Here is a 141,516-nt window from a genome sequence, read left to right on the forward strand (position 1 = left end):
AAACAACATGGATACATATTTGTCAAAGTCACAACCCTAGTTAAATCTGACTGTATCCCCTGTGATTGCTCTTTAAATTCATGGCCATGAACCTCAGGCGGGCCTTTACATGGTAATCACACTATTTTCCCTAAGTCTACTCACTTGTTCACTATGACTATCTCACACTTCCTCTTTTAAACCTCTTCCCACAAAGTCACTCTCTACTCATAACCCTGATCTCTACTTCACTGAACAAACTGAACTAACAAGGGGAGCTTCCATACACTCCCACTGAGCCGGTGCACTCTGCTTTCCCTTTGGTTATAGTACCTTGTTTCTTCATACTCTGAACTCAGTAGCTAGAAATTCTACCCCGTGTCTCTCTACTAGAGACCCCAAAAAGAAGGAAGAGTGCAACTTTAGACTCTGGGATAGCTATCAGAGCAACTTGGCTCAGAATGCTCCCAGGCAGAACTTTCAGATAGGCGAGGAGCCTCTCTCCCACCCCTCACCCCTGGAACTGAACTGCTGTCTTCTGGAGCAGAAGGATGGACACAAAATGGGTGAGTGGACGCTACCAAGGTTTTGAGTGGCAGGGACAGGGCCCCTCTCAGCCCCATGGGGCTCAGTGGAAATGGTACTGGGCTGAACTGCTATTTGTCTCACATCACTGTCTCCTGTGACATTTTTATCTCATTGATCTTGGCTTGAATCTTTCCTCACTGGTTTCTACTTAATATTGATCATTGGAATGCTAAGGATAGGTAGGGGGTACCATGGAAAAAGCTGATGAGTTTAACAGAGTAAAAGAATCCAAGAATTTTTCCTTGTGAATAACGATCTCACACTTAGTTTTCCCCTCATTCCTCCAATGTCTGCTGTCTCACGTTCTTTCTTGACCGAGGACCCTCATTTCATGGGTAAATGGAATCCACTGTAAGAGGACTTCCACACCTTTCATTGTGCATCTACCTACCTGCCAGCTCCTGTGCCCCCGACACTCTGCCTCACCTGTGTTACCACAGACAACCTGCACACACTCCTAACTGAGGCTAGTTCCTCCACCCACTGTCCAGCTCCCAGCCTGTCTACTCACAGTTGAAACCCAAGAAGCCAGCCTTCAGTGCCTTAAAAATAACTCTGCTTAGAAAGAACCCTGAACTCAGTGCCTGCCTGTTCTCCACTCCCTTTACAATTGAGCATTGCAGGATGGACTCACTGTGTGCCTCCTACTCCAGCTGAGATATTTAAACGTTTCCTCAGACAAGGGCATTTCCAAGCCCCAAGGGCAAGCTGCATTTGGCCTGATAATGAGTGCTCGGAGCATTTTGCAGAACAAATAACATTCATAGATACAACTCCAGCTCCCAGGTACTCCAGCCAGAGAGTTTCCACCTCTCTCAGGAAAAGCTTTGTGCCTTGTGTTTGGTCCCTTTTTGATGAATGCCCCGATGAAGTGCAATAAAGTATATCAATTAAAAACTATTAGTAGATTTATATTTATCAGGGGGGCCTATTCAATCCCCCGAACAGGGAACTCCTCAATCCACTGAGCTACACCAGCCAGGGCAGCTTATTATAGTTTTTAATGCAACAGATTCCCCACACTTGATGCCAAGGGGGACTTTTTTTCACTCCCATAACCATCAAGTACTCTTGGAGTGATAGGTCCCTTTTGAAAAAAAAAAAGATAAAATTGACCTTCTGTTCAACCTAAGTCCCTCTGATAAGCCTATGAAATATGTGGTGCTGCCTATAACGAAAATGGGTTTCTAAAGCGTTTTATGTTCAATCTGAGAGCAGCGTTCAGAACCTATATGGAAAGAATGCCAGCGCCGCATTCCACCCCCTGGGGAGGAGGAGCTGTTAAGCCGGACTCTCCCCGTCTAGACTCGGAAAGTAAAGCGCTTTCTGGGGAATCAGGCCGACCCGACGCCTCGCAGAGACTTTTCCAGGTGCCCAGTCTCTGTCTTCGCTCTCTCTCTTTTCTCCCTTCTCGTTCAACCAAGAAAATTCCACATGCCGATTTTCATGCACTTATTCAGGGCGTGCTTTTTATGTACCCATAACCCAAGTGTTTCTCTATCATGAGGCCTGAAGTGTAGCATTAACAATTCATTCTCGGCCTCAAACAACCCTCCAGGCTAGGGGAAAAAAGTCCTGCTTGACAAGAGTGCAGACTCTGTGGAGGAAAAGAAAAAAGAATGCTAAGGAAAAGATACAGGAAAGAAATTAAGCTGCATATTAGTCTTTCAGTCTGGGGGAGGGTCCAGCCAGTGATGCCACCCTCTCGGCTGTCAAAGCTCCCTCTCCGGCCTCCCCCCTCCCCCAGCCCACTCTGCCACCAGGTCACAAACTTCACAAGGGACTTCTCCACGGCAGCCTCATCACTGCCGTCTCCAGGGCTGCTGTGTCCACACAAGTCGCTGAAGCTGCTTTGGCAGATGCCACATAAGAGCAAACAGGCTGCTGCTGATTCCTTGTACAAGCTGAGTGGATCGTATATTCTCTTTGCCCAAAAAGCAGCAGGTGTTTTCCTCCTGGAAGGGCATCATGACAAATATCAACCGGCATTTCCCTGCTCAAACCCTTCCCTGTGTCCATCTGGCTAGCAAGCCGCTGCTCCTGGGAAGAATCAGCAAGCACAGAGTGCACCAGGGGTGTTTTGCTGGCAATGCGATCTCTCAGGGAGCAGCTGTAGCCACTTCACTCCCCTTCATCTACTGGTCAGATCTTCCCAGAGTCCATTTGGCAGCTGATGTTGGAAAAATATTCCAAGTAAGCAGAAGTTTCTGGGAGCCGGTGGTGGATGTTGCAGTGTGGGCACAAAGGACCTGACATTTTGTTTACGAGGACTGTCGAAAGCTAGAGGAAGATTTGCAGAAGTCGGGTGGACAAAGCCCTGTTCCAGGCAAATGATCCAAACCTGTCGGTAGCTGGACGGAACCCTGTGCTTGTCCTGTGGAACGACGTCCTGAAGAAAGTCCTCCGGGTGCAGTCTAACTGGACAGGGGAGCCAAGGGTCATGTGGAACACTCGAGACTGCTTACCACAGGGGCCTCTGGCCTGTGAGAAATCTCTAGCATCTTTGAATCCACAGCAGGTCATATATCAGGGTGCTGGGGAAAGCTCTAGGAAAAGGAATCAACTGTGATCTCCTTCAATCCCTGGCCTTGTTGCCTTCACATATGGATTATCAGTGCAGTTTGGGCAGAGAAAGAGTGCCTGTTATTTGGGGTCCAGCGGTGAGGCAGCTGAGCCAATCAGACTTATAGACCATGCCGGTGAATTAAGGTTTCGGAAGACCCCAAATGAGGTGTAAGTATTTATTTTAACAAATTATGCTTTACTTTGTACTTAAGCCCTATGTAGCACTTTGCACGGATGAATATTTTTGTTTATGTTCTATGTTCCACATTCTATTGCAAAACCATAAATTCATAAAGCACCCTTTGGAAAAGGCCTGCTGAAAGGAAAAGTATGCATTGGGAAAGCAAAACTACCTTCCCTGCCATTTCAGTTATGGTCGGCCCTGGGTGGCAGAACTCTGTCTTCTCCTCTCTCTTGCCTCTTCCAAATGAGAAAATCAGTGTGAAGGTGCCCAGTTGTTGCCTGGAAATCGCCAGAAGTAAATGTCACTTTCCTTTTCCTGTCCATTCAGTGTCACCTTCAGCCCACCTACTATGCTATAGAACATATGAAACCCCTAAATAAGTTACAGCTACCGCCACCTATGGCACCTGAACCAGAAGTTGTGAGAGCAGCAAACCATACGCAGATGACTTCAGATCATTGGCGTAATCCCCTCTAATGCCTACTTAGTAACTGGAGCAGAGGCTGTTTTTGGCCCCTGTGTTCATTGTCCCATGTGCTGTCGTCATGGAGCCCTGATGTTGAACTACGCACATGACAATTTGTAATAAAGCCTACCTTTTCCAACTTCCCTCCCAGTCAGGTGAGCCCCCATTGCTACCTGCCCCTGAAGGGATATGGGCAAAAGTGATGTGTGCAACTGCCTGGCATTGACATCATCCCAGCCCTTCCCTGAGCTGCAATGCAACCCTATGCCAGCGCTCTCTCCCTGCTCTCTGGAACTGCGTTCGGACCAGCTGGGAAGCCAGCCCTAGAGGTGCTCTTGTCCAGAAAGTTTCACTATGCATTTTATAGCCGCTCCATATGTGTGTGACATCACCAGTCTTGACGTGCAAACCACATTCAGGGTGGGAGGCCGTGCAAGGGGGCGAGAAAATTCACAATACAGCTCCCTGGGGACTTACTGTTTGCTGGCAGCTACGTGTTTCACAAGACCCCAGGAGGTTTCATAGCCACTAAAGCTTGAGAAGCACCACCTCAAAGCATGCCAGTTATAGAGACCAGGAGGCCAAGAGAAGGTCAATGGTACCAATATCACAGTAAAAAAAAAAAAAAGGAACAAGAGAATCTTGCTTTCTCAATCAAGTTGCCAAATGTTTGCTGAGCACTTAACAGGAGCTCTCCTCTCGGCCTCAGGAATACGGTGTGTGCAGAACAGACACACCCATACCTCCATGGGGATTCTGCTGCAGGTCAGGGCCAGGGCAGGTCAGTGCCAGGGCAGGTCAGTGCCAGGGCAGGTCAGTGCCAGGGCACAGCGATGCAGCCAGGAAGTCTCCGTGGAAGCACTGGGCGGGAAGGAAGCTTGTCACTAGGAAAAAGACCCGCCCGCTTTCCACTCCGTGTGATAATAATAAGAATTACACTCACCATTTGTGAGTACTTACAATGCGCCAGGCCATGTGATTGGCACATCATGTATGTTACTGAACATTCCAGTGTCAGCATGTGCACCAATAATGTCCCCCCGCGGACTTATTTGGCTGTGATAGAAAGAGCGTTGCATATGGGTTTAGAGTGTTTGGACACAGTTGCCAATCTGACCCGTTTGCTGGCTGTGTCATCTCCAGCGCTCACTCAGCTTTCCTCGCTCTCAGTCTCAGTGAACAGGAACACTGTCTTCAAACAGAGGCAGGGAGAGGATCAGCTGACTTCTCACACGCTAAGCATGTCGGACAGCACTTAGCCACAGAAAGGGCTCCACCAATGTCAGACATGTCACTATGATACTTAGTATCTGCTTATTAAATAGCCAATGTCAGGAAGTGCCATTGCCCAGTAAATTTCACCTCACGATGGGGATTCCACAGAGCACTAAGTTTTTCTTGCTGTTAGTTTCAATGTTTCTGGAGTGGAAGCCACACAACACTGTTTACACTGAAATTATTTCATTTCATTTATTGTATCATAGGCTATGAAGCTAAAAGTAGACTTTCCTGCCTCGCGTGCCGTTAAAATCTGACTGTGTCACTCGACTGGTGGCAGAAACCCAAATGTAGTTTTTCCCACATACACATGTGCCAGTAAAAAAGCATCAGTTATTATCACCAGCATATTTAGAACTGCACTATTTTTCATCAACTTCAGAAAGTGCATAGGTATAACACCATCACTTCCTTACACATTCTGGGGGTTTCTAGTCCTTTACAAACAACGTACAAACGTTCATTTTTATGCATATACATCTTTGCATACATTAACAGGAATAGATGTGGAATGAATATATAAAGTAAATCCACTAGAGTAAAAGTCACAGGTATTTTATTTTACTTCTTACATATGCAGTCCAATTGCCTTCCCAAAGGACTGGACTAATTTATTCTCCCACCAGCAATGGGAAAGCTTTTTTACTCAACGTCCCTATTAGCATTAATCTCAGAAGCTTTCACAGGAAGAATTTGGCATAACTGCCAAATTCCTTATAAATTTTAACCATGTATGTTTGCCTCCATATTCTACAAACAACTGACCTCTGAATATATGTGATATGTGTTAAGTTGTTACAGAACTTTCCCAGCTAACTAAATAAATAATTTTAATCATACAAAGTTTATTTAATACGTCAGCCCCAGATTAGAAAGAGGTGAACAGACCTGGCAGAAGATGGCAGTATAGTGATGTTTCTTGTAAACTTTAGAGAAAAAAATTAAGTAGGAAAATCTGAAAATATACAGACTGTTCCTGTTTTTATTTTCTCTTCTTTTAAGGTCATCCGAGAATGGCGAGAGGCGAAGCAGTAAGAATGAGCAGAGGAGACCTCCCACTTGCAGGACGGAGAAGCCGGGACGAGGTGGGAGCGCAGCTGGCAGAGAATTCGGGGCCCACAGCTGCTGATTTCCTCCCGTGGGGCAAGTCACTCCTTGAAGGAGACTCTCTGGGTTGTAGGCAAACTCCCCGGATTCTGCTGTCACACAAAAGCGCTGGGTGGGGGGAGTCGCGTCGCTGTCAAGACTACGCAGACGTCGGTAAAAGAAACATTTTTCACAAAGAAGTTGTGCCAGCGCAGGTCCTCCAGGAAGCAGATGCTGAGATAGAGTTCAAGGGCAGGCAAGGTCTGTGAAGCCTAAAGGGAGGAGGGAGCTGGGATGGGTGGGGAGAGCTCACAGAGCCTCAAGTCTGACACCTGGGAAGGGAACGGAGACCGGACCAGGGCTGGGGATGAAGGGTCAGACCCACGAGGAGCCCCAGAGCGCAGACTGCCCGGTGGAGGCCCCTCCTGGGAAGGCCTGGCCCCGCTTCCGTGCCCCGCACGCTCAGGCACTGGCCGAGAGCAGCCCGCCCAGAGTGCGGTTTCTGGAACTCTGCACTGAATGGACCCCGGGACAGCCCGGCGGGGGGCGGGGGGCCGCCTGCATCTTCACAGCAGGATCTGGGGTGAAAGGAAGCCGCCAGAGGCCACGCCCACGCCTGCCCAAGACTGAAACTATCCGAGTCATATTTGGATAACTTTAAATACAATTTGGGCAGAGGACGGAGCGCACAGAATAATCCTTTGACAGATCTATCTAAGTTTCTGAAATTTCCATCTCACTTTTTATCATAAAAGCATCAAAAGTAGGTCTAGTCCACAAGTTAGGGAATTGGTTCCAGTTTGACCCAGTGCCTAGGACAGTCTGCTGTCCTCTGGGAACACACCAGCCCACCGCACCCCTCTCGGCCCTTCCTCCCCTCCCACCCTCTCTCCTTGCAATTCCTCCACCTGCCCCTTGCCGCAGCCCTTCCTCACGCTGCTCTGGCCCCTCTGTCCCCACACCTCAGCCCACTGGTGTGACGGGATGCTATCTGTAGTTTTAACCGATGTGCTTTGCAGGGGGGTATTACCTCCTCCCTTACGTTGTCCCTTCTCCCACCCACTATGGGAGGCGTAGCAGACTTTAAATATTGGAGGTGAGGGGTTTGTGGGGGGATAAGGGAGGGGCTAGTCTCTTGTTCTTCCAGGCAAGCGCCTCAGGGTTCCAGGATGTGAGCTGGGACTGTGGGTTAGGTAAAAGGAGGGCTGTTCCCAGGCGCGGGAGAGTCAGTCTGGCCCCCGGCCACCGTGGCTGGCGTCAGGTGTCTTGTGCAAGGTGGGAGTGAGTTCCAACGGAGCAGTCGGGACAACTGAGTGGTGGGCTGTCAGTCCATGGGGTGGAAATTGGCTTGACTGGGTCCTGAGCAGTGTGAGGGGTGGGGACCTGGCCTGACCCTTTCAGGGTGGAGGCTTGAGGACATACTCAAGCCTTAGCCGTGGAGCAAAGAAAAAGAAGCACATTATGAAAAATGAAAGGATGTCTTTTCAATGTTATCAGGTACAAAACTTGCAGACAAAATGAGAAGCATTAGTACAAAAATCTGTAGGCAGAACAGCCCTAATCTTAAGTGGATGAAAGTGTTTGCCACATTGTCACCTCACCACACCAGCCCTTTGTCCAGCAGGAGGTGATGAATGGGTTTAGTGAGAACGGTAATGCAGGGAACCCTTCGCAGCCTGGGTTTCTGGCTCAGAAGAAAAGTCTTTCTCGGAGCGGAGCGCTGGAAAACAGGTTTGCAGACCAGGCTGCACCTGAGTTTTTCAGAATGTGCCCCGGGATTTTCTATCTCGTGGGAGTTCCTGCTCAGAGGCTATTCCTCCGGTTTGCTTCTGAACTCCGCCCCCCCCTTCGGAGTGTCTATGGGGAATTCCAACAACACACAGCTTCACAACCACCTCAGGTGGGATTTGCGCACACACAAATTACAAAAACACACTGCATTAACATTTAAGAAGACTTGCCCAAAATGTGTAAAAAAAATGTCACCACCTCGAGTTAGGGAACGGTGCAGTTATGTTTCCATTACAGACTAACGGAAAACTTCAAGCCCTCCTGTGTAACTGAGGGGCGGGGGAAGGCGGTCCAGCAGCCCAGCAGCAACCGTGTTTCATTTAGAAGAGTACACACTCTAAAATCTTTCATCGCAATGTTGTTCAAAAGCCTCTCTTCCAGTCAGGCGACAATCACCCCACCTCGTCACTAAAATAGTTTGTATTCTATAATAAACGCAACATTATCAACAAATAAACGCAGTAGGGCTGAACATCTAAGGGTGCAATTTGGTGACTTTATCTTCCTCTTCCGGGCTTCTGAAGGTGTTGATAAGCTGTGACATTATGGCAAACTGCTGCCTGCCCCCTTCTCTCTGGATGTGTGACCACTCAGCTGGTGACTACATTTCCCAGACTGCTTTGTAACTGCACGTGGTGAAGTGACCACGTTTGAGCCAAGGGGATGTGAGCTCATATGATTTATTGTCAACAAAGAAGAAACTTTTTTGAACAATTAAAAAAAGTAATTTTTATTCACTTTCTTGTACAAACTATAAATTGGTTTAAGGTGTTTAAGAAAGAATTTTCAGGTGTTGAAAAGGTAAATCATCAGGCAGATTCTTCATTCTGTTGTTGCAAAAGAAGTCAAGTCCAAATGAAATGTTCTCAGTTTTGTAAATAACGAATATAAACAAGCAATTCTAAATTTTTGCACATTTGATTAAGCGGACCTGTGCACTATACAATGACATCCTTAAATTGTGTTCACGTCCTGACTTCAGATCTTCTGAAGACGTCTGGAAAACCAATCATTCATGCCATTCGTGCTGCCTGCCCCCAACACTGGGTTTGGCTTGGCCACGCCTGGCCCTGGCACAGACTTGAAAATGTGATTCAGTGCTGACTGTACATATACACACATTGGAAAAATACATAAAGGTATCGTTAGTGAGCTAGAGGACTACATCACTAGTGACTCTGAGTTATGAGATTACTGATTATTTTTATGTTCCTTTCTTCTTTGTGTAGGTCTGCATTTTCAAAACTACGTATAATGAGCTTATAGTTTTACGATAAAGAGGAAACAGTTTTAGGATTGCACAACTGGAGAAGGATGTCTCTTGCTTCCTTAGAAGACATGTCTTCTAAGATTCTAATCTAATGCCTTGCACATAATAGATGCTCAATAAATAAAGATGACTAAAGGAAGAAAGGAAGAAGAGAAATGGAAGAATGGAATAGAAACAGAGGAGTCTGCTGGGTGTCTTCTGTTTGCCTCTCACCCTCCAACCTGCTCTGAACCCTAAAAGGCTGCCCTGCGTCAGCTGCCCAGATGAGCTTCTTGTTCTCCGGTTTTGAGTTGAATTTCGCCAAAGGGACACACTGGCATTTCGGAGGTGAGGAGTGGATATTTACTCCCTGGGATGCCTCCCTGCAGGTCACTGCAACCTGCTGTATCCCTCAACCCGGCAGACCCCAGACCCTTTCCACGCAGCAGTTCTCATGGGAGAAAGCACCGCTCCCTCCTCGTCAGACCCTGGAGTGGTGATAAGCCTTCGCTTTTACTATATCCAGTGTATCATGGTCTCCTTTGTGCTGTTTTTACATCTTGCTCCGTGTTTTATAGATAGTCCCTTTATTAAACTCTTCTCAAATTGTCCAAATTCAATGCACCACATAGGTATTGTCAAGACCCAGTGAGATACCAAATCTGCCGGTGACAATAACTTGACAAGGTCTATCCTTCAGGAGCTATTCTTGAAGGATACAGAGGAAAACTTAGAAAAACGTCACACCAGCCCTGACTGTTGTGGCTCAGTTGGCCAGGCATCATCCCACAAAGCGAAGGGCCGCTGGTTCCATTCTCGGTCAGAGCACATGCCTGGGTTATGGGTTCGGTCCTGGCCATACAAGAGGCAACCAGCTGATGTTCCTCTCTCACATCCATGTTTCTCTCTCTCTCTTTCTCCCTCCCTTCCCCTCTCTCAAGAGGCAACCAGCTGATGTTCCTCTCTCACATCCATGTTTCTCTCTCTCTCTTTCTCCCTCCCTTCCCCTCTCTTTAAAAACTTTTTTAAAGTTAAAATTAAAATACATCATACTATTGATGTATTTTAAACAACAGAAGTATTACTTTCATTCAAGAGACACCACTTGTACACCAAAGATTTCATACTTAGGAAATAGTATGTTTTTTCTCCTGCCAAAGATCAAGATTCACATGTTTAGTCCTCTTTTTCTTTCTTTAACCTTTACTGTTACCTCCAGAGGGATGGAACACCCTCTGAATACTCAGTATTGATTGTTTAATATGCGCACAAACAAATGAAGGGTCCCTACTGTAGTGTCAGAATGTCCTCAGAGATTGATTACTCTTTTCCAAAGATCGTTTCTCATTGACTTGTCAATATAATTTTTTGTAAGTCCTTCAAGGCATTTTTTTTTACTCAGAAAGGACAACTTGGGGGTATTTTAGCACTTAAAATTACTATTACTTTTATAAAAGTTACAAATTCAAAAACTGAGACTCCTATAATCTTATTATTTTACTTTTATTTAATAAAATTTTTAACATTTACCTTTAAAGTGGTCTTTTATGAATATTTGGGATCATGCCCTGACCAGAGTGGCTCAGTTGGTTGAGTGTTGTCCTGCAAAGTGGAGGTCCCTGGTTCAATTCCTGGTCAGGGCACATGCCTGGGTTGTGGGCCAGGCCCCCAGTTGGGGGCGCCCGAGAGGCAACCAAGTGATGTTTCTTACATCAGTGTTTCTCTCCCTCTCTTTCTCATTCCCTCCCTCTCTAGAGATAGATAAATAAAATCTTTAAAAAATATTTGGCGTCATTTAAAACTTCACATAAATATTTTAAATTAATATAGTATAAAATTTTATTTAATGCTTCAAACTAGCAGAACTTAGCAGAATGTTTAGGACAAAAATAAATCTAATAAATTAAAGTGGTAAAATCTGTGAATCGTAAGTTCTTTTAAACATTTCAATGTTTTTCCCAGCTTTGTAAACAGATCTTAATTCTTTAGCTAAGAATGAGCTAAATTATCTTACTTACTATAATTATTTAAAATATGAATCACACACATAAAGTTGATAAAAATAATGAATTTTATTGGTTGATAGGTCATTATTTCCATATGTAAGGATCAAATGAGAGAGTTTTATTATCCAAGAAAATTGAGGCTGTAACTAGAGGCAAATTGAGTAACCCAGACAAACAGGGTTATCTGCTTAGCAGCCAATGTTAAAGGAGAAAGTTTGACTAGGACACCTCTAGAGCAGCCAACAATTAAGGCAATTGTATTGGCAACAGTGAGACAACCTGGGTCCTGGTGATCACTTTGCAGTTCGAGACCCCAACTCCATTTTTCCCCAAGTGGGGCTGCCTCACAGTCCCCACGCCCTGGATGCAGGGGATCTGTTACCCAGGACTCAAAGCTGGATTCAATTAATTTATTATTCACTGCTTGGTTCTAGTCCTTGTTCTTTTCGTAGTTTTCCCTCTTTGTCAGGGACACAGTTCTTACAGATAGTTTAGTGACGTCCAAGCAGGCTGCGCACGTCTGTTTTTCTGTGTCTCGCTAAGGACAGCAGTGTCTACAGTCAGTACCGCTCTTCCTCGGGTCGCTGCCGTGGGATTGGAATGGCCCGGGGAAAGGTAGTTTCACAGGTCTCTGGAGTGAGCACCTCAGTGCTTCCCGCCCCTCCGGGGCCCGGCTCTTGCGTAGGATGTCTTAGCCTGTGAGTGACTGGCTTGCGATGACCTGGGCTGAGTGGGTCTGGGCTGAGGCCTAGGCTGGGAGGACTGGGGCTGGCGTGGCTGGGACTGAGTGGGTCTGGATGGAGAGGATTTGGCTTGGGAGGGCTGGGGCTGGCGTGGCTGGGACTGAGCGGGTCTGGATGGAGAGGATTTGGCTTGGGAGGGCTGGGGCTGAGGGGGTTTTGTCTGAGTGGGTTTGGGTTGAGAGGATGTAGGTTGGGAAGGTTTGGGCTGGGGGTGCTTGTACTGGGATGGCTTGGGCTGACTGAATGGAGAACCAGGTAAAAATTTGTTGCTGGATGTGGGGTGGGATCCCATTTGGACGGCTGGATTTAAAGGTCCCCCTTGGGTCTTTGGCTTGAATCCTTGCTGAAAGGTGGGCCTTACGGGCCTTTGCATGACTCCTGCAGGTTGACAGACTTGAGAGTGAGGATCCACAGTATGAAATGGTGTTCTCATGAGTTTTCCAGTGGCCTCAGCTGGCTGTGCTGCCCGGAGGTGGGCTTGCTTGGGCTGTAGCTTCCCCAATGGTCCTTCTGGCCGTGAACCCAGGGGATGGGGGGGACGTATCTGAGAGGCCATTATTATGGCAGGCCTTTCGCAAGCTCCCGTGGCCTGTGGTCTTCGAGGCCGGGCCTGTACACACTGACTACCAGGTCTTAGTGGTCTCCCAAATAGTCCACGCATGGGATGTCCACGAGGAGGTCTCGAAAATTTTATAAGCCTTCCACCTGAACAAAATCTCAGGGGTTGGAAGTGCTGGACTCCAAAACTTCTGCCTTGACTGTGGACCCATGAATTCTGAAAGGTTGAAGGATAGAACCACCTGGACTTCTGCCTTGACCCAAAGCGGGAGCCCATAACCCAGGGGGCTCTCAAAGGAACATGGTTGAAGTGTCCCCCAATCATGATTGGGAAAAAGCAGGAGTTCTGCGGGTGAGGCCTGACTCCTGGGCTGAGGTGGCCACCCTGAGGAGCCGGGCTGACTTCCCCTCCAGCTCCGGGCTCTTTCACTGGCAGCTCGGCTGTGCTTTTGGATGAACTTTCTGGCTGCCTGTGTCTCTGTGGCCCCTCATCTTCAACGGTTCCAGCCCTGTCTTCACTAGGAGGAACTCGAGTTCCTTCAACGTTCTCAAGGTCCTGGTCGACCTGGATCCCCAGCTCCCTGGCCAGGGGGCCCATGTCCTCCACCGACAGGCGTCGGAGGGAGGAGGACGTCACCTCTCGGAGGGCAGCTTGGAGGCTCTCCATGTTCCCCTCTGTCTCCCCAGCTTCCTCCTCCTCCCAGAACAGTAGCTGTGATGGCCTCAAATTCAGAATCGTCTGGAACATCTGAGCCTCTTCACTTTCCCTGGCCTGGGAACTGAGGACAAAATAGCATCTCTCAATGGCAGCTTCTCCTAAAAACATGAGCAGGTCCCATTCCTTTTCACCTAGGCAGTCAGTGAAAAAAAACACAGCCGAGGAAACCTCCATCAAGAAGCCAAATTGCAACCAAAACCTTTCGATATCTCCACGAAGGTTGGTCACGGCAACGGGCTCTTGGAAAAGGTGCGCGTTCTCCATCAGACTGTCGCCATCGGGAAAACACCAGGCGATCTCCACCAGGCCCTCCGAGATCTGCCGGGGAGACCCTGGCAACGCCCCGTCTCGGTGGAGGAAGATTTTGCGTGATTTCTGGGGGTCAGGCCTGAGCAGCGCGTTGAGGATTCTGGACTTGGAGATGCTACAGTCTCCGAGACGCACAAAAGAGATGACGGGCATCTTCATGCGCATCAGAAACTTTTCCGTTTCCCCTGCAGGCCCTCCTAAAGCCCGTGCTGGCTGCTCCTTCACCACGTCCCTCATGGCTCCCAGCATTAAAATGCTTCTGTTGTTCTCCGCATCCGGCAGCAGCAGGGGAAGAGCGAACCGGCATCGGTACATGCTCGCCAGGACTTGGCGCTGCAAAGCGCTGTCCGAGCACAGCACGGAGGCGCAGAGCACGTCCAGGGGGTGGACGGCGCGGACGTCTCTGATTGCCGCCTTCTCCACGCCAGCCGGCCATTCCCCTCCGCTCTCCGCGTGCAGGGCGTCCTGTCTAAGGACGGAGTCTCGAGCCGTCACATCCAGGGCTTGAACTTTCATCAGGAAATTCCAGGCCAAGTCTCCCGGAGTCTCGGGGGTCCACTTACACCCTCGATCCAGGGAGAATTGTCTCACAACATCCGGCCACAGCTTTCTGCTCCTGTCCAAGTTCAAACACGACAGGACATCTTTAAACACCCTTCTTCTTTCTGTAGGAAAGAAGATAACTCCGTGAATGTCACTTTCAAATTCGAAGTCCTTCACTGACAGCTGTCACAGGGAATGAGGTGAAGGGATTAAGCAAAAAACAAAACCTAAACCTAACCTTACAGACAGACAACAGTGTGGTCATTGCCAGAAGGGAAGGGGAAGTGGGGGAGGGAGAAGAGGGTAAAAGGGGGATAAACGGTGATGGAGGGAAACTTTGACTTGGGGTGGTGAACACACAATACAATATACACATGATGTATTACAGAACTGTACCCCTGAAACCTATATAATTTTATTAACCAATGTCACTCCAATAAAATCACTAAAAATAAATAAATACATTTTTAAAAGGAAAAACTACTCTAATTGAAGAGCCTAATATAGTTTTCTTCATCGAGATGGCAATATACGGTAGATTGGATTGAGGCAAGGGAGAGTACTTGGGAATTTTCTTCACTCACCACAAACTCCTCTCCTGCTTTCATTTCAACAGGCCCGTGATCACCATATTCCCTTGGTTACAAAGGCACTCAAACGCCTAATGAAACTTAATTTAAGGACCGGAAGGTAATGCCCAAAATAAGTGGCTAGCAACTTCTTATACTCGTATTGGGGGTGACCGTGGCAACCATCTGCTGCCACCAATATTTACTTTTCCTTATCCTGTGCAGTGTCCTGGGTCTCCTCCCAGCAGCACCCCACCTCTGAGGACAGTCTACTTACAGGATACAGGGAACTTCTGAGACGCTGACATCTGGGGCCCTTCCTCCTCCCCCCTCCTAATGGTCCCCTAACATCCCCATACCTTCCATCCTCTCCTCCTTCTCCTCCTCCAACGACAGGCCCATTTCTGAACCCCCACCACTCTGTTCCTCGAGGGAGAACTCCGTGGTTTCTAAATACACAGGCTCCTGTTCGCCGGCATAGACCAGGTGCTCTGGGTCACTAGGGTCCTCTTTTTCCACAGCGCTGTCTGCATCTTCAGAGCACATAACTGATTCCAGATAGTCCTCCTCTCCTAAGTACAGAGAGTCATCGATCTCATCGTATCTCTGTCCATCCTGTAAGTGATAAACAGCTTCTGAAACTTCATAGTGGACCTCCTCTCCTGAGCGTGGCAGTGGGACTGCTGGGATGTGGCCGTCCTTGTCACCTGCCCTCCAGGGCCAAGCCGTTCCCCCATAACTGGTTTTCTTGTCCAGGAATGTCTCAGAGGTTTCCAAGTCCAGGTGTTCTTTATCTGTGCAGGGCACTGTGGGCTCAGAATTCTCAGGCTGTTTTTCTCCCCGGGAAAGGGGCTCTTCTGAACTCTTGCTCATACCCATAGATTCAAGAGGTTCTGTGTTCTCATGTTGTGAAAATTCTGAAAAAGAACAAGACAGTTTTAGGGTTTTTATTTTGTTTTTCAAATTAACAAAAAAAGAAATTTTATGTTTACTCGAGTTTCCGAGCATGATCTCTCTTCTTTAATTTGTTGGAAGGTAGAGATACCTACCACCTCCAACATAAGTGGTAGTGAGTCAACTGTCAGAACCTTCTTTTCCCACTGAGGGGAAAAAACAGACCACACTCCTGCCTTGCTCAAAATTCCAAGTCTTTCATAGCAAAGACAAGTGTCGAGTGAGTGAGAAAAAAAATTAAATCTTATGAACAGCATTTACTTGTGGATTTACCGTGACCCCAAACCAGCTCGGCATTCTTAGGAACATTGCTAATAAAGTCCGATCCTAATCATTTCTAATCAGCAAGCAACTCACTGTAATTTAAAATAGTAAATCCTAGAAATAATAAGATCCCTTTCTCCAAGCAGACAGGTCTTGTTCTACATTAGGGACCATTAACATTAACCTTTCCATCGGTCACTCTACCTTCTCCAACGTATTTTCTAGATTTCCACAGCAGAAGCTGCACTTGCCCCTGGTGGTAGTCTGCAGAACTGCTAAACAATCCATTCTGGAAGAACTGCTCCTTCCTTGGCCACTAATTATCTTTGACCATTGAAAAATTAGCATTAGAATTGCTTCAGAAAAACCAGGACTCTGCTGGCATTCTTATCACAGAAAAAAAATGAAGTGAGCAATCCACCCTGCATACGGATTGTTTTCCCTGCATTTCCCAAATGTCTGTTCTAAGGGAAAGCTGCAGCTTGAGGTTTGGGGACTGTGTATACTTGCGAATCTACCTACTTGATAAAGAAATCCCTGATGTGTCATCCTGCACAGCAGTCTCTGCCCAGCCGTGAGTATGTCGGGTATCTGTCCTAATAATGAGCAGTCTATACCAGCACTGAAACAACTGCAAATGTTGGTTGCAGTTTAAACAACAACAACAAAAAAATTCTCATTCCTGGAAGTAAGGTACATTGTTCCCTGCTTTTAAAATCCTCGTCCCTTCCCCTTTATCATATTTCAGTGAAAAATTATCTCTGGGAAAAAGAAGTGAAAATAAGAAGGGATCGTTTTTCTTTCTTTCTTTTTTTTTTTCAGGAAATGTGCCTCGTCCCTTCCACTCCTCAAAAAGTGTAGAGATTCAGCTTACCGTGCCTTAAGCCCCACGTTGTCGCCGACTCGGGGAAAGTACTAAATAAACATTTGAGAAAATGCTGGCAACTGACTTCTCCCTTTTTCTGTACCAAAATCAACAGCTTTCGACTTTTCTTCAGGGGGTCTGTCATGTCCTCCAGCGCCTCATACTCGTCCTCGGAAATCAGTCTCCGAGAGCTCAGCGAATCTAAGACAGAATCGAGATCTCGCTGGAGGATTTCCAGTAACTTTTTCCGTTCTCGCTCTATCATCTCCGAGGAAGCACTCCCGGCAGCCATGGTTGGCGTTTTCTGCAGCCCGGGAACTGGAATACAAAATTCTTCCCCTGGATAGAAGCAAGCGTAGGTGGAGCGGAGCAGCTGGTTGCTGCCCCTCTGCCCAAGAGGAAGGCCAGCTTCCCCTAAAGGGCGGCGGAGGAGGAGCCCGGGAGAAGGTGGGCGAGTGTGTCAGCTCCTGCAGAAGTGGAAACGGAGCCAAAAAAAAAAAAAAAAAAGAAGGTGGCAGGAAAGGGTAACCTGCAGGCAGGAAAGTGCAAACAAATAGGAAAGGAGAGCAAAGGGGAAACGGGAGGAAGTGGCTAACCGAGGCACTGAAGACCGGCCCGCAGAAAACAGAGAAGCTGAAACCGAGGACAGACCCGCTTTCGAGGAGGCAGGAGAGAAAGAAGCCAGATCTCATTAACATCATACACCTTGTCTTATCAGCGGTCCCCGCCTCCCGTTTTTTGCAATCCAAAGGAATATTTTTACCCAGTACTTTGTAAATGTAAGTTTTTTAGTAGTTCAAGGACAATTTTTTTAAATGTACTTTAAACTTCATTTTATTTTTTTATTTTTAAGATTTTATTTTTTATTTCTTTAGAGGGGAAGGGAAGGAGAGAGGGAGAGAAACATCAATGTTTGGTTGCCTTTTGTGTGTCCCCTGCTGGGAACTGGCCTGCAGGGGACTGGCCTGCAACCCTGACGGGGAATCGAACCGCGATCGTGTGGTTCGCAGGCCCGCACTCAATCCACTGAGCTATACTAGCCAGGGCTCAAGGACAATTTTTAAGGAGGGAACTCCACCTCATCCCATTTTGTGAAAGTGTCAGTGCTTTTTTTTTTAAAGTGGTGAAATCATTTGTTGGCTGTTTACTTTTTTGGTGCAAGTAGAAGATAGTGGGGTATTGAACACGGGAGGCTTTGGTCGTCCTGGGTGTCAGCTTCACATTCCACTGACGGGGATGGGGGTGGGGGGATGTCCCATAATACGAAGCACAGTAAGTGGCAATTTGGAGTCAGTCCTGCATGTAATATGTCTTGAACATTTTAAATGACTTCTACTCCCATGTTTTTGGTAGAATTGTTTCTTAAAGAAAACCCCTCCTTGATCTTGGTTCTCCCTGTCTGAATTTTGTGCACTCTGTAATGTCTTTGGTGTGGTAGTGCAATTTTCCTCATAAAGTTGTGCTGTGAAAGATTGAAAATTAGATTATGTTGTGTATATGATATTAAATAGTGAATTAGTGAGACTATGATGTAACAGTATCAACATTTGAAGATATTGGTACCTGATATTCTATTTTTTATCTTTATTTTTTAAGCTTTTATGTATTTACTTTTAGAGAGAGGAGAAGGAAAAGAGAGAGAGAGACATCAGTGTGTGACAGATACATGAACTGGTTGCCTCTCACACACCCCAACAGTGGTCTCGGCTCACAACCCAGGCTTGTGTTCTGACTGGGAATTGAACCAGCAAACTTTTGGTTTGCAGGCTGCCACTCAATCCATTGAGCTACACCAGCCAGGGCGAATGTTGGTAACTGATATTCTATTAAGGAAAATTTGCCTCCAAATTTTAAGTTGAAAAGTCACTGGAATAACTATTTAGAAAAAGAATCACAACTATATTTTAGGTTTGCAGTATGTAGGTTAAAAGTTGTGTAAAAAATGGAAATGTCTGCATCCTTATCCTCAGAACAAGCAATAAAGTCTCAAGAAAGACAAATGTTTAAAAAGGGAAAGGATAATTTTATTTGGCAAAGATTAAATATGTCCGTGCTGCCTAGTGTCGGAGACCTCGGATACAAACAAGCCAGGGCACTGTGACCACCCAGCCCCCAGCCTGCCACATCCTGGCTCCCTGCGGTTTATTCATCTGCTCTTTCTGCGACTAGATTCAGCCTCCATGACTGGGGAGTCTCTCTTGAACTTCAGATTGGACTAGGTGTTCCCTGCTCTAAGCTCTCTCTGTGATCTTAAAAATGTGAATTGAGTAACTCTTTATTTATTTATTTGTTATTTAAAAAATATTTTATTTATTTTTAGACAGGGAAAGGGAGGGAGTTAGAGAAACATCAATGTGTGGTTGCCTCCTACATGGCCCCCACTGGGGACCTGGCCTGCAACCCAGGCATGTACCCTGACTGGGAATCAAACTGGCGTCCCTTTTGTTCGCAGCCCACATTCAATCCACTGAGCTACACCAGCCGGGGCTGAGTAACTCTTTTTGGAGAGAAATCTGGCAATATGAAGCAATAAATACATGTTGATAGAAAAAAATATTCATACCCTTCCATTCCCCTTCAAATTACTCAGCAGTTCCCCTTGCGGGAAATTTTCTGAAGGAAATGGCCAGACAAAGGCCCCCAGATGTATACACAAGACTCTGTATTGCATGGTTGCGCACAGAGCTGCACACCGTAAATTTTATTATAAAAAATAAGGCGCAGCGTGGAAAGGGACAAAAACAGGCCCCCTAAAGAACGGATGAAAAAGTTGGGGGGGGGGCGGCCCGGGTGTTTTATTGTCAGTGCCGATCTATAGTAACAGAAAATTGATAGTAACAAAGTTCCATAAATTGGGGGTTTGTGGAATAAATGTTAACACATCAACAATAAAACACAAAAAGTGGTTAAAAAGATGAAATAAATCTTTGCATATTGACAAGTAGTGATACCCATGATGTATTGTTATAGAATACAGCCAAGTATAGATCCCATTTTTGTTTAAGAAAATATGTATATCGTGTACATGTATAACATGTGCACATAAATGTACATGATACTTAAAATAAGACATTTAAGAGATGCCCCGATTATGACACTGGTATCTCTGTGGATAGGTTGCAGAGGGAGTCAAACTTTCTACTTTAAACATTACCATTTAATATGTTACTTTTTTTGGCTTTTATTAGCAAACATTATTTTGTTTAAAAAGAAAACTATTTGGTCTTTATTCAGTGATGCAGTTCATAAGAACCTGAAAACAATCTGAAATAATGATCGACAGAAGTCTGGATGAATAATTTGGAGTATTTCACGTGTGGACTAAAAGGGGGGTGCCAGGGTCCAGCCTCAGCAGGTCTCAGGGTCCCCAAAGGATGGACGAAGCAGGCGATGGATGAAGTCAGATACCTGATTGGATGCTGGAGAACAGCCAGCCTCTGTGGGTCTGACTGAACTCGCAGGGTTTGATTTAAGCTTTATTTTTATAGAGATTGTTACATAACATTAAAGGAACAGGTGCATGGCATGATCAGTTAAGGAGAAAAAAATCAATACAGAGGTAACTAGGAAAAGTACAGGAAATTCCATAGATTCAGTTATGTTAAACAAAGGGTATTTTGACCAGGAGAGCCATTAATCAATTAGAAATAGCTGTATGTACAGTTTTAAATGTCTTATTGATGAATAGATGTTAAAGTTCTTAGAATTTGGTATGGGTCAAAAGGATACCCTAGACTGAACAGTAGTTATAGAAAATTTATTACAAGGCCTTTGTGATGTCTAACTTAGCTATCTTATCTTCTTGTCTAGAATCTTTCTGTACTTTGGACTCTAACTCCTTAGTAATTGTTCCTGTGTGCTTTGTTTTTAATAGTTAACTAGTTTCCCCCGCTTCTTTGCCTAATTCTATTAATTAATATTCTGTTCAAGGTAGAGGAGGGCTGTTACTGTATCAACTTTTAGACATTCAGGGGCTACTTCATTAGGGGGGACTTTGTTCTGTGGCCAAGAAATCATTTTGTACAACTTCCTTGGAATTCTGTGAATCATTGGACCTGAAATACAGGTGTCTAAAAATCCCACCACCTATTAATCGCAGACAAACATGCAAGGAGAGATAGACAGGAAATCCAGCCACAGTTGCCTCCGCTGTGCAGATGCATCTCATCTGTCCGGACTATGTCCAGACTGTGTCCAGGGACCGCTATTGGTCGGCTCCCAACAGGGGAGTTCTATCGAAAGTAACCCCACAGGGTCATCTGATCTTAAATTCTTAACTAGACAAGTCATGGTGGGTGGCCAAGCCCCAGGCATACAACTTTCAGTAAAGGTTTGTCTTTGTTTCTATTCGCAGCACCTGCTGTTCACCTGTCCAAATTAAACCTGATTCCTAGAGTTCACCTTGTTCTGCTAGCGCCTAGTCAATTACCTTTGCTGATATTTCACATTGACAGGTAGAGTTGTTGGTTTACTTTAGAAATCACATAACAGGGTTATTTGGGATCATTTTTTCCCCTACAATTTTTAAACGCTTGGATAGTTCATCGTTTTGCGGGGGGCTTTGATGGGGAAAGGGTTACAACTGGATTCACATTAATTGAGGTCTGGGAACCACCCATTTCGAAACTATTTGGAAAGCATTTCCTGAGTGCAAGCTCCCAGAGCCTACCCAAAGCTACCGAATCGGATTTCTTCACGCTGCGATGCAGGACACGATCCTCAAGACCCACGAGTGCAATCAAAACTCTACTTGTAAAATTACTACAGTTTTCTAATATTATTTGCATGATTTCAGATTCTGAGCCTCAGCACTCGCAGCGACCTCTCAGAGAAGGTCCTGGATCGAGGGACGAGGACCCCGAAGAACCCGGTTTCTCCGCATCGGGATCCCAGTCCCATCACACTGTGTCGGCGCGGGTACCCGCGAGAGGGACAGTTCACACTCCAGGTTCCCCATCAGCTCGGGAACGCAATCCGCGACGTGGTCTCAGCTCTGGCTGAAAACGCACGGCGGCCCGGGAGCGGCTCCGACAGCGTAAGATGCAGCAGCACAAAAGGGCCGAGTTTTGGCTCCGCCCGTCTGCAGCGAGCTGAAACCTCTACCGGTCCCTTCCGGATCGTAAGCACACCGCGGCGACGGACACTTGTGTACGTTGCACCGCGTCCCGCCGGAAGTACTCCCGGAGCGGAAGCTTCTCAGGGCGATTTAGCGGAAGTGCTTTCTTTTCCGGTCTCTTTGGTCTCCGCGGCAGAAGCGAGATGGTGAGTTGTTGCCGGGGCTGTTCGAATCGTTCTCCATCCTTGTCCCCAGCGCCGTGCTCCTCACCCTCCGTGGGGGTGCCGGCAAGGTTGCCGATAATGGGAGCGGGTGGGCAGGGAAGGGACATGTTCTGACCCTCACGAAGCCGAAGAATGGCTCTAACTGTACCTGGGATGCCGAGCCTGCAGTCGTGGAACGGGAGCCGCTTTAGACCCCCCTTGCTGCGGTCTGGGCTTTGGTGTCCGCACCGCCCTCGGAGGAGAATTAAGGGAAGAAGCTGGTTTCAGGGCGCTTCGCTCTGTAGAAAAGGAGTTTTGTTGGTCGGTGGTGCATGGCAGGCGCCCTTAGGTGTTAAAGGGTAGGTAGGAGAATCACATTTCGTCTTTCGCCTTTCTCCTCCTAAAATGTGGCCGGTTGCAAAACACGGTAACTTGCGGAAAGCTCTAGATAAATGTGAAATGCAGGTAGTGGTTTTTGAATGAACTGCTAAGAAAAGTTAACTGGGTTGGCCAAAAAGTTTGTTTTTTTCCCATCCTGGTGGCTCTAGTAGTGCTTAGTTTTCTTTAACTTTATTCGAAACAGTTTCGTTAGATTGTATTGTGTCAGGTGTCATTTCAGCGTGCATTTAAAAATGATGAAAATTACTGATTTTTGCACAGCTATTTTAATATTGAAGATGAAAGAAAATAACATTTTTGGCGTGTTGTGGTTTATTTCAAGCAAGGTAACAGCTGAAATGCAGAAAATTTGTGCAGTGTATGGAGAAGGTGCTGTGACTGATTAACTGTGTCAGCAGTGGTTTGTAAAGTTTCTTTGTGCTGTTGACAGTTTGGCCAAATAACTCTTTGCCGTGGGGCTGTTTTATGCATTGGAAGGTGTTGAGCAGCACCCCGGTCTCTGCCCAGTAGAAGCCAAGAGCGGGAGAGAGCCAACATATTCAAAATATCCAACTCAATAAAGTCATTGGTGAGAACGAAAAATGTCTTACTGTTTGGGGAGAAGCCCCACAAACTTTTTGGCCACCCGAAGAGTAACTTCAGCCCTTGTGACCGTCATAAATGGTACCTCTTTCACAGTTTCTGTACATGAAATGGATGTTCATTGCTATATTTCAGAATTGTTTGTCCCCTTAACTTTCAGACGAAAGGGACGTCGTCATTCGGCAAGCGCCGCAACAAGACGCACACGCTGTGCCGCCGCTGTGGCTCGAAGGCCTACCACCTGCAGAAGTCTACCTGTGGCAAGTGTGGCTACCCCGCCAAGCGGAAGAGAAAGTGTGAGTTCACCTCTTTCTGGGCAGACTAGGTGTTGGGATGCCTCTTGAGGTCAAGGATGGTATTGTTGGCATCCCTCCCGGGGGGCTGGTTTTGGATGTGATTTGGTGCCTCCCATGAAGGTGTGAGCCTGGATGCCCATCGAAAACCCAAGGGAGGCTCCTACCTGTATGGACCAATGATGCCTGCCAGGTGTCCTGGGAAAATCACTCACCTGAATTTTGTGTTTTAGATAACTGGAGTGCCAAGGCTAAACGACGAAACACCACCGGAACGGGTCGCATGAGGCACCTAAAAGTCGTGTACCGCAGATTCAGGTACAGCATCTGTGTTTTGGTTACTGTAGGTCCTACGAGCTTGGATAAGAAGCATCCTGTTCGTTTACTGGTGCTAAATAAGGGTACTGTCCTGATCAGTGAGGAAGGGGTGTACGAAGGTATTTTCTGCTACCGTAACCTTCAGATTCATTGAGTCTGGATTTTATTAAAGGACAGTATTGTGTGAGTGAGGTCTGGAGCCAGACCTTCAGTGTTGTGGCTTTGGGGACATCGGCTTTTACTTCTTTTGTTAGAAAAGCAGAGGGTTCAGGTGCAACCTAGACTCGAACTGCTTTTCAAGCATTAACCCATCTAAGGTCTCAACATAGGCAGTTCTTTGTTGTGAGCAGCTGTTTTGTGCAGTGCAGGGTATTAAGCAGAATCCCCTGGCTGCTCCCCACTCAGTTCCAGATCTTACAATTTTCAAAGATCAGGAGAAGGGCTTTGTGAACATAGAGGGTACCCTGAGATGTGCCTGTGTTGGTGTGCTGCAGCTTCAAACCATCATCTGGTGGCGTGGCTCCGTGACTGCTCTGCTAGTGCAGCGGAGAGGTTCAGAGCCTTTCTGGGCCTCAGTTCACGGGTCTTCCAAAGGGTTATGGCCCAGTACACTTGCCTTTGAATAGGCGTGACTGTTAAGTTAGACTGTAAAACATGTCAAGCAGTTTAGAAACTACCTGCCATTAAACACATGCATTTTCTTTCCCTGCTTAAAGGAAAGTAGTTAATACCTGCCTCATAGCCAAGGGTCCTGTTTTCACAAGAATCTTGGGACTCTTAACAGGTGGCAGGGAAATACTAGTCCAGTGATCAGTAAAACCAAATACATTGTTGAGTTTATTTTTCAAGTGCAGTTAACAGTATTCCTGAAGTAGATGCCTTGAAGCGGAAGGGCGTACATACACTATTGCAGCTTATCGATGATGTTGTAAAAATAAATGTCTGAACATATGAATTCATTATTGATTTCAGCATTTAACTGAGATAAGCTCATTACAAATCTGTTTTAGCAAACAATAAAAGGTCTCTGAGGTTGCTGAAGTAACAGTTCTTGTCTTTGATGTGGTGTAGGCATGGATTCCGTGAAGGAACAACGCCGAAACCCAAGAGGGCGGCTGTTGCGGCGTCCAGCTCAGCTTGAGGATTCACGGATTAGCCCACAATAAATGCTCTGGTGTCCAAAGTGTCTGGTGTGCTGAGGTGTCTTCAGTCGACTTGGAGCCTCAACGAACTAGAGGTTTGGGAACAGGATGACTTAATATCAGGTTCACTTGTCAAGCGATGATTTTGCAGCACTGACTTCTGCACTGGGTTGGGATACTGCTTAAGAGGGTGAGAAACAAGCAGAATTCGAGGATTCCTTCAAGCAAACAGCACTGTAGGTGACGTGAAGAATATAGTAAGAGGAAAAGTAGCACGGTGTGTGAGGCTCATATGGATATTTAATGTGTTAGAGTAAATGGAAGCATAGATCACTTCCTTTTAGTGACATTCCTCTGCTGTAGTGTGTGGCTTTGGGGAGTGGCTGTCAGTCCTGTGCAGAAGGGCTTGAGTGTCCATGAGAACATAAAGGGTAGGGGTCGAATGAATTCTGTCTGAACTTAACCCCAGCATCGCTTGGCATCTGGCATGCAGGCCGTGTGAGGTTTGGGAGGGAAGCCAGACCACCCTGCTGGGTGTGTAAGTCTGTAGGGACAAGTGCACACACCGTGGGTCGGGTCGGAAGTAAAGGAAAGCCCGGTATAAATTGCCCCCTGGTCGAGTATTTTTAGCCCTCCCCCGGGCGGTGGGGGTTTTCTGTGTTAAAGTGCTCTGGGACTTTGCCAGGCTTCCCCAGTCTTGGAGGCCTATTGCCAAAGAGTGTTTTGAAACGAGACGGGGCCGACTCTGTCCGACTGCCGAGGAATAGCGCAGAAGGCTAAAGGGCCCGAGTGTTCAAGCAGTCACCATAGAAGAGTAAAGTGGCCGGACTGCTCCTAGCTTCTCCTGGCCTTACAAGGGTTCTGGCCTTCACCGCCTCTCCAGTCTGGCCTACGCTGCACTTGGAATGCTTCCCCGAGGTTCGGGTTGATCTCGCCCTCGTCCAGCTTTTCCCTCAACTCCTGACTCATCCTCGGGTCTGGGGCATATTCACATGCACAGAAGCTCCCGCTCGTGTCTAAAACTACACTGGGCTCCCTAGCATTCGAAACGGTTTTGGCTTGATGGAGCTGAACTGTGACTTGCTCGTCAGATCTTTCTGAAACCCGAGTGGTGCTGATGGCAGAGTCCTGAATGGAGAGGGGACCGTTGAGATAGGTAGTACTCAGTGTGCACTTCGTGGTAGGCTTTGTGGCGAATGGGCACCGACCTGAAGACCTATGGACCTGCTGGCTTCCGGGTCAGGAACAGGAACTGGCACAGTAGGGTAAGGCGATGGGCAGCGGTGCAGTGAGGAGGGCCTGCAATGGGGTTAAGGTGAGTCACGTTCGCCAGTGCCTGTGGCCTGTGGCACAAGGTGGGTTTCAGCGGGACATTACTCTGGCACTGTGGTAACTGCCCCGTAAGTCAGGGCTGGCTCGCAGGCCTAGTGGCGAAGGTGCAGTGAGCACAGTCAAGTTGGTTTGAAGACCAGGGAGAAGCAGTGGGAAGGTGGTGGGGCTGGGTTAACACATTCAAAATGCAGTGCAGACGGGTGCATTTGGTTGCTCATTTAATGGTACTTTGCAGAAGTTCATGTGTTCTATGGGTCTGATGTCCTGAGGATCAGAGTTGAGCATTAAGCAGTGGATCCCTCATCTGACAACAGGTGCCTCGGACCCGCGCCACTCGAGTTCACTGAGACGGTGACCAGTGTGCCCAAGCCATGCCTGCAGCTCGGCTACCTTAGGGAATAGCCAAGGATGTTGTATTTCTCGGGCACTGAGGACCAGATGGGTGTCTCCAGAGGATAGCTGAAATGAGACCCAGGAACACTTGGGTGTGTTGTATTGGTGATGTGGCCTTTTCGTCACAGAAATTGGGGTTTGTCAGGTCAGGCAACGGGAGGGGTTGGCATGAGAAGAATCGAGTGGGGTAACAGTAACCAGGTCATGAAGCAATGGCCTCATTCAGGCTCCACGGTTACATGATTACCATTAGTAAGGATAACGTGGGGGGTGGTGTGGGTGTGATGGCTTGAAGCTGGAAGGCTAGGCCACAGATTCTTAAACATCCCGTGTGGAAACCGTGAGGACGTGGGCTGAGACGGGGCCAGTGGGGCTGCCAGTATCGGGAAGGTCCCTGCTGAGAACATCTGAGACCTGCATCAGGGAAGAGATTCCAAGCCCCACTTCCCTTCTGTGTCAAGCTGTGCTGAGGGCTCTGGGGTCACATACAAACGTTGCATTTTGTTTGTGCAACAGGCTTTAGATTGATCGTGAAGCTTGGGTGGCAGGTTTCTGATTAGGGCGAGGGGGGGTGGTTGGTGCACTCATGGAGGGAAGTTCCAGAAGCATTGAGTAAATGTGGCAGTTAAGTGGAGAGTGGGCTGGGCATCTGCTTTTGGCACAGATGAACACAGTTGCGAAAGGGAATTGACCTTGTGGGGTTAGAATGGTGAAGATAATGTAAAGGAGATGCGGTGATGGTGAGAGAAAAGGATTGTTAATCGGCTTCACTAACTGTCTCTGATTCAATAGTTGTTGAAACCATTTGAAAATACACAAACTCCAGAACGAAAACAATAGACTCAACAATTGAGGGAGCTGGCCATAAGCGAGACTGAGTGGTTCAATGTAATACATATGATGCACCTACTATGTGCCAGGCCAACAGAGAGACTGGAGGCAAAGACACATAGTTGCAGTTGACAGTCTACAGTCAACCTCGGGGGCTGCAGAAGGAGTGGTTGAGGGGCACTCAGTCCTGTGTGGCTGAGGCCAAGGAGAAAGGAGATTTTAAAGTTTAAAAATAAAAAATAAATGACTTAGGGATTTGGCAAAATTTAGATTAGTGTTCTTTCCATGCACCACATTTCAGTAGAGTGTGGAGGGAAAAGCCTGCTTGCTAGAGGGGCAGGGGATGGGACCACGAGGAATGGAGACGTTTTAATGAGGAAGTGAGCTTCGATGTGTCTATGTACACACAACACACCTGCACTGTATGTTATTGGTACAGCCCTGTTAAGAACACTGTAAAGATTTAAAGACTTAAGTTATTCCTGGAATTGTAATCTAGATGGGTTTAGGTAATAATTTAGGTCTTGACATACCTGTCTCATTTGTATAATAAAAGGCCAAAACTGACTTGTTAAATAGTAACCTAGTATAACACCATAGTAGCCAAACAGAAAACAAGATTGTCTTGTGTTAAGTCAGTAATGGGTATTCCAGAGAACAAACAAGTTGGAAAATAGAGACTTCAGAATCTGTTATTCCATGGTAAGAGCATAGTGGTTATGTGCGGTGGTTTGAAGGCATTTCTCTTCAAGGAGCTGCTCTGTGGAGAAGAGGTGAGGGACTCTCACTGTTCCTCTATGAGCTGATTCGAGCCTTTGTATCCTTGAAAGGGTTTCCCGAAGCTGGTACCCTGTCAGCAGGGGGTCAGCCTGGCATGTTCCTCCCAGTACGGCGTGAGGTCACTGCACCTTTGAAGCCTTTGTTCTTTCAGTGGAGGCTTCTGGTCGTAACTGCTGCACAGCCGACACCTCTCAGTCGTGCGTGCCTGTGCTTGTGCACAGGTGTGTGCTGGGTGTGACAGTGAACAAGTGAGAATCACGGTCACCGATAAGTGCTGTGAAGACGGAGACAATGAATGTGCTGGGGAGTGGAGACTCCCTCTTCAGAGAGTTGGGTGGGAAAGCTACAGGAGGGCCTGGCTGGGCGGCTCGGCTCCTCACAGCATCGACCTGACATGCCAAGGCTGCAGGTTCGATCCTAGCTGGGGCACATACACAGAGCAGCCAGGGAATGAATGCGTGTCTGAGATGAACAACATGTTTCTGTGTTTGCCTCCAGTCCTCTCAGATCAGTGAAGGGGCGGGAGGGAAGAGGGGAGCAAAACATAAGGAGCCACTCCTGTGAAAACAAGGACGGCCGTTCAGGAGACCCTGCACTCGGCCTTGGCTGAGTTCCGGGTTGGTTGCAGAAGTTAGTCTTGGCTGTAGTTAGCTGAAACTGTAGTATCGTATGTTAAAGAAAAGGAAAGTACTGCACTATGGAATTGTTTTTATTTAAGAACTGGCTTCAGAGAAGGCTTACACATTAGTACATAGGGATTATATTTAGTTTAGTTTTTTTTTATTATTTCTCAGAAGAAGAAAACGTAGTTTGAATCATAATCTAAAAGAAGCACAGGGCGGAGGCTATCAGTAACCTAAGGAGCCAAGAATGGAATCAAGCAAAAGCTTTCTGGTACTGGCTGGTGTGTGGCTCAGTGGATAGAGTCCAGCCTGTGAACGGAAAGGTCAGTGGTTCGATTCCCGGTCAGGGCACATGCCTGGGTTGCAGGCCAGGTCCCCATCAGGGGGCAAGGCAGCCAATGAATGGATTGATGTATCTCTCACACACTGATGTTTCTCTGTCTTTCTCCCTCCCTTTCACTCTCCAAAAGTAAATAAATAAAATCTTTAAAAAAAATTTTGATAAGCTTTCTGTATAGTAGGGTAGAGGGATAGTTTATTAAGGAAACCCAGTTCCTCACATACAGAAGTGGTTTATAGAACTGTGGATTGAGAGGAAAACCTGACTTGGTTCTTGTGCCCGCACCTTTATTCAGTGGGACTGACTAGGCTCCAGTGCCTGGCGGTGAGGACTTGGTCTCAGCCTCGTGGTTTTAGACCACTCACACATAGTAAGAAATATCCTCCTGTCACGATCAGTCGTGAAAGTTTTATTTTAATAAGAAAAAATGGTCCTATGTAATAGTCAGAACTCAAAGCAGACTTGCCCTGGTCTCTTACCTCCCAGTTTGGGACTTCTTTGGGCTGGAAGCTGCAGTGGAGAGGGCGGTGGCTCATCCCAGCTTCCTCACAGCTGCCCTGGGGCTGCTGAGCTGCAGGTTCACTTCTCAGGGGGGCTGACAGGTAGATGGGAGGAGGGACCAGGGCTGAGGGAGTGGGGGGTGCTTCCTCGGCTGGACCCTGCAGATGATTAACCTTATTTTTTTCTCTCAGGCCACTGCTGTGATGTTTTCAGAGGTTATTTCTCCTGTAGTTCATCTCAGTTTGAAAGAGTCTTACGGGATTCCTTCTTAGCCCTGGGAATCCGGCCTCTTCGGAGGTTTTCTCTGAGCATCATGTTGTGGGGTCCAAAACTATCCCACGCTGCCTCTCCGAGGGGCCCACGGGTGACTCTCCACCCCGGCCTGCACACATTCTCAAGTGCAAGCAGATCTCATGGCAGCGGCAGAAAACACATTTCAAAGATCCCTGAGGGGTTCCTTTGATGTTTCCCTGGCCAGGTTTAGTGCTATGAATGTATCAACCCTCCTTTCCAAGAAGGTTGGGTTGAATAAAACATTCTTCAACTTTACCCATCTCTCCCTTTTTGGACATCTGTGTCCTTGATTGGGCCGAGGATTGTAAAAGCTGTGACCAGTTTCTTGGATACATTTTGTGTGTATGTGTGGAAGCTGGTAGTTCCCGGGGGCAAGAAAAGCCATATTCTGATAGAATGTGACACTTAATATAGCTCTGCAAATATCTAGCAAGTGTAAAAACTATTAGCTTTGCTCTCCAAAATGTCTAAAATGATTTGAACTCCTGAGTGTTAATATGTGGAGAAAAATTAATGAATCCTTTAAAGGAAAGGTCTTTTCATTTTTTTAAATTTATAATTGATTTTAGAGAGTGGAAGGAGGGAGATGGAGAAAAAGAAAAGCACCCGTTTGTTGTTCCACTTATTTATGCACTCAGTGATTGATTTTTGTGCGTGCCCTGACTGGGGATGCAGCACACCTTGGCACATGACAGTGTCACCAACGGACCTACCAGGCCAGGGCAGGCCTTTTTCCTCTCCCTTTTTTTTACACTGATAAAACAGGGTGTTGGAGACTGGTCTAGCTTCCCCAAGGTGAAGGAGGAGGTCTCTCTGGTCTCAGTTTCCTCCACTATGAAATGAGACTTAAGCTCCCAGTTCTGACATTCTCCCATAATTCCCTGAGCCGCAGGCCCCTGTGGGAGGACAAGTCTCCATTTCCTAGGTTGACCCCTCCCAGTGACATTAATGTGTAAACAGTTCAAGTTTTCCCTTTGGGGAACAGAGCTGGTCAAGATGACTTTGCTAAGGGTAAAATGCCTTCACAGACAGTTCATGTTTTTCCTTACTGTTAATTATAGAAAAATATTCAGCCTCACCCCCAAAAAGCCATCCAAATAACTCAGACCCCTCTGTGCATTTCAAAGAAAGCTTTCAATATCTGCTTTCTAATTTCTTCCAAACAGTCCCTGCAGCTTGAGGGACTGGTTACAGGAGCTCGATAAAATCTGCTTTGGGGCTCCTGGGTAAGTGTGCTGCAGAGGCGCTGGGCTGGCCTCATCTGGGGGCCAGCCTCAGCCTTCTCTGCAGCGCTGTCACTAGCAGTTCACCTAACGGCTGCTCTGGGCTCAGGGCATGCAGTTACGTGACCCCAGAGTCTCATCTGCAGTTACCGTGAACTGGAAAAGCCCCATGACTGCTCCGTGCCCCCAGAGTAGGGTATCGACCTCTGCTTTGCTTCACAGAAACCACGGGGCTGGAAGAGGCTTGGGGGAAAGCCTTTGGAAGTGAGCTCTTAGAGTGAGCAGCTCTCTGGCTTCTCCCTCATCCTTTGGACCCTGGAAGGTGCTAATGAGCTTTCAAGAATGAGCTTTGGAGAGCCAGGTAAGAAGGCGGTATTACTTCCAGAGGACCTGGAATGGGACCTTGGAGGTGGCTGTGTCAGTAAGAGCTGAGTAACCTACACAGTTAAACAGTCTTGTTGGGGCCTTTAGCTGCTTTAACAGGTAATTTAGGACGAGCACTTCAAAGGCCATGTCTAACCCCACTCCTTCCTCTGATGATCCTCCTCCTCCATGCACCCCACCCTCCCCCGTGCCCACTTTGGTCACTCAACACACTTCACACAGGTTAGTCTTACAACGAAAGGCATGTGTAGGCTGCAAGTAATGGTACTAAAATGTCCTAATTTTAGATTTAGTCTCTGTTGGGCACTTAAAGCCATTATTGCCCCTCCCCCCTTGCAAACAACAACAACACTAACAACAATCCCAGCCCTGGCTGGTGTAGCTCAGTGGGTTGAGTGTGGGCCTGCGAACCCCATGATCACGGTTTGATTCCCATTCAGGGCACATGCCTGGGTTGCAAGCCAGTTCCCAGCAGGGGACTCATGAGAAGCAACCACACGTTGATATTTCTTTCTCTCTCCTTCCCTTCCCCTCGAAAGATAAATGAAAAAAAAAAAAACAAAAAAAACAAACCCAGCCAAACAAACACCCTCCCAAACAACATCAAAGTGAGCACAAAAAGCAGTCAACTTACTGTCCGCGCCTGGGTGGATTAAGCATTTGGGGATTATCCCCAATTGAGGCTCCTCAGCTACTTGGTGCAGATTCAGTTGAAAGGCAGAGAGCAGAGAAAGCATGTTCCTGGGATTCCTACCACACCACGGGAGCTCAAGTTCAGTGCAAAGGTCATACTTTCTCCACCAGTTCAACTTTACCACCACAGCATGCACTCTGCCTGCTCCCATAATTAATGTACTCCCAGATAATTAAGAATTGTTTGCAAAAAGGCTTGCCAATTGGTCAAAAATCTGTCAAACAGGCAGGATACTCCTGATGGCCTGCACAAACTTGTCTAACTCCGAAAGAGCGTTCTTATTTTTGTATCCTGGAGGAGGTGCCTTTCTGTGGCTCCAGAAAGGAAAGTGGAAGTATTCGCGGCTTTTTTAATTCGGGGGGAGCACTATCGCAGCCCCCCACTACCACAAACTATGCAGTTAAGTTTCCCACATTTGGGGAAATTGTAGGAGTCATCACACCCGGAGTGCAATGAATAAGCCTTGCCCTGGGAACACCACCTTCGAGATCATGGTATCTTCCCTGCGAGGGAAGTGTGGGAAGTACTTGCGTTAACACAGAACAGTACGCTGAAAGCACCCAGACCAGGGCCAGGTGCAGGACCTGAGACCACGGCTAAGTGCAGCTTGGTTAGTTACACTATAAGGCCGATCCAAGTGGGTCTGGATTTGAAACTTGACCCGGTTTTCAGACACTAGCAGGGTGTCTTATAATTCAACTCAATTCTTACGTTATCTACCTGGGGATCGAGTTAAAGCTAAAGGGTTAAGGATTCAGTCTACAATGTGGCCTCACCTCAACCCCTGTCACCACTGGCTCTTCTCTAGAGGGCCCCAGCCTTCTTCCCTCTGTGGTTCTGCACATGCTTGTCCCCTATGTGGGACGCCTCCCCCAAGTTCCCACATGCCCATGGCTGCCACCCTTTGCTTTGAGTACGAAGCACCATCTCTCAATGCTCCTCTAAATGAATAAGTGCAAGTCCTAAGGAAACTCCACAATTAGAGTTTATACACTCTCATAATCCTGTTAGGGCCATTTATGTGTATGTTTTTTGAGATTTTATGTATTTATTTTAGAGGGGGAGGGAGAGAGGAAGGGAAACAACAGTGTGTGGTTGCCTCTCACACGCCCCCTACTGGGGACCTGGCCCACAACCCAGGCATGAGTCCTGACTGGAAAACCAACCAGCAACCCTGTTTGTTTGCAGGCTGGTGCTCAATCCACTGAGCTACACCAGCCAGATGTGTTTTTATTGTAGCATCTATCACATTGCTATGACCATATTGCTATGACCTGTTGCAGGCAGATACTGTTCCTTTGTTTTCTGAGTCCTAGCAAACTGCCTAATATCTACCTAGTTTTTTGTTTAATACTGAATATTACAGTGTAACTACGACTAAGCTAAGGAATATTGGGCTGCATTAATAGCAGTGGAGTGCTCAGAATTTTTACCTCTGACGACCGTATTTAGAGGAAGACATTGAGGAAGCATAATGTCCACCTGACAGCGTCGGGTGTACTAACATAACACCATGATGTCTTTGAGAGGAAAAGGCCTCAGCTCCCTTAGAATTTCTGAAGGGCTACAGAGGAAGCAGCTGACAAGCACTGCTGAGTCTCCCCCAGTGCTGGGTCATCCTGGTATGTCTTCATCAGCTCTGAAATGTACAGTGACTTACTTGTACTAATAAAAGATGAAGTACTGAAGTCTGAAAACAAGTACTTTTCTCCCTTGCCTTGAACTACAGTGCTTTCAAGGCTACTTCTATAGTGCCACTCCAACCCACTGATATTCCAAGTTACTTTCTTTGATAGGGGCGGAGTTAGAACAGTGGGTCCAGAAACTGGGTGGGAGCCACAGTCTATCTTATCTTTGCATTTTTGCTGGAAGAGGTTGATCATGTGAATAGTATCTATTCTGGGAGGAGTGAGGAGGGAATTTAGAATCCTAGATTAGAAGCTCCTTCAGAGCAGGGAATGTGACTTGTCATTTTGTATCTGTCTTCAGTGTCTGGTAGTTATCAGAGCCTGGAAGTGAGGGTCTGGGGAATGGGTCAATGGGAAAATAAACGAAAGAGAGTGGAAGAAATGTGACACTTTGAAAGAGGAATGAAGGAAAGAGGAAAAGCATACAAATAAAACAAGGCTTATTACTTTTCTTACTTGCTTTCTTAGAAACATCCCTTTTTTAACAGGGTGAGAAAAAACAGCATTATAAGCTGCTTAGACTATGGGAGACTGGAAAAGATGATTTCTAAATTATGAGTCAGTTCTTTGACCTATGATTTTAGGTTTTATTTCTCTAGCAATACTTTTGAGTGAATTGTGGCATTTAATAAATACTTATTGAATAGAATTATAATGTAAAATAACCCCAAAGCAGAAAAGCAACCTGATATTTCTGCTATAGAAAAAAAGTTTATGTTACTTTCTGAGTCAGGTCTTCACAGTTGCAGGAAGAGATTGGCAGTGGATTTGCGAAATTCAGCTTCTGTTTGTTCCCCTGTAAGATGCTCTCTGGCTTTCCTGGAACTGTGCAGAGCTGAGGAACCCTGCAATTTTTTTTTTCTTTTAGGTTAAAAGAACAGATACATATTTAAAGTAATTTATTTATGTGGGTGGGAGGAAATTTAAGTTTTGTTTTACCCTTTAAGAGAATCCAGAGAGCTATTTCTGCTTGGTAGAGACCCCCAAAGTCTGAGGGGCAGGAACTCAGTGAAGGTGAAGAAACCAGAAAGCAAAAATAACACCAGTAACCGTTGCCCCGCCTACATATCTCAGTAACCAGAGTTCTTAACAGTTTGGCCCTTCAAAATGCAAGCAGTCCTTAATAAAGCAGGAGCCGATGTGCTCTCCAAGGACAGCTGTACCTTTGCTCTGCTTATTTTATGTAATTCTGAGCTCCAAGGCTTTTGCTTCCTCTGCAGAACCTGGCTTGGAACAAAGCGGTAATTAATGCACATTGATTTCATAAATAAAAACCCTGTACAAGTTACGACAGTTTGGTAACTTTCATTGGAAAAAATAACTTTTAGTCTTTTACTTTTTTATATTATTTTCATGAAGAGTCAAACTCTGCCCATTGACACTGGCCCAAATGCTATGACACTGCAAAATTAGGATCATATAAAGTTTTGGGGTTTTTTTGAGCACTAGATTCTGCCCACGTTGAGAAACAAACTCACTTAAAATTCCTTCTGTTTACAAAGAAAGTATATTAAAAATAAGTATACTCTGCTTCCCCTGTGACACAGCACGATGCCATTTGTATAGGTAGTAGCCCAGATCTTACTCTTCAAGCACAATAAATATTTGTCCTCTCCTCTTCTTTGGCTTCCTGTCGGCAGTCTCTGCGGAGGACAGTCATCACGTTGCAGCCTGGATTTTGGTTCGGTAGTCCAGAGGCCCCCCAGGCACATTACAGACTGTGGCAGAGTGTGTGGGGTCTCTTGTTTGTACACAACAGATTCGTTATAAATTTACCAAGAATTCAGATAAGCCTTCTGTTTCAGCCTTTACCTGTAGATCACCAGAAATACGGTGGGGATCTACGGTACCCTCATCAACTGCGTATTGTTACCAGAATAAAATATACCACAAGATGTCCGTATTGGGAAAAAGATGTAATAAAGATGCTTGGATTAGGAAAAGCACATTCTCAGGTTCACAGGAACACCCCTTCAGTGAATGCACAACCGAAAGTGGTCAAACACTTGATCCCAGCCCCGGAGCTGCCACAAGGAGGACCTGCCCACACGTGCCTCAGAGCCCGGGGGGTTCGTGGGGTGGCATCCGAGCCCCTGGACCAGGAAGCAAGTAAGCCTTAGTGCCAGGGCTGTTTCAGATCGGAAAGTGCAAGTCATTTTTATTTACAGATGGTGAGGAAGTGTTCTCATTAAAATATAGTTTAAATGCCGCTCCTTTTTACTGACATAAAAAAACCCAACTGTCGACTGATTTGGTGGGTGCAAGTGGAAGCGTTATTTTCAGTTCTCTGACAGTCTGCATGTTAACGGCCATCTGAAACACAGTTCCCATGCACCCAAATGTGCCGGTGACACCCCGTCCTTGAAACACACGTACACACACGCCCAACCTAGTCCTCCCCGCAGAGCCCGCTGGGGGAGGAGGCCCCACGACGCCGCCCGGCTGTCGCGGTGCCCAGGGGCAACTTACCGGCTCCAAGTAAAAAAATAAAAAAAATTAAAGAATTGGGAAAAAAAGAGCGGCCGGAGGGGGTGGGGGACTCGTCACTGAAGTAACTGACAACCGCCCGTGGCCGCGGGATCCCACCCGCGCAGGGAGCCGCAGAGGCCGGGCGGCGGCCGCACCACGTTTCGGTGCCGGCCGCTCTGGGAACCGGCCGCGGAGCGGCCCCGACTCCGCCGAGTCGGCGGGGGGACCCCGGCGGGCAGAGGGAAGGAGCCCGGTGGGGGCGGGACGGCCGCCCCGCGGGCAGGTGGGCGGGCGCCGCGCGCGGCGGCGGGGCGGGCGGGCGCGGGAGACGGTTCCCGCCCCGCCAGGGGGAGCGTCGGCGCGGCGGCGGCGGGGCCTCGGCGGGCTGCGCTGGGCGGCGGCCGCCCCTCCCGCGTCCCGCACCCCGCCCGCCCCGGCGCGGCCCTCCCGCCCCCTCCGCCCCCGCCGCCCCCGCCCGCGGCGCCATGCGCAGGCTCAGTTCCTGGAGGAAGATGGCGACGGCCGAGAAGCAGAAACACGACGGGCGGGGGAAGATCGGCCACTACATCCTGGGCGACACGCTGGGGGTCGGCACCTTCGGCAAAGTGAAGGGTGAGGACCCCGGGGCGAGGCCGGGCGGCGGCCCCGACGCGGCGACTTCCGCTCCGCGCGGCGCTCCGGCCCCCACGCCCCCCGCGTCCCGCGTCCCCGGGCTCGACAGCCCCGCCGCGGCGTCCGGCGGGCGCGGAGCCCGAGGCCGCGGCCGGCCGGGGCCTCAGGGGCCGGCGGGGGTGGGTGGGGGCCGGTCGCCATGGCGACGGCGCCGCGGCCGGGGGCTCGCCCGCGCGAGGGGCGGGGACGCGGCGGGGCGAACTTTCCCGGGTGCGGGCGGGGGCTCGCGGGCCGCTCCGGTTCGCCCCCGGTTCGTCCCCGGTTCGCCCCGGCGGTGCTCGCTCGCTCGGGGCCAGCCCACCGCTTCCCCGGCATTGTCCGTGTTTCCGTCCGGTTCGGGGGGCTGGCGGCGAACCTGCTCCGGCCGATTCTCCAGTGTGAACAGCGTTCCCCCGAAAGTCGGGTTGCTGTGGGGGTGGCTCACAGAACTGAAAAAAAAAAAAAATGGCCATCCCGTCGGAAAGGGTGACTAATTATTTTTCTGAGGACTCGATGCACAATAAACTGGTCCTGCGTTTGCGGTGCCGGGTTTCTGCTCTGAACGCAGACTCGCCTTCAGTGTTTCCGAGGGAACAGCGTGCAGTCCCTGCGCCGAGCCCGAGCCTGGCCTTAGTGCGGATGTTGCCTGCAGATGGTGCTGGCCGGATCTTTAGTGCAGGTCCTTCCATCTGTTTGCACAGGGCATGCATGTTTTAATACGCTGTTCAGTGCGCATCATTTGAACCTTTTTTTTTTTTAAAAGAAAAGTGTGTGCATTCTCCTACTGTTGTGTTTCAAACAGTATTCTGGAAATAACAAAGTTGTCCATCGGTCCACCAATTCAGGCTCAAGAAGTTTAGTTGAAAACTTCGTGGGGCATAGTTTTTGTCTTTAAAACATTTGACTTTGTTATCAGGGAGGCAGAGGGAAAAAAAGTATGAAACTGACAAGAATTCATGCATCGGCTTTCCTGTGACTTGCAGGTAATATTTGACTGGAAAGAAGGAAAAGTTTGCGAAAGTCTGTACAGTGAATTAATTAACTGAGCTTTGTTCTACTAGAGTTAAAGAAACACTTTCTGATTTTATCTGGGGATGGAAGAGGAGAACTCTTCCTTCTTTTGTCCTTTCTCAGTCACAGAACTGAAAAATTGCTGTATAGCCCCACAGGGAAGCAACTGTTGAAACTTTCTTATGAAAATGAGCAAGGCCAACGGTTTAAGAAAGCAAGAAGCAAATGGCAGAATAGGGTGATAGCATCCATTAGGGTGGGTCTGTATTAGGTCATGAGATGGTTGCGTTCCCGAGGTTATTTGTCTATTTTGGTGTGCTGTCTCTTTGCTTGTTAGCAATTGCAGATTGCTCTTAGTTTACAAGTACTGGTAAGAAAAGCTCATTTATCCCTCCCCCAGCCCCCCAGTAGTGGTGGCAGTGCTGACGCCTTCACCCCCTGCACAGCTCCGCTTGGGTCAGGGTGCACATTCTCCTAGTAGAGACCTGAGACCTGACCACAGTCAGATCTCTTTTTTTATTTTTATTTTTAATTTGCTAGGTGGCTTTTGGCACCGCAAAGGAAATGTTTTAGTTTCCCGGATTTGGTCCATAATGCAGTTGTGACGTGAGCACGGTGACTTGCTGTTCCTCGCCCTTCACTCCTCCACTTGGGCCTCACTGTCCAAGCTAATGTCTTCATCAAGTGTACGAGGGCCAGTCTTAGCCAGAGGATCCTAGGTTTCATAGGGACGGCTCAGCTTATTCATAAATACATTAGTAGGTGTTGCCCAAAATCCTTAACCAGTGCATTTTTAAGTTGTTAAACAGTTGGGGTGCTTTTTGCCCCAATAGAGAATTCAGCTCAACCTACCCAAGAATGTCTCTTTCTGTAATTCTTTCTGGAGAGAATGTTGGTGTTCCTCTCATGAATCTCATTGGCTCATCCAGTCCCTCTGGCCAGGGATGCCCTGTGCCAACTGGCTTAGGCTTTGGCTCCTAGCTAGGCACTAGCAAGGGAAGTGGAATTGCCCTTGGAGGGATATGGCCACTCTTGGATGTGTGTATGTGTGTATGTGTATGTGTATGTGTGTGGTGGGTGGGGGAGGGGAACCTTTTTCTGAAGTAATTGGATAATGAAGGGGGACAGGGTAGACACCTAGACAGAAATGGGTATTGGGAGAAAGAGGGAGATAGATGCTCAGTGAACAGGCAACAATAGCTCCCCTAGTGGTGATACCGGCAACGTACGCTAGCCTTAATTTGACAAGAATTCTTACATATAATATGCTTAGCCATATATTTCAATGGAGATAATTTGGAGTAGAAAGAGCTTTTAAAGTTAGTTAAACACACTGGTGAAATCAACATAGACAAGGAATCTATGAGGGAACTGTGAATTTATCATGATTATTTTGTTTCCTGTTACAGGCTAAAAAAATCCTTTGGTAACTTAATGGTAGCATTTTGAGGGGAAAGTTTAAACAGAAAATAGGGTTAATTTGGAATTGTGCTTGATTTGTGTTTTGTTACTCCAAGTGCCCCCACTCCTGTTACCAGAGTGTGACAGTATTTATTAAAATTAACCCAGTAATTCAACTTCTAGGAATTTATTCTATATATTCCTGTATGTGGAAATAAGGCGTTATTTTTCATTGCCATATTGTTTGTAAAAGACTGGAAGTAGCTTTCTAATAGGTTTATCATTACATTATGGTTTATTCATATAGTGATATGCCTTGCAAAAATGAAAAAAAAAGCAAGAAGCTATATAATTTAAGAAACAGCTTCCAAGCTATATGTTTTAAGAGGAAAACTAAGGGGGTAATAGAACAATATATATAGTGTATCTTCTGTTTATGGAAAAAAGAAGGGCAACTATGTATATAAGTATAAATACTTGCTCCTGTATAGAGTGTCTCTTTAAAGATACAAATGAAACTTAAATTAGTTGTTCAGGGGAGGGGAACTAGGTCACAGGGAGACATTTCACTGTGTATCCTTTTGTACTTTTGAAGTGTGTAATGAAAGAATATACAAAATTAAATTTGCAAGCTAAGCATGCGAAAACAATCATACTATATTGTTTGTAGATTCATACTTGTGGGAAAGGCAAACACCACATTCAGGAGAGCGGTTACCTCTGGGGAGAGGGAGACAGATCTGGGAGGGGCCGCACTGGGCCTCAGTTGTTCTGTTTTATGCTTGAGCCATTGGTGGGTGAGATGTGGATTTGTGGGGTGCCTTTTGGGGTGCCTGACATGTTTTCTTAAAAGGAAGCTTTCTCAGATTTCCACGTGTAGCTTTTAAAGCTTAACCCTCTCCAGGATTGTTTTCTTCGATAAGTTTTTTAGAAGTGAGATTTTTATCCTTTTGATTTTAGAGTGGGAATGAAATCGTTAGGTGATTAGAATAACCTCAGTAGATATTTCTGTCTTTGTGGGTGGTATCTCTTTCTTATTTAAAATCCTCTCTTTCAAAGTATGATATTGATTCAATTCAGGATTACATATCTGATTAGAAGAGTATTTGTTACAATATCCCACAGTTAGAGTTCCCTTTGGAGAGCAAGAGCGGGTTGTTGGCTAATATTTAGTTGACAATCCTGCTGTCCTGTGAGAGAGACGTGAATTCTGGTAACCTTTGCTGAGAGTTGTATGCAAATTTCCCACTTTGTCCAAAAGCAGCACCTCCACACTACTGTAAAGAGGTAGAAGTGTGAAAGGTAAAACTCTGAGCTTTGGAAAGGGGGGCATCTCAGCGGTGCAAATCCTGGCACAGTCCATTTGTGGCACTGACTCATTAGGGAAGAGCAATTAATTTGGCTTCAGTCTCACTTTGAGAAAGCTAGGATTATTGCAAGGCGTAACTGTGGTCATGTGTATTTCCTAAGCTGTAAGACACTACAGTTCGACAAGTGTTAATGCTTCTGAAATTCTAACATTGAAGTATTTTGGTAACTGAGTTCAAGGCAAATATTTTTGTTCCTATAAGTAACGAAAGCACAGATTATCGTATGATGGTGTTAAATTACCAAGATGTGCTGGGAAAAAAGAGGGAGGAAAAGAGTGGTTAGAGTGATTACTGCCCACTCTGGAAGAGTCATCAGTGTGGGAGCATTATTTTAAAACCTCAGAAGGAAAAACCTCTCCAGTTAAGACTGTGGAATACCAGGCTAAACAACTGAACAGGTTTCTTTACTACTGGGTGTTTTAGAGCCTTTACTGTGTTAATACACATAGTGAGCTTTTTTTTAAAGTATTTTTTATTGATTATGCTATTACAGTTTTTCTAATTTTCCCCCTTTATCCCCCCTCTACCCTACCCCAAACCCTCCAATATCCCCCTGCTTAGTTCATGTCCATGGGTCATACATATAAATTCTTTGAGTCCTCTGTTTCCTATACCATTTTTATCTTTCCTCATCTATTTTTTAATTTAATTATTGTTCAAATACAGTTTTCTGTCTTTTACTCCCATCCCAGCCCACCCCCCAGTGCTCCCTACCTCCTTCCCATTTCAATCCCCCTTACTTTTTGTCCATGTGTCCTTTATACTTACTTGTTCCTGTAAATCCTTTCCCTTTTCCCCTGAAATTCCCTCCCCTCTCCCCTCTGTCAGGCTGTTCTCTATTTAAGTGTCTTTGGTTATATTTTGCTTGCTTGTTTGTTTTCTTGTTTAGCTTCCTGTTAAAGGTGAGATCATACGGTATTTGTCTTTCAACACCTGGCTTATTTCACTCAGCATGTTTTCCAGTTCCATCCATTCTGTTGCAAAGGGTAGGAGCTCCTTCTTTCTTCTGTATAGAATTCCATTGTGTATATGTACCATAGTTTTTTGATCCATTCATTTACTGATGGGCACCTAGGTTGCTTCTAACTCTTGGCTACTGTAAATTGTGCTGCCATGAACATTGGTGTGCATAGGTTCTTTTGGATTGGTATCTTAGGATTCTTAGGATATAGTCCCAGCAATGGAATTGCCGGGTCATAAGGCAGGTCCATTTTAAGTTTTCTGAGAAAATTCCATACTGTTTTACATAATGGTTGTACCAGTCTGCAATCCCAGCAACAGTGGATTAGGGACTCCCTTTTTCCACAACCTCTCTAACACTTATTGTTTGTTGATTTGTTTATGATGGCCATTCTGACCAGTGTAAAGTGGTACCTCATTGTGGTTTTAATTTGCATCTCTCTGATAGCAGTATTGAGCATCTTTTCATGTGTCTCTGGATCCTCTGTTTGTCCTCCTTGGAAAAATGTCTGTTCAAGTCCTTAGCCCACTTTTTAATTGGGTTGCTTGTCTTCTTAGAGTGGAATCATGTAAGTTCTTTGTATATTTTGGAGATTAAACCCTTGTCTGAGGTATCATTAGCAAATATGTTTTCCCAAACAGTTGGTTCTCTTTTTATTTTAATACTGTTTTCTTTAGCCATGCAGAAGCTTTTTATTTTGATGAGATTCCATTTGTTTATTCTTTCCTTTATGTCCCTTGCTCTAGGGGACATATCAGTGTCATCTATTTTATGCCTACTAATTATGCTTCTTTTTCCTTGTACCCTTTCCTCCCTATTCCTTCCTTCCCCCTCCCCACTGAAGTCTTTCTGTGTGATGTCCATTTCTCTGATTCTTTTCCTGTTCTGGCTGTTGGCTTAGCTTTTGTTCTCATTGTTTTTCTTTTCTCTTAGGTTCATTTGTTGATAGTTATGAGTTTGTTGTCATTTTATTCTTCATATTTTTAATCTTTTTTCTTAGATAAGTCCCTTTAACTTTTTGTATAGTAAGGGCTTGGTGATAATGAACTCCTTTTACCTGACCTTATCTGGGAAGCACTTTATCTGCCTTTTTCATTCTAAATGAAAGTTTTGCTGGATAGAGTAATCTTGGATGTAGGTCCTTGCCTTTCATGACTTAAAATACTTCTTTCCAGCCCCTTCTTGCTTTAAAATTTCATTTGAGAAATCAGTTGATAGCCTTATGGGAACTCCTTTGTAAGTAACTGTCTTCTCTGGCTGCTCTTAGAATTTTCTCTTTGTCTTTAGTCTTGGCTAATGTAATGATGATGTGCCTTGGTGTGTTCCTCTTTGGGTCCACGTTCTTTGGGACTCTCTGGGCTTCCTGGACTTCCTGGAAGTCTATTTCCTTTGCCAGATTGGGGAAGTTCTCCTTCATTATTGGTTCAAGTAAGTTTTCAATTTCTTGCTGTTGCTCTTCTCCTTCTGGCACCCCTATAATTTGGATATTGGAACGTTTCAGGTTGTCCCAGAGAATCCTCAGCCTCTCTTCATTTTTTTGGATTCGTGTTTCTTTGTTCTGATCCGCTTGGACGTTTCTCTCTTCCTTTTGTTCCGAATAGTTGCTTCGAATCCTGGTTTCCTTCTTGTTAACTGTTGGTTCCCTGAACATTTTGCTGTATTTCATTTTGGATATCTTTCATTTGTTCTTTCATTTTTCGACCAAGCTCAATCAGTTCTGTGAGCATTTTGATCACTGGGGCTTTAAATTCTCCATCAGTTAGGTTGGCAGTGTCTTTGTCTCCTAGTTCTGAGGTTTTGCTGTGTTCTTTCATTTGGGCCCTATTTCTTTGTCTTGGTGCACCAGTCTGGTTGTTCTGGCTGGTTTTTTTTCTTTAATTCCTTCGTTGTTGGAGTTCCATGAAGTTTGATCTTCTAGTGCTTTTGGTTGTTTATTGATTTCAGATTGGCCGTTATCCTCCTTTTGGTTGTGAGAGGAAGCGAAGGGTTCCTACCTACGCCTCCATCTCTGCAGAAACTCTGGTCCGGATGAGTCTGTCTTCTTTAACTCCTCGGTTGTCAGATTTCCTTACAGATTTTCTGTCAGTTCTGGTGGTTTTTTGTTTTTAAATTGTCGTTGTTCTCCTTTTGGTTGTGCGAGGAGGCACAGTGTGTCTACCTACACCTCCATCTTGGCCGGAAGTCCATGAGCTTCTTTTTTTTTTTCTAAGATTTTACTTATTTGTTTTTAGAGACAGAGGAAGGGAGGGAGAGGGAGGGAGAAAGAGGGAGAGAGACATCGCTGTAAAAGACAAACACTGGTTGCCTCTCACACAACCCCACCTGGGGCCCTGGCCCACAACCCGGGCATGTCTCCTGACTGGGACTTGAACCAGCAACCTTTCGGTTTGTGGGGTGGTGCCCAGCCCACTGAGCCACACCAGTAATGGTGAGGTTTTGTTTTTGTTTTTAAATCAGATGCAAACATCTGATTAAAAATATTGTTTATTGATTTGAGAGAGAGAGAGAAAGAGAGCGAGGAAGGGAGAGAGAAACACCGATTTCTTGTCCCACTTGCCGATGCAGTCACTGGTGCTTCTTGTGTGGGCCCTGACCAGGGATGGAGCCCACAGCCTTGGTGTGGATTGCGCTCCGACAGATGGAGCCCCCGGCCAGGGCCCACAGTGATTTCGGAAAGGGAAAACAGACGTCCTTTCCCAGATTTTCTTGATTGTGAATTTTTTTCTGTGGAGAGTCTCCAGTCCTAGTGTTTCATAGAGCATACTCTGTAAAATCCATTACAGTAGTTTTAGTTTTATGGTTTTTCTAGCCCATGGAAAATCAGAATCCCCGAATTAGAGTGCTGGAGAGGGGGCTGTAAGCATTGGCTATTGATAGTCTGTGCAGGATGAGACGCAACTTCAGGAAGCAGAAAACCGCAGGAGCTGGAACATACAGCCCACGAGCAAGAAGTGCCAGGAGCCAGGGGGCCTGTCCAGCCCGGCGACTCCACAGCTGTCGCTGTGTGAGGGCGCAGGGGAGGGACTGGCGCTCATACCCCGAGCCTCTGCTCGGTCCCTGGCTCTGTACAGTGTGTTCATTTAAGAGTACTTGGGCATGTGGATAGCATGTGTTTTCCAAAGACAGCAATTCTGTTAACTGGTTAATGTTAATGGTGAATATCATTTCAGAGAACTCACAAACTGATAAACTTATTGTGTCAGCATCCTAGGGCTGTAGTAATAAAGAACCACAAACCGGTGGCTTAACACAGCAAACCGATTCTTTCACGGGTCGGGGCTGGCAGGGCCACCCAGCCCTTCTGAGAGCACCGGGGAGGGTCTGTTCCTTGCCTCCTGCGGCTGCTGCTGGCCGCTGGCCTTCCTCGGCTTGTAGCAGCAAAGCCTCAGTCTCTGCCTTGGTCTTCACGTGGCCACCTTCTGTCTGTGTATGTCTGTGGTGTCTCTTTGTGCGCTCTCTTCTCACGAGGACCCCAGGCATGACATACAAAGCTCACCCCAAATCTGGTGTGGTTTCATGTCGAGAGCCATAACTAATTATGTCTGTAAAGACTGTATTTCCAGATATTACTTTCTGAGGTCCCAGGTAGAGTTGAATTTGGGGAGGAGGGAGACTGTTCAACCCGCCACACTTGCTGTATTTTATATGCTTATAGTTTATGCCCTTCATTTCTCGTTTAATAACACCTTAGTTTTTTAGTAACTTTTAAATCGGTTTCATAAGTAGAACGGCTTCTTAGTATCTTGATTTAAAACGGAGTTGAGGACACTGGATTTGTTTTCTCAGTAGGAGAAAGGTCACAGCCGCAGTGCCGTCGTGGGCCGTCACTGCCTGCCGCTCAAGTGGACGGATGGATTTTTAGCCCACTGTTCTTTTCCACACTACCAGACTGTACATTAAGGATTTCTCTGACATGTTGACTTCTACTACTTGTGTGTGATTAAAGGGTATTTATATTTGTGCTATTATACTATGTAATGTCCTTTTGAGGATTATCTTTTTTAAAAAATGATCACATTTCACTTACCATTTGGAAAAAAGCACGGTATTTTCAGACGGCCCTGGGTTCGGCTCTTGGCTTTGCTGGCCGCTCGCTCCTGTGTAACCTGGGGCAGGTGAGTCCATCTCCCCGTGCTTCACCACCTGTGCCCTTCCAAGGCTGGTGAGACTTCCAGTCTGCATGTCTGGGTGCACAGTGGGGATGTTGTGAGTGTTAACTAGTAAACCGTATACCTAAATTATAATATATATTAACTAGATTTATATATATTTAAAAATAGTAATCATTTAAAAAAGTCTGATGTAAGTTCAAGTCAAGTGCACCTGTGTTTTGCATCCCTGTTCTTCTGCGACCCAACAAGTGTCCTCGCGGTTTCGTGGTACTGGTGACATCCCCGCCAAAGGCCTGGTGCCGTCTGAGTGGATGTCCAGCAGTGACCTGTTGAAAATTAACCACAGACAGGAAAAGGGTTGGACAGTGGAAGCCAGAAATCTCAGGATTGGCGTTGATGGGAAGGGGAGGGTTGGAGCAGGTCGGTGGGTTTGAAGCTCAGGGAGAGGAGCTAGATGTGTGGAAGTTACAACTGTTACTTATTTAACACTTAGGTGCCAGGATAAAGGCACGCTGATGCATCTGCGTGGATGAAAGCTGAGATGAAACTGGCTATCCCCGAACGATGAGGGCTGAGTAGGTAGGGGCGGGGGCAGGTCTGGGAGAAATGGAAATAAATAGCCCTGAGAAGGAATAGCTGTCATTTTTTTAATCAAGCACTTACTCCGTGTCAGGCACTATGGAAATGCACACTGCTCTGTGTGTTCCTTACAGTTCCCATGTGGATACGTGGCTTTCTCATTTTTATGGATGAGTGAGTAGAGGGGTGAAGTAATTTAATTCGCCCAAGTCACACGTGTAGCAGATGCCTCACACGGGAACGGAGCGCGGGTCTGCGTGACTGCAGAGTCAGCACCTCTCTGACTGCACGGTCGCCCTCTCGGGCGGCGGTGGTGTTGGGCGCTCAGTCCTGCTCCTGGAGAGGGTCAGTCTGCAGGGTCAGTCTGCTAACCCCTTCATTGTTTTGTTTTTTTTTAATTTTATTTATTTATTTATTTTCAGAAGGGAAGGGAAGGAGGGAGGAAGAGAAACATCAATGTATGGTTGCCTCTCATGTGTCCCCTGCTGGGAACTGGCCTGCAGGGAACTGGCTTGAAACCCAGGCATGTGCCCTGACTGGGAATTGAACCACGATCCTCTGGTTCACAGGCCTGTGCTCAATCCACTGGGCTACACCAGCCAGGGCTTCATTGTTTTGTTTTTAAATTCCTTTTGGATTTTTTTCAACCGGAAAGACTACAATATAGTAAGTACAATTTGAAAAAAATCACTGCAGAATAACTTTTCACATAATCATGTTCATGTAAACTTTGTCTGCATAGCTGGAAAATGTAGAGTGTGTGGATAAATTTTGTTTGCTCTTTTTACATTTATAAAAATGTTTTCTGTAGTCTTCCTGTGAGAGTTTATTATGTGGGAATAACAGTGTCTGAAACTGGTTTTTGCAATTGGTCATTTTAGTTATTTGCAGTCTTTGTTCTTGTGTAAGACACTGTAGTAAACACATTTATGCACATTTTTTCACCTACGTAATTCTAAGTTAAATTCTGAGGAGGGGAACTACAGATTTTTAGAAAATGAATGTCACCCTTAATACTGTTCTAGGACTTTGGTGACTCTTTTGTGCCCTTAAAATATTCTCTCAGCTTACCCAGCCATGAAGAAGGAATTAGTATATTAATTTTCCATTAAAAAACAAGGAACTAGTCACGCACCCTGTCTGTTTACTGCCCTCTTATCTCGCGTGTGCGCACATGTGCGTCCGAATGACTCTGCAATGGCTGGCTGGGCGCCGACCCCCCGGGCCACGGTCCCTATTTTTATGTGAATGTTTGCACAGTTGGACTTGGGTGCTTGTTTTCTAAAAAAGTGAAGAAGTTATGCCTTTATACTGCTGATTTCTAATCTGATGAGACATTCATGTATGAGGAAAAGAGTTTTGAGCTGTACCTCGATTTCATTCTGTTTATCCCTTGGGGGTTACTTTTATTATTTGTAGGTGGGATGATACTCTACTCTCTACTCATGAATTAAATTTTACTTGGTTCCGTATTCCCTTCCCTCTTACTCTTGCTAATTTCCTCCTTATTTTTTGGTATGTGTTCTATAAATTTTTGTCACATTTTTGCTACAACTTAACTGCTTTTGAAATTACTTTTGATGCAAAATTTGTCTTGCTCTGCTCTAATTTCATAACTTCTACATTCTGTTAACCATCACCCTGAAGTAGTTAGTAATTTTTCCTAAAACATTCACTTCTGGGTGAGTTTAATGTGTATTCTCTGCCCCCCTTTTCTTCTTTGGTACTATAATTTTTTCTAACCTTATAATTATTTTGGTCATCCTTGGAGGCCAGGAAGGTCGCAGGACCCAGGTTACTTTTGGTCAGTGCCGTTTTTCCTGGCGGCATGAACTGGCAGAGCGTAGGTGCTTAGCACAGGGCGCCAAGGGAGTGCACTTGAGAGAATGCTTTGGATCCCCTCCTGCAGTTCCCTGTTTAATGGTGCATGGTCTGGTTTGAATAGCTCCAGTTGTTTCTTAAAGCTACTTAGGGTTGAAATTAAATTGAGCAGGGTATGATGTGAGAGGAGACGGGTTGATTTATGATGGAGTTCAGGCCTAAATGGATTCTGCTTTAATATTTCCAAGTCTCAGTTGGCCAGCATTACCAATAGTGTGCGAATTTCCCAGTGTTTCATCTTTGCAGGTAATGGGCAAAGGTTCCTAGTAAGTAAGACAGGGCTTGGAGGTTTTGGGGGTTGCAAGACAGATGAGATTACTACTTCTTTAGATATCAATAAACTAGATCTCAGAAAGAAAATACTTCTTGAATTGTATTTTCACAGTCAAGTTGATTGCTCTTAATCACGTCTGTTTGGTATTGGAAAATGAAGAAAGCCTTATCAGGAATAAGAATGTGCTTGATTTCCACAGTTCATTTTCACTGTGGCTGTAGGGTTTTCTTCCTCACTAATTTCACATATATTTTAATAAGGTTTTGATAGAAGCACAAGGCCTGTCCAGAAGGTATCCAGTCATATAATATGAAATATAGAAACATTTATTGAAGAAGATACAAGATATAAGAAACATTGCACACAGGACAACGGTGCCTCCATCCCCTTCAAAGCAGGCACCTGGGGACCTCACACAGTTCTCCCCATCGCCATCAGCTGCCCTGTTGTATTTTTCTAAATTTGATTGATGGTCTGAAATCTCTTCCCTTTCAAAGGTGATGTTAGTTTTGGGAAAAGCCAGAAGTCACAGGGCACCAATTCTGGGCTGTGGGGTGACTGAGTCACCTGGATGATTTGATGTTTCACAAAAACACCCTGCATGAGATGTGATGCATGAGAATGTGCATTGTCGTGGTGAAGCTGCCAGTCACCAGTTTCCCATGGCTGTGGCCTCTGAATCATCTCAGTAGTCTCCGCAGAGGGATGTTCAAGCTTAATGCAAAATTTGATGCAGATTCTTTGTTTTACTCAGTTCTTTTGAATGGATGGCCACACAGTGCACGTGCTCACTCAACAGTGTCTACCGCCCCCCACTGGCTACTGCATTGAAGTCCTCATTGTTCACACATGCGCAGTCCAGTCCACACTCCTTGGCTGCCAGGTTACAGCAGTGTTGTACAAACCATTCTTGTTATGTTAACAATGGCTGGACTTTTTCCAGACAGACCTTGTCGTATATACGGTGCATTCCGTTACTCTGCCATCTTTCAGGAAGCTGCTATAATTTCTTAGCCATGGATGGTTTTGAGATTAGTTGAATTATATAAAGGGTATTTAAATTTAGAGTTTCCTTTTATATTATAGTAGCTTAAAAATGGCACTTTACTCTTTGATTCTGAGATAATCCTTTTGGTTACAGCAGGCTGGGCTGCAGTTGGACATTTGCTTATTAGCTTGTGAGATTTGCTTTTCAGAGGCACCATGAAGGTTAATTAAAGGGTCTGGTCAAAATGAAAGCTGAACTGGCACAGTGGGTTGAGTGCTGGCCTGCGAATGAAAGGGTCATCGGTTTGATTCCCAGTCAGGACACAGGCCTGGGTTGTGGGCCAGGTCCCCAGTAAGGGGCACACGAGAGGCAACCAAACAATGTTGTCTCTCTTTCTCTCATCCCTTCTCTCTGGAAATAAATAAATAAAATCTTTTTTAAAAAAAGGAAGAAAAGGATTGAGAATTAGGACTATGATTAAACACTTTGAGTCTTACTTAACAAAGACTTTTTTCTCCCGTTGTGAAATATCTGTGTAATTTGGCTTTGGGTTTAACATTATTAATTAAAATATTTAAGCAGAGTAGCGAATGCTTAAAAAATTCAAAATAACGAGGAGCAGCCCCCTCCCTGGCTCTGGCCCAATCACTCATTGTCTTGGTGGGGTGGTGGGGAGAAATGGGAGCAGAAGCCTCTGAACCTGATCTGCAGGGCTCTCCTTGTTGGGGGTTTGCAGGGATGGGGAGGTTCGGCTCCATCCCGAGTTCCAGATGAAGCTGGAAAGCCAAGTAAGATTGGCCTGAGAAAAATTCTTTGTTTAAGATAATGTTTTTTTAAAAAAAAGATTTTATTTATTTTTGGAGAGAAGGCAAGGGAGGGAGAAACAGGGAGAGTGAAAGAGGGGGATGTGTGGTTGCCTCTCACGCGCCCCCTACTGGGGACCTGGCCCACCACCCCGGCATGTGCCCTGACTGGGAATCGAACAGGAGATGCTTTGGTTCGCAGGCCCGTGCTCAATCCACTGCGCCACACCAGCCAGGCTAGATAACGTTTTAAACACAAGAAGTTCAAAGTATCAATATAGAGTTTTGAACTTAGAAATAGTAAAAAATATTGTAATAATCTGCTAGGGCTGCCAAAACAATGTGCTGCTGACTGAATAGCGTTAACAACAGAAATTTACTTTCTTACCGTCTGCAGTCGAAAGCCTGAGATCCAGGTGGCAGCAGGTTTGGTTCCTTCTGAGGCCTCGCAGCTCGACTCCAGGTGGCCCGCCTTCCCCTCCGGGCTCACAGTGTCCCTTGTGTGCCCCTGGGGTCTCTCTGTGTGTCCAGATTTCCTCTTACGGGGACACCGCGAGGAGGGGTTCGGGCCTGCCTGAATTGTCTCATTTTAACCTAGTCACCTCTCTGCAGGCCTCGTCTCCAAATACTGTCACATTCTGAGGTACGAGGGGTCAGGGTTTCAGTATATAAAGTTTGGGAGAGACATGCGTCAGCCCACAACAAATACAAATGCCGAAGGAGGGATTGCTTCTATCATTACCATAATTTCAGCTGGTAATGATCCAGATTGCCAGGGAGAGCTCTCTGATAATGTCTTACACACTGAGTTCTAATTTCAAAGAGACCATTTTCTTCCTGTAAAGCTAAAACCCTGAATCACATACTTAAAAATTAAATTTTTTGTAAAGTAATACATGTATGTTTTAAAAGGTCAAATAGTGCTAAGAGGTTCTGTCCCCATTTTTAGCTCTCAGCTGCTGCTTCTTGGCCGGGTCCCCAGTGGGGGGGCACATGAGAGGCAACCACACACTGATGTTTCTCTTCCTCTCCCCCCCCCTTCCCCTTTCTAAAAACAAATAAATAAAATCTTAAAAAACCTCCACATTTCTAATTGACATATTTATGTATACAAGCTGTCTCTTAATTCTTAGTGACAGGCTTTTTTTGTTGACTTCCTGTTACAGTAGATGGAGATATTCTCTTATACCTCTCCTCTACCCCTTCGTTCTCCTAATAACCTTATGTCATTCTTTGAAAAATCCACATTCTGTGCTTCCACAATTGTGACTGTATCAGAACTGTTTGGTAAGCCAATGTCATGACTATATTTTCTATAGAACTTTTAATTTCCCTGGAGTTCTTACCTCATGTTTTCATGTTTAGTTTTCTTTGAACCTACATTGAAATTCCCCACATCTTCAAATGTCTCTGTAAATTCTGTCAGTACAGTATTCCCCACTTCCACACCTGGAAGACTCCCCCCCATGGAAGTAACCACGTTGGCTTCCCTGTCACATTTCTGTGTGGATTGGTTGCCTTCCGGGCCTGCTGCGTATCTGTTCACCTAGGACTTCACTCCATTACCATATTGGGGGTCCTGTTCGTTTTTCTCCTGTAGTGGGTACCCTCGTCTTGGTTCTGGAGAAAGGGTGAGATTTTTGGAGACTTTGCCTCTGTAGAAATGTCCGAATTCTGTCACCCTTGAATATCAGGGCATTGCATTCAAAATTAAAAGATAATCACTTAATTTTTTTTTCTTACATTAAAAAATGGAAACTACATGCCCACGAACCACGTTTTCAGAGGGTCCCAGGGTCACGGGCAGGGAGGTTTGTGGGGTGACGGAGCTCGTCTGTGTCTGCTGGTGATGGTGGTGACGCCAGTACCCACGCGTGTTAAAATCTGTAGAACTGCACACCAAAAGAAAAAATGCGTGTGTGATTCAATTTGTATGTGTGATGTTATAGTTTTATGAATGAAAAATAAATGAAGAGAATTTAAAAGTGCAAACAGAAGGCTCTGTCTCGCCTTTCTCCCTTAGCCGTCCAGCTTCCTGGAAGGAGCCAGTGTTTCTGGTTCTCCTGTGTTCTCCCACTTACCTGCTCGTGTAAACACGGGCAGTCGGGTGGGGGTGAAAGGAAGTGAAATTTCCCAGACTGCTAGGATTACCACTCTTGGAATATGTCTGCGTAAGTACCCGGCAGGCCGGGCACTAACCTTGACACGCTCCCCCCACAGTCGGCAGGCACGAGCTGACCGGGCACAAAGTTGCGGTGAAGATACTCAACCGGCAGAAGATCCGCAGCCTCGACGTGGTGGGGAAGATCCGCAGGGAAATCCAGAACCTCAAGCTCTTCAGGCATCCTCACATTATTAAACTGTAAGCTCCGATTGTATCACGTACAGTGCTGTCACTTTTTTCATCACTTTTGTTGCCTAATTAGTACGAGAAGTGAGAAAGATGACTGTCTTTTCCTTTGTCTGTTCCTGAGGCTTTCGAAGTTGCTTCCTGTTCCTGTGTTTGTCTCACCCCATCCCATGTCACTTAAGCCTGTGTCCCTGCTCTGCCCTTGTGCTCGTCAGCCGTTACCTTCCCGTGCTGTTTTGTGTTCTGCATCCGTGCCCTTCTGATGGAGAGCGTGCAGTGCCCTGCGCGCCGCAGAGCCCGCAGCGATTGCTAGGACCACATCCACACGTCAGTGAGCCTCGGTAGAGTTGACGCAGCGGAAAGGGTTTCTCCCGTGTTGTGTACATCTGATCAAACAAGTAACTGTTCAGAAGATCAGGAACCCAGTATCTCAGAAGGGCAGTGCTGTTACTGTTGTTTTACAGTCTCCAGCTGTAGGGTTTTCAGATGATTCGTTTACTGCTCAGCTTTGTTCCACAGACTGCAGGTTGAAACTGCTGCGATTTCTGTGCTGAGCTGGCTGAGTCCAGATCGGTTCCACTCACCTCATTTACTGAGGTGCAGTGGCTGTAAACACCATCCGTACGCTGATGACCCCTGAACACCCACCTCTGCTTCGAAGCCTCTTCCCGTAGCCCCAGGCTCGTGCCCACCACCTGCTTTAGTCGTCCACATGGGTGTCCACAGAGCACAAGAAAGGCCGCTTGGCTGGAACTGAGCTGTTACCCTCCCAAACCTGCCCTCCCCACAGTTTGCACCGTCTCGGTGAATGTCCAGCTCCTTGGGGTGGAAACTTAACTTCCCCGTTGCTCTCACTTCCCACCCTCCATCCCACATCTTCCTTCCAGCTCCTTCGTAGCCATCAGCCTGGTCTGAGTTGCCTCCAGGTTGCGCAGGGACTGCTTCCGCAGCTCCTGCGTCCACCTGGACTATCTACGGTCAGTTCTTCGTGATGCTGCCACCGCTAACGTGTGTCTAGGCCAGACCACACGCCTGCTTTGTCTAAAACCTTCGTCTCCCTTAGAGTAAGAGCCACAGCTCTGTCATGGCTTGGAAGGTTCTCTGCCCTTGGGTCTCCCGTTACCTCTTCGACTCCACGTCTGTTTCTCTGTCCCAGCTCCCCCTGCCAGCCTTCTTACCATGGCTTAAACGTGCCAGGCAGGCTTCCACCTGGGGGGTGCCCTTTGTGCTTGCTGCTCCCTCTGCCTGGGTCACCTCCTTCCTGGACAGTGGCACAGTTTGCTCCCTGACTTCCACGGGGCTCTGCTCGGATACTGCTCTGTCTGAGAGGCCTTCCTTGGGCTCCATGTGAAAGATCACCCTTGGTTTGCTCTCTTCCTCTTCCTAGCATGTGCCACCACCCGACTCATTGCCTGTTCATTTAATGTTTGTTTCCTGGCTCCTAGAACATGAACTCCAGGAGGGCGGAAATGTTTTGCTTCCTGCAGTTTCCCCAGCTCTTAGTGCAGTACCTGGAATATTGTGGGCACTTAGTAGACATTTATTGAATGAATAAACATGCATGTTTTAACGTTGGCAGGCAATGTTTTCTCTCACCAGGTACCAGGTCATCAGTACACCTTCTGACATTTTCATGGTGATGGAATATGTCTCAGGAGGAGAGCTATTTGATTATATCTGTAAAAATGGAAGGGTAAGCAGTTCTGATTTAATCCTGTATCTGTTTTGTAATTCTCCTTGTCCCTTATGAGCTTTAAGATACTGGAAAGCAATTTTGTTAAGAGGTCTATTTAATAATCTTTTCCCTTAGTCATATATTTGTCTAGAATCATAGATTATTAGAATAGTAAGGACCTTATAGATTATTTCCTTAGTCAGTTTACACAGATGTGGGGAGACTCACAGTGTATATAGTGTATGTAACCGCTCAAGGTCATGTGATTTATTCATGACAGAATTGTAACGAGATCCCAGAACTCATGATCCTTAGGCTCCATGCTCTGGGGCCTACAAATGCTTTTAATATATGTCTTGAAATATTGTATATATTTAATCCTTACAAAATGTCCCTAATACTTACAGAGCCAGGCCTTGCTGGTTAGCCCTACCACATTTAGCTTGCATTCATTTCTTGGTTTCAGAAATCTGATGTACCCAGAGTAGTAAGAACAGGCTGCATGAAGGAAGCAGGAATTAGACTTAAAGAATTTAGACTGGAAGGAGCTTTAGAAGACATTTGAGCAGTCTTGAGTTAACAGATACAAAACCCGCACGCTGCCCCCGCCCACACGTTTCTCACATCCAGGTTGCGTGGCGCGCAGAAGCCTCTCATGGAAGAGCCGTGTCCAGAACTGAGAACCCTTTGTGTTTCCTTCCCAGTCTGAAGGTCTTTACATCATTCATTCCTTCGTCCTCTGTATGTTTACTTTCACCAGACTCAGCTTATTATTCACGTTAATTTTGATTGGCCAGTTCTTACCGTGGTTCATTGAAGTTTTAGACACTGCACTTCCCTGTTCACTGTGCTGCCTCCCGCTCCTACCCCTCCGTCCCTTCCTGCCTGGAGAAGATGGAAGTAGGCACACATTGAGGGGGATCTTCGTTCTCTTTTCTATTTTTCTTTTTCTTTTTTTGGTCAGTTTGCTTTATGGGAATTTTCTTCAGTTTTTATCTGTTGCTTATTAAAATTTCATTTGTCATTTTCTATTTCAAAGATCTTGGTTCCTGAAATGTTCTTTCTTTAAATAGCCTATTTTTTTCCTCCACAAATGTGATACTCTTATCTGTCTGAAAATGGCAGTGAAACTTTTTCTTGTGTTCCCTGCACTGTTTCTGCACGCTCTGTGCTCCGTCTCATTATGTTGCTGTCGTTCCCTTTGTCGGTCCTTGTCTTCTGCGCACTGGCCCCCCCTCATTCACTGTCCCTGCATTGGAAAGCGAGGTACTATAGGCCAGGCTCACGCGGGTGGAACTTACTGATTGGTGGGCCTCCCCACAGGTTGACTAGGTGGCGACCCGGCCGTCGTGTTAGGGCACATCAGCAATCATGAATACCTTTCCTTGGGTAGACAGTCGCTCCACAAGAAGCCTTCCGGTCTCCCTGAGAGCACCCGCTTAGCTGCCGGCTCCCTGAGTGGGGTGGGGGCTGCAGGGTGTTCCCGGTCAGTTTGTCGACTTTCATTTAATCCCCCTGTTTTCCTTCTGGCGCCTCATGCCCGCCTTGGAGTCCTTGAGGACAGAGCTGGGTCAGCCTCACTGAAGAGTAAATCACGGTCTTCTTCCCTAGCAGAGGGGAGTTGGACATTTCTTTCTTCAACTGGTTGTCAGCCCACCTCTTGCTTCTACCTTCAAAAATTACCAATACTCCCACCTCCCGAGTTTTCCAGGGTCCTGTGCAGAGGCAGGTTCATGGCTGCTTTCCATCCCCGTCGGCTTGTGTTCAGGGGTCTTCTGGCCGGTGAAGTGTGTATCACTGTGCATCCACACTCCAGTTTGGCTGCCCCTGATAGCTGTCTCCTCTGGTTCTGTCTGTCCTTATCTAATGATGCCACTTCAGTAATAGTTCAAGGAGCATAGACAGACGGTTCAGCCTGCCGTGTGTAACCAGAAATGTGCTTTGTCTTTTCTAATCTTCCGTCGCAGTTTCCGCCTTCATTCCTTCGTGCTGTGTTAGTAATATAGTGTAATCTTCATTTTTGTAGCCTGTCTACTTATTTTACCACTTACATTTTGTTTAATCAGTTTTCTTCTCTTTCACATTTAGAATGCATTCTTTTTTTCCTTTAGTGTATTTGATATAAAGTATTAAAAAATGAACCTACATTTCTTCTAGAAGTAAAGGTGTTAAGATTGCTAATGCAGTCGTATTTTTTTCAGAGGAAGGATATCATAGTACTTTGGTAGTTTTAATTTTGCATTAAAAAATCATTTCATCTTTCTCCCAGATTGTCCATGTCATTTAAGGTACAAAAGTCTACTCTGAGAATGCTAATTTGTGGTTCAGTTTTGTGGTCACAGAACTGTGTAGTAGACTCCTTCACCTAAAGGATTAATAGCTTTTTATTAAGTATGACTTGTTAGGGGCAAGTATGTCTAAGTAATGATTATGGAAAAAACAAAGAAATACAGATAAATGGAAAGAGTATTTTATTGTATTATTTTAATTTTAATTTTATTTATTTATTATTATTTTTTTTATCCTTGCCCGAGGACGTTTTCTCATTGCTTTTAGAGGGAGAGACTGGGGGAGGGGAGACAGACAGACAGACGTTGCTGTGACAGAGGAACACTGTCTGGGGCTGCCTTCTCGTACACACCAGGGCAGGGCCTGCTCCCGGACGGGGAGTCCAGTCTGTAGATGGTGCTCCAGCCACCTGAGCCACACCAGCCAGGCTGAAAAAAAGAATTTTTAAAAGACTATTTTCAAAAATGTGCGGGAAAATGGAGACAACCATCCTTGACCAACAATAAAAAAAAGAAAAAATTAAAAATAAAATAAATATTGAGCTAAAAAATGTATTTGCAGCATAATTTTTTCAGTAAGCAGATTAGAGATAAATGCTTTTATATTTTTGTAAAATAAATGAAATTAAGGTTTTTCTTTTGTTAGAATTAAAATGTCTTTTATTTCAGAACATAAAATAAGATGGTTGCTTGCTAATTTATTAGCAGTGCTTAAATGTTAATTCCTCTTGTAGCTTAAAATAGTGTCCCTACCACAACGTCACTCTCTGTGTCCTACCCTGCTTTATTTTTCTCCAGAGCACTGTCACTCATTTACTTAGTTGTCTATTTTTATCAACTGTATTAGGCCCTTTGTTTTACTTGTTGCTATATATCCTTAAACACTACGTGGCACAGTGATGATGAAACGTTCTGAACTTATGGGAGGAAGCAGCCTAGTTTTAAGCAGAACTCGGCGTGATTTGAACTGGCTGGTGAGACGGGAGGAGCGCAGGCTGGGACGCCGCCCTCAGGAGGGCGCGGACGGTAGCAGGCCGGGCTGCCGATTTCGGTTCCGGGACCCTCTGAGCACTTCCGCTCCGGCTGCCTGTCCCTCCTGTGCATTTCAGAAGTATCTTACAAGTGAGGTTCATTGGAAGGGTTCGTGCATCGTACGGTTTTATAGCTCGGAGAACTGTAGGTAGAAGAATTTCTTTGGAAAGACACACCTTTAAGATGTCTCTCTGCTTTTCTTAGCTGGATGAAAAAGAAAGTCGACGTCTGTTCCAACAAATCCTCTCTGGCGTGGACTACTGCCACAGGCACATGGTGGTCCACAGGGACCTGAAACCGGAAAACGTCCTGCTCGACGCGCACATGAACGCCAAGATAGCCGACTTTGGTGAGGGGTTCGGTTTCCTCCGTTCGCTGTGTGGGCCGCCGTGTGTCCTCAGATAACGTGTACCTGTGTGTCACGGACCGAGTTTCCCAGAGTAGCGAATCTGCACTGTTCTGTTCACGAGCACATATACGAAGGGGAAAATAAGGAATTCTCTCTTCTTAGCTGTGTGTCTTTCAAACTGCGTTTTGTGACAGCGGGCAAACCGTGTAAGTCGGTGGCAGTAGAGACATTACTTGACGGAGCCCATTTGTTACATATGAAGGAGGAGTTAGCGACCTGTTGCCAGTGTGTCCTTTTGATCAGTTATGGAGAGAGAGGAAAGAGCCTGGGGTGCAGTTATGCAAGCGAGGAAAGCCAGAAGGTAAACTATATGAATAAAGTTATTTTAGGAAGAAAAAGGTATTTATTTTATTTTATTTATTTACTTTTTAGAGAGAGAGGAAGGGAGGGAGATAGAAAGGGAGAGAAATATGGACATGTGAGAGAAACATCAATCAGTTACCTCTCACACGCCCCCAACTGGAGACCTGGCTCACAACCCAGGCATGTACCCTGACTGGGAATCGAACCCGTGACCTTTTGGTTTCCAGACTGGTACTCAATCCACTGAGCCATACCAGCCAGGGCAAAGAAAGGGTATTTTAAATGATAGAAAACCAATTTCAACTTGAGAAAAACATGATTTCAGCTTGAGGAACATTATTCGGATCATCAAAGTGAGTTTACTTTCCCTTTATTTCTTACCTAAATGGCCATCAGCATTATGAAATCTGAGTGAAAAATGAATCTCTGCAACTTTCTGTTGCTTCGGTTCCACTCAGAGGAGAGTCTTGTATTCTCCTCAGCTTTGAGTGTGTATATGTTTTAGTGTCTGGAGATTCACTGAGCAGTGCCGGCAGCCCTAAGCTATTATTGTTTTGTTTTGTTTTGTTCTTTGGTAGTTGACTACATTATCTGACTGTCTTGTACCACAACTGTGCTAATCATTTTTATACAGGACATTTTGGGGAAGGCAGAGATGTCTTTTTGGAGTAAAACTATGAGGAAACCTTGATTTCTGAAATTATTATATCTTATTAAAGAATCAGAACAGGGGTTGAGAGAAACTTTTAATTCTTCTACTCCTCTGTTCTACATTTTTCCTTAGTAATTTCTGTACTAGTAAAATTTAAACGTCAAGTTTATTCTAGTAAGCACAGTAACTAATAGCTTAATATATACACATTAAACTCCCAAAGTGCACTAATTTTAAATGTTGAAATACATGACAAATTTTAGGGCACAATGGCAAAATATTTGGGAATGTTATAGTTCTAACAAAACTATAAATTTTGTTAGAGCAAAGCATAAAATGATTTATTTCCTTAATGCAAACTCACTTGTATTGTTTAATGGAGTTTTGCTTTTATTTTTGTCCTTGGGAAATCTTGAGTAGTTGATTTTGTGCATTTTCAGGTCTTTCAAACATGATGTCAGATGGTGAATTTTTAAGAACAAGTTGTGGCTCCCCCAACTATGCTGCACCCGAAGTAATTTCAGGAAGGTAGTATCTGACTCTCCCCGCCCTCCATGCCTTTGTAATGGTCATTCTCGCCTGGCTTTTGCTAGTCTGTAGTGCCTGTAGTGTTTAATTCTGATGAGAGGAGAGAGGCTTAAGGCTTACTCTTTTCTTATCCAGAAAATGTTCTGTTTTAAGAATAAAACACTGTAATTAAGGACTCCATTTATGGAGGAAAATGTTGGTATGCAAAGTCAATATTATAGTAAAGTAGTTAGATGAGAACAGTTATTTTCCTGGTGGAAGAAACTGAAGCTTTAACAATAGTGAGTTTTAAAGAGAGGTACCACATTAAAAACTTGAATAATACAGAAATATCTAATAGCTAGAATGGCTTATTGTTTACTTAGATGAAGAATTAAAAGTATAATGTGTACCTTTTTTTTAAATAGATGGTATTTTGTAGTAGCTTAAGGTTGGAGAATTGGACTCAAGTATTAGTAAAATCTTCAGACCTCGTGCATTTTGAATTTTCATTTAAAAAATCTTTTAGAGACTGCAAAATTAAAAAAAATCTGGCCTCTCAATTTACTAACCTAATGTTTGGGAAGATGAGAATCTTTGTAAGGTACAGCTTTTTGAATAGTTTAGACAACAGGGAAATTTAATTTCGTTAAGAGTAATTGTTCACTATACCACTGAAATTCAAAACAGAAGGTTGCTTTTGTTTGCTAGTTTTTAATAGTTAACTTTTAAGAACTTTTATTTAAAACGTGTTTCTTTGTTTGCGTTTCCCACATCCTGATTAATTCGCAGTGCAGAGACATTAGAGCATTTCCTTCTGTGTCCATCAGCTCGCTTGCCTGACTCGCTCGGAGAAGTATTTCTGTCAGGTCATTGCTATGAATAAGGCAGAGGCATCCTAAATTTAGATTTACTGAGTTTCATCATTTTATATTAATGTTTAAAATTCTATGAATAAATATTTCATTTGTGTTGTCTCAGTTCTTTAGGGGAGAAAACAATTCAGGACCCCAGATCCTGGGGGCAAGGTTAAATAAATAGAAATAAGTTATCATGGTCACGCATTTATGCAACAGGCCATGACTGAAGTTGGATTTTCTTGGTTTGCATAAGCCTTTATGTAAGATCATATGAATGGGAACTTTTACTTTCAAAACAGTGCCTGTTATCAGTAGAACAATTTATTTAACAATTTAAATAAGTCCTTTCTCTGAAGCCCAACTTGGAATGGCTTTTCTAATAGTCTGCAACTAGCATAGTCGGTTGGCTACAGTGTATTGCAAACACAGTGGTCTGTGAACCAGTGCGCTTGGCTGCCTTCCCCAGCCTCCGGCCAAGGTCGTTTACTCCCTCCTCTGTAACCAGACTATGAGGGTTTTAAATTCAGTGATGATATATTTGTTCAAGGCTTGGCCTTATTGGTTGGATCTCATAAGGACTGTGTAAGGTAGGGAGGACAGAAGTTCAGCTATAGTCTATAACTTAAAAAAAAGTTCTTTTGTTTTCAAAGAAAGTACTGATAGAATTAGTATAAAATCTTTATGTGTAGTATTCAGCATTGATTACACAAGCTGTATTCTGACTAATAGTTATAAGGGGGGACCCCCCAAACCCCAGAATCTATTTATAAAAAGCCGTGTGTTTATTCTAACGTGTTTAAACCTCAGTCACCTTTAAAGTGCTCTCTACATGATGCAGTACACCCACCGAGACGGTTTCCACTGCTTTGAACCCCCGTCAATTATGATGCCTTTTAGTGCTTCTCCTGTTTTCTGTTTCACTTCTTCCACATCAGCAAAATGTTTCTCTTTGAGGACTTTTTTCATGGGGGAAAAGAGAAAAAGTAGCTTAGGGGGAGATTGCATGAATAGGGAGGGCACGGCTTTGGGGTCAGGCTGTTTTTGGCCAAAAACTGCTGAACACTGCTTGGTGTCAGCAGGCGTGCTCGTAAATCACCCATCATGAAAAGGGCAGACGTGTTGGAAGAGTCTTCAAAAGAAATTCCGTGAAGCTGAACAAACGCAGCCTCTCACAGCAGTGCCAGCAGGTGCACTGATACAGACAGGTTCCTAGAACACTCACCTGAGTGGGGAAGCCTGTATTTCCAGGGGCCCACCCTCCAGAAGATGAATTCCAGTTTTTTGGGGGGTTCCCCCTTGTACTTACTCAGTATCCATTCTTAACATTTTTGCACAGCGACGGACCCTTAAGTTAGTGGTGACCATTTAACCCGGTGGGTGTTTCCTGTTACAGACTGTATGCGGGTCCGGAGGTAGACATATGGAGCAGCGGGGTCATCCTCTATGCGCTACTGTGTGGGACCCTTCCGTTTGACGATGACCACGTGCCAACCCTTTTCAAGAAGATATGTGACGGCATCTTCTACACCCCGCAGTATTTAAACCCTTCTGTGATCAGCCTCCTGAAGCACATGCTGCAGGTGGACCCCATGAAGAGGGCCACAGTCAAAGACATCAGGTGACAAAGCCACCGGGGGCGGCCAGATCCCATGGTGTCGGTGATGTGAGGGAAGGGACAGAAACAGTTAGAGGGCAGCCTGTGCTGTCTTTATGTTAAAAATAGTGTATAGACACATTTATTAATTTTGTTATTTAAAAATACACACCGTACTGGCTACCTTAGGGACGTAGGATTGGGAGGAGGGAGGGTTTGCACTTTTTACTATGCGTCTTTGTTTTGAAATTATAATAATGAACATTGCATTGCTTTTTAAATTAAAAACTAACTAATAAAGAAAGGACAGCAGAAGACTGTTCGATTTTCATAGTGGTCCTCTGAGCTGTTCTCCAGTGTGCCTCGTGTCTGACTCTGTGTGTTCCCATCAGGATTAACACTCTTCAGTAGTAAACTTAATGTGGCAATTTCGGTTCTGATATTACGAATTATATTTTCTCCTTTTGTTCATCTCAAGGAATGAGGACATTTTAATAGCCATTGACATGTATTTTCTGTAGTAGCAGACATTGAATCATGTATGAAATTGCTGTTCTGCAGGTAAAAAGTCTGTCCACATGGCAGTTTTCATGTGGTTCAAACTAATAGCTTAAATAAGCTGTTAGTGATGGTACCATCACAAAAGTGATGGTGACAAATTTACTTCTCAAATTTTAAAAATATACTTCATTTTATTTATTTTTAGAGCGAGGGGAGGGAGGGAGAAAGAGGAAAAGAAACATTGATGTTCAAGAGAAACATCGATTGATTGCCTCTGGTCGACGCCCCAACTGGGGGCCAAACCCACAACCCAGGCATGTGCTGTGACTGGGAATCGAACTGGTGACCTTTCTCTTTGCAGGAAAATTCCCAGCTAACTGAGCCACAGAGGTCAGGGCTGGGTGAGCCATTTCTGACTTTTACAGTTGGCTGCAAGCAATGTTTCTTCTACTATTCTGTCCCTTCCCACCCCCCACCCCCATGGGAATTTGTCTTTGGAGAAGTCTCAGTAGACGACACATTTCTCCAAGATGGAGGGACAAGGAAGGAGGAAATCAGGTGTGGATCTGGGATAGGAGACAGGGAAGCGTCAGGGAGATGGGAGGAGGAAAGGTTACCTGGGCACGCAGCGCCCAGGTCCTCTCCCTTCACTGGGCTGCAGACCCGCCAAGATGGGCCGCAGGGTCGGGGCGTGGTCCTACCAGCTGACGAAAGGGACAGATCATGTTCTGAGATTCACACTGTGGAATATCTGAGTGAGAGATGCTTTTTCTTGTTAACATTTTTACAGTTTAAATGTAATCTAAAGTATCTGCGTTTCTTTTCCTGTTACTATAGTGATGCCTTCTCCCTCTTGAAATCAGAGGGAGGCCGCAGCATTTCCTCTAAAACATACAAAGAAATGTGAGCCAGAAAGTCTCCGTTTAAAAAAATGACGATATAGTATGAGTATAAATACACATGAATTTGTATCCTCAGTTCTCCAGACCGTTGCTTTCAGTCTCATCTGTACTCACAGTCCTTCTGCTGGCCCTGCCTGTTTCTCTCAGGGAACACGAGTGGTTCAAGCAGGATCTTCCAAAATACCTCTTTCCGGAGGACCCGTCGTACAGCTCCACCATGATCGATGATGAAGCCCTGAAGGAGGTGTGTGACAAGTTCGAGTGCTCCGAAGAGGAGGTCCTCAGCTGCCTGTACAACAGAAACCACCAGGACCCCTTGGCGGTCGCCTACCACCTCATCATCGATAACCGGAGGATCATGAACGAGGCCAAGGATTTTTACCTGGCCACCAGCCCGCCTGATTCTTTTCTCGACGATCACCATTTGACTCGGCCCCATCCCGAACGAGTGCCCTTCTTGGTTGCCGAAACACCAAGGGCACGCCATACCCTCGATGAGTTAAATCCACAGAAATCCAAACACCAAGGTGTAAGGAAAGCAAAATGGCATTTGGGAATTAGAAGTCAGAGTCGACCAAATGATATCATGGCAGAAGTCTGTAGAGCAATTAAACAACTGGATTATGAATGGAAGGTAGGAGGGAAAGAGCATTCTGACTGTTAATTAGTACATTTGCAAACCTGTAGTGTTTTGTAGAAGAATTGCGTTTGACGCTGTCTTTGTCCACACAATACGCTAGGTTGTAAACCCATACTATTTGCGAGTTCGAAGAAAGAATCCTGTGACAAGTACGTACTCCAAAATGAGCCTACAGTTATACCAAGTGGACAGTCGAACGTATTTATTGGATTTCCGAAGTATTGATGGTATGTACATCACAAAACACCAGAGAGGCATAATAATAATAGACTTTGTTACCTAACTTGGCTTTTTAGTCTTTGATTTTTCTGAAGCTTCTTGAATCATTCCTAATAACTCAGTAGTAAAAGAATGTAAAACGTGAGATTATGCCTTTGCAATGTCAGCATCTTTGAGTCTTGTTATTCTTGTAATCTTAGAGCATGTTGACTTTTTAAGATTCTCTTGTGGAATCCTTAAAGCCAGGTGCAGTCTGGTCCTAAAGTGATGTTTTTGCCACATTTCTGTTTTTTGAATGTGGTTCGTTCTGACAAGATAAAATGTTTTATTTAGAAATAATCATTGCCTTTTCTGTACATTTTCATTAAATAATTTTTATATCTGATACTTAATAAAATTTTTATTTTTTTCATTTAAGGATTAGAGGATAGTTACTAGCTTTTCGAGCTGAGCGAAAAGGCGCAGTAAGTAGATTTCATTAGTCGCTCACAGGACAGGGAACTATTTGCTGAGTACCATTTCCTGCTGGCCACTTAGGAGAGACCCGCTTGTAGGGGCTTCTGGTGATTTTCTCCTCTGAACTCAGAGACAGCATCTTTTATAGTTTTTGTTAGTTACATGATTCCAATTTTATTTACCTTTCAAAAAGTGTGCTTAAATGTTTATGGCCTTTCTTCATTGGCCAGATCAATTGAGTTAAGATGTGTTGTCATTTTTGTTCCTCTAAGATTGTATGGAATCGTCAGGTGAGAGTGACGCGCGAATTTTTTATCTTCCCTATAAACTCAGAGGTAGAGTCTACATAGTATCACAGAGACGGATGGGTTGTGATGGGCTGGCCAAACCTGTTTGACTGCTCATCTTTACGTCTAAAGGGCATTTGTCTGCCAGCCTGTCCTACTGCAGTCTGAGATACGGAGTGGTTTTACTTCTTTGTATTTGGATCAGATTCTCGACCTCAGCACCTATGTTTACCAATGCAGCGACCATTTACTGTTTTTGTATTGTGTTCCTAACTTCAGTTTTTTCTTGCTTTTGTTCATTGCCATGATTTGGAGCATTGCTGCTCTTTTATGAGATCTTTAATCAAATACGGAGAGAAAATGGAGAGTGAAAAGCTCCGAGATGGGAGTTAGGAGATCTGGGTTCTCTGTTTATTTGTTACCCATGGGGAGTCACTTAACTTTTGGGGGTGTCTTTTCATATCAAAAAAACGAGGAGTTGGATGAGATGATTTCCAAAATATCTTCAAAGAGTGCATTTATTCTGTGCATTTTATTTTAGAGGGGTTAATTTTTATTGCTAGGGAATGATGGTTATTAAGCCACAAGTTATTAGTTTATTGGGCTCTTAATCTTGGATTGCAAGATTGATGAGTAGCTGTGTACTGTACCCAATCTTGATTAGCCATCAGGAGAATACATGTTGTATGTAAAAAAGGTGAGTAAGCCCTGGCTGGTGTACCTCAGTGGATTGAGTGCGGGCCTGTGAAGCAAAGGATCGTGGTTCGATTCCCAGTCAGGGCACATGCCTGGGTTGCAGGCCAGTTCCCAGCAGGGGATGCAGGAAAAGTAACCATACATTAATATTTCTCTCCCTCTCTCTTTTTCTTCACCTCCTAAGATAAATAAATAAAATCTAAAAATAAATAAATAAATAAATTAGTAAGATTATTTTTTAAAAGGTGAGTAATTTCACACAGGTGCTTTTCCTCTGTTTGAGAAAGTATTCAAAATAGACATGCTCTTGTTGGCTAGTCAATGGCCACACTCAGAGAAGAAAATGAAGTACTATTAAAATTCTTTTGTAGTGGGTGTAATGGATTATAATAACTTGAATTCTTGTTTTACCCAGATGAAATGACTGAAGCCAAGTCAGGGACCGCTACGCCACAGAGGTCGGGATCAGTTAGCAACTATCGATCTTGCCAAAGGAGTGATTCAGATGCTGAGGCTCACGGAAAATCCTCAGAAGCTTCTCTTACCTCATCCGTGACCTCACTGGACTCTTCTCCTGTTGACTTAACTCCAAGACCCGGAAGTCACACAATAGAATTTTTTGAGATGTGCGCGAATCTAATTAAAATTCTTGCACAGTAAACCTAAAACTTTGCTTATTTCTTTGATAGCAATAAGCATGCATAATAAATCATAGCCAAATGCTTCCATTTATAATCAAGTTATATATTATTATAACTGAGGTTGGCCTTTCAGAATATTTTTTGCACAAGGATTGGAATGTGATCAGTAGTTAACATTCTAATGTGCAAAAATGAATTAAGATAATTTTGTTTTTGTTCAGTAGGCATATAGCATAATATAATATACACAATGAATACGTCTCTCAGGCTCACTTGATTTTTGGCTATTTTATATTTAGTTGTACACAGGGCTTTGTAGAATATTAATTTACCATAAAGGCCTTCATATATTATTACACGTTGTGTTATATATTTGCTTCATGAATTTGTTCAATAAATATTTGCCTAGAATCCTCAAGAGAACTTTAGAGGTGAGTTTTGTTTTCTAGGCCCGTTAACGTAAGTAGCGGGTATTTCCCGATGGTAGGGACGGTGCGGGTGGCCGGCTCCTCCGTGTCCCTCCTCAGGGGGCTGCAGCACACGGTAAGTCACATCAAAGCTCTTCAGACTCGTGACAGTTCTTTCTTTACTTAAGTCAGAAAAACACACAGAATAAACATGTTGAGATATTCTAGGCACTAAGTTTAATCTTAACAATTTGTCCCGTTGTATTCTGTACATAAATTGCTCTTTTTGTCACATAAAGAGCTGAGTTGCATATACTGTAAATAAATCATGTGGTTTTTGCCAATCTCACAGATTCCTCTGCACTTGTCAGTCAGTGTTGAGTGTGTGCAAACACTTCTTGTTATTCTGTTATGTATCTTTTAAACTGATTCAGTGCACAGAAAAAACATCTCTTACAAACTGTTTCAATGTTCAGATATGACTTTTTCTCCCAAATTTTATTATAAACATTTTTACATGTGTATCCATCACTTGGATTCAATGCTTGTTAACATGTTGCCACATCTGCTTTATATCTAGTCATGTATATAGATCTGGTTATACATATATATGTGTCTGTATGATATGTTCTTCTTCCCTGAACCATTTGGATGTTGTAGACATACTCATTGGCCCTCGACAGGTCAAGCATGAGCTCAAAATAATGATACTGTCCTTGAAAAGCAGTCCTATCACAAACATAATTCCCTAATGTCATCTAATCATGCATATTTAGATTCCTCACTTGTTCTCCAGATTTCTTTTATGGCTGGTTATTTCGAACCAGGTCCAATTCGAGTTTACACATTGCATTTGGTTGTGTGTCCTTAGTCGGATATGACATTTTGATGAAATATGGAACAAATTGGACAGTTCTAAATGGTCATATTTGCTTTGAATTTTAATTACTTTTTAAAAAGTGGCATTATGGGAACTGTCTAAAGATGCTTTATCTTTCTAAGACTTCTGGTATATGTTGTTTTTGTTGCACTTAGTAATAGCATTACATAATAGGTATAAATGAAGATTTAAAGTCACCTCAGATAAAATTAGTATCATGTATGCTAATTAAAAATAAAAATATTACCCATATTTGCCTTATACTATTTTAACTTTAAGAAATTGATATTTTTCCTGTTAATCAGTTTTCCATTGCAACAGAGTTATCTTTTTTCCCTTTTAAGACTACTTGTTAATATGAAGTTTTTATGTTTGTTTTTATTTTGCAAATACTTTGAGCACCTGTGTAATTAAACAAGAATATACTCAGATGTCAGGAGAGCTTGCACAGTTACTGTAGTTGCAGATTTGGCTCTAGCGCCCCTAGAAACATGCACTGAATTCAAATGAAAAACCTTGGCTCCTTTCTGTCCAGGGCTGCTTCTGTTCAATTTGGAATCTGAAAGCTATATAAAAGGATAGCAGTTCCATTTAAATACAAGTTCCAAACTGTGTTCTAACTTGAGTGTGGCCCCTTTGTTTTAAAGATACTGATTTTAAGTAGGTCTCTAAATGCAACATGTGTTCCTGATGTTAAGAACAGACAACTGTATTTTTAAAGTTACAAATATGTATATAGAACTAAGACATTGTTGTAATGTCTCTATAAGCTGTTGGGGTGGGTGGGGAGCAAAAGGAGGAACCAATTCAATAGGACCTTCCAAAAATTGTTAATTTTGTACACTTTGCTTCTTTTTAAGTTATTGTGATTCCTTTTAGTTACTGAGTTTTATTGTGAAGATACTTAATATTGCACTTGTACAAATAGTATGATAAATGCACGGACTATTGCAGTAAATTCTTTTTTAAGCTGGGGTATTTGAAATGACAACTTTTGATTGAGTGTGTAAAGGTTGCACCAGAATTTTCATGAATTTATTGTAGTTTGCAAATTCTTACTAATTGAAGATGTAAAGGAGTCAATGCAAATGATTTTTAATCTTTTTTTATTATCTTTTCAGCAATTTATATTTTTTGTGATTTTATGCAACCATATTTTTACTTTGTTTTGACAACTGAAAGATGTATAAGGTTTTTGCCAGAAATGTACTATATACATAGTTTTAAATATAACAGATTTTACTGAAATGTAAAAATTTTGCCATTAAAATAAATGATTTCTCTCTGAGAGGAATTTTTCTACCAGGTTGGGGGACATGGGAGCTTAATATATCATATCTAATTTAAAATAATTTCACTGAAATAAACTCCATTGCTTTTACTTTGATTATATTTTCTCTTGAGATGCTTGTATAGTTTTGCAGAGTTTTAAATGACTTGGTGCAAACAGTTCTGCCCTCCTCTCCCCTGCCCTGCCCTTTTTGACCCCGTAGTGGCACTATTCACAGACGCAGGACTGCCCCTGAGCTCTGACTGGCACCTTTGGATGAAAGAAAAATGCGTGTTGTTTAAATCTTAACTAACTCCTTCCACTGCCTACCTCCAGTGGAGATTTCATTTTCATTTTGAGTTCTGACCGGATGAATGAGACCCCACATACAACACAACTATAAATTGGGTGTAGAAATCAGTGTTGGTAGTGCAGTATTCTGAGACATGCTCATGTTTGTTTTGAATGGAGTATATTTAAGTGTGTAATTTAAAATGCATTTAGAAAATGGATAATGAAGAAAACCATTTTTCATGTTACGATGTGCTTAACTTTTTTTAACCTCTGGGAAAACTAAATAAAAGAATACAGCACTTTATAGCTGACCATCTGCACCACCTTCCTTTTAAAAGAATGTGCCTAAATATAAAATGTAGTGCTTGAACAAACTTTAACATTCAAACATTGTAATTTTTATCGCAACTAAATTAGTTTTGATTTCATCTAAAAATCAACCACCTGAACAAAATATTTAAAAATATATGATAAAAGCCAAAGCATCTGCCATTTCTCTCCAGCTTCTAACGTTAGAGTTAGAATTACACTACTGGTAGAATTCAGTTAGAATTAAATCTTGTATTCCATGTGGTTTTTTGTTAGGCAAGGTTTGAACTAAGTAATTTTCGGTCATCCTCTTTTTTTAATCTTTACCCAAGGTCACGCTCACTGATTTCAGAGAGAGGGGAAGGGGGAGGTAGAGGTGCGTGGAAGAGTGAGACGTCCATCTGCTGCCTCTCCTGTGCGTCTCGTTGGGACTGAACACCACAAAGCAGGCCCGTGCCCAGCCTGTTAAGTGGTAACCTCTAGCTTTGTGGGGCAAACGCCCAACCGACTGAGCCACATCGGCTGGGCCGCTTTTCAACCTTTTTCATCTCATGGCACACACAAACTAGTTACTACAATTCTGCAACACACCGAAAAATGGATTTTGCTGATCTGACAAAAAAAAGTAATAATTTTGATTGATTCACTCTGGAGGGCTATTCTGTTGGCTGTTTACGCTGTCACTTTTTTAAAAAGACTATTTTTAGAGAGAAGGGAAGAGAGGGAGAGAAACATTGGCCTGCAACCCAGGCATGTACCCTGACTGGGAATGGAACTCGTGACCTTTTGGTTTGCAGGCTGGGGCTCAGTCCACTGAGCCACACCGAGCAGGGCAACTTCATGCATCATTTGATTATTCTGTGAATTTATATCCCCTCCTATGGCTACTCTTAACCAAGCACTGCCCATGTAACTCCAGAGCATACAAGCAGCCCTGAGTGTCTTGGGAAGATGGATGCACTTTAAAGACTTTTATAGAGGTATATGCAGAAAAGTACACAAACCGTAAGTGGCTCCAATTTTCAGGGTTGTAGGTTTGTGGTGAACATGGTATATAAACCTCTACCCAGCTTAAGAGACACTGCCCCCATCTTAGCGTCTCTTATAATTTAGAACATAAAACGATGTCCTGTAATTAGCACGAACTACCCCGGTGCAAAGTGGGAAGGAATCACGGGAGTGGGTGCCAGGAGCAGGCTGGCCCCCGCGGTCGTGCGCTGACTGCCTTTGATCTACAGGTTCACTGACGCAGCTCTGACGAATGCTGATGCCTTTTAATCCAACCATATACATACAAGTCACATCTATCACCCGAGATGATCTGTGAAAAGTAAGGAAGTATTGGGAAGCTGTCAAGATCGTTATGGCAGATCTTTTCCCAAAATCACAGGTTTTGTTTCAATTTTTGAATTTTATCATTGGCAACAGTTTTCTTGCAAGAAACAGGCTCCCTTTGTTCATTGTCTAGAGACGTCCCATCAACTGCCCAAGCCTGGAATAGCCAGCCGGTCCGTCCGTCGTGGGTAGAAGCTGTGCCCCAGTCAAGCCGTGGGCACTTCGGTCCGCAAGGCGATCTCACAGGCGCATGTACGGGGACGTCGCACTTCAGAGTGCAGCACAAGTACCCCGTGAGTAAGCCCTCCTCCTGCAGAGCATTCAAAGGAATTGTACGAAAGGGCCATTTTAATAATCTTCACTGCTTCCCCAAGGCCGTCTGGAGGGACGAGTTTTCCGAGCTCTGTGTGGGGGAAGAAGCGACTGCCCATGCGCTGCGATCGCCGCTTCGATGGCCGCGGAGGCGCCCGCGCTTCTCCACTCACGCCTTTCCCTGCTTTGAGCAAACTCAGGTCGGCGTTGGGAAGTGTCCAAGATGTCTCCATAGCAGTGTGAAAACGGTTTTGACTTAGACACGGTCTCGGGGATCGGCGGGTCTTCACGGGGCAGCGGTGGCAGAACTTTTCTTACAGGGACGTTTGGCGACGTGGGGAGACGTCCCGGGAGGTCACTGCTGTCGGCAGCGGTGGTTGCGGTGGGCGTCTGGCGGCTGGGGCCCGTGGCCGCTGCGAAGCTCCGAGCGGCGGCCGCGTGAGCCGTGAGCCGGTCTCCCCACCTTGGTGGCGGGGCCTCGGCAGAAGGAGCCTGGCCGACCCCCGCAGCTGCAGTGACAACCATTTCAAGTTTTCAGTTGCCTCGACATTTCCCTGGGTGCCTTTCCCGCACTTATTTTCGAGACGTGAAGCACAGCTTTTTTTTCCCTAGACCATAATTCTTCTCCCTTCTCGGTTCCGCTGTTTTCCTACATGAAGCCCAGAGCCTGCACCCTGGGATCCGCTCCCCAGACCCCTTTTCATTGTTTGACTCGGGCCTCTGCGTGTGGCCGACCTCATTAGCTAGGGCGTGACCTCGTTTACAGCAGGGGCATATCTTTATGCAGTGAAGCCCCCCAAATCACTGGCTGGTGGACCGCCAGGCTCCGCAGGCTGCTATCCGAGCGCACTTGGGCGGGCGCAACCAGTTTGCCCTGCTCTCCCAGCGCGAGCGCCTGCGCACTCGACACTCCCTCCTGCCGATAGAGGGCACCCCCAGCCGGGGTGGCCTGGACTACAAACCCCAGAGGGTAATGGGGTGGGGTTGGCCGCAGCGACTTCTGGGATTTGTGGTCCAGGGAAAGAGATTCGCAGATTAAAAAAGGCTTTGAGAAGCGCCTCTTTCCTGCGGATTTCTCCGGACAGTTGGGACGCTGCGCGGTCAGTCAACTTCCCATCTTGGAAGCCTAGGCTTTAAAGGTAGGCAGGTCAGAGGTTGGGCATTATGATTTCCGCTTCCTGTGGGCAAAGGTCAAGCGGAATGTAAACACGGGATCGAAGTTGTCTCAGGTAAGTGAGGCCACCCGATTGGGGCTAGAAACCCGAGGAAGAGCAGGAAAAGGGGGCGAGTGGGAGTCGTGGTTAGGGGAGAAGGTGCTTCAGAAGTTGCAGTTGAGATTTAGCTGGGCTGTGGCATAACCCGGACACCAAGGTTGGTGTCTAGGGACGAGCAGTCTGGGGGTCCGGCCCTCCTAGAAGCCGCGCTCTGGCGGCTCCTGCGCCTTCTGGGAGTCGGTGCGGTTTAGCAGTGGGAGGAGCGGAACCGAGGGCGCTGTGTCTGCGGCCGCGGCCGAGGGCGGGGCTGGGGGCTCGCGTGGACGTTCCGGGCAGCTTTGATGAAGTTGGCACGTTGTTATTGTTGTGAAAAATGAAGGGAGGTCGCTAATAACTGGGTTCAGTCTTGCGGTGACATTTTCGGGTAAATCGTTTCTTGACTTCCTGACCTCCGAATACATGCTGTGCCCAGAAGAGTTCTGTTTTGATTTCCTGGCCGTGTTCACCCAGGGGTTTCGCCTCCGGTGCTGCACCCTCCGGCGCTGCGAGGACGAGCTTCAGGCTGGGGCCTGGGCGACCTGTCACGCCGGCAGCAGTAATCCAGTGCCTACTGTAGGGTTCATTGTATCAGCAAAAGAATGTAGAACGCAACATCTTTGTTTAGAATTTTCATGGCATTAATTAAATACAATTCTGCTTGAAACGATTTTGTGTCGTTTTATGAATTTAGCATGAAAGCAATTTGACTATGATTTATCTATACGGTTTTTCTATCCTGGTGGAAAATACAAAGGTTGGGGTGTTGGTGCCTTGCGCATCTAACTACAGATTCAAGAAAGCCTGCTTTACAAGAAGTTTTAATTTAGTGTTCAAATCGCCTTAGAAGAACAATAAACATGTATTATTTAAGGTATCTGAATCAGTTGGAAGTGTTAAATTTTCCAAGGGGGAAAGTGTGTTGTTGTATATGTTGTAGGACTCACCTGTCTTTTAAAAAACCTGGCTAATTTTTATTCTTCAGTCTATCCCACCCGAAGTGTTTCTTCTCTGACATTCTAGCATCTTTTGCTTACTCTGTGATAGCACTTATTTTGTACCGCAAACCGTAATTGTGGTATCCAGACAATTTTGAAGAGAGTATAAAACTGTCCTTTTGGTTTTGGTCAGAGGTTGGTGCTTTTTAACCTCTGCACCCTCGATGCTGTTTGGCATCCCTTGGTTGCTTTTCCTGTCCTTCACAGTGGCTGTTTCAGATCTTTTCTGTTGTCATGTCTCAGATCTGTTCTTTTCCCTTTACTTGGCACAGGTGACTAGCTTCCTATTTCTCTAAAAAATGGGAAGCTTGGGGGTATGAAATTTGTCATTTTCTTTTTTTCTCCCTCGAACTTGCCTGTAGTTTTCATTCAATATTAGCTCTTGTCCAAGAGGAATGTATTCTTGTCCCTCTCTTCAAGGCTAAACTTGTCAACTGATAGGGGACATCAGGCCTATTATACTCCTAAAGCCTCACTGAGTCCTGGCCTCCACAGCCTTTGATCTCTAGGGTTTCTGGAGAAGAATGTCAGAAACGCCTGCGGCAGTGAGGAGTGTGGCTTCTTCATTCAAGGCTGAGAACCACCATCTGGGGCCTTGACCTGTACCTGCCTGTCTTCAGCATTTAAAACAATGGTTTGGGTTGGAGCATGGGGGTGGTAGTGAGAGTCTAAATGAAGTATTAATTTTTAAAAAATACATGTGCGTCTGTCCTTTTTATCCTTTTCTTCCTACCCTAACCCCTGCTGCCAATAATCTCCAGATCTGACCGGTGAGTTATGATGTAATTTGCCTTTAGGAAGCACACCACGTGTCCATCTGTATGCACAGGGCTAGGGTACCTCACAAGTTCCGTTCGGAAACTTGAAACCAGGAAACTAAATCATCTTCATCCTTGTCACTTAAGGACAGTCATAAACACAACCCTTCTATCTGATCCTGAATTATCCTGGTATCTTGTGAGACTTCCCTAATGATCTGTTCTCTCACGTTGTCCTCAGTCTGTGCCTCTGGACTTCTGTCCCATAGTAACCACACTTCCATTTTTAGCCATTTCTTGGTTCTTCCCCTAAGTTACTTATAGTCATCTTCAGACATAGGAGTCTCATCTCTCATATTATAATGGGTCTAGGGAGAGAGTTTGACATTGTCCTAATCCCCTAGTATCCTTCTTTGGGTTTTTCTAAAAATCCCTGCTCCTTTGTAAAGCATCGTAAAGCATCTGGCTCACCCGTATCAGCCTATGCACTTCCTGATTGCTGTAAGTTATTGGCGCTCATGTTCATCAAGAATTTAGGCATATGTCCTGGCTGGTGTGACTCAGTGGATTAAGTGCCTGCCAGTGAATGAAAACGGTTTGATTTGAAGTTCGGGCACATGCCTGGGTTGTCAGCCAGGTCCCTACTTTGGGGTGTGTGGGAGGCAAGCACATATTGATGTTTCTTTCTTTCTTTCTCACTCTCTAGATATAAATAAATAAATAAATAAAATCTTAAAATAAAAGAACTTAGGCACATTATTCACAATTTTCTTGCCCCTGCAAGTTCTGTCATTATCTCGGGCCTTTCCCGGTGAGCGGCCTCACAGCCCTGCTCCCTGTTCTGCCCCCTCCTCCTAGTGATTACTTACACTGCAGGTGGGAATTAGTAGTGAAGACCTTGATAGCTGTTAGAACTCATTCACTCTTTCAGTTTTCTCTCTCCCCTATTCCCACAGTACCCTTTCTTTGATAGTTTTCTGAGGACTTCTGGGTGATTGGGTTTCCTATCCCTCAAGCTGATCAGCTGAACTCTAAGCTCCTGGGGGTCCTAGACCCCTTTAAGAATGAACACAGGTGTATACAAAATTTTATAAAAATTCCATGGGTTTCTCAGTATTTTTAAGCCCATCCATGTAATTAGTAAGAGTTCTCGGATCCCTCAGTGAATCCCTTCTCTAAGTAAATGTTTGTTGAGTTCTTCCAGGGTTTCCGTTCACTTTGTTCTGTCAGTATGCTTTTGTTCTTTATCTCTTACATTTGTATATCTTTGCAGATTTGCAAAACAGTTTAACATTTGTTATTTTTTTGATTCACCCAATACTGTGAATTTGCCAGATATGCATTTTTTAAAAACTATTATGGAAAATGTTGAACATACATGAAGAGAGAAAAGTATAAGGAATCTTATGTACTGGTGGTCACCTAACTTTGTCAGCTGTTCACTCACAGCAAACTTTTCATCTATATTTCTCCTCTGCTGTATCCCAACCCCCACTGATTACATTGAAACAATTCCTAAATATCATATAATTTCATGTGAAATATTTTAGCATATATTTCTAAAAGATAAAGACGTTTTAAATAAACATTATCATAATATTATTTATCACAACTAAAATACCACTATTTTTAATATCATTAGATATCAGATCAGTGTTCTGATTCCCCTTGTTTTCTCCCCATTGGCTTGTTTGAACCCAGAGCTAAAAGAGATCCACTTATTCTATTTAGTTACTGTATCTCTTAGTCTCTTGTAATCTAAGGGTTTACCTCCAATCTTCCTCTCTCCCTCTCTCTTTTTTTCTGACAGTTTATTTCTTGAAGAAGCCAGCTTCATTTATTTTTCTGCTTTTTTTATGTGTCTGCATCTCATATTATTTTGCATGCTCATCTGGAGGCTAGATCTGATTCAGAATGAAGTTTTGGACGGAGTCCATGTGGGTGGAGTGTCGCTTCCATCAAGAGATGCATAATGTCCACGTGTCTTTCTTGGTGTTTAGTTAGCAGGCTTTGATGACTATTTCCTAGGGCCACTGGTTAATTAGGTGTTAAAAACCAATGGTAGTCAGATCCTTATTCCTTATTCATCTAGTTGGCATCCTTCTCTAAAGAGCCAAGTTTGAAATTTAAAGCTGTTTCTTTGTCACTTTCCAGAATGGCTTCCTTTGGATGGAAGAGGAAAATTGGTGAGAAGGTCTCAAAGGTCACTTCCCAGCAGTTTGAAGCCGAAGCTGCCGATGAGAAGGATGCCAGCACGGAGAGTGATGAAGGGAACTGGCTTCATGCCAGTAAACGCCGGAAAGAAGTGCTCCTGGAAGGCTGTGCCCAGAAAAGCAGACAGCTGAAGGACGAGGGAGCCAGCCTGGCTGAAAACAAAAGGTGTGTTTTATTTAGACTTGTCGTGTGGAGAACGTTTGTGTTTCCTGACTTGCTGCGGGTAACGGAACAGAGAGTTACGAGTTCTGTAAGTTCGTGTTTTTAATGTCTGACCTAGGTGCTGAGTTTAAGAAACAGTTTTTAAAGTCACCTTTAAATGTTCCCCTAGAATCTCAAAGTTTAGAAAAAGTCTTCAAGATGCGTTTAATGTCTCTTATAATACTTTCCCACCCACCCGTTTTGCTCTAAGTGGAATAAATGCTTAGTATAACATAATCCAATGTACTGATTGGGAGGAGACGGTGTAATTTCTGGAAACGTTCTTTTTGTTGTAGTATCAATCACATAATTTAGGTGTTTTCTGAATAGATTTGATAATAGATTATACCACATAATTTAGGTGTTTTCTGAATAGATTTGATTGTGCATATTTTTTACAATAGGTTTTTGGTTATTTTTTTCATTGACTTCTTGTATACTTAAGTGAATGTGGAAGTGGATAGTAGCTTCATTTTTCCTTAGTCTTTCCTCAGCTAAGTTCTATTACTTTCATTATGTGCATCCTTTCTTCCCTCTTTCCTGCTGTTTTCCCTGCTTTAGTGATTCCTTTCCCCTTTCCTCTGCTTAGCTCTTTCAGTGGAACCGAAATCCTCCTCCACAAATCACTAGGGAAAGGACAAATCATTTCAAGGTCGTTCAGGGAAAGCTTTATGTAGAGGAGAATAAACTGATCTTTATCTCATGCCACATACAGAATGAATTTTAGAGGAATCAAAAATCTCATTGTGAAAGGTAAAGCTACACCATTAATAAAAAAAAGTGTAGAAGGGTATCTTTATAACCTCGAGGTAGAGAAGGACTTTTTTATTTAAACATATTTCAGATCTATATTCAAGTTGAAAGAATGGTTGAATTCCCTATGTCTGGACCCAAATATTTTTTAAAACTTTATTTTTTAATTACACTTTATATTCAGTATTTTTTGTATCAGTTTTAGGTGTACAGCTCCGTGATTAAACAATCACATACTTTACAGGGTGTCCCCCTGATATTCCCAGTGCTACCTGGCATCACACATAATTATTCTAATATTATTGACTATATTTCCCATGCTGTCCTTTACATTAGATTAAAAGATTCTTAATAATTGCTTTATTTATCTCCCTCCCATACACATATACACACGTAATTGTGTACTTATGATTTTTCGCTGGTTTATTGGAAAGTAAGTGGCAGATGTGACAGCTGGTCCCTAACTCAGCACACCTCTCTTAAGAATGAGGGTGTTCTCTTACCAAACAGAGTAGCTGTCAAACTATGAAAAGTAACAGTTTTCATACTGCATACAAGCAGAGGAAAGGGGAATGGAATCACTAAAGCAGGGAAAACAGCAGGAAAGAGGGAAGAAAGGATGCACATATCCTTTCAACTGCAGAGTCTGATGGCCAGTTCACATTTAGATTTTCCCCATTTTCATCTAAATGCCTTTACATAGTGTTTTATTAAAAACCAGAATCCAAACAAAGTTGACACCTTGCATTTGGTGATTATATCTCTTTAGGGTCTACTTGGGTCCCCTACTTCGATCCCCCCTGGCATTGACATTTTGAAGTGTCCAGACCAGTTTTCTATTTGATTGTTTCCTTAACTTGTTTCTCTGTCCCCTATGTTTCTTGTAAACCGAGAAAGTTAAGTGTCGAGCTTTGACTTGGATTCTAATTGAATATCCTGGGTCAGATTGTGGGGCGAGGCTGGTGCCTCACCCTGCGTCGGACTGGGCGCTGACGGACGTCCTGTGTCGGTCTGTCTGCTGCGATGTTTGCTGAGAGCCATATTTTGTAAAAACCGTGATTTTACCCGTGGGGCAGAAAACATTTTATACTAGGAAAATGACAGTTAACGACATGAGAACTGTTGATTTATTTGCCTCGAAGACAGGACTTTCGGAAGATGTTCGTATGCCCAGCAGGAGGAGCCTATGGACAGGTGGCTGGGAGGACGGGGAGCTGTTCAGCTGGCGGGGTCGGCAGTGTGGCCAGGGCACTTCGCCGGGTGTCTTCTGTCCACCGGGCCTCGAAGAGTTGGAGCCGTTAAAACCAGCAGGGCTGAACAAAGTACTCTGTCTTTTCGTTTTATTTTGTTGTTGTTTTTTCCTCCTAATTGGTTAGGGTGGTTAGATTTCTTAATCATTTTTGTCATAAATGAGTCAAAATCAAAGAACCAACATCTTAGTTTCTATCTGTTTTTTTTATTCTCATGTAATCTTTTATTAATATATTTTAATATAAAACACAAACTATTGAAGCTATAATATATCAGCATGTCAAATTGGGGAAGAAGGGTAGAAAATAAATAACAATCAAGGACAACTATCAGGTATTTCAGGCACAAAGATTTTTGTCTTGTAGAACTTCATGAGATGGATCGTTCTTAGTCAGAAAAAAAAACCCTGTAAATTTTCCACATTTATGAAATCACTTTCAGAATGTCCATAAACATCTTAGAAATTCTTGTAAATGACTGTTAAAAGTTCATTAACTTTGTTGTTTTTGCCTTTTTCTCTAGACCACAGTGGCGTGTGAGAGGGAGAAGCGATTCTGATATCGCCACAGGAGCCCCTCTGAGTTTCCTGTGGTAAAGGTCAGATAAGAGCTCGTGGATGCACAGAATAACTTCTGCTTTTTTGCTTCCACGTCAAAACATTGAGTCATTTCGTTAAAATCGGCTGGATTGGATGCTTTATTTTCCATGGAGAACCCTGATTTCGTTACGCTTGTTTTGCTCATTAGCACTCTTTTCAGAGGGGTGTATACACAGCTGTAGAGACTGACTGGGCAGGTTAGAGAAGCCTGGGGGAGTTGAACAGTTTGGTGACTCTGCCAAAAATAGATAGACATGATAGTTTGAAGTATTTAAGAGCATATTAAACTTGATTGAAAATAATACAAGTTGAAAATAAGCATACATAGTGAAGTAAAATTAAAAAATAAAACTCAGTTCTTGCTTTTCACGTCAACTTTATCTTAAACCATCTCATTTTTACTACATTTAGCCCCTCTGGCCGCCCAGTGTTTTTGAATGCAGTTCTTTTGCAACTTTATTTTGTAATTCTTGTATGAAGAGCTTTTAACTCCTGGTTTCGAGGTCCACCTTCTTGTTCTTCAGGTCTCTTCTCACTCGTCCCGTCTTTGGCGTTCCTGGTCGTGACTGTGCCCTCTAAAATAGCACCTGACTCTCCCTCTTTGGGTCCCGGCAGCCTTTACAATTTCCTTTAGCGCTTCCTCTTTGAAGTCATCTTACTCCTTACTCTTTTTACTTGTGTGTTATTTGTCTGTCTTCTGTAGAGACACAAGCTTCAGGACAGTAGGGTTTCGTTGGACTCTTGGACTGTGTCTTCCGCTCTCAGGACAATTTGCAGCACCTATTTACAGACTGTTGATAAAGCTGCTGTTTGGGGCTGTATTATGGTTAAATAGATTTCTGTGGATTAATTGTCATTTATTACATGGTGTCTCTGGGAGGGTTCTGAGAGTGTATTTATTTTATAGCCCAACCACAAGGACCTTCGAGAACGCGGTTTTGCCGTTCCCCCCCTGCGTGAGAAGCTGGCACTTGAGAATCATTGCTCTATTCTCGGTCTCATTCCTTCCCCCATAACCCGTACTCTTCCCCCTTGTCCTCCGAGTTGTTTTGTGTGCAGAAGGCTTGTGCGTATACAATAGACAATAACAGCTTGGTTGTCACAGTAGAGTGGCTTAAGGGCTTGGGCCTTAGAGCCAGGTGGCTCGTTCCCTTTCTCAGCCCTGCCCACGTTGACCGGCATTGTCATGTTAGAAAAGTACTGAGCCTGCCTGTGTTTAAGGGTCCTCTTCTGCAGAAAAAACCTACCTCATAACGCTGTCGCACCGATGAGATGAACTTACTTATGTAAAGTACTTAATATGGTGCCTGCCACATAAGTTAAGTACTCAATAAATGTTAGCAATTATTGATACTTTCGTTATAATATTCTCAGTTATTCTGTATCCTCTGTTGGTGATATATTTTCTCACTGATTATATTTTTGCTCTTTGGGGGTTCTTGTGAGGCTGAAATCCAATGATGGTACAAAAATACTTTAAAAATGAGGTGTGGGCTTCAACTTGCAGCCGGGAGACAGTGTCAAGAACTTGACTCAGACAGCCCTGCACAACTGGAAAATTGGACAAAGGCTATGAAACATCTGTTTTCAAACATTGGCTAATAGTCAACATAGAGGGTTGGGACACAAATGAGGTGATCCCTGTGTCCCCTGACTTTCCACCTGAAGGCAATTGCCAGGTATAAGCGTGTGACAGGGAAACCAGATATACCACAAGGGGCTTGTTGATGGAGGACATGGAGACTGGGCTTGGGGGATAGTAAGGCAGCTAGAAGTTGTGTAGTAGTGTCCCAGAGAAGAGGGAGCTACTTAGAGACAGAGCTTCAGAAATCCAAATGAGACTCCCTTGAGCATTTGTTGAACATCAGGCCGTTCAACTGTGGGGAAAATTCCACAACTCCAGGTAAAAAGACTGGAACATTTTGAGCTGAACTGCTATTAGAGTTTATGTAGACCAAAGAGATAGGCATTTAAGCTTGAACCACCCAGAGTAAAGAGTTTGGAGGTCACCAGGGACATTAGCTGGAGTCTGCATGGCGTCTTTGTGCCTTAGCAGGGGAGCACTCCGTCCTGGAGGGAAGGCTTCTCTGCGCCTGTCCTGGCAGAGCTTAGACAGGGATTTGAGGGGTTCGGGGTGACAGCGCGTCAGAACAGAGCCCCAAAATTCCAGACCGTCAGCAAAACGCTCATAAGCCAGTAGTGGTGATAAAGCCAAGTAGTTGGCAATTGAAATTTTTAAAAAGTACCATTTACAGTGACCACCCCAAAACAAAACAATCAGGGAAAAAAACTCAACAAAGTGTGTGTAAGAACTGTACACTGAAAACTATAAAACATTGCTGAGAAGGATTTAAGAAGACCTAACTAAATTGTGTTATGTATATGTATATGTGTATGTGTATGTATATGCGTGTGCATATGTATATGTATGTGTATGTATATGTATGTACACACGCACACACACACACACACACCGTGTTCCTGGATCAGAATACGTTTTGTAAAGACATTAGTTCTCCCCAAATTGCTCTGTAAACCCAATGCAGTTCTAGTGAAAATTCCAGCAAGCTTGTTTTTGTAGTGACTGATAAGCTTATTGTAAATTTTATATGGAAATGCAAATAATCTAGGCTAGTCAAAAAATTGTATGGAGCAGAACACACTTAGGGGATTTATGCTGCTTTATTCCAACACACACGACATTCTCGAACGATGGACCTATATAGTACAGTCAGGCCTCAGTACTCATCAGCTTCCAGACTTGTGAAACCCCATACTTGTACATTTTTTAAAAATATTTTATTTATTTATCTTTAGAGGGGAAGGGAACAAAAGAAGGAGAGAAATATCAATGTGTGGTTGCCTCTCGTGTGTCCCCTGCTGGGAACTGGCCTGCAACCCAGGCATGTGCCCTGACTGGGAATCGAACCATGATCGTGTGGTTCACAGGCCCATGCTCAATCCACTGAGCTTACACCAGCCAGGGCTACTTGTACATTTTGACAAGAAGAAAATGTTTCGGCACTTGCTGCTTGATCGCCACTCGTTGCACTTGCTTGAACTTGTATGAGTCACAACGGTGCTCCACAGGGAAAAATGCTTCAGCATTAGGTGCTTGCTGGTTTTGACACTTGTCACGAGTTCTAGAACGAATTAATGACAAGTGCTGCAGTACCACTTTGTTAGTGTAAGGACAGACATATATTCCTGGTCTGTCCAGAAAATATCCAGCCACACACTGTGGAAAACAGACATTTTTTGAAGAAGATACAAGGAACATTGTACATGGGACAATGCTGCCTCAGTCCGCTTCAAAGTAGGCGCCTTGGGGCCTCGCACAGCTCTCCTAGAGTCTCTTCCACTGTTCAGAGCACTGCAAAATCGCCATCAGCTGTCCTGCCGTACTTTCGTGAATCTCATCGATGTTCTGAAATCTCTTGGGAAAAGCCAGAAGTTTCAGGGCACCAACAACTTCTGGTCTGTTGGGGGACTGAATCACCTGGGTGATTTGATGTTTCACCAAAAAACTGCACGAGACGTGAGATGTGAGGCATAAGTAGGCATATTTTCATGATGAAGCTGCTGATCACTAGTTGTCCACAGCTACGGCCATTTTTATCGTACTGCATCTCTTAACCGACAAAGAGCTTCGAGGCAGTACTCATTATTAATTAATTGTTTGGCCTGGAGGGGTGTGCTCATTATGGACAGCACCTTCCCAATTGAAGAACATAGTTAATACGGTCTTGATCTTGCTGAAACTTGGCTACACCTTCTTGGGGTGCTGAGAGCCAGGCGACTTCCACTGAGACGACAGGGCCTTCGTTTCTGGATCATAGTCACGGACCCATCATTCTTCACCAGTTATGACTTTTTGTAGGAAATCTGGTTCATTGGTAGTGGTTTGAATCAACTCATTAGCAACTGCAGCACAGTCTTCTGTCTGCTCTGGAAGGAGAAGCAGTGGGGTGAATTTTGCAATGATACATTTCAGGCCAAAATCCTGCATCAAAGTCTCGGACACAGCAGTTTTTGGAATCCCCAGATCAGCTTCTGGTTCTCTCACTGTCAGTCACTGATCCTTGCTGCTGGCAGCCTGCACACATTCAACATTCTCAAGTGTTCTGCTTGCTGTAGGCCTTCCAGAATGTGGGTCACTTTCAACAGATTCTCAACCATCTTTGAAGCATTTGTGCCACATTTTTATTTGTGTTGCACTCATTGCATCGTCCCCAAAAGCCTTCTGAATCGTCTGAATAGTTTCCTTGGAAGAATGTTCAAACTTAATGCAAAATTTGATGCAGATTCATTGCTCTACTCTCTCAGTCATTTTGAATGTGACAGCCACACAGTACACATGCTCACTCAGTGGCATCTACCACCCCCACTGACTAGTGCAGTGAAGTCCTCATTGTTCACACATGCACATTCCAGTCCACTCTCCTTGGCTGCCAGGTTACATCGATGTCATGGGAACCGTTCTCATTATATTAACAATGGCTGGACTTTTTGTGGACAGATCTTGTAGAACAATGAAAAGAATATAAAGTACTGAAATGACTCATATATTTGGCCAGTTGATGAAAAATTAAAACTTCTGGCTATCAAAAGGTGTAATTATGAAAATGAAACATCAAGCAGAGTGGAAGAAAAGATTTACAATATGTATCTTGTGGCACAGGACTTATTCCTAGAGTATATGAAGAACTCTCACAACTGTCCCATTAAAATGCTTGCACGGAAGCTTTTCGGAGAAGATAGGTGAATGGCCAATAAGCACATGTAAAGCTGTTCAGCATGATTAGTCATCAGAGAATTTTAAATTAAAACTACAACATACTACCACGTAAGCACCAGAATGCTAAAATTAAAAACACTGACATGTTAGGTGAGGATGTGGAGCAGCTGAAATTTCATACATTGCTGATGAAAATGCGAAATAGTTTTTACTACGTTGGAAAACAGTCTGGCTCTTTCTTACAAAGTTAAACATGTACCTTATTATACAACCCAGCAGTTCTGCGCCAAGATATTTACTCAGGAGAAATGAAAACTGATGTGCATGTGAAGACTGGTCTCACCCTGCTCCTAGCGGGTTATTCGTAGCGGTCATTGACTGGGACGAACCAAATGTCCATCAGCAGGTGAGTGGGTAATGGAATTCCTGTATAGCCATCCAGTGGTATCCTAATGAGCAATGAGAAGGAATAATTGATGCACCCAAGAATCATTATGCTCACAGAAAGAAATCAGAAAGAGTGCACGTGGTCTGATTTCATCTGTGCAAGTCTCTTTAGAGAAAGTCTAATCTGCAGTGACTGAACATCAGTGCTTGTGTGAGCCAGGAACTGGAGGCGGGTGTGACTGAGGAAGGACACGGGAGCTTTGTGGGTCCATACAAATGTTCATTTTTGTGATGGTTGTAGAATTTACGTGGGTGTGCACATTTGCCAAAATGCAGAAAGAGTAGGTTTAAAATAGGTACATGTTTTGTTATGTAAAGTATACCAAAATTTGATTTAAAAAACCAAACTTGAAGTGTTAATTTTCTATTTCTTTTACATCTTTCTATAAATGTTTAGGATGAATTTTTGTTCTGTATATGCTATTATTCATAAGTTAATTGATAGAAGGAACCATTTAGATTTGAATGAAACTCTCAGTCTGAATGTTGCAGATTTGGGGTCTTGATCGTTTTGCCGCCGAGTCAGCTTTCTTCCGTGCGTCCTCTGCTCTGGGAGCGGTGGCAGAAGTCCCAGTCTCGATCTGGAGGGTGGGTCTGGACTTCGTAGTTGGCATGTATTCACAGATCTGGGGTTCGAATCTCCCTCCTCAGTTTAGCGTTTCAGAGGATGGTAACAGTCACATAATGCTTTTGGGCTGTTTTTGTGTGTTTGTTTATGAAATGGTGGTAAGGATTAAGTGTGACGGAATATGGAACAGCTTCGCACTGGGAATGAGCAGTAGTCCTTAGAGTGAAGGAGAGGTGGAGATGTGTCTGGGGAAGTTGCTCAGAGCAGGAGGCAGGGAGGAGTTTGATGAAGAGGAAGGAGCCACTTCTGTGTCCTGGGATGTTTTCTCTTGCCCCTTGTGGTTTTCTTTTTTCTTCTCCTTTTTTCCACCGTCAGTGTTTTCTCATGTGGTTGCATTTAGCACGTGGAGAGTTGTCTGAACGCGTTAAAAGGAGAACGAGCCAGTGTGTCCGTGGCATCCTCCCTCCAGAGGAGGCCCGGTTCTCTGTGTCTGCCTCCTGCTGTCAGTTTGCTTCCTTAGTGCCTAACTGTACCTGTGCTCAGAACCTTCGGTTTGCAGTGGGATGCTTTTTAAACTCCGAAGCTCTGCCTCGTGGTGTTCATGGTTCTTTGTAACCCCCAGCTGGCTTACTCTTATTAACCTCAGTCTCTCACTAGTCCGGGTGCTGTGTAGCAGTGGTGTAGTGAGTTTACCATTTGAGTGTCGGTTTGGAAGTCGTTTTACCTCCCTCCATTCAGGTCCTAGCCTCAGCATTTCTGTCTGTGTATACTTTGTCAGATGATTAACTTTTTAAGTGTCAGTTTTCAGTTTTCTCAGGTGTGATGTGGTGAGATTTGATTACGTCTGGGGGATCAAGAGCAAGTCCATGTAAAAGCTTTAGCATGCCATCTGGCACCTACTTAGCACTCAGCACATGCATTTTAGATGTTATATTTTAGGTATTACTTTTAGATATTATATTTTAGGATTTCATATGTGGTTGGTGTGTTTCATATGGTGCTAAAGTTTTGTGTAAGGTATTTTGTTCAAACATCTTTTTCTAGAATTATTACTAACTAGGGTATACTTTCTGAATGGTTACAGTGTGGGTTCCAACTCTGATCTGTCAGCCTCTAAGGTTTCAACCACTAGATGGCGGTATTTGATTGTGGAGCTAAGTGGTTTGTTTTTTTCTTTGAGAATTAGTGTGTCTGTGCATGAAGCAGGAACATAATTAGAATTTACCATGAACTTGTCTTTTGTGTAGACGTGAACTGGAGGGTGATTGGCTGCGTGACACACACTCCCTTGAGCGGCAGCATGGATACATTTATTGACGGTGATCCTCATTTCCATGTTCGTTACTCCCTCTTTTGACCCCTTCTCACTGGTGTGCAGGCATCCCCTGAGAGCACCCACGAAAAAGCTCCCCCCGACTCCACGTGCCCTCCCATTTCTCTGCCCCACTTCTGCACAGACTCCACGTCCTGATGAATCATCTCAGTCCGTCCCAGTCAGGTTTCTGCCCCACTGACCCACTGACCTCCTCTCACAGAGATCACGTGACCTCCACCCTGTCACATTCAGACCTGCGGCTCTGGGCTCATTTCCTTACTGTCTCGCAGATGAGCACAGCCGACCACTCCCTTCCTTCCGCAACACACTGCTCCCTGATGGGCACGCTGTCCTGTTTTTCCCGTGTTCCTGTCGCTCCTCAGTCTCCTTTGCTTAGAACGTTCTTTGCTTCTTGTCCTTTCCACGTGTAGTCTTTTCCTCCTTCAACTTACACAGTCTCCTGCCTTCAGCATTGTTCGAGACCCGTGACTGTCCGGCACCTGTGTGCTGTCTTCCCACCGGAATCCCAGACTCTCCCGTCTCCGATGCTTGCTTTACACCCACTAGGGTGTCTAATTAGTATCTCAGACTTCATGTATTGAACAAAACTCCTGATTTTTCTCCCAAACATCTGGTCCTTTCTAGTCTTCCCTGTGTCAGTAAAAGTCCCCTCCCTTGACCCAGTTACTGAAGCCCAAACGCCAGGAGTTGCCTCTGTTGGTTTATGTGCTGGCCGGAGCTAGTCTTCCCCAGCCACCTCCAGCTGCTGCCCCTTTGAGACCATGAAGTCCCGGCAGCTGCTGCTGTCCTCAGAGACCAGTGAACCCCACGTGTGGTGCTGACGATGAACGACCAGTCCACCTCCACGCTGGCGGTGGGCACCTGGGGGTACTCTGGGTCACACACCCAGGAGAGTGAGTGGGTTAGCGCCTTACCGGGAAGGCTTTGACTGCCCAGGAGCCTGCAGATAAATATTCTTTTTCCTTCCTGCCACTGGACTGTTTCCAAGACACAGGTGTCACACAGTCTCTCAGAAGTTCTGCAAGATTAGCAATCATGGGTATTGGTTTTTGGAACTGTTTCCAGCTTGGCATACACCTGGTGTTTATTCCTCCTCTGTCCTGCCTCTCTTCTCTTTTTTGCCCCTCACCCTTGCCTCTCTACTTTCCACAGAGTTTTAGCTCAGGCCTCAGACTGTGTCCCAGGTAATTCAGATTTGGGTGACAACCTGGATTCCTTCTTTTTTTTACTCCTTTATCCAATCCAAGTTAGCTTTATTTTTTAAACATAGTCTAGCCCCAGGTGGTATGGCTCAGTGGATTGAGTGCCAGCCTGTGAACCAAAGGGTCGCTGGTTCGATTCCCAGTCAGGGCATGTGCCTGGGTTGCAGGCCAGGTCCCCAGTAGGGGATGTTTGAGAGGCAGCCACACACTGATACTTCTCTCCCTCTCTTTATCCCTCCCTTCCCCTCTCTCTAAAAATAAGTAAATAAAAATCTTAAAAGAAATAAATGTATTCTAAATGTCCTTTATCCTTCCCTCTGTTTTTATTGTTGTCGCCTGGTGGAATCTGTCATCACTTCCCTGGGTCCCTTGTGTAGCCTGCTAACTGGTCTCTTGTGCCCATTCACACACACCTACTGTCCACTCTCCTCCTCTGGGCCTCACTGATCTTTTTCAAAATGTAAATCAGTTGGTGTGTCTGCGTTGCATAAGAATGCGCCACGTTCTTCATCACATATCCTGTTAATCCATCCTCATAGCCCAGGCCTCGTGGTCCCTAGGTGGTTGCGGCTGGGGCCTGCCTCCTGTGCCTCCCCTGCCCTCCGTCACAGCCGTCACAGCCGTCACAGCCGTGCTGCTGGCAGTTTCCTCTCCTTCCCTCGAGATGGGGCTTCAGTCTGCCTTGGGCTCCTTCCGTCCTTTGTCAGGAGTGAGCTTTCTCCAGGCCTTCAGTGGGCTGAGGCCTTTTCAGCATTCAGACCTCACTCACATGCCTTCCTGGGGACCTTTCCTGACACGCGTTCTGTGCAGTCACCCCGTCACTCCTACCACGTCCCTCCGTTTTTTGTTTTTTTTATCATGGCACTTACCATAAACGCTTGACCTGTGTTTATTGTCTTATCTTTTTAAAAAGCTTATTGAATTTAGTGGGGTGACATTGACTAATAAGGTTACATAGGTTTTAAGTGCGCAGTTCTACAATACGTCGTCTGTGTCTTGCACTGTGTGCCCACTACCTGAAGTCGAGTCTGTTCCGTCACCATTGACCCCTCTTCACCCTCGTCCACCTGTTCCCACCCCCTCTGTCCATTCGGATCTTGTTGAATGCTGCAGCCTCAGTTCCTAGAATCCTACCTGGCCCAGAGTAAGTGCTCAATAAATATTTATTAAATGAATATGCTGATAACTGTAGAGCTCATTAAACTTGGAGTGCTAGTAAATTAGAGATCTCACTGGGGGCAAAGTGGCGAAACACTTGGACGTCTCTTCCTGGTAAACGAGTGAGCTTACAGGGCGTGCTCGCCAGCTGCTGCTCCCTCGGGCGGCTGGCACCTCACCCTCGCAGGGCGGCCCCTGGGGCCTCCTGTCGCTTCCCTCCGGTGCTGGTTCAGCTGGATGCTGTTAAGGCTGTCTCCACACTGGCTGAGTCAGACTTTGGTCACTTATCAACCACAGTGACCTCAGAACAGGTCTTTAATCTGCTAATGCTTCCGGGCGGCAGCATGCTGCGCCCTGGTGTGCAGAGGAGAGAGGCCTCGGAGCGCGCCTACATTATGCTCTCTGAGAGCACAGTTATGGGAGACCCTCGATTTGTCAGGTGCCAGGTGTGCAGTGATGCAGAAGTGGGGGACCTGGGCAGCGCCACCCTGCAGCTATAGGCGGAGAGGCAGAGCAGAGGGAGAAATGGGGGAGGAGAGGGGACTCAGCAGGCCGACAGTAGTGAGGATGCCCACCACGCTTGCTTCTCTTTAGTCAGAGTTGAACGGCTCATTCTTAGTGCAGGACATCCCTGGTCCCCTGCCCCTGGTGCCTCCAAGTCATAGTGACAGCTAGAAACGCCTCCGTACGTTCTCTTACAGGCCCTCCTGGCCTTACAACTGCCTCTGGCTGAGTTAGGCAGAAGACTGAAAGTAAAAGGACGTTTGACAAATGTGACGAACATTAGCAGGAGTTGGGCCGAGCAGAGCGGGGCGGGCACGCCACAGCCTGCTTCCATAGCATCCTGTTTGGGCGCTGCGTGCACTGCTGTTTCCGCGGCGTCTGTGGCCGATTGTGCGCCACGGCGAAATTGAGACTGTAGTTGGGGCAGACAGAGATCGTGTGGCCCACGAAGTCTGAACCACCCACTGAATGGAGCTTTTGGTCTAGAGCCCAAGGACCTACAGCCCCTTCCTCAAAAGGCACACAGGCTCCTGAAACCTCAGACCCGGCCCCCCTGCCCCCCAAGCTTCTTAGGCCCCTCTGCTTCCCGATCTCTTGTTCTTTCTGCCCATATTCCCAATCCCCTGGTTCTGGGAGTTCTTGTAACTTCTGTACCTGCAGTGGGGAGATGGAAAAAGTAGGGTTAAAGTGTTTGCTACTTTTCTGCTGGGGTGGACTTTTTAAAAACTTTTTATAAAATATATGATTAGCTAGCTCCTGTCCCCCCTTTTTATGTCTTCCTTGCTTCTGTTTCATGCTTCCCCAGACTTCTCTTGGAGGAGGGAAGGTGAGACAAATTAGTGCCATCTAGTATCACGGGCTAGCCGTGCTCTGGAGGGTGTAGAGTGTGTAGCTAAATCTTTGATCTCTGGACTCATTAGTAAAAAGATAAAACTACCTGGAGAATAAGAAAAGTATGAAATGGGAGGGGCATTGGGAAGCTGGAGAAAGCTGTGGTCTTGTAGTTAAAGAGCTGGCTTCAGATCTTGGTTTTTGCAGGATTAATACCATGTGCCTTAGCATTAGCCCTGTAGCTGCTTTCCTCATCAGTAAAATGAGAATAAACAGTGCCTAAATCATATAAAATTTTTGTCCATAAAGAGTTGACTTTTCATGAAAATAATTGTACGTTAAGTAATTACATTTAGAATGCTTTTGAAAACACATACTTTAGAAATGTGTTACTGTGTGGTCAGAGTGGTATTCATGAAGAACAGGGCGTTTTGAGTTGGTGCCAGAGTTGAGAGAGAGCCTTTGAGTAGGTGCACGGGAGGAGGAACAGAAAGCTAGCGGTGCACGCGAATGGGCACTGGGGACTCGCGCGCACACAGGCCTGGTGCGTGGCAGGGACGCGGCACAGGTGCAGCCGAGGGGAGCAGCGGTGTGTGTGGGGCGCACTAGGACCGAGAGTGCACAGACAGGCCCGCATTGGAAGAGGTGCATCTGCTGCACTTAAGGCCTGCGGAGTTCACTGCTACTGCATTTGTTAGACGATTGTCAGTAAAAAAGATTATCGCTGAGGAACAAGATAATTTTTCAGAGGAAGAAGACAGAACACAGTGCATTTCCAAAGCTCTTCATGTTGTGTCTACAATAACATTTGGAAATATTATTTAGAGATAGGCTTGAAATCACCTCCTGCTTCTAGAGGTAATATTAAAGCTTAGTGGATAATAGCATGAAAAGATTACATTTCTTTGAGATAGCTATAACTATCTGTCTGTCTACCTATCTGTATAATTTTATCAAGAAATATGGTACTCTACATGGTCCTGGATTTTATACTTTGTATTTTATCACATTAAAAATACTTCTTACTAAGTTTATTGGAATGACATTGGTTAGTAAAATCACACAGGTCTCAAGTGTCTGCTTTTGTTACCTCTCACGACTCTGGGGTGGCTGGGCCCGGCAGGGCGGGGCTGCGCCACGTGTGTGGTGCAGTTGTGCCTGTGGTTGGAACATCTCGAGTGTGCAACTCTGCCACGTCGTCTGCAATTTGCACCGTGTGCCCACCTCTTAAAGTCAGCTGTCTTCCGTCACCATATGTTTGGCCCCCTTTTCCCTTCACCACCCCTCACGCTGTTTCCCTCTGGTAACTGCCAGAGTGTTGTCTGTGTCTATGAGTTGTTTGTCTGTCTCATTTATTCATTCGTTACTTTGTCGTATATCCCACATATGAGTGAAATCGTATGGTTCATAACTTTTTCTCTCTGACTTATTTTGCCTAGGGTGATATTCCCAAGGTCCATTCATGTTGTTGCAAATGGCAGTATTTCATCTCTTGTCACGGCTGCGTGGGGCTCTGCTGTGTCTGAGCACCGCAGCGTCGTTATCCAGGCCTCTGTCGTGGGCGCTGTGGTCGTCTCTATGACCTGGCCACCATGACCTGGCCGCCGCACATAATGCTGCAGTGCGTGCGTGGTTGCATGTACCTGCCTTTGGGATTTTGTACTTTAAGCTGTTGGATTTAATGTGCTAATCCTTGTAGAATTGTAGAATTTTTGTATTTGTTTTATGGCCTAGGAAGTTTTCAGTGATCAGTAGGGTTCTCTTTTCTCAGGCAATATATCTTTCTTAGCATAAAAGTGTACTTTATTTTTATTGCTAACCCCTCCGAATATGTTGAGATACATTAAACTGCATTTCTCATTGTGGAGTGAAAACTTTGCTTTGGGCGCTGGCAGCTGTTTTCTTGTCAGGGCCTGGTCCGCATCGTGCTGATTCATCCACAGAGACTGTGCACCTTTACTTTTTTCAGACATTACCGGGATGTGTTAGATGCTGTCGTGTTGGGATAAAAGGAGAGGTTTTATCCTCTCCTTTGCTAAAAGATACCAACTGAAGTGCTTGCATCTTTTCTGTACCCTTCTGTGCCCTGCACATGAGCACAGTACCTGTCACATGGTCTGTGCAGAGCTTTTGGTTTAAACAAGCACAGAAATAAATGTAAACTTTCAGATTGTTCTGTGAAGGACAAGAACTGGGTGCCACAAACCGGTCTTCACCAGAGGGGTTTAGATGGGGGGGCCAGAGAACCCTTCCTTCAGGGAGCGGGACGACCACTGGGTGGGTTCATCCAGGTGAAGAGAGGGGGTCCTGTTAATTTTTTTTGCTTTTTTCATGTTATGTCATTTTATCATAGATGTAAGATTAAATTAAGGCATCTTATTATAGTCTTGCCATTTGCTGTGTGTGTATTTATTTGATCCAAATTATTCCATGATACCCGAAGTTAATTTCTGGCAAGTTGTACTTTGTAACATTTAGGTGTATGCTAAATGAGTGAATGATAGAGATGGTAAAGTGTTTTACGTGATCCCAGTATCTGAAGTAGAAATTGGGAGATTAAAATTGTGACTTCTTACTTATTTCAGAGCTCATTGTCTATTGCAGCAAGAAGTGGAATAGGGCCGTTGTTTTCAACAGAGTAAGGACTGAGAGTGTTGCCGCGGTGGGTGGCATTGGCATCGTCGTGCTAATTTGCTTCGGAAATGGCCTTTATTCAGTGTCTGTGCACCGTCGTGTGATTCCAGAGCTCCTTCCCACTGTTCCCAGAGTGACCTGAGCCAGCCTGAATGCTTTGTTCTTGTCAGTAATAAATGAGAAACCTTTAAAGAACTGTTTGTTCTTTTGTGTAAGTAGTTTAAATTATTACTGAAGTAGATTTTATGCCTGAACCTAATCCTATGTCCAGGTAGTTTTAAAAAATGATAGTGAATAAAACTCAGGAGTTTAATATTTTCTTAATGTGTGTTTTTATTGTGTTTTTAAATCCTCACCTGAGGATATGTTTGTTGGTTTTTGGAGAAAGAAGAAGGGGAGGTGCGGGGATGGAGGGGAGAGGACAGAAACAGAGAAAAAGAGAAACATCCATTGTTGTCCCACTAACGTGCCCTCACTGGGAATTGGACCCGCAACGTTGGCATTTGGGAGTGACGGTCTAACCAACTGAGCTTCCCTAGCCAGGGCTTCAAGTTCAAGCTTCTTATTCCTTCTTCGTATGTTCCTTTTTATCCTCTCCTTTGCTAAAAGGTACCAAGTGAAGTGCTTGCATCTTTTCTGTACCCTTCTTTTGAAATTAAAAATACGTTTTGCTAAAAGGATGCTACTCCAGCTGGAAGGCTGGGAAAGGAAGGCTGGGAAGAATGGGACCCTTGAGGGGGAGCATGGGAATCTAAGCGGTGCGGTCTGACGGGCGTTAATGGCACAGACGCGGCTCGTTAATTCTGTCTGCTTGGCGGTCCCTTATTTATTTATGTATGTATTTAAATCGGAAGCTCTTTTTTAAAAAGATTTTTTTAAGTTTATGTATCTTTAGAGGGGAAGGGAATGAGAGAAGGAGAGAAACATCAATGTATGGTTACCTCTCGTGGGTCCCCTGCTGGGAACTGGCCTGCAACCCAGACATATGTCCTGACTGGGAATCGAACTGGTGACCTTTTGGTTCGTAGGCCAGCACTTAGTCCACTGAGCCACACCAGCCAGGTCTAGTTGGTGCTATTTTGGCAGATTAATTGGAATTCGTTAACAAAGAATTTTAATGGCACCTGAAAAATTACCTTAAGTGGCTTAATTTGAATCGCTTTAGGCAGGGTGTAAGCTAATATTAATGTGGAAATAATCTAAAAATAATCGCGAGCCTCATATTCCCGTTGAGGGTGATGAAGAGCCACCGTGGGACGCGGTGGTCCAGCAAGCCCCCGTTCACCACCTGCCGAGCACGGAGTGTGTGCAGAGCGCCCGAGCCGCCCCTGAGGCCCGTGCGACCCCCCGGCGGCCATGGCCTGACACGGTGCCCCTTACCGGAAACCCAGGCAGTGCGGGGGTCTGAGTGGGCGGAGGGGAGCACTGACAGGTGGCCCCCGACGACACTGCAGGTCTCCCTGTTCCTCCTGCTTCGGGGCCCTGGCTCTGACAGATCCTTGAGTTTGGCAAAATATTTGCTAGAGAAATAATTTTTAGGTAGTAAAGCTCTTGGAACAACAACTGAGTATTTCCGACGCAGGCAGAGGCAGATGCTAGCTAGCATGTGATAAGAAAGAGGGCGATAAATGGTCCCACTGCTCAAATCCCTGGCCGTTCTAAACTTCGAGGCAGTAGTTTTCACCCAGAGTTAAACACGGAGTTCCGATAGATGCCTCCTCGGACTCGGCAGGGCCTGCTGGGGAAGAGGGTATCAGCGCTGGGCCAGGCAGCAGCTCTGGTCATCCTCTCTGCACATTCGGTTGTCGTTTGCCTGGAAACAGAGACGGCAGCCTTTGCGAGGTGAATCTTCAGCATGTCTTTGCTACACACAGCCGCTGCTACAGGACAGCAGGGGCCGCTGCTGCAGCCTGCAGGGCAGCCAGGGGAGGCTTTGGAAAGCGCACTCCCTCCCTGCCAGCCCCCGCTGCTGCCTGCGCGGAGTTGGCTCTGTGCAGGCTTGTTCCAAGCTGGCTGTTCCCGGGATGGCAGGGGTTGCCGTAGACGGTGTTGCCTATTTGCATTATTTACTAGTAAATGAACTCTCTAGCAAGGGGAAAACAGAGAATGTGCGTTTTTATGAGGGAGGACCCCCCAGAAGCAGAATTCTCCTGGAGGGCGTGCCCCTTGGAGCACAGGCTTCCCCCACTGGGGGACATCCTGGGATCCCATCAGTGCACCAGCTGGCGCTGTTGTGAGAGGCTCTGTGAATTCAGCTTCAGTGAATTTTTTTTGAAGACTCTTTCAACATGTTTGCCTACCTCATGATGGGTGAGTTATGAGGGCACCTGCCCACACCGCACTGAGCGTTCAGGAGCATTTGACCAAAAACAGCATGACCTCCATGCTGCACCCTCCCTATTCATCCCAGCTCACCCCAAGTGACTTTTTTTTTTGTTTCTCTGGATGAAAAAAGTCCTTAAAGGGAAATGTTTTGCTGATGTAGAAGAGGTGTAACAAAAAGCAGCAAAGGCACTAAAGGCATCAAAATCGAAGAGTTCAAAAACTGTTCTGAGCAGCGGGAAAAAGTCTTGCTGTGTGTATTGCCTCAAATGGAGAGCACTTTGAAGGTGACTGAAGTTTCAACATGTAAGAATAAGTACACAGTTTTTTACAAATTCTGTTTGGGGGGAGTCCCCCCTCATATGTTCTTGAACTTTGTGTTTTCTACCAAATTCTGTCTTCATTTCTTTAGTTCTCTGCCTCTGCTTAAAAATCAGTGCAGATCAGCTCACATTTTTCTTACATTTGCTTTGAGTCTTCTTACCTTAGGTGGGAAGTGATACACAGGAACACACATACGGAGAGCGCGAGGGGGCTGGAAAGTAGGGAACAGGAAGTGATTCAGAGGAGGATCGCATATGATAGGGATTAATATATCATGAGAGATATTAAAAGTGGCTCACACCCCAGATTTTTACTAGCATTACCTGGGGAACTTTTAAAAATTCGGGTGACTGAGTCCCACTCTGAGAAGATTGCTTTTCACTGATCTGTGTCAAGGACTGGCACGTATGTGTTTTTCTCCATAATCTCTATAGATCATTGTGTACGCAGCCAGGAAAGAAAACTGGTGGGTTATGTGTTTTCTGTTTAGCTCTAGAAAGCAGAACTGGTAGCGCTGGGGGAACAGGACGGACAGAAAAGCACGATGAAAACTGTCCTGGTAATTAGCACGGTCTCTGCATCAAAGTGTTCAAGTACACGTGCGTCAGCCTTTGTGAAGGCTGCTGTGGAGTGACTGCTTCGGATAAGGTGCAGGACATAGTCATTCCTTCAGTTTAGTTTTAAAAGGGAAGAGCGCTCTGTGCTTCTGCAGATTTGGCACGGCGCGTGCCAAGGTCAGTTGTGGGCATACTGAGTTTGAGATGTTTTGGGGACGTCCAGCGGGAGGTGTTGGTGACTCTGAGGCTTTGGAGCTCAAAGGAGAGACACGGCCAGGAGAACATCAGTGAGAAGGTGGTGGTGGGCGCTGCCCGCTCTTTGTCGTTGGTTTGCCCCGTAGCTCACAAACTACCGTGCGTTACTCACGGTGAGCAAGACAGGGTCGCTGCGTTCATGGAGCTTATTGTAGACAGGAAACGTAAAACAGAAGCATTTACAAAATTACCGGCTGCTCCATAAATGTCATCTCTGTCAGCCAGGCCGCTGCCTTCTAGAGCCCAGGGTTGTGACTGGATTGTAAATTCCTCAGAAAAGTTCTTTATAATATTGAGTTGGCCGAAAAGTCTGTTTAGTTTTTTCTATAAGACACCTTTTTCATTTTCGCCAATAACATTATTGATTTAGATGTTTGAGTGTGTTGGCTCTCTCCCCGTATTGGTTTCTAGTGGGTAGAGACCAGTGCTGCTGCTAACCACGTTCTAATGCATAAGACAGTCCCACAGCCGAGAACTATTGACTAAAATGTCAGTATTACCAAGAATCTTCGCAAACCACTTTTGACACGTTCGATCAGTCATGGCACCTCCTCCACACACTGCACAAATCTTTTTCTGCGTTTCAGTTGCATTTTTACCTTTCTTGAAATAATAAAGCATAATACACCAAAAATGTTGATATTTTCCTCCATCTTCAATATTAAAATGGCTGCACAGAAGTTCACCAATTCTGACAACTTTTTTAAATGCACGCTGCTATGACAGCTGTCACAATACGGTCTAACAGAATTGTTTCGAACGAAGTTAAAGACAACTCAGCACCACTAGAGCCGTCACATCGAAAAGCTAAATATACTTTTTGGCCAAACTGATTCCTCTAAAATGGGTGATGGCACATGCAGACAGTGAGGCTGATGAAAAAAGAGAAATTCATGTGGTGATTTATGAGCCCAGGAAATAAAATCCTAGAGAAAGATTTTCAGGATCTCTTTTACTTATATTTTGCTTTTTTTTCTTTTGCTGTCCTTTCTCTTTATCTCCTAAATTTTCTGTTTTTTTTTTAACATCATTGTTATCAGTCCTTAATAGAGATATTTCTTGATGAACGATTATTCCTTAGTATCTGGTTTTTAAATCTGGTGACATACTCTCAAGAACTTACTAAAAATGTGAACTAAAGTGGCTTTAACCACTGCAGATACCGAGAGGCGATTCAGAAGTGGGACGAAGCTCTGCAGTTAACCCCGAACGACGCTACGCTGCATGAGATGAAGTCGCAGGTAAGGGAAAGGGTTTCACTCGGTCATGCAGCTGCATGGTGTTTGGTGAGCGGCGATGGACCAAAATAGCGTTTTGTTCCATTTTCTTTATTAAATACAAATTATTTGGGGAAAATGTTATGATATCATTCATGGCTTTCCCTTACGTAATCAGATTTAGAGATTTGTTTACCTTCACAATGAAGTTGACTGTACTCAACCTGACGTGGTAAGGTGTGAGCAGGTGGACGTCCTTTAAGAAGTCACTGCTGGTCTCCTAAAAGAGTGAAGTGGGTTTGCCGTCCTCGGAGACGGATCGTAGGGGACTTAGCAGTGACGGCACTGCTTCCGGTGGATAGGACTCTAGATGATGGCGTTTCTCTGAAAGTGGCCCAGTTCTTAGCAAAAGGTCTGAATAGACTGAGTTTATCAATAGTTTAAAAATAGCACCTGTATTTAAAAATACATTTCTGGTATTTTGTGGGAAAGCCCTCAAACAAAACCTCTGAGGGTTTGGACTAAGTTGCCCCGGGGGCTCCGGTCCCAGCGTGTTGACTGAGTTTCTGGCCCGGAGCAGATGCAGTGGTGCCGGCTTCCACCGCCGGGCAGACTTCTGTCTGGACAATGCTCTCAGACTAGGGTGCCCTCCTGTCGCCTTGATTTTAGTTTATCCCGGAAAAACCCAAGTGAATTTATGTCTGCTGAATGAAAGTGGTATGAGCACCTTCATTTAGGTATTTTCAGCCTTTAATAGGTACATATTAAAGGCAAGACTTGTGGTGAATTGTATGAAATGAGTGATTTAATTTGGAACCTGATAATGGTGTGGGTGTGTCAGAAATGTTGTGAAATACGTATGGTCCCCAAATTATAGATGAAATCGGCCCTTTGCCGTAGACCGAAGGTGAAGGGTGCTGGGACTCCCTACTTTTTCCAGGGCGTGTGGTGGGAAGAACCAGTTGTGGGAGGGCCTGTGGAGCGTTTGAGTGATTTTTATAGCAGGAGGTTGTGCCCTAGGGACAGGAGGTGTGGTTGAGCAAATTCACATTTACCTAGTTTGACGGCAGGACCTGGGGCACCCTGAGTCCCCGTTACAAGTAGAGTAAATAGAAGTGGACCTGAGAGGCCAGACAGCTCTGAGCTGCCGTGGCCAGGGGTGGCCACGTGGTTTCGGCCAGGCGGACAGTGGGGTTCAGAACTTGGAAAGGGAATGGTTCGTATTTTTATAGTGTTGACGTTTTAGGGTCAGGAAGAAGAATATAATTCCTGACCCTGGGCAGCTGCGGTGGGGGTCAGAACCACTGAGATGCTATGTTTACCAGACTAAAAATACACTTTTAGAAATGAAAAGGGTTGTTTATGTGTGGTTGTCTATTGGGAGTTTGCTGGTCCTGGGGAATTCCTGACAGTTCTGTTTCTGTTTTCGGCCGTAGGTCCTCATGTCGCTTCATGAAATGTTCCCTGCAGTTCACGCAGCGGAAATGGCTGTGCAGAGGAACCCGCGTTCCTGGGAGTCTTGGCAGACTTTGGGGCGTGCGCAGCTGGGATTAGGGGAGATAGTCTTGGTAAGGAAGGCACATGACTGTAATGCTGGCATTTTATTTTGACAGGTTTGGATAAAAAAGGTAAACATTTATCAAATCTATGCAAAAAATAAATAGCAAATTACCTCTTAAAGGGTAAACCACAAGCACAGATCAGTTATTACTATTTTTCCATCATATCCACCAATTATATCAGGGTCAGAATATTTTTCAGGTACTTGGAATCATGGAAATTAATAAAAAATTTAACACAAAGTATTGGCATTTGGTAAACCTCATTTAAATCTAAAATAAGTAACTTCGGGGGTAATGCTTTTCGTCATTAAGTTGAGCACATTACGCAGCGGTGTGAGCGCTTCACCACTTCACCAGGGGGCGAAGGCACTGGAAGGGAGTGTCCTGGGGAAGGAAGGGGTAGAGTGCGGGAGTGTGACGGTGACAAATGTCTGGCCTGAGAAGTTGCTAGGCTTCACGAGGGGAAGCGTAGAAGCTTATAAAAGTGAAAAACTCATTGTGTTATGTTTGCTATAAACTGGCACTTAATGGATCTGTCAGCTTGTCTGCACGGTGCCTTGTAGGCCGCAGAGGTCACGTAGGTGAGTGTTCGCTGTGAGTGCCGCTGCCCTGGTTCGTTTCTGTGGGGCTTGTGCGTTCCTGACAGCTGATACCCCAAAGTACGTGTAAATCTCACATAGCGGTGCCAGACGTCCTTTCTGTCATTAAATAAATAAGTATTTTTCATGCTTTTATAGGCCTTAGTGGTTAAAAGTGAAACAAAACCAAGTTTCTTTAAAGGCTAAAATTACTGGTAAACCCTGAATTTAACTTTGCCAGCACTGGCCCCAGTGAGTTGTGGGTAACTCAGGTTTTTCTGGTGCACTTGCAAGTATATTATTTCTGTTTATGAAATGAATGTGAGTGAAGTACTCAGAAATCATATGTAGGGGGTTTTGATGAGAGGAGAATTGTTTGGAATACAGTAACTTAAAAATGACAGTGTGAAGTGAAATTCACAGCAACGGAAACCGGTTGAGCCAAAGGCCATTGCCTTTCTTCCCTGTTGAACACAGTCATCCTTCTCTCCCGAAGACTTAAATCCAACTAGAGTTGGGAAAAAGCTCAAGGAATTTGGTTTTCTAATAGGTAAAAGAACCAAGTAGAAACTTACATAATACTTTTTCTATTTTTCCTTTATTCAAGACTTACAAATCATTGTGCTGTTGCGTATAAGTGCCTATGGTAATGGAAAAATTCTCTAGGACAGAATGTTTAGCAAAATATTGTCCTATAAACAAAGTATATTGTACACGAGATAATGGGTCAGAATTCTAAGTTTTGAAAATCAGAGTGGTTTGTTCAGTGTTTTTCCTATTGATGTAGTTATATCCATTGTACTTGTATTGTGCAATTCTTGGAGGAATTAAATGTGTTATTTCATCCTCATTTAATGTTTTTTAGGGTTCTACTTGAAAAAAATCTAAATTTGTAATTTTTGTGTAAAAATCTGTTTTTTAAAAAAATGTATTGCTTTGAGAGAGAAAGGTGATGGGGGAGAGAGTGACACATTGATTCATTGTTCCCCTTATTTGTGCCCTCACTGGTTAATTCTTGTATGTGCCCTGACAAGAATCGAACCCACAGCCTTAGTGTATTGGGATGGTGCTCTAACCAACAGAGCTACTTGGCCAGGGCTAAACTTAATGTTATTTTGAAAGACTGGAATGGTTAAAAATTACTTTACTCAATGTCATAATGAAGTGATACAGTCAAATCTCAGTTCTTGAACCTCTCTCATCTTGAACAGTTTGGTTCTTGACCAAATTATACATGGAAAAAAGTGTCTCTGATTGTTGAACAAAACTTTGGTTCTTGACTGTACCACCCTCTTGTGCTGACCCATGTGACAGTCATGCATCCCCCAAGGTGTGATGGAGGCTTTGAACAAATCGCTTCCGGAACAAATTAAGTTCGAGAACTGAGCTTCTACTGTACTGTGAAAAATATATTGAAAGCAAGCTAAACTTTGTCATGTATAATAATTCTTAATACAGGGGTGGGCAAAAGTAGATCTGCAGTTTGTACAAGAAATAATATAGTAATTAATAAATAATAATATAAAAATAAACTGTATTTTGTGTACTCAGACTGTAAACCTACTTTTGCCCTACCCTGTGTATAAAAACATAACAAAATACATAGTTAAATAAAGAGGTAATAAATTAAAAGTCAAGAGTTGGGTATGTCTCTGAGTTATTATTTAGATTTTTATGCAGAATTGGTTGTGTACATTGGAAAATGATTCTAGGCCTTGTCTGGCCTTCATTTTCTAATTCTTTGAGTCATAGAGGTGGGCTTCTTTACTTGAGGTTTTTCTTTGTAACATCGGCCTTTATAGAAGCTCTGCTCTTAGTTCTGCTTTTGCAGCATCCCGTACTTTTAGTGTATTTTCATTCTCATTTGTGTCGAGATACTTTCTAATTTCTCAAAGAAATTTGATTTCTTTTTGAACTTGTTGTTCAAGAGTACATTGATTTCTACATATCGTGGATTTTATCCTTTTGCTATGATTTGTAGTTGTATTCCATTAGAGTCAGAAAAGGTGGTTAGATTGTTAGTATATCTTTTTAAACTTGGGCGGGGTTTTTTTTGCAGTGTGAACTTTCTTTCTTTATTTAAAAATGTGTCGTTATTTATGCTGTCACGGTTGTCCCAAAGACTTGTTTTGTGACACAACATGCGCTGTACACGGGAAGATGCTCCCCGTGTACTTGGGAGGATTGTGTTCTGCTGCTGCCGGTGGGGCGTTGTGCAGAGGTCTGTGGCGGGTCCCTGTACAGAGGTCTGTGGCGGGTCCCTGTGCTCTGCAGTACTGGGCAGCCGTCCGGATCCCTATTGGTCTTCCGTCCTGCGGTTCTGTCAGTGTTCACTTTCTGCGCTTAGGTGTTCTGATGCTGGGTGTGCATATACTTACAGTCATTACGTAATTCTGGGGAATTGACCCTTGTGCCATGTGCAGTGTCTGTCCTTGTCTCCCGTGACACTTGGCTTCAAAGTTGTGCTCTCCTGGTGCCTTCCTGGTGACCGTGGTTTAGCCCAGGAGAGTCCCTAGATTCATGGGTTCGCCGATCTGCAGAAGCTGAGCAACGCATTTGCCTTATTCCACACCGTAATATTTCTATTTCAATGCACTTTTAGTCCTCATCAGCAATTTGTCGGTCACTTTCTTTCACACTTTTATAACCTTTGTTTTTTTCATCATAATCATCATTAGTGGTTAGAACACAGCCCTAACTTCCATCCTTATAGCCTATTATGTTAAAAAATATGTATATCTTGTTGGTATGTACATATACACATACATATGTGTGGATATTGTGGATTATGTTAAATACATTTAAAAACCAAAAGCAAAGAAATAAAAAACACCTGGCCTTTTCTTTCCCTAGGCCATTCGAAGTTTTCAAGTGGCCCTTCACATCTACCCAATGAACCCTGAAATCTGGAAGGAAGACCTCTCTTGGGCAAGGACGCTCCACGAGCAGCAGAAGGCAGCCCAGAGGATTAAAGAAAGTGCAGCACCAGCGGAAGCAACACACGTCTCACCAAAGTCAATTCCTGACTATGACTTTGAGAGCGATGAGATTGTTGCTGTTTGTGCAGCCATTGCTGAAAAACAAAAGCCAGTGACAGCAAACAAAACCATGGTTATCGTGTCGGCTTCTGGGGCAGTGGAGACGGTAACCGAGCAGGAGGACAGCGCCGCTCCGCCCGATGGCTCTGTGTTCATCAAAGCCCGATGAGGCTTAGCAGGACTTGTTCGAATCTGCCTTTCTGGCTTAAATCTGCCCACAGGCATTTCCTCTGGAGAAACTGGGCAAAACTGCGGTTTGTAAAATCAGTTTTTCACGTGAGGCATATAAAAACTAACGGGTAGAATGACTATATAGTGTTTGGACTATGCTTTGATAAGTTATGGTTTAAACTTAATAAGACTAGAATTCTGACTACAGTAGTTTTGATTAATAAACTTAATCCAAATATATAAGTGAATGCATTTTAAAGACACAACTTGGAAATCAATGCTTGACTGGTGACCAACTTGATGGCCAGTGTTATTAAAATGTTGACTTGTTTTTTTATAAAAGGAAGTCAGTGATTTGTTTCCCTCCTAAAAATATACTGCTGTTACTATTCAATGTTCTGTTTTTTGGTTTCATTAGAGTAACTTTGTCATAAAACTTGAATGTTTCTGATGTTCTTTTGGATTCAAGGTTTTCATTTGGTTATATGCAGATTCTTTGAAAGTTCATCTGGAAATGCATGCAAATGTGTACATTCTGAACATTTTCTGCAGCTTCTCTTAATTCTAATTTATGCTTGTTTTGACTTTACTTCAAAATAATTGTAATTACGGTAGTTGCCACCTTCAGTATTTGTTGGATGTAGGAAGTACTGATAAATGTGAGAATGATGTGTGTTTTTTTTGTAAACAATGGTAGATAGTCTTTACCACAAGCGATTCATTTTTTAAAAAATATGTTTCATTGATTATGCTATTACAGTCGTCCCAATTTTTTCCCCCTTTGACTCCTTCCACCTAGTATCCTCACTCCTTAGTTCATGTCCATGGGTCATGCATGTAAGTTCTTTGGCTTCTCCATTTCTTATTCTGTTCTTAACATCCCCCTATTTTGTAACTTCCAATTTGTGCTTCTTAATCCCTGTATCTTTCCCTCTATTTTCCCTCTTCCCCCCTCCCAACTGATAACCCTCCAAATGATCTCTTGATTTATAATTCTGTTTCTGTTGTGCTTGTTTGCCTAGTTTATTATTTGGATTCAATTATTGATAGTTGTGAATTTATTGCCATTTTAATGTTCATCATTTTGATCTTATTTTTCTTGTATAATATTCCCTTTAGCATTTTATGTAATAATGGCTTGATGATGAAGAACTCCCTTGGCTTTACCTTATCTGGGAAACACTTTATCTGCCCTTCCATTCTAAAGAATAGCTTTGCTGGATAGAGTAATCTAGGTTGTAGATCCCTGCTTTTATCACTTTGAATACTTCTTGTGAATGCCATCGCTTTGAATGCCAGTCTTTTCTAGTCTTAGAGGAGCTGACAGTCTTATGGGAGCTCCTTTGTAGGTAATAGTCTGCTTTTCTCTTGCTGCTTTTAAGATTCTTTCTTTATCTTTAACCAGTGACATTTTAATGATGATGTGTCTTGGTATGGTCCTCTTTGGGTCCAACTTGTTTTGGACTCTCTGTACTTCCTGAACTTGTATGTTCCTTCACCAAATTAGGGAGGTTTTTTTTTTTTTTCAGATAAGCTTTCAATTTCTTGTTCTGCCTCTTCTTCTTCTGGCACCCCTATGATTCAGATGTTGGTACATTTAAAGGTGTTCCAGAGGTTCCAATCCTATCTTTGTTTATATGAATTCTTTTTTCTTCCTGCTGTTCTGGTTGAATGCTTTTTCCTTCCTTGTGTTCCAAGTTGTTGATTTGATTCTCAGCTTCATCCTCTCTACTGTTGGTTCCCTGTAGATTTTTCTTTATTATACTTAATGCAACCTTCATTTCTGCCTGGGTCTTTTTTATGGCATTGAAGTATCCAGTGAGTTCCTGGAGCATCCTGATAACCAGTATTTTGAACTGTGCATCTGGTAGGTTGCTTATCTCCATTTATTTAGATCTTTTTCTGGAGTTTTGTTCTGTTCTTTTATTTGGGTTATATTGCTTTGTCTCCTCATTTTGGAAGCCTCCCTGTGTTTGTTTCTGTGTATTAGGTAGAGCTGCTTTGACTCCATGTCTTAACACACCTGTTAAGTTGTGTGGGGTGGAGCCTTGGGTCATCACTAGGTGAGGGGAACATGTGTCACCTCTCTGTTGCTCTGTGTGGGGGGAGGGCCTGCAGAGGGGACAGTGCATTGTCTGGCCTCCGGAGTTTTGTCTGGGAGGAAGCTGTCTCCCCACTCACACTTCCCTTCCTCCCCCCATATGCCACTGGTACCCTTTTAGCTATTGCCTTTGTCCTGAATCCCAGAAGGGTGGGTCTGTGTGAGTCTGAAGTTTGTCGTGGGCCCTTTAAGAGGACGGAGTTTCTTCTGCCCACACTGCACACCCCCACTGGTTTTCATAGCCAGAAGTTATAGGGACTTATCTTCCTGACAGTGGGACCCTGGGCTGGGTGGTCTGGACTGGGGCTGGGATCCCTCACTCCTGAGGTATCCTTATTTTTTTATCCACCACACATGGATGTGATACCACCCTTCCTGTCTCCACGCCTCTCTGCACCTCTCAGGGTCTCTGCCCCTGCCACCATCTGGATGAATGTGGCTTCTTTAAATCCTTGGTTGTCCACAACCAAGGCTTTAAATCCTTGAAATCCGCAACCAGGTTTTCTGACAGTTCTGGGTGATAATTATTTTGTAGTGTAGCTGTATTTTTTGCTGTAGTTGTTCATAGAGGTAAGGGGTGTTTACCTTTGCCTCCATCTTGATCAGAAGTTGCAAGTCATTTTTTAGATGTACATTTTTCAAAAGGAGTGGCTCTTGTAGCTACATCATAAATTGTACTGCAACATTGCCCTGGTCACAAGCAGTATTTTCTTTATTTTTAAAAGCTTAAAGCCCTGATCGGTGTGGCTTTTGGGTTGGGGCATTATCCTGCAAACCAAAAGATCGCTTGTTCAGTCAGGGCACACGCCTGGGTTGCAGGCTCGGTGTCCAGTTAAGGGTGCTCAAGAGACAACAGATCCATGTTTCTCTTGTACACCAATGTTTTTCTCTCTGTCTTTTCTCCCTTCTCCTCTCTCTAAAAATAAATAAATACTTTTTTTAAAAAAAAAAAAACTTAAAAGCCTTGAAAACAGCTTATCATTTGCTTACAACTTTTCAGTTGATGGTTTGGGATTCCTTTTGTAGATAACTTGTTTGGAACTAGTCAGTAAAATGAGAAATAATCATAATTTAAAATAACTAAATTATATCTTTCTAAAAAAAGTAGGGATGCGACTGTTAGAGTTCCAGTGAGTGACTGATGTAGGCACAGCACACGTGGAAACTAACATGTGATTTGTGGTGCGATCCCATGAATAGCGAAGGGTGTACTGAAGAAATAGTTCATTGAAACATCACAGTGCTGTGCACAAGTCAGTGTTGCCCTTGCGGATGTGAATCACTATTTTTGTAGTACATACGTTGCAGTGCAGTTATATAGAAACTGTTGGGAACTGTTACTTCTGACACTCAGGGAGCTACTATTGATACACAGTTAACTTTGTTAGAGATGAAAGTGTGTAACTTTATTTTAAGAAATCTCATGCTGTTGGAGCATGTAAGTAATGGTTTATATTTTTCTGAGATGATTTGTGAAACTTTTCTTTCAGTGGAATGTTTACCTCTTTTTTCAGAGTCAGAGAAGTCAGCACTTGGCCTTGAAAAGTGTTACATTTTCCCCAAAGTTATATTAGAAAATTAGCTCTGGTTGGAGAGGTTAGTTTTAGAATGATCCAAGGAAAAAACCAAATAATAATTCTATTTTATTTTGTTTAATAAGAAATATTCTCAAAGGGTAGATAGTTGGATAGCTAGAGAAGTTGGTGTATTGTTTTGAGTGATGGGTATTTGTTTATTGTGTAATTTGTGAATAGTTTTTTTTATGTATTTAATGTTTTGCCTATTTTGTGTTATGAGCTTTTGAAAGTTAGATCAATTTCTTATGTGAAATAAAACATGTAAAACACTTTGTATAGTATCTCACATGTGAATTACTCAGTAAATGCTAGCTTTTTCTGTGAAGAGCTTGAATCAGTTTGGAGATAGTGAATAATTTGGAAATATATTCTTCCGATTTTAAGAAAGGAAGAGAATTTCTTTGTAATTTTTTCTTATCTGAAAGTGAGAAGTCACCGCTTTCGATGCTGCGGGCCAGGTGGTTCCCGTTCGGGGACTGTTCCTGACATGAGGTCTAGATTCTCAACCCCCAAAACAGCAGGACCAGGATGCAGTGCGTGCCGCCATCAGATGCAGTGTCGAGTGACGTCCGTAGGCCGGGTTTGTCCCTTCCTCACTCAGATATAAGACATAAAGTGCTTTTTACACGTAGCATGGGGGAGAAGAAGAAGTAACTAGGGAGAACAGAGGCAGCTCATTTGTCCAGGCCCCCAAAGATGCTTAGCTAACACTATTCTGTGCACGAAGAGAAAAATGCATACATTATTTTATTTATAAGGACGTTGATACGGATGTGCTGACATTGACTCAACTTACTAAAAATAGCACATTTTCTTACCTGAAAGAAAAGTAACTGATGTTCATGGTAGTAATATAATTAAATATGTTTTCTGTGCTTTCTGAAACAACGCTCAACATGAAAATCATATGGTGTAAAGTTCGTGTGTTTCTCAGTTGAAAATGGTGTGGCCTAGATGCTCCGTAGCCAGGACACCACACATCCACACCAGGCCTGATAATTTGAGGGTCGCACACTATTCTCTAGACAACAGGTTCTTAGATTATAGATCATTTATCTTAAATCTGCTAACAAATGCCACATAAACATTGAAAAGTCATGCGAGGTACAGATCACAGGGCCTGGATCTGTTGCCTCTGGGGTCTCTGCTGAGTATTTTATGGTAGAGTCTCGGGTGTAACGCTTTTACGCCGATGCTGTGTTGCCTGACCGTAATGAAGACAAAAGAGGCGTGTCTCAGAACTCTGGGGTGTCCTAGATTATAGCTGATGGGATGGCCTTTTTAGTTTGAGCGTTACATTTGATGTCACGGCATCAAAAGCTCGTTTCGTTGCCTTTTCAGGCATTTGGAAAGTGGTCGGCCATGTCTCAGTTTCAAGGTTCCTGAGACAGAGGCCCTTCTCAACTGACTTTGATGTCATGATGTGATGTACCCACGTGAGTTTTGAGTTGACATAAGAACCGTAATTGCATCATTATCTTCAAATCAATAGCTGTATTAAGTGTGTGGTTGTTTTTCCTGAGAGATTATTACACTGACGGTATATTTTGTAATTGGTGGCATTTTGGGATTAAGAAGGTAATTTTTTTCAACCAGGACTATAGAAATCTGTAAATGGTTTACTCATTACCAGAGTAAATTGAAATATGTCAGTTCAGTCACTTGCAGTGAAATATGCTCACCTGGATGGAAGGCAAGGGGTCGCCCTACAGTTAGTGAACCACGCGTTGTGCCTTAGTGTGTGTTGCGTGTGATCGTCACCTGCTGCGTGCGCCAAGGTGGAAGAAAGGCGGAGAACTGTGGATCTCCTCCACTTGGCTGGGATGGCAGAGGTGAAGTTGGCTTCCTTTCACAGTGCTGCTTTGGACATCCCTTAACCAAGGAATCCTGATCTCTCCCTTTCCCCTTCTCTCCCTCATCCTCAGGAGAGGGAGTTTAGGGCAGGTCCCTGGACATGAAAGCTCCTTTCTCCCCTTCTTTGGACTGATGGTGCCTGCAGAGGGCCGAGCCTTACAGACTCGTGGGCCTTGCAGTGAGGGCTGTCTGTCTGCCTCCCTGTGGCTGTACCGGACTGCCCACGCCACGGAGAGCAGGTCTGTCTAATTTGGGGTTGATACAGTGGCCTCTGTTAGCACAGACCCAAATGACATCCTCTAACCCAGACTTCTTCAGCAATAAATCTGACATTCTCCATCTGCCTGACTCCTTTTGTCCTTCAGGTGGCTCCAAACTCAGGAGGGGGCGGGGGCATTACACGACTCCCTCTAACCCCAACGAAGATCAATGCAGATTATATTTCTAAGTGAGCACGAGACAGAAACCAAATTAGGAAATTTCTCCTTATTTCAGGTTTTTTTAACCATGCAAGTTCTATTGAAAATGGGTGATGCTAATTACAAGGTAACATGTAAACATTTGTTCAAGTATAATTTATATATAATTAAACACCCTTCGTAAATGTACAGTTGGAGGAGTTTAGCCCAATGTGAACACCTGTGCAATCAGTCACCATCCCCACCAAGATGTACACTGTTCCCAGCACCCAGAATGTCCTCTCACGCCCATTTGCAGTCTTTCCCCTCCACCCCAACAACCAGTACTCGCTTGCTCCCCGTGGCTATAAATTAGATTGGACGGTTCTAGAATTTCAAATACAGGTCTGTACTCTGTGCTTGACATTTTTTCCCAGTGTAATACTTTTGAGATCTGTGTTGAGCTTGATCCGTGTTACTGTGCATTTCAGTCATTGGTTCCTTTTCATTGCTAAGCATTATTCTGTTGTAAGGGTAAGCCGCACTTTGTGGCTTTTCACATTGTTGATGGACATCTGGGTTGTGGGTGAAGACCTGAAGCTTTGATCTATTATAAATAAAGCTGCTGTGTGTGTATGTCACCAGTCTGCGTGTAGATGTGTGGTTTCATTCCTCCTGGTAAATACCTGGGGACGGCATCGCCCAGCCCGTGGTGAGTATATGTGTAACTTCAGAGGAAACTATGAAACTTGTCCAATTTGTATTCCTACCAGCAATGGAGGGAAAAGTTTCAGTTGCTCTATATCCTTGTCGGTGCTTGGTATTGTCATTGTTTTTAATTTGAGTCAATTTAGTGGCTGAGTAGTGGTATCTTGGTGGTTTTAATATAATACGTTTCCCTGGTGATTGATGTGACATTTGTATGTTCTTTTGAGAAGTGCCTGTTCAAGTGTTTTGCCTGACTTTTAGTTGACTTATCCTTGAGCTCTAAGATTTTTTTTTCTGTATTCTGGATAGAAATTCTTTATGAAATATATGTATCATAAATATTTTATCCTTCTCTGTGGCTTGCCTTTTTGTTAATGACACCTTTTGAAGAGCAGAAGTTTTTAATTTTGATGGAGTCTAATTTTTGTATTTTTTTCTGTTATGGTTGTACTTTCCGTAGACTGAGAAAGTACTCCAAAATCAGAAAAAGATTTTCTGTCTTTCTGCTAGAAGTTTTACAGCTTTATCATTTACAGTTGGGTCCGTGATCCATTCCACGTTCACTTTATGTGTGACGATGAGGTGAAGGTGGAGGTTTTTTTCTGATGTCCAGTTATTCGAGCACTGTCCGTTGGAGAAGCTGTCCTTTCCTGTTGGAATACCTTGGCATCTTTGTTGAGCGTCAGTTCACCATGAAGGTTTGTCTGAGCTCTGTGTTCTGTTACACCGATCTGTATGTCCATTCTTACACCAGTAACAAACTGTCTTGATTACTAGCTTAAAAATTGTTTTAAAAATCAGTGATTTTTCCAACTTTGTCTCTCCCTCTGCACTCCTCCCCCCAAAAAACTTGTTTTGCTTTTCTAGTCTCTTTGCCTTTCCATATACATTTTAGAATCAACTTGTCTCTATTTACATGCAAGTCTGCCTGGGTTTTGATTGGAATTGTGTTGACACTATAAATCAGTTCAGGAAGAATTGCTGTCTTAACAATGTTGTGTCTTCGAATCCATGATCGTGGCATAACTGTCATTGTTTTGGGTCTGACTTCGTGTTTTTTAGTTATCTGTGGGTGGGTCTTGCCCGTATTGTTTATCCCTAAATATTTCATGTCTTTAATGCTGTTACAGGGAGTACTTTTAAAATCTTCTTTTCCAATTTGATGCTATTACATAGAAATACAATTGATTTTTGTATATTGACTATGTAGCCCTTGAGGGTCAAGTGTTCTCTGTTGTTACAAGTCTCTTTTTGCCTGGTTCCATTTCTGGAGTACCTTGAGAGCAGCAACGAGATGATAACGCAGCACCCTAGTCTTGGGTTTGGTGGTCGGGGGAGGAGTGGAAGAGAGAAAACTTCCTGGCTCATTTTGTTTTGAAATTAGTACAAGTAATTTAGGGCAAAGGAATATTGAACATTAAGGTTTATGGCCCCAGGCGTAGCTACTAGTAAGTACAAATTTGCCTGGATTGTTCCATGGCCTTTTCTGTTTGTGGCTCCAGTAAGAAACTTGGGAGAGCGGTGGCTGTGTTTTGAGAAAGGACTTTTGCACACCACGGTCTTCATGGTCTTAGCTGAACATATTTTCTGTAATATCTGACCTGGTTGTTCAGATCATCTTAGAGATTATGAGATGGTGTTGGAATTACTTGTCTGCTGTATATCCTGTTGGGACAAGGTAAGGTTTCACCCCAGTCAGCGTTAACTTGAAGCTCTATATGGTCTTCAACAAGGTTCCCACAAAAAACCATCTGTGTGTAACGCAGCTGGTAAGCCTTATAAATAAATGTGGAAGAAAGAGTAAGTGTGGGTTGCAAATAATACCGGTGTTTTTCTGCTTTGGCTGTTCTTTCAAGAATGAACCAGACCTTCCTTGGCTGAGTAGCTTAGTGGGTTGCAGTGTCATCTCGATACACCAAGGTTGTGGGTTCAATCCCCAGTCAGGGCACATGCAAGAATCAGCCAGTGAATGCATAGATAAGTAGAACGACAAATTGATGTTCCTCTCGCTCTCTAAAAAAAAAAAACAGTAAAAAAAAAATAAAAATAAAAACCAGATGTTCTCCAAACTCTAAAAGAAAGACAAAAAATCCAGACCCAACAATAAAGACATTGTGTGGACTGAATTGTGCCCCACCCCCATTCATAGGGTGACTGTCTAATTCCCATTGTGACTATTAGGGCCTTTCAGGAGATAATTGAGGGTAAATGACAAAGGTAAATTATCCTTAAATTACCAAGGATGTTCTAGGTCATGCCACAAGAAAGGTGGGCCCACACCAATGTGCCTACTGTCTCTGCAAGAAGAGGGGCACCAGGGATGTGTGTACACAGAGAGAAGGCCATCTGCAAACCAGAAGGAGGGCGCATTCCAGGAATCAGGTCTGCCAGCACCTTGACCTTGGACATCCAGCTTCCAGAACTGTGAGAAAATAAGGTTCTGTTTAAGTTGCCCAGTCTGTGGTATTCTGTTATGGCAGCCCTAGCAAACTAATACAGACATATAACCCAATTAAAATGATTTGAATAGACGCTTTTCCTGGCCAATAAGCATAGGAAAGGATTCTCAGCATCATTAGTTGGTAGGGAAATGCAAATCAAATCTACAGTTGACCACTTCATACTGTTAGGATGGCTATAATCAGAAACATGGACAAAAACAAGTATTGACAAGGACACGGAGAGACTGGGACTCTTGTATTTTGCTGGTGGGAAGGTAAAATGGTGCAGCCACTTGGAAAAAATAGTTTGGTAGGTCCTCAAAAGATTAAATATAGGTACCATATGACCCAGCAATATCACTCCAAATATATAGAATCGAGAACATGTTAACATAAAACTTGTGTGCAAAAGCTGCTATCAGTATAGTTAATAATGGCCAAGATGTAGATACAACACAGATGCCCATTAGCGGATGCATGGATAAACAAATGTGGGATATGCATACCATGAAATATTATTCAGCCATAAAAAGGAATGCAGTACTGACTCATGCTCCAGTGTGGATGAACCTCGGAAACATGCCAAGTGGAAGAAGCCAGACAGTGAAGGCCACCTAAATAATATGGTGCACGGTTCTGTTAATGTCCAGAATAGGCAAATCCATACCGTGGCTGCCAGCAGCTGGGGGCAGAGAATAGGGAGTGAATGCAAATGGGTATGTGGTTTGCTTTGGGGACAATGAATATGCCCCAGAATTAGAGAGCAGTGATGGTGGTTGCACTCTGTGAACATATTAAAATACAAGGCAAATTAAAAAATATGTGAGTTATGTTTCGATTAAAAAGAATAAGCCAGAACCAGTGTTCCGGATGGTGAGCTTGAAGTTGAGGATGAGCGGCTTTATGCCCTGAGATTGTGTTAGTGTTGCTGGCTTGTGAGTGAGGACTTTGTTTTCCCTCCATGGACACGGGTGACAAACATGTACTTGTATGTAGATGTTCATCCATATGTGAGTCTAGTTGTTATCTCACTGTTTGTGTACATGGGGGGGGGGCCCTCTTCCATAAGTAAAATATTCTCTGAAAACATCATTTCTTAGGCATTGGTTGGTATAGTTGATGAACTAGAACTATTTCTATCGGTGAAACAGAACATTTTAGAAGTTGGAGCCAGATGCTCCTTTTCTGAGCCATCCCTGCCTTGGCCGAGAATCACTGCACCATCCGGTCTGTGAAAATGATGGTCTTGTTTTTCTGACGTCATCCAAAAATGCATTTGAAAACTTGCCAGTAGCAAACGATGATCTCGCTCCTGGGGATTATTGCTCATCGGCGCCCCCTAGGAGGGGGTGTGCACCTAGAAATGTGTACACCCCCGCCCTCAGACCTGCTGAATCAGAAACTGCGTTTTCCAAGTCTCCAGGCCACTGGCACTTCTGCAGTGTGCGGACCACGGATCTAGAGAATTTACAAGCAGGGAGTAATACTGTGTCTGTCTCCCACCACCCAGACAAACCGGAGATTCTGAGTGTGCCTCGCACCTACACCTTGGTTTCTAAATGCCGTCCTCCACCAAGTAGGTCCAAGGCTTTGTCCTGTTCTTGCAACTTCCCTCTAAATTGGACATTACTTCAAAATAAATTTAATGAAAATTCCAATGGAAAACGATACAGAAGATAACCCGAAACCAACAGAAATCACACCGTTCTCCAAAACCAAGGATACAGAACTCAGACTGAGTGTATTTATTTGTTATAATCTCCAAAATAATTTCAGTTGGTACAACTGCTTCTTTAAACTGTATCACTATCAGGCTCAGAATTTAACTACAACCAAGCGATTCACAAAAAAACACTTTTAAGCAACAAAACATGCTTAATGATTCTTTGAGAAGGTTTCCTTCACATACGTGCACAGCATCACAGGGCGTGACGGAACTGTTAGAAGGCGACCCTGCGTGCCCACGTTATGCACCCCTTGTCTTCTTTTGTCTCTTTGATCTCCCCTGGTCTCGTGAGACTCTGCGAACATCTGTGAAAGGCTAGTTCGACCAACCCTTTCCCACCGTGAAGGAAAGGTCACTAGGGTGCATGCAAGTCTGTCTTCCTCTGAAGTTGTCAGGGATATTCCAGCTCCTCTCTTAGGAAAGCAGAACTGTGCACAACTTCAGGGGGACACAAGCTGCTTAGATGTCTTTCTTTTCTATTGTACAGTTCCACGATGGGTGTTTATGACAGACTTTTTAAAATTTATGTTACATTTTAAAAAGTAGCACTTTGTGGGGACAAAAGTAGAAAATATTGGCCAGCCAGCATGTTAGGCTCTCCAGAAATCAGTTTTCTGGGTAAATGCATATAGTCAGCACTAAATGTTTTCTGCTATGTATTATCTGTAGCATGGGAACAAACTTCAACGTTTTGGACTAATTTTCATGTCTTAAATAGTATGTTCTTTATTCCTTGAGCTGTAGTTTTTCTTTTAAAAAATCTGTATCCCTTCTACAGTGAGTTTCACTAAATTTTCAACATCTTGGCCTGAACTTATGAAAAAAATCTATAACTTCAGCTAGTCATACTGGGAATAGAGGGTTACCATACTCTTATTATACCTTGTATTAACAATAAACCTTCTCACAGAGAAGAAAATACTTTAAATACCTCAAGTCATATTTACAACAATAAAATTCACATTTCATACTTTAGTGAGACACCGAAATCATCCCTAAGGTAGTTCTCACAGTCACCGGACTGAAGGCCTCCCACCCTGGCCGGCTGCTGCGGGCTGCGGGTCAGGTATGAAGAAAGCGCCTGGTTCTCTGAACACAGCGAGACTTCCACCAGCTTCCTGTCAAGTAGAAAACAAAGGGCAGATCTCCGAGATCAAGTGGTGACCGAAATCCACCCCGGGGAGGTGGCCACCGATGATGCGCTTCATGCCACAGGAGACGCGCGAATCAACGTGATTGTAAAGCGCTCAGAAACCAGACGTCCCTCCCGCGAGTCGCGGGACAACAATAGCCCTTCTGCGCACAGCTCAACTCTTCACTGTGTGTCCGTTGCACAGGGTTTTAGAAGCTTCCAGAAACCGCGCAGCAGTGCTGTCCTTCGCTACTATATGCACTTCTCCGATAAGTTCGGCGTTTCCTTGGGAAACGGGACTTGCAGGCCGCTGCACTTGGGCGCCGCGCTGCCCGCCGCCTCGTCCACCAGCAGGCTCTCCGAGTCCTGCCCCTGCGAGGAGTCCGAGGTCTCCGAGACGCGCAAGGTGCGCAGGGAGGTGGTGTCCGCCCGGGCCGGGGGCAGGCTCGCGCTGGGCACGCCGGGCAGCAGGTTCCCGCCGCCGGCCAGGCCGTGGTCGCTGAGGTCCGGCAGGTAGAGGAGGGTCTGCGAGGTGCTGCTCACGTCCCGCAGCTCCCGGGACAGGAAGGAACGCGAGTGGCCGGACGCGGGGGAGGAGGCCCGGCGGCTGTCGGAGCAGTGCTGGCCCGGGAGGTCGCGCCGGGAGCCTCCGATGCGGCAGAAGAGGCACTTGATCTTCTCCATGGCTTTGCTGAGCACCGTCTTCCGCAGGAGGATGTATATCCAGGGGTCCAGGATGGGGTTCACCGCGGCGATCCGGATGGCCTGCAGATCCGGGTTTTTGCTGATTTCTCGCACTAACTTTGGCTGATACAACTGGTTGACGAACACTCGCACCTGCAGGAATGACAGGCCCGCAGTGAGATTTTATCAGAGATCCATTGGGAACACGTCTGTATGCGCTGTTTGATTTAGCAGTTGAGTTAGGTGACTGCCCTCTTTTCTGGTAATAAGTGCCCCCCACCCCCCACAGAGCGGCGTGAGCCTCGGACCACAACCTGAAATTGTACTTATGCTTCGAGTTCGCATAACTTTAAATATTCTTGTGTCAATCTTGTGGACATCCTTCCCAGATCAAAGATGTGTGCATGGGGAACATATGCCCACAGTTCCCCCAAGAAGCACTGTATTAACTTCATTTCTGAGAGTGCTTTTAAGGGTTGGTAATTCCAATGAAGTCATCCACAGACTGATTCCCCCTATTCCGGCTGCCATTTACATATTTAAATAAAACTCACTTTGTAAGTCAACTAACCATCCAGTCACCACAGAAGTGCCCAGACATTCCCTTATTGCAGTGTCTAGAGAGAGTGTGGAAACAGCCAACATCTGAATGTCCTGTCATCCAGAATGACCAGTGACGTTTCCATTTTTCCTGTGTGTCTTTTCCCCAGGCATAATAAACTCCTCTTCCTTTAAAAATCCAGTTCCAGTCTTTTACCTCTACCTGCATTTCTCATCTGATTTGTTGCATCAGCCATGAAACTGATGGTTCGATTGCTCAGGTTCGATTGCTCCCCTGTCCATCCTATTTTTTAATTTTTTTAAAAAAACAGGATCTTTCATAATGTTTAACTTTCTAGTGTTAGCTATACTTTCATTATAATACTTGTTAATCTTTTTTTAAGATCTTATTTATTTATTTTTAGAGAGAGGGGAAGGGAGGGAGAAAAAGGGAGAGAGACATCAATGTGTGGTTGCCTCTCATGTGACCCCACCTGGGGACCTGGCCCGCAACCCAGGCGTGTGCCCTGACCGGGAATGGAACTGATGACCTTCTAGTTCACAGCCCAGGCTCAGTCCACTGAGCTACACCAGCCAGAGCAGGGAGGCGGTTTCTAGAATGCAGCTCAGCCACTCCAGTGCCTCCCCGCTGCTTGTGAATCGTGGTTTTGCTCAACAACTCAGCTCACTGACTCCATCCTGAAACTCCACTCAGAATCCTGCCTTTGTCCCTGGAATAGCATTGGAGCTGGTGAGTGGCCAAGAGCTCACAGAGCCCTCTGGACACAGCAGTCGGGATGACGACTCACGCCGTTGCCGTTTGAGCTATTTAAGTCGAGGGGCACCTGGGCCCGCCCACAGACCCACTGGCCAGGGATGGCTTAAGTGAGGCATCCCGGTTTCTTGCTACCATCACCTCTACTGAGGTTCTCTGCTGTGTCTGGACACTGAGGGGTTTATCTCACTCAGGAAATGTCGCTGAGACCTAGAGGCTTTGAGGAACTGACCAAGGCCCCCCCCCACTCTGTTGTGGGCCTGGTCTCCAGATGACGCCCACATTGCTCTTTCTGTTTTACCAAGCTGGCCTGCTTTCTGTTTAACAGTTTGTTTGTTTTTTTTTTGCTGGAGATGGAATTACTGATAAAAAGCATGAGGTTTCTATTTTACTCACATCACATACTATGTTCCTAAGGATAAAAGAAATGAGGGATTAAACCAGGCCTTCTCTTCTGTGTGTTCATAGGCTCTGGGAAAAAAACCTGTGGCAAGGTTTACTAGAACTTGAGACTTGCAGCCTCCAGGGGGCAGTGTTGCTCCACTTGGGACTTTCTGGTTCCCAAGAACCTTCCTAAGAACATGTCACCCAGCCATTTCAAAGACTCTTCAGAACAGAATCTTGGTTAAGTCAGAACTTGGCATTTCTGATATTTTAACCTTTAGATGTTTTGTTGCCGGTTACTTCTCCCTCCACTACCTCAGAGAAAACATGGTTACTAATGAAAGGAAGAGAATTTTTGGACAGTTACAATGGATATAAAAGGAATGAAATTTGTAGGTATTTAAAGGAATGTATTAAAGGTTAGCATTTTATTTTAAAAATTTTAGGGCCTTTTTTAAGAAAAGTCAGAGCATTGTAAAAACACTAATAATGTTTCATAATCCAAGATGATGACAGGCAAGGAAAGAATAATTTTTGAGCCTTAGTTTGTCCACAGCAGTAATTAATTTTGAATACTGTAGAAGGAAGTGAAAGGAAGCCCTATTTAATACAATTTACTTACTTGTTTTGACAGGAGTAAAGGATACAAGTTTATTAGTATTTTTAACATGCATGGGAGTTCACAAAAAAGTAACTAAAAAAAGCTCGTACACCCTTGTACACCCTTCTCAATAAAGAAGAGAGGCTTTGGGCTTCCAGGGAGGTCAATGTGGGGCAGTAACTAGGGATGCATGGGGGAGCTAGTGGAAGATAAGTTGTTATTATATTATTATTATTGTAAAGTGAGGTTTGAGCACACTCATCTTGGTGTTGGCTCTGTCTTCGTGATAAGGCTCATTCTTCTCTTCCTGGGCCTGGGGGGGAATGGGGGGAGGGAGGAAAATTCACGCCACCTTCATGAAGGGAAATTTATGCCCTGCTCTCAGGCAGATAAGGGCAGGAAACTGAGAAAGCCCTATTTTAGAATTCCATAATGGGTGGGGTTGGGTGGGGGAGGGGAGGTGTGCAATTAACACCAGGCTCCGGGCCTGGTCCCTGTTACCATTTCAGCAATGGGGAGTTCCCAGGGTGGCAAAAAGATGAGTAGAAAAAGCAACAGCCCCAATTCAGGTAAAAAAAAATTCTCAAAAGTTGGTTAAGTTATTTGAAAATCATCAGGATGATGAGTAGTTAGGCTTTGTAGCATCTTCTCAGTGGAGATTCATTTGATGTCCAAAAAAAAGGCAAAAATGAAAGTAAGCTCCATGCACTTTGTAATATTTAAGAAAGTAGAGCAATTTCTGCCTCCCTGTAAAGGATACTTGACTTGCTCTTTCCAAAGAGGGATACCCCACAGGTCCCTCTTTGGGGGACACCCCAGCAGTGTCACCTGGGTAGGCGAAGACAGCACTTCTCTTGCTTTCTTGTCCAAGGGGCCCTAATGCTACACAGGCAAACCCGTCCAGGCAGTTTTCAGCGGCAGTGTGAGAGCGGAGAGCGTGCTGCTGCTAAAAACGGAACCTCCGAGTCAGGGGGCGGGGAAAACACCATGAAATCTTCACTGAAAACAAACAACATGCATAGTCTCTTGCAATTTTAAAAGTGAGTCTATTTCCTTAATAGCTGAGGACTTGCACAGGTAGTTTACTGCTCATACTTGCCTACCTTACAATATTCTCAACTTCTTGAGGATGACTAGAGGTGAGGGTGCAGGAGAAAATGTGAGAACTTTAACAAAGGATGTGACGGTAGAAAGGTAGGAGGAGGCTGTTTGCTGTAGAGTTAAATGCCCGAACTTCAAACAACCTGTATTCAGGTTGTACTATTCAGATCCTGGCTCTGCTCCTTGTAACTTATGTAGAAATTATGAAAGCGCTTAGTAAAATGGCTAACATATAAGGTATTGGTTGGCTGCCATCCCTCTTTTGCTGACCCATACGTAGCTGCTTGGTTGCCGTGGAATAATATATCAAGAATGTGAAAACCACAGCACAGAGGTAGCTTTCGGGTACAGTAATGACACGGTATCAAAAACACGTACTTCCTGTTTAAGAACAATCGCTCGGCAGGGAGTGTCTAATTGAAAAAGAATGCTGAAGTCTCAATGGAACTGATTTTTAGTAATTGACTGTCCAGGTAGAAATGCTTTTCAGTAAGTGACAAGACCCTGGGGCTGGATTTGTGCATGCATGTCTGCTTGTTCCGTTCCGAGCACATCAAAGGAGGGACCCACGTGTGGTAAAAAGTGCATCAGACTAGGGCTCACCCGCAGCCGCCCAGGGAGGTGCGCGATAATAGAAATTCTCCACCTGCAGCTGAGGAAACTGAGGTGCACAGAGAGTGAAAATACCGACCAGCCCTATTTTTTCCTACAGCCTTTTTCAATGAGATGCCAGATGTGGAAACACTTTTATGTTATTCCACAGTCTTCAAGGTGCAACAAAGGCATCTGCAGTGCTGGGTCATGGCTTAAAAAACTGCTTTTAGGAGTTGCTATATTTTAAAACTCAGCTCAGTATATTTGAAAAAGCATGCGATCCTTCAGGTTCTGCTGTAATGGTACCCACATCTGTGGCACTCCTGTACCTAAAGCTGTGGGTTGCATCCATCCGAAAGCCCATCAGGAGTCTGAGGACCCCATTTCTACTTTGCCCGCAGGACAGACATGTATCTTCGAGGCCTCCTGCCCTGGTGCACCTTTGCTAATCAGTGCTGGGGAGGGCTTTACCCAGACCACCAGTTTACGGTGCGCAGCCCAAAACACTCAGGGGAAGCTCTTTTCCTAAAGACCTAAGTTTCAGGCAGATGATTAATCAAACTGGCCATTTTACCCCTAACAGAGATGAATATTGGTTACTTCAGAGTAAGAAGAAAGAAAAGAAGCAAATAAACAATGAATGCACAGTGCTCGCGTGGGTGGGAGGCGGGGGGGGGGTACCTTTCCAGATCCTGTAGTGTGACTATTTAGTTCTGAGGGGTGGAGATGTGATAATCACTGTTATCTTAACACTAGTACTGGCAGGCGTGGGCACCAGCGCTGGTCTAAGCTACAGCACTTAACCCCGGACCTTATGAGGCTGCCTTGCTTACATATTTCTAGAGAATACAATCCCTCTTATTTCTCTTAAGTGTAGACTCTTTCATTTCTTCAGCGTCTCCTGTACTTACAAAACAAAAACAGAAACTGGTAGACAAGAAGCACCTTCCCACTAAATCGCGTCTCGTAATGTTGCTTTGTAGATTGTACTCACACCTTCTGTTAGGTGATTATGAGTCACTTTTAGAAACTCCTGCAAGAGCAGCACAGTTCCTTAGACCCATAACTAATCTCCCAACTTTTCTCATTTCCAATCCGAGCTCTATTTATGAGGCAGACATAATTTGGATAACAAAGTAATATTTGCTTTTTATCCTGAACTCTAGATCAACTGCTCTCGAAGAGCCCCTGGGGCTTCCTGTTCGCTGGTGTCCAAGAGACGAGAACTTGGCTGTTCTGCAGTGACTGTGTCCAGCTTTCTGAAATTCCAAGTAAACTGTATTAGCTCTACTAGCCTTTCCAAGCCTTTAAAATGCTCCAAAGGGTTTGATTTTCCTTAAACAGGATTAGCAAACCAACCTGACCTGATCAAGTTAAAGAAAAAAGATGCTTCCTCAGTGTTTTTGGATCTGAAGATCGGCCAACTGATTTATAAGTCAGAGTTCAGAAAGTTTTAAGCTTAAATTACACTATGAATATGAGTAACATGAAAAAACAAGAAAGTTGGAAGTAGAAGCCAAAAAAGATTATAGCTGTGGATGAGTTTCCCTTTTAATTCTTTCAGTAATTGCTGAACTGGGGGTGGGTAGGTGGGGAGTAATAATGCCTATCATTATCGTATGTCATTAATTGTTAATTAATGAGATTCTGAAATGAGATTTTGGTAACCAAATCTAAAGACCAAAATCGGAAGCTATGATCACTTGTCTGATTGCATATCACTTACAGAGGTATTCAAAACCTCACTGTGTGTTTGCTTCTTAGCTGAGCCGGTTTCGGTTTTCAGGGTAAAATTACTTAATGCCTACGACCCACTAAGGACCTTCTACAGAGTGGACAGTATCTGTTACTTAGATGGTGGTGAATTTGTAAACCACAAACACAGCTCCTGTACTTTCTTGCCTCCAGCTTCTCCAATAATTTCAGAGGCTTTGTAAAAATTGGCCCCGCACCACCGAGCCAGGGCTGCCCCTTCAGCCCACAGGATGAATTAAGCATTTTGTGTCTCTCTAGATGCTGGAAGAAAACAGTTCACCCGTGAATGGGAAGTAATCAATAGCTCCACACGCTTACCTCCAACCAAAATACGTTTAAAAAGTACGTGCACCTTGCTGACCTTCTAGTCTAATCCCTCTCTTCCTTGAAGTGGATGGTCTGTGAATACCAGCCCCTCACGCCGTCATTAATGGTTCTGTACAACACAAGGCAGAGGCCAAGGCAGGGAGTTCCAGCAGGGCTGCATTGTGACTTCCAAAACCCCACTTTATTCTGAGTTGCCGTTACACACGGTAAAATGCATTCATGTGGCTCAAGTGTGACTTAACTCTCTGAGTTACATTGGGTCCTCGAGTGCTTTAAAGGCCCCTCTGGCCAGTTATATTTAGTTCTGTTTCTACAAATCGGCAAGAAGCTACTGTATGCTGACTCTCAGCCACTTCCAAGTTCCTTCCATTTACAGTTGCCTTTATCAGAGATATAATATCTTTATGTTCAACATCCCTGGGCAGAATTAATAAGGGAAAGAAAGGCATAGGAACCCATCACACTTATTTTCTCTGGCTCCCTCCCAATAAGCACAAGAAAGAGAAGTCATCTCTTTTTGAGTTCATAGCTTAGAATTTCCAGGAATGCAGTGTTTTGAGAGGTGAGAAAACTCCGAAGTAGTTACTTGTAAGGGAAACTCTAGGTAAAGTGTTATGTGCCTCTGCCCATTGGCTCCCAGGGCATCCCATTTTACCGACAGGCAAAGTAGAGGAGAACTAGGCAGGTTTTCAACTTTTCTGCTTATAACATTTTAAAAGTTAATGCAGAGGCAATTTTCAGGAAGGTGATGTCCTACAAGCCAAGTGTACCCAAGTACACACACCGTCCAAAGGCCAGAGTTAGAAGTGTTCTAGAAGGGAGACAGGCTGTAAGAGCAGGGTTTGGAGGCAGAGAGGTGTGGGTTTCATCACCAGCTGCAGAGTTGGGACCGACAGTAAATAAGACGACCATCTAACGCATGGTATCTCTAGGATGGCACTGTACCTCACAGTTGTTCGGGTGCAAATTCAACAGCCCAGGTCCGGCAGGCTGCCTGGAGTGGGCCCCCGGGAAACCTTGCTTTCCTGAGCCTATGGAGAGTGAAGGAACCTGAGTCCAGGTGGCCCCTGTGCAGGAGTATAGCCCACAGGTGCACCGAGGTGTGCTTCTGGGGTACCGCACGGTAGCGAGCAGGGAATCCAGCTCCACAGTGGGGTTCTGCTAGATTATTTTACGCAGGTCACTTCCCATGTAAAGTGAGGGAGGTAGACTAGACTAGATATGCATTAGTCTTCTAGGTCTAAAATTCTACAGAATCTACCCCCAAACCCTACCTAAATCAAAATACCCCAAGCCCCACCACCCTAAGGAATAGTGTACATCAGAGACCAGCACCCCTGATGTTTGGGATTCTGCTCTTCACAGTGTGGGTCACAGGGCTGTCACACTGTTGGTTTCCTCTCCACATCTGACAGAGAGGCGGGGGTTCCGGAAGGCTCAAGGTCAATGTCAGGCAGCAAGGGATAGGGGCTGTCCCAGGAGTGAAAGGAAATCAGGCCTTCGGGAAGCACCTGCGACCGTGTCACGTTTGGGACGCGTCCTGAAAGGAACTTGAGCCTGCTGTGGAAAGCAAAGTGTGGGGATCCCAGCCCCGACCTGGAGCTGATACCCAAAGACACCTCGCCAAGGAACAAAGCAAGTGGGGGGAGGGGCAGAAGCGGGAGGCAAAGGATGGAGGTGGGTGCAGGGGTGGGCCGAATGGGACCCCAGCCCCGGCCACTCACCACGAGCGGGATGGAGCAGATGAGCACCACCAGGGAGGTGGCGATGAGTAAGATGACCATCTGGATCTCGGCGCCCGCGATGCGGCGGAAGCTCCGGCGGCGGCGAAAGTCGCTGAGGCGCGGCAGGGCGGGGGAGGCGGTGGCCGGGTGGCCCCGGCTGGCGGTGGAGGCGAAGGCTACCGCGGCGGTGACAGCGTGGTGCTGGTCGGTGCCCAGCGAGGTGCGGCGCATGAACTGGCGGTGCATGCGGAGCAGCGCGCCGCACACCAGCACGTTGCAGAGCACGGTGGCGAGGATGAGGAAGGAGCTGAAGCCCGCGTACATGTAGGAGAAGGCGGCGTGCGCCGTCACGTTGGTGGTCCAGTCGATGAAGCACCAGGTCTCCGGGTACTGCAGCCGCGAGCTCCCCAGGCCCATGTTGGGCAGCGCGCAGAAGAGCACGTTGGACGCGTAGACCGCGAAGAGCGTGAGGCCCGCCAGCCGCTTGTCCACGTAGTGGCTGTAGAAGTAGGCGTGGTTGATGGCCAGGTAGCGCTCGATGCTCATGGCACAGATGATGCTGAGGCCCGACAGGCCGAAAAAGAGCAGGATGAAGGTGCTGTACTCGCACAGAGGCTGGCCGCCGGGCCACTGGCCCTTCATGTAGGTGGCGATGGTCACTGGGCTCACCAGCAACGTGCCCAGCAGGTCGGTGACCGCCAGCCCGCACACCAAGGTGTAGAAGGTCGTCTCCTTCTGCTCCTTGCGCGATTTGCATAGCACCACGATGGCCACCAGGTTGCCCACCACCCCGAAGATGAACATCACCGCTGGGATGGTCACCGGGCTGTTCGGGCTGTTCGTGAGCAAGAAGGCAGACGCATTGGCCGCGGGGGTGGACATGGTGATGGCCAGCGGTAGGCGGCCTTGAAGTGCGAGGCTGGGTCTGAGGATGGTGGAAAAAGACACAGGCTCTGTGAGCCGAAATACCACTTGCAAAGCGTCACACCCGCGCCCAAGAAACAATCTGCTGATGAGACGAGGGGAACAGTTCGATCCTACTTTGGGGATTGTAGCCACTTGCCAGCTGCGGCTACCCGGAGCTTCAAGCTCCGGGTAACGTCCTGCCCGCAGCACCACTCAACTCGCATTAATATTTATAAGTTGATCCTGCCTTTCTCCCCGCCCTCACCCCAACTTCACTTGGCTGCCAAACCGAACAAGACCTATCTCAAGGGAAAAGTGGCTCGCTCTAATTCCCGACAGATTCTGAGTCAATGATACCCTCACTGAAAACAAGTTATGAAAGACAATTTGGAGAGCGCGCCTTCTCCTCCCTGGCTCCTCTCCAGGGGCGCCCACCCACTGCTCTCTGCCCAGTGTCCCCAAGCCCATCTCACCTGTAGTGGCCCCTGCGGTGGCAGCCGCGTGAGCGCCCAGCGTCAAGCCTCGGATGTGCGGGACACGCTTCCAACCCGCCCTCAGTCTCGCCCCGCTGTATCTGGGAGCTTGTGGAGTGTTCGCCTTCTCGGACCCAGGTCGCGGTGGCTGCCAATTTTCTGGAACCGGGGTCAGAGTGGCCAGCTTTCAAAAACTTGGGGAACTGGAAGGGCAGCGGGTATGGGCTGGGGAAGCCTGCTCTTGGGGTTCTTTTTTCTCCCCTATTTTTCCGTGCTTTCAAAGAGGATCCAAGCTTCGTGGAGCCCGCTGGTCCTGTTCGCGGGCGGACAGCCTTCAGGCGCGCGGGGAGGCGCGCAGGTGGCACCGAGCCTCGGGGACTCGGCGGAGACGCCACTAGCGCAGGCTCCTCCGCAGTCCTGGGCAGCGCGGGCGGCTACCGGGGCTGGCGGCTGCCACTGCGGCTGCCTCTGGATCCCTGGGGGCTGCTCGACGTCCACTGGGCCCGAGGCTCTGACCTGGGACCGCTCATCTTCTTCCTCTCCGGCGGCCGGGTTTCGAGCTCCGCTCCTGCCGTTCCAGCCGCTCTTAGTACAAACTTTTCTCTGGCTTCAAGTTTCCCTGCGGAGGCGGGGACACTCGGCGCGCGGCCCGGGCGCCCATTGGCGCCCCGCGGCAGGGGCGGGGCGCGCCCTCCTCCGCGCCGCCGGGTGGCGGGGCCGGGGCGGGCGGGGCTCGGGGCCGAGTGGCTGCGGGGGCCCGAGACGCTGGGAAGCCCCAGTGCGCTGCCGGCACGCGTCCTCCTCTCCCTTTTGAACTCCTCATCCTGGGAGTCACTTCTGAAACCGGGGTCCCTACTCACTGCCCCCGCCCCGAGTGGGCTATTTCTCGCACTTGTACACGCGGGTCGCAACATCTGGTTGCTGGGATAGGGGGTCCAATGCTTTAGGACCCCACCTGGAGCGGCAGAGGTGTGTGTGTGTGTGCGCGCGCGGGAGCCTCGGGTTAGAAGCAGTGTGCGCACGACGGACAGGGTGGGTGGATGGCGGCTGGGTACCCCGATTGGGCGGGGAAGAACCGAAGTCATCCTCTCACCACAAGCGGGGGTTTGTTGGCAGTTCGCAGGCTGTCGGCCTCGCTCCGTAGGCCAGCCCCAGGGATAAAAGGGGACGGGGCAGCAGCCTCTCCGGGCGCAGGTGGCAGAGCCCTGCAGCTGTGGAGAGGTGGCCCGCAAGGACCACGTGGGGGAGTTAGCGTGGGAAGGCGGTCGGTGTAACCGCCAGATCTTTCTCCTCCTCCCGGGAGCTCCGCCCTTGTAGGAGCGGTTAGGCTGAGCGTGGGGCCTCTGCCCTTCAGTATTCGCGTTAGACACCTTCACCGTGAGTCCTTTGAAAGGCTGATGCGGGGTGAGACAGGGATTTGAAACTCCTGAGAGCAAAGGAATTCTCCCGTCAGTAGCTCCATGAGTGACTCTTGGAAAAGCCAATTTCCTCTACCTTCTTTCTTTGAATCATCGTTTGATTTCTTTTACCGAGGGAACACTTTTTTTGTATACTCATTATTCAGTTCCTAATCTATTTCCTAAAATCAGAACTAAAAAAAAAGAAAAAAAAAGATTATGAAAACTTATGGTGTTATTAAAACAGTTTCACTAATTTTTAAAACCATGAAGTGAGACCGTGAGGGCCTTCACACAACTTCAATCCCTAGAAGAACCTCTTTCCTTGGGCCCTATACACACATTTTAATATATTGTCTTTCCTCACAGGGCAAAAAACTCGCTTTCTGTATGTAATAAGCAGGCACTGAGGCTTTGAATGTTATTTCATGAGTGAACAAACCCAAGAATATAGCTGGTTCTGCAGTTATTCTCAAGTGGCACGGTAACAAACGAGAAAGGTAAACACAGAGGACATTCAGGTGTCAAGGACAGGACACTAGCTACCCAGACTCACACTGACTTGTGTAAGGCATTGTGTGTACGAATTAAAACAGCATCATTCTCTTGTTTACCCTATTTCCTCATGACTGTCGGGGATTCAGAAACAAAAACACATGTTAGGCAATGTACGAAGAAGGCTGGCGATCAGCCCATTTCTCAGGGTCTTCTCCTCACCACCAGTAGGCCCATTTCTGTTGCCTGGGCCTCTTTTCAGGAGGGGATTCTCCGATCGTGTCACGCTGAAAACAAATCAACTCTAGAAAAAGGAAACCGCACCTTCTACCCCCCTTCTTCCCTAACCACATTGCGTCACCGACACCCTGTCAGGCGGTTGTCAGTAAGTCGGCCAAGGGGAGGTGGGAACTTCTGCTAATAGAAATATCTTTACAGTTTTATTTTCCCATTTGAAGTTCCTAAAATGGTAAACGATTAGGACTGGTACTTGTTCATTTATCATGATAGAGTATATTAAGTATAAAAATTGAGGCACACTGCTGAGATAATTACACAGTTACGTGAGAGAGTAGAATATATGGGTTTTAGCATGCCACTGACAAACTGCACTTGTTACTGATGGAGGTGTTTTTCTTCTTAGCCCTTTATTTTTTTCCCCCACAATAGCTTTAGGGAGATGAAGATACACAAGACTGAAAAAAATGCAATGAGGTTCACCTTCATCCTCTTTTGGTGCATGATTCTCAGAGCTTCAGTTTAGCCTTCGGGAGCAGAGGTGAAAGATTTGGGAAACGAGCCTTCATCTGAGCAGCTGGGGCAGTGCCGTTCCATTTCCCGCGCACTCATTGCAGAAGGGAATGAAGCATTGCTGCGATTATGTGGAAACATTCTGTCACTGTTTGTATATTTTCAATGAAGAAGCTTTTATTCTAAACATTGCTTTCCATCCCTCCTCCCCCCCCGGAGTTTCCACATCAATCCCCACTTCTCTGAACTGGAAGACCTTGGTTCAGTTCCTTAGATTTGTCGTGAAATCTTCTCTGAAGGCTTGAACTCGTCCAAGAATGGCCTGACTTACCAGTTTGATTGCTCTCTCCTGGCTAATGGTTTGGCCACTCTTCTGAGTGAAAACCATAAGGTGAGGCCAAAACACGCTCCCTTTGACTAGGTCGAATTGTCGTTGGGGCAGAGGAAGGGATAAGAAAGGTGATCATTGCCGGGAGGAAGGCAGCTAGCTGGGCGAACCAGATCTGGCCTGGACCCTTTACTAAACCAAAGGTGGCCGTGTCTTAGATCATTCCGAAAACTCTGAAAACATCCAGGGAGCAGCACCTGTGCAAACGGTCTGCTCTCTGTCTTGCACAACAGGCCAGCCATGCGATACTCAAAACCTAGTGACCAAGGCATCTCTCTGGTCCAAATGACACGGTGGCCTTGGACACCTTCACCTTGCATATGCTCACCCAGTTGGTTCTGGGGATTGCAAGCATGCCATTCAGCTGACCTTGGACATGAAAAGAGGTGTGTGATTGTGTCTGTGGCTCTGATGACTGCCCTCCCATTTTAGTGGTGCATGTCGACTGTGTGGTCTCCTGATAATTTTCATTTTCTAAGCATGAATTTTATGCTGAGTCCAGGGCATGGAGTTGTTACACATGTCAGTACTGTGATTAACTCCCCGACATCTCCATGTGGTGATAAGTTTTGGCGGGGAAGGTTGGTTGCCACCAAGTGATGGCGTCAGGCTGCCTCTTTCTCTGGCAATTGCACTCTTTGAAGTGATGGCTTCCTTCCCTTTTATTCTTTCCTCCTTTTTTCTCCAAACAAATATTTCCACTGCACACTCATTGTGGACTGAGCTAATGAGCAAAGAAAGGGATTCTTTACTTATTATTGCTCATTTGCTAATCCTCCCCAAGGACATTTTTTCTTTGCTTTTAGGGTGACAGGAGGGGAGAAAGAGAAACATCCATGGGAGAGAGAAGCATCGATTGGTTGCGTCCCGTATGCACGAGGACTGGGGATCTTAGGTACCCAGACTGGGGGTCTAATCTGCAACCCAAATGTTGCTCATTTCTGAAGGTACAGGTGGAGAGATGAAGCCTTATGAGTTCAGAGGGATCTTTTACAGGATGATGAACATTCTGATTATATTTCAGTTTCTTCTGACTGCACCCTCCCCCCACCGCATTGCTGTGTATTTTAGCACTTCAGAAAATACAGTGGACTCCCTGGTTTAATCAACCACACTGCCACCATCTGTAGCTTGTTAATCACTTTCCACAGCATTTTCACACTCGCTAGGATCTTATTAGCAACCTCCTGAGGGCGTCGGGCAGGTGTGATGCAGACCGCCATGTTTCACCAAGCCCTGTCTCCATTTCTTCTTGACCACATAGCTGGGTGCTATTTCTCATACTTCCTGTGGTTATGTGAAGCTGGTGCGACTGGGTTCCAGCCAGTGGAATCCAGGTGGAAGTGATGTGTGTCACTGCCAGGCCTGGTCCTTCAACGACCCCAACCCTCGGAGGTGCTCTCTCTGTCTGCCTTCTTCTGCCAGTAAGAGTCAAGGCCCCAGTGTATTGCAAGACCCATTAGACAGAAGGTAACTGGATCTCTGAATGCCTGCATTCCAATGCCACTGATGTTCATGAAGTGGAAGAGAATCCACTTAGACTTGAGGGGCTGCTCGTTTCAGCAGTTAGCCTAGGACTCATACAGTATGATTGGGATCCTCTATCTTCCGTAATGACAAGGCAGGCGAAAAAGAGGGATGTGACTTGCTCAAAGACACAATTAGTAAGACCAGCTGGAATGTATCCAATGCTTAGTCTGTGTGAGACATAGTACTGAATGCTTTATACATGTGCCTTCTTTATCTAATCCTCACAACAGAGCTCTGAGGAAGGTACCACATGGTCATGTGTCCATTTTACAGATGAGCAAATTGTCATTTTAAAACAGACTGCACGGCCTCTGGGGACGGTGGTGCTGAGGCTTCCTGCAGTAGTGGTGGCTGCCGGCTGAGGCACACCTCTGTGGTGCCGCCAGCTTCCCCATCGGTTCTGTGTGGCTGGTGGTCTCTCTGATACATTTCTTTCCTGCTTAAATTGACCATACTCACTTTCTGTTGCTTGTGAATCATAACTCCACCCCGTACAGGGAGGCCGAGTGAATTACAGGTCACGCTGGGATGGATGGCGGGGCAAGAATTTCAACTGGGACTGTCTGAGCCCCAGACCTGCTCCCCTGACCTCTGTATTTCTTAGCCCAACGGGACCTGAAACCGTATGACTCTCAGTCTTTTTTTTTTTTTCTTCTTCAGTATCATTGGCTTTGAGATAAAGAAGTTCTGGGTTCAAAGCCATGGTAGGTAAGTTGCCATAGTAAAAACTAGTTTTTCACTAATTTGGTTCTTTTGAAGTTGAAGTAACATATATAATAATGAATACTAATGAATTGTCATTCCCATATTAAAAACAAATGTTAACCTATTATTGTAGTTATTGTTACATATGATTGTGCCTCCAAAATCCTTCTGATTGTATGATTATTTGTGGGGCATAAATTGTTTAGAGGGCATCGTGATGCGTTGAGTGTATACAATTTTGATATAACTTATGTCTGCCTGGGCCTAACCCAACACATTCAAAGACTCTGTGTGCATAGTCACAAAGAGGGGATGAAGGTAGTTATTCAGATAATGTAGGCAATCCCTTTTCCTACCATTTAATCACAAGGAGCGAATTACTTTCAATGAGATGATTTCTGTTGCCTGCTTACACTGCTGAACTGCATTAGATAATTGCTCAGGAGAACATTTAATATTAACTCTGTAATCACAGTGTTAATTAGAGGGATACTAGTGAATTTTACCCCAGACTGAGAATTCACGTGGTTCTCTTCCAGAATAAGTTTCTGATGAAAAAAAAATTTTTTTTGAGATATTTGTAAGAAAACTGAAGTGTGTTTGTGTGGAAGGGTTGCATCCAAATCTGCTTGGAAGCAAGGAGTCAAGGCCATGACCTTGCAGAGGGGTGGGGGACTTGCCATTGAATTACTCCATCTGCTTCCCCTTCCCTGGGGGCCACGCCTGAACACCTCGGCCCTTCAGTTACACAACCAGAGGCCAACGCCACCACATTCCAATAAAAGGTAAAGGTACGACTTCTCTGAATAATAATGGTGTATTCATCCAGCCACTCACCACCTACCCCTGTGACCCAGGAAGCAGGTGCCCAAAGCAGGAAGCAGAAAAGCTTTCACAATATTTCTGACTTATAACCACTCAATTTAATTTTTTTGTGTGTGTGGAGTAGTTTACCTCTCCTGTAGCTGCCAAACGGATGGACGACAACTTCTGTGATGTTTGGACTACCCAGTACTTCCTTACGAAGCTCTGGCTTATTCTGTTCATCAACACACAGCCCAACTCAGCTTCCCAGCTTAGCATGAGCCAGTGCCTAATGGTAAAGTGGAGAGTAACATGAAAGAACACCAACCAAGTATAAGCAACATGCCAGGGGTTATAGTAAGCCCTTTACTGTTTATATTGGATAAGCCCAGCAGGGGTGTCTAGCTGGCAACCAGGATGGCTATGGCTGCGGCCCAACACAAAATCACAAATTTACTTAAAACCTTTTTTTTTTGCTCATCAGTTTTCATTAGTGTTTGTGTATTTAATGTGTGGCCCAAGACAACTCTTCTTCCAGTGTGGCTCAGAGATACCAAAAGGTTGTACACCCCTGGAAACCTTCTAGGGAGGGGGCATTATAGCACTTGTAACTCTGTCAGGATGTATAGGCAGTAAGAAAATCGGTGTTCACCTGGTGCATCCCTTTTATGGAGAGAGGGTGGGATGGGCATAAGCAAGGACTTATCCATTTTGGGATGCAAAGAGAGGAATGGAAGATCAATCATCTGTCCCTTTTTGTCTTTCTCTGCTGATTACAGACATTGCTAATCAACAACATCTCTGCCTCCTTCAGGGGCTCAGCACCAACTTACCAGGAATGGCTGAAAAAAGGAAACCTCTTTGCCGTGCTCGACCTAGCCTATGATGTGTGCAGAACTGACTCGAAGAGATCCTAATGGGGTGGGTTGGGAGGCTGTGTAGGCATGTGTGTGAGGCCTTCTTGCCCGGGCAGTTCGGAAAGGGCCACGCACATGTCTCTCAGGATGTTTTGCTTTGGAGGGTAAACTTGGTGTGGGGAGAATATGAAAGGAGAGTAGAATAGGAGAGAGGTCACGATCTTTAAATACGTAACTAGAAATCTCCTGTAGGAGAGAGGGTCCTGCAAAGCATGTGCATCTGTGGAAGAGACACATCAGGGATGTCTGGAATGTATCCAACAGCATGATAAGTGCCTTCCTGCAGAATAGCCACCTTTGCAGTCCAGGGAGCGGTGGGGCACAAACTGAAGAGGCAGGAATGCATTGTGCTTGGGTCCAGTTGCAGCATTTCAGTCTGAGTGTTTTCAGCTCCTAATGAACCAGCTCCCTCTGTCTGTACCTCAAACAGAATTTGATTGAAGAAGAAAAGATGAATTGCCACAATTGAAACCTAACTTTACTTTATTCAGTAGATACTTTCTGCTGTCTCAATGAATGAAAAGTGCATATTTGGGAAATTGATTCTATGGCGTACATTTTCCTATAATAATGGAGTCCTTTGGGGGCCATTTTCCTAAAGGATCAAACCATTGATTAATTTTATCTATTTTTTCTTTTGTTTGTGATGCTTGTATAGTTTAATAATTATTACTTGTGTAAAGTAGAACATGTGTTTTTAATTACATTCATACAAGTTGAACTGTGGCTGGTAAGAGAGAGGAGAAAACTCAATGTTTAGTCTCAACTTGTACCTACCTGAAATATTTTAAAGAATTGAGCACATTCAGGCTGAGTTCGGTTTGTTTGCAATGCATCAGTGTTACATGTGGACACTTGCAAGAGCTGAGTTATTTTCCTAAATGTTACCCTTACTTCCAGTTTTGTGAGGACCCTTAGAAAAACACAGCTTTCCAGTTAATAGATGTTTTTGGTTAAAAGGCATTTTATAGAATAAAAATTCACTCTCTGATATCCTTTCTAAGGTATGGAAGACGAAAATATTAAAACTCTGGTTGTCGGGAAAAATAAGTGTTTGAGAATGATATACTCCAGGTGGTGACCTGGTGCGTGGCTGGAGGAAGGAACAGCTGTTGTTAGCACATCAGCATCCTCCCTCGCTAACGTGATACTTTCATTAACATGAACACTGGAAGTTATTACAGTATTTCCTTTGCTTTGAGTCTGAGTTCTTAATTTTATTTAAAAATGTAGTAGAAAGAAATGTTCATATGCTTTGGCTTTAAAGCATTGATTTAGTAACTGTGAGAGGTTTTCCCCATGATAACAAAAATACTTAAAGGTAAAAATGCCAAAGATGAAAAATTCCTTTTTGTTTTTTTCTGTGAAAGCATTTGAAAGGTGGGAGATCTGGAAAGAGAGAAAGGAGGGAAGGCAGAGAAGAACCCGGACGGGGAGTTGGAGAGAGAGAGAAAGAGGAAAACAGGGCCAGGGAGGGAGGGGAAAGGGAGAGAGAGGCAGGGAAGGAGGGAGGGCAGGAGGGAGAGGGGTGCGGGGACAGAGAGAGAGAATGACTGGATGGTAAATGAACTGTACCTTTCTGACAGACACATGCACAGACCAAATGGTGTTTGGAGTTCCACCTAGAAGTCTTCAAGGCAACAAAACGCACACCTGAGAGGAAAGCCCGTGTGTCATCACCTGCTGCTAGTACGGTAGGAGATTTGGGTGACTCATTAGAAGTTATTCATATTTCAGAAGGTCCAGTGCAGATGTTTCTTTCTGAGCAAGGTGAGCTACCTCCCCCAAATGGCTGACCCGTTGTGAATGACAAGAGGAAAAGTGCTGTTCTACGCAGTCTTTTTTCCCCCATACACATATCCTAAACATGCGAGTTGAGATCAGTGTAAATTAGTGTAGGCAGTATCTATATTTTTTAATTTATGGGCTCAAAAAGTAAAGCTGTAACATTTTGAAAATTCTAGAGCTTAGAACATATTATCCATATTGATCCTACCTAGAAGAAAGGGTTTCTTGGACAAATACATTTCAGAAATACTGTGCTCTATTCCCTGTTGGAAAGTCGTATTGCCTATCGTTATGAGAGGCCATGATATACCTACCAATGACAAAAATCAGGGCTGTTTAACTTTGTTTTAGTTGGCATCCTCCAGGTTTATTTGGTCGTGTACTTTTCATCAACAACACTTATTAACACAATACCCATTAGAATTCCTTGGAACACATATAGGGGTTCCTTCCAAATATGGCAAAGGACGGCTTATTGTTCCGAGGAGTGCTTCAGTGGGTACTTACGTATTTACTTATGCATTTATTTATTTGTGGCTCACCGAAGCCCTCCCCTCACTCCGGGTCTCAGGGCAGGCTGCTCCCCGGGCCCAGAGGTCTCTTCCACCATCCTCACCGGGCTAAACACCACTGTCTGAGATCTAGGCTTAAATGCTTCGTCCTCAGAGGGGTCCTCCAAATCTGAATGATGTCTCTCCGTTTTCTCCTCACTGCATATTCTTTCCTCTTCTTACTTATCTCAGTTTGTAAACATGAATGCACAGGTTTATCAATATCTGCCTTTCCCACTAGTCCGTTTTGAGAGAAAAGACCATGGCTGTGTTGTTTGCCAGTACATCCTCAGTGCCTGATGGTAACACCTAGTCCTGCATGAATAAAAGCAAAGATCTGTAATATCCCACTGTATTAGTTATTTACCACTGGGTAGCATTTTAATGCACAACCTTAAACATTTACTTAAAATATTGACTCAAAACAACACACAGTTCAGGCGTCATAGTTTCTGTGAGTGAAGGGTTTGGAGTGGTTGGTCTCAGTGGCCCTGGTTTGGGGTCCTTTGGGGTTGCATTCAAGACGTCAGCCAGGCAGGCTGTAGGCTCCTGAGGGCCTGTGTGGGCTGGAGGGTCTGGTCCCAGGGGCTCGCTGACGGACTCTGTGGTGTGTTCAGGCTGTTGGCAGGAAGCTCAGACACACGCCATGCGGGCCACTCTGCAGGGCTGTTTGAGTGTCCTCATCAAAGGCAGGTGGCTTCCCCCAGAGAGCTGACTCTAGAGCGTGTAGGTCATTGCTGAAGTTGATGCCAACTTCAGTGGTCGAGTATTGTCATGTCTACTACATCCTGTTTGTTGAAAGCAAATTACTGAGTGCCAGTCAAGGGAGAGGAAATCAGCTCCATCCTCTAAGGGGAGGAGCGTCTAAGAACTTGTGAACTTATTTGAAAACTATCACCATTCTGCCTCTGACCAAAAATTGCTTATGTTGCTTCCACATGCAAAATACACTAAACCCCTCCTAGGACCTCCCAAAAAGCTCATTTAAATGATCAACTCCAAATCCAGGACGCTGGCTTCAACATCAGGTCCAAGTCTCTTAGGGTGTAGTCCCCGAGGCATAGCTGCTTTAACGGCATTCCTCTTGATCTTTAGACCTACGAACCGAAGAGATAAGTTATCTCCTCCCACAGCCAGCTACCTGGTGGGGTGGGACTGGCCTAACTACTGCAGACATCCTTGTGACATAGGGAGAATGGAGTGTTCACTGGAGCCCTTGGTCCCTGGCAATTCTGAAAGTCAGCCAGGCACAGGTTACAGTTCTTGATTAGGAATCCAGGCCTGGAAATAATTTTTCATGGCCCTTGGATCCACCCTTTGAGCTCTTATTTTCAATATCAGAGACATTGGTTTTTTTGTTGTTGTTGTTTGTTTGTTTTCATGAAAGATGGTATGTATTTGCAGCTGGGTAGTATTTTGCAGCCTACTTGTAGGATTTGGAGGAGGGGTACAAGTTCCCTTTTCGGTTTATGTTCTTTTTGTCCTTCTCAGTCCAGGCTTGTGGTACCTCTGCCAACGTGATATACATAAAATATAAGTATTGACAGGCACAGAAATTATATGGAGGACTAGATTTGTTCTACTGGGGGCAAGGAAGGACTGGGAGGGATCTAAGACAGGTGGTCTCTAGGCAGCGCTTTCAAGAATGGAGAGAAGAATTTCAGTAGGAAGCCTACACACAGAGGACCGATCTGAATGGAGGGAAGAACATGTGCAGAAAAGTACGGTGGGCTCAAACTGTCATACGTAATCAGGTACATACACACATATGCTGGTAGTGATAGAACATGTAGCATGTTGAGACCGGGGTGTGTTTGTTGTGTGTATTGCTGAGACTTTGCAAAATCTCTACCTCAAGATGCATTAAGACGGGATGAGCTTGGGACTTGGAGCCAGATGGCCAACTGACCAACTTCACCAACACCTGTTCATGATGTGACGTGGGGCAAGTCACTTAACCTTTCTAGGCCTTGATTTTCTTATCTGTAAAATGGGGACAATAATAGAACCTACCTGACAGGGTTGTGGTGGGGATTAAAAAAGTTAATATATGCAAAGCACTCAGTAATGCCAGGTACACAGTGAGCTCTCAGTAGATATTAGCTGTGTTACTACAGTCCTTAAGGTTGTGTTCTCCCTTCCCCACAAGACATGCAATTCATCTCTTCTTTGTACGTGACATTACACATATTTTCCTGTTAATTATCTAAGCACTTCGAATTCTCATTTCGGTGTGTGTGTATAGCCACAGTCACCGTTCTCATGCATGTAAGTTTGACTCTGCAAACCAAATTTAGCAGTTACAAAATTTGCATTACCTCCTTGTCTATTTATTAATACTACTTTCTATGTCTTCAGTGTCATTTCTGGCTAATTTTAAAATAGGCTCGTCTATCACATGATTATGAGAATGACACAGAGGTTTCAAACACATGCGCAGTGCGATTCTCATGAAAAGTAACATACATTATATATGTATATTTAAAGAGACACCCTAATTTTGTTCATGGTGTTGCATCCTCTTCCTGAGGCCTGTGTGTATTTCTTTTCATTCCTGGTGGTATGAACCGCATGGGTTTTCATGACTGTATAAAATGTTATCAGAGATTTTTAAAGGAACCAACTAGATTATAGAACCAACGTAGTAGTCTTGTGATTCCCAGGAATAGAGCTCTTGACCATTAAAAAAGGTGATAAACGTGGTATCTATTACTTCCTACGTATTTTCTGTGATGTGGCTGGCCACCTTGTCTTTATGGAGAAGACTGAACTTGAGCTTACATTCTTGGCAATAGGGGTGAAGTTTATTAGCTTTGTCTTAATTAAACTGGTGCCTACAGCAAGAGCAAGGATGTCACAGCCTCCTTGGCAACCCTCCCTTTTCTCTTTTGTGATAAACTACCTACCCTTTGGCCTCTGATTAAGGATCAGGGTAGCAGGTTATTGCTTTGTTGAACCGATAGGGAAGTATATTATTGTTTAATTTTTAACTGCAAGCATTGGCATATTGTATTAGGGACAAATAAATCTGAGCAGTGACTTATCTCATGTTGAAGCAATTCTGGACTTCTTTCATGAGGACTTTATGGAAGACTGTCTGCAAAGGCTGACCTTCTGCTCTGGTTGGCAGCCGTGTAGGTGAGGAAGCCCCATCTGCATCTCCAGCTCCAGAAACGAGGAGGTGTCTGTTCTCCCAGGGAGTGAGACATTTGCTAGGCCGGTGTTTGCAGACTGTGGAGGCAGTTGGTAGAGTATTGGAAACAAGTTTTATTGTTTCTTAAAAATTTATTAAGTAGAGAGGGGGAGAGAGAGAGACAGAGGGAGAGAGGGAGAGAGAGAGAGAGAGAGAGAGAGAGAGAGAGAGAGAGAGAGAGATCACTTTCTTGTTCTAGTTATTTATGCATTCATTGGTGGTTTCTTGTATGGGCCCTGAGTGGGGATCAAACTTGCAGCCTTGGCATATCTGGATGATGCTCCAACCAACTGAGCTAGCTGGCCAGGGCTTGTAAATGCGTTTTAAAGGATATTCCTCCATTAAAAGCAGGAGTTCTACACACTAAACTGCCGACAGTGGACATTTCTTTGGAGAAGGATTAGGTGGATGGTCAGTCAGTAGGGATGGCTTCCATTTAACTTCTGGCCTCTGATTAAGGACCAGGGAAGCAGGTTATTGCCTTGTTGAACTGACAGGGAAGTATATCATTGTTTAATTTTTAACTGCAAGCCTTGCCATATTGTATTTAACTTGGCTTTTAACTTTTTATATATTGATATTCTGCAAGCATTACAGAATACTGCATTTTATATACTGATAACTGCAAGCATTGCCATATTGTATTTAACTTTGGCTTTTAACTTTTTATATACCGATAGTCTTTGATTAAAAATAATGGATGCAAATTACATTTGCAATGAAAATGACCTCGACAAGGACTGGTGGCTCTCAAATGCTTCTGATTTCAGAGCAACACTCTGAGACTTTATCCTGTCCTTGCTAAAGATTAAAAAGTTGTCAGCATTTGTGTATATCTTTTGGAAATGATCCTCTCCCCAGGGCTGTAGCATGACGAGGCATGATTGAACAGAGGACAGAAGAAATGTGGCAGAGGGGTGGAAGTAACCAAAGAGATAACACGGACAAGTCAGAACTGTAGAAGTACGGACCGTAAGGAACTGACTTTGTGGGAGAGGAAAGCAGGCCCTTCCATGGGTGTGTTACTTTGCCAGGGCTGCCGCAATCAGGTTCCACAGACTGGGTGGCTTAAACTACGGACATTTACTTTCTTACCGTTCCGGAGGGTGGAAGTGTGAGGTAAAGATGCAGTAGGCTGTTCTTGTTGAGCACCGTCTTCCTGGCTTGCGGATGGCTGCCCTGTGTCCTTATGTGGTCTTTCTGGGTGGCTGCACCTCCCTAGTGCGCCCTAGTCTCTTCCATAAAGATGCCAATCAGATCGGATTAGGGCACGCCTTAACTACCTCGGTAGACCTTAATGACCTCTTTAAAGGTCTTATCTCTCATATAGTCACATTCGGAGGTTCAGGCTTCAACATAAGAATTTGGGGGGTCACAACTCAATCCCCAACAATGCATACATTCTCCTAGAGCTTTTTATTATTATTACAGATTTCAGTGAAAATAAGTTGAAAATGAGAATGACTATGAACTATTCAGGCTCACACTATCTGATTATAATTTACTGAACACCAGCAGATAATCACTACTCCATTGTGCAAAATACAGAAAATTAAAACTGAAGATCTAATTGAGGTACAGACAGAGTTATGCTATACGTTCATGGCATGAAGAATAATCAAGAAGGAAATGAAGAATGCTGGCATCTCCAAAGTTTGTGTGGTTTATTTTGAAATCTTGCTGCCATTATAGTGAAAGGACTTCTGTTACTTAATTATTTTTAAAAAATGGACATGGGAAGAAGTATAAACATTAAGCACACTGAAGTTTTAATAGGAGGTATTATTTAATAACAAAGGAACTATTTACCTGGTACCCAATTCAAAATCCTTTTAAAAGCATAATCAAAGAAATTTAATTATAGCATAGATTTAGTAAAATGCTTATAGTATTATATCAAGATTTGAGAAGTAATATCACCACATTATAATAGAAAATATAACTCTTTACAATTTTCTGTTTAAAAAACTTTTTTTACTAATTTTAGAGAAAGAAAAAAAGAGAAAATAAGAACAAGGAAAAGAAAGAGAGAGAGAGAGAGATAGAGAAAAACATCAATGTGTTGTTCCACTTATTTCTGCATTCATTGGCTGCTTCTTGTATGTGCCCCAACCAGAGAGCGAAGCCACAACCTTTGATGTATTGGGGTGATGCTCCAACCAACTGTGCTAGTTGGACAGGGCCACAGTTTTCTAACTCTTAGTTATCATAAGAAGTTTTTTATCTTCTTTAGTCTTTAGAGTGCTGAGTGCTTAAATGATTTCTAGCGTTTGGTTTTTACATGGACTGACAGCCTTCCCATTTGACATGTACCGCATGCTCTGTGTGTTGCAGCATTTCTCTTTCTCTGGAGTCTGGCACATAGTAGGCAGCTAGTGAAATATTTTATTATAAAGGTGAAGGTAGTGTAGGAACTTTCCTGTGCATTTGACTTTATTTTGCACAACTGAATATGTAAACTGAATTATGAAGATTGCATGGTTAAGACTCTAGCTGTTGTGTCGGCTGTCCAAATAATTCTTAGATCCCAAAATACTTTAACTTGAAATGTTTATAAAATACATGTTAAAAGTTTGCTTTAATTTCTTTTCTCAATTACCTGTGTTAGGCATAGCATGGTCGTAAAAATACATGCGGGCACATTCATAATCCTGGCTTTGCCACTCGCTAGCTGTGTGAAAAGGGGAAAGTTACCTGCTGAATCTGTGCTCCAGTTTCTCGTGAGAAGTGGGGTGGTTTCATACCTACTCTCTTAGGGTTTTTCTGGAGAGTAAATGAGTTGGTCAGTGTAGAGCTCTCAGCGGAGCACCCGGGGCAGCGTTCGGGCAGTGTTTGATTTTCAGATGCTTTTATCAGTTCATGGAAAGGGTGTGACCTTTCTGTCTCCTGCACTTGTGATGTTACTCAGCTAAACAAACGAACCAGACAAAATTGTTTCACTGACAAATGTGTCCCACCAGCAGAGCACAATTTAACCTGGGAAATGAAGGTTTGTGCTTCCCAGGCCGGATCTGAGACAGTGTACCAGTCCGCACTGGCGTCCTTTGAAGGGTGGCCCCTCACATCCTACAATGCCGAAGAAACCAGCCGATGGAAGGGAGGTCCAGACAGGTTGGATTTCCCTACAAAGGAGTCACTTCAGAAATCTGATCGGAGTGCAGAATGAGCTTTTCTCAGCACATCACAGGTGTGGCTTCTAACAGAGAGGGTGGGGGACCCAGCAGGATACCAGGGGACAGCAGGGCAATCTCCAGCAATGAAGAATCACATTATCACAAAAATGCAATCACAAGCAAGCTGTGCACATGGACTTTGGTCTGTTGCACCTGACCGTCACTAGGAGCCTGTGGGAGGTCGCCTCCTCTGCTGTTCACATGCCTCCGGGCTCAGTCCTGAGTTAACCACGGGGACCTTATCCGAGGCTCTCGCCCTGGCGGCGTGGCTTTGGACTGGTCACTTCATCTTTTTTGGGACTCCAGTTTCCTCCTGGCTAAGTGAGAGGACAGGATAAAGTGTCTTTAAGTTATCTTCCGAATCCCATGGTCTGTGATTCTGCAGTGGGAATGGAAGCAGGGTCGCTCACTCATGAACACCCCTTCATGACCGCAGAATCAGACATTTTCCGACGATACGGTGCAATAATTTTTTTAAACCCTGTTTTTCATCTCTCTGTTCGTTGATGACAAAATGAGAACCGGAAATCAAATAATTTGGATTTCTAATTTAATTACTATTTTTTTTAGCATGTTGACTTTTCAGAAAAAGAAGCAAATCCAAAGAAAACGATTTATTATAAAAACCAAATATCCTCAAAACCCATTGTCAGGGCCTAGCACAGTTCAGTTATAGCTCTGGTGATTTTCTCGTCTTTCCCATGCCTCAGTTTTCTGTGAGGCTCAGTAATACGTCCCTGAAGTGCCAAAGGCAGATTAAATTATCTTAACTAGGCTCTACTTAGAAGTAAATGCCCCAATATATTTTATATCTTTGCGGCTGCAATAGAGAAAGCTTTCTGATAATAGCTGCAAATCAAATGGGTTTCCTGTGAAACTTATATGAGAAAATTCAGTTTACCAGACCTGAGTTTGATGAGCAGTATTGTTGTACAATGATATGTTTCGCTGATAATCTGGCCTGCATTCAGGCAAGCTACTGCCCTCTATAGCACTCAGTGTTCTCAGACCGACACAGGGCAAACGAAGAGACAACACTTAAGATGCTGTTTTAATCTCTGAAATCCTGTCGGAAGTCAAGTCCTCTACTTCTCCTGTCTCCTGTTTGAAAGGTAGTTGCATTTATTTTTATTCTGATTCTCCCTCCAATCCCCTCTGCCTCCTGCCATCTCGGTAGTACCAGTGGGTACTATCGTGTGCCGACCAAGTGATGGTCTCTGGGAAAGGACGTGTGACTACTCTTCTCGTTTGCTGCTCGCAGAGATGGACTTCAGGTGGTTTCATCAGCCCCATGAACCCTGCCCAGAAAACAGATGGAGACATTAGCAGGTGACTGAATCCTCTGTTAGCTGCCTAACGCAAGGCTGAAATTTTCAGTAAATTCTATCAACCTAATACCTAGCAACTATTTGACAGACTAGGTATAAGACATGTCATCCTTGGCATGTA

At 44.8% G+C, this 141,516-nt stretch overlaps 5 protein-coding genes and 2 non-coding genes across 10 annotated transcripts; 4 read left to right on the forward strand and 3 right to left on the reverse strand.

Moving 5' to 3' along the window:
* Positions 1-11,269: 11,269 nt before the first annotated feature.
* CARD6 (caspase recruitment domain family member 6) lies at positions 11,270-17,207 on the reverse strand. The gene is made up of 3 exons (XM_037138524.2): positions 16,725-17,207; positions 14,992-15,549; positions 11,270-14,185 (listed from the first exon to the last, which is right to left on the reverse strand). Exons 1-3 carry the CDS (start codon positions 17,005-17,007, stop codon positions 11,838-11,840), a joined length of 3,189 nt encoding a protein of 1,062 aa, XP_036994419.2. The 5' UTR covers positions 17,008-17,207; the 3' UTR covers positions 11,270-11,837.
* Positions 17,208-21,868: 4,661 nt separating this feature from the next.
* RPL37 (ribosomal protein L37) lies at positions 21,869-24,752 on the forward strand. Its single transcript, XM_037138525.2, has 4 exons — positions 21,869-21,977; positions 23,116-23,251; positions 23,482-23,566; positions 24,638-24,752. Exons 1-4 carry the CDS (start codon positions 21,975-21,977, stop codon positions 24,705-24,707), a joined length of 294 nt encoding a protein of 97 aa, XP_036994420.1. The 5' UTR covers positions 21,869-21,974; the 3' UTR covers positions 24,708-24,752.
* Positions 24,478-24,557, forward strand: LOC119044265 (small nucleolar RNA SNORD72). Its single transcript, XR_005081572.1, has one exon. It is a non-coding gene; the product is annotated as a small nucleolar RNA SNORD72 (small nucleolar RNA).
* Positions 24,753-32,457: 7,705 nt separating the features above from the next.
* On the reverse strand, positions 32,458-32,621 carry LOC119044263 (U1 spliceosomal RNA). The gene has a single exon (XR_005081570.2). It is a non-coding gene; the product is annotated as a U1 spliceosomal RNA (small nuclear RNA).
* Positions 32,622-36,687: 4,066 nt separating this feature from the next.
* PRKAA1 (protein kinase AMP-activated catalytic subunit alpha 1) lies at positions 36,688-66,323 on the forward strand. Of its 3 annotated transcripts, none has more exons than XM_053657299.1 (9): positions 36,688-36,872; positions 52,512-52,653; positions 54,241-54,334; positions 57,841-57,985; positions 59,441-59,528; positions 61,761-61,985; positions 63,512-63,998; positions 64,105-64,231; positions 66,078-66,323. In XM_053657299.1, the coding sequence occupies exons 1-9, from the start codon at positions 36,746-36,748 to the stop codon at positions 66,320-66,322; spliced, it is 1,680 nt and encodes a 559-aa protein (XP_053513274.1). In that variant the 5' UTR covers positions 36,688-36,745; the 3' UTR covers position 66,323. The 3 variants fall into 3 exon arrangements, with proteins under 3 accessions (XP_053513274.1, XP_053513275.1, XP_036994422.2); XM_053657300.1 differs by lacking the exon at positions 36,688-36,872 and adding an exon at positions 46,992-47,011; XM_037138527.2 differs by lacking the exons at positions 36,688-36,872; positions 54,241-54,334 and having other exon boundaries at positions 52,564-52,653.
* A 5,831-nt stretch (positions 66,324-72,154) lies between these two features.
* Positions 72,155-102,969, forward strand: TTC33 (tetratricopeptide repeat domain 33). Of its 2 annotated transcripts, none has more exons than XM_037138529.2 (5): positions 72,155-72,249; positions 76,271-76,495; positions 97,169-97,250; positions 98,663-98,794; positions 102,220-102,969. In XM_037138529.2, exons 2-5 carry the CDS (start codon positions 76,272-76,274, stop codon positions 102,571-102,573), a joined length of 792 nt encoding a protein of 263 aa, XP_036994424.2. In that variant the 5' UTR covers positions 72,155-72,249; position 76,271; the 3' UTR covers positions 102,574-102,969. The 2 variants fall into 2 exon arrangements, with proteins under 2 accessions (XP_036994424.2, XP_036994423.2); XM_037138528.2 differs by lacking the exon at positions 72,155-72,249 and adding an exon at positions 72,264-72,339.
* An 11,706-nt stretch (positions 102,970-114,675) lies between these two features.
* Positions 114,676-124,810, reverse strand: PTGER4 (prostaglandin E receptor 4). The gene is made up of 3 exons (XM_037138530.2): positions 124,377-124,810; positions 122,998-123,922; positions 114,676-115,349 (listed from the first exon to the last, which is right to left on the reverse strand). The coding sequence occupies exons 2-3, from the start codon at positions 123,877-123,879 to the stop codon at positions 114,765-114,767; spliced, it is 1,467 nt and encodes a 488-aa protein (XP_036994425.2). The 5' UTR covers positions 123,880-123,922; positions 124,377-124,810; the 3' UTR covers positions 114,676-114,764.
* Between the last annotated feature and the right edge of the window lie 16,706 nt (positions 124,811-141,516).

Source organism: Artibeus jamaicensis, unplaced genomic scaffold (genome assembly GCF_021234435.1).
Source record: "Artibeus jamaicensis isolate MK-2021 breed Jamaican fruit bat unplaced genomic scaffold, CSHL_Jam_final scaffold_369, whole genome shotgun sequence".
Lineage (NCBI taxonomy): Eukaryota > Metazoa > Chordata > Mammalia > Chiroptera > Phyllostomidae > Artibeus > Artibeus jamaicensis.

Excerpts from the sequence above, each read along its gene's own strand:
- CARD6 (XM_037138524.2), bottom strand. The coding sequence starts at position 17,007 with ATGGCTGCCGGGAGTGCTTCCTCGGAGATGATAGAGCGAGAACGGAAA. Across the intron at positions 15,550-16,724 it reads AACGTGGGGCTTAAGGCACG|AATTTTCACAACATGAGAAC; the intron begins GTAAGCTGAATC and ends GTTCTTTTTCAG. Across the intron at positions 14,186-14,991 it reads GAAGGAGGAGAGGATGGAAG|AAAGAAGAAGGGTGTTTAAA; the intron begins GTATGGGGATGT and ends TCTTTCCTACAG.
- RPL37 (XM_037138525.2), top strand. Across the intron at positions 23,252-23,481 it reads CGCCAAGCGGAAGAGAAAGT|ATAACTGGAGTGCCAAGGCT; the intron begins GTGAGTTCACCT and ends TTTGTGTTTTAG. Across the intron at positions 23,567-24,637 it reads GTCGTGTACCGCAGATTCAG|GCATGGATTCCGTGAAGGAA; the intron begins GTACAGCATCTG and ends GATGTGGTGTAG.
- PRKAA1 (XM_053657299.1), top strand. The coding sequence starts at position 36,746 with ATGCGCAGGCTCAGTTCCTGGAGGAAGATGGCGACGGCCGAGAAGCAG. Across the intron at positions 36,873-52,511 it reads CACCTTCGGCAAAGTGAAGG|TCGGCAGGCACGAGCTGACC; the intron begins GTGAGGACCCCG and ends CTCCCCCCACAG. Across the intron at positions 52,654-54,240 it reads CATCCTCACATTATTAAACT|GTACCAGGTCATCAGTACAC; the intron begins GTAAGCTCCGAT and ends TTCTCTCACCAG.
- TTC33 (XM_037138529.2), top strand. The coding sequence starts at position 76,272 with ATGGCTTCCTTTGGATGGAAGAGGAAAATTGGTGAGAAGGTCTCAAAG. Across the intron at positions 97,251-98,662 it reads TGCATGAGATGAAGTCGCAG|GTCCTCATGTCGCTTCATGA; the intron begins GTAAGGGAAAGG and ends TTTCGGCCGTAG. Across the intron at positions 98,795-102,219 it reads GATTAGGGGAGATAGTCTTG|GCCATTCGAAGTTTTCAAGT; the intron begins GTAAGGAAGGCA and ends TTCTTTCCCTAG.
- PTGER4 (XM_037138530.2), bottom strand. The coding sequence starts at position 123,879 with ATGTCCACCCCCGCGGCCAATGCGTCTGCCTTCTTGCTCACGAACAGC. Across the intron at positions 115,350-122,997 it reads TCTGCTCCATCCCGCTCGTG|GTGCGAGTGTTCGTCAACCA; the intron begins GTGAGTGGCCGG and ends TCATTCCTGCAG.